Below are 100,948 nucleotides of genomic sequence, written 5' to 3' on the forward strand. Positions count from 1 at the left end.
ACCCAGAAAACAATGGAACACCACCTTTAAGGTACTGAAAGAAGTAAACTGAACCCAGAATTCTATACCCACTGAAAACATCTTTCAAAACAAGGACAGAAACCGGAAGCCTCATACACCGTTGGCAATATGAAATGGTGCAGCCACTTTGGAAAACAGCCTACACTTCAAAAGGTTAAAGAGTTACCATTTGTCCCAGTGATTCCAAGTCTAAGCCTAAATCCCAGAGAAATTAAAACATGGATCCATACAAAAACGTGTACACTCACGTTCATGGCAGCCTTATTCATTCATAGCCAAAAGGTCGTTTACCTATACAACGGAATATCATCTGGCTATCCTTAACAGGAGTAGGTACTGATACATGCTACAACATACATGTTTCCAAGGTGAGCCTTAGAAACATGATGATAGTGAAAGGACCCAGTCACAAGAGACCACATGTCATCTGATTCCATTTATACAGAATACCCAGAACCCTGAATCTTTAGAGAGAGGGTTTATCAGGGGTTCCCTAGCACTGGGGATGGCTGTGTGCACTGGGAGTGCACACAGGTGACAAGGAAAAACCAGGGGATTCCTTTGGGGGGTGATGAAATGAGGCCACAGTTCATAATTCTGCCAATACACTCAAGACCAATGAACCGCACACTTTAACTAGATGAACCGTACTATATATGCGTTATAGCTCAAAAAGCTGTTATCAGAAGAAAAGCAAAATAAAATCTGAGAAATAAACAGAAGAATCAATCACTGGCAGACACAAACTATAAGAATGTTACAGGAAGGGGCACCTGGGTGGCTCAGAGGATTAACCCCTGACTTCGGCTCAGGGCATGATCTCAGGGTCCTGGGATCGAGTCCTGCATCAGGCTCTCTGCTCAGCAGGGAGCCTGCCTCCCCCTCTCTCTCTGCCTGCCTCTCTGCCAACTTCTGATCTCTCTCTGTGTCAAATAAATAAATAAAACCTTTAAAACAACAAAAGAATGTTACAGGAGGTCCTTCAGGCAGAATGAAAACATTCCCCATGGAAATCTGGCTCTACACAAAGGAATGGAGAGCACCAGAACTGGTACATATGTGGAAAAATAGGAAAGATTTCCTCTTATATTTTGCAATCACCCTAAATGATAAGTGACTATATAAAAATTCTCTTACAGAGGATTACAACAGCACTATCACAGAAAGGCTAGTTACAGGAAACTGGCCGCATACCTGTACTCTTCAACTACAGATGAACCTTGAACAACATGGTTTGAACTACGTGGATTCAATTACAAGTGGATGTCTTTTCAAAAAATACATGGTATGAAAAATACTGTATTTTTCATACAGTATTTCTCTTCCTTATGATTTTCTTAGTATTTTCTTTTCTCTAACTGAATTCACCACATTATACACTGTAAAATATAGACAGCATACATAATACGTTAACTGACTGCTTATGTTATTGGTAAGTGTTCCTGTAAACAGTAGGCTGGAAGTATGTAAGTTCTGGCGGACTCATAAGTTATATTGGGATTCCAACTCTATATGGGGCTGGCATCCCTAATCCCCAAGCTGGTCAGGGGTCACCTGGATAGGGAAAAAATCTGGAAGATGACCTTAGATACATAGTAAAGAGGTATACTAAATGAACAACTAAAACCAGAGAGTTATAGCTAAGAAGAAATGATATAAACTGGATTTAAAAACAACAACAAAAACAAAAACCAATTCAACTAAGCCAGAGACAGTAGAAGAAAAGAGGAAAGAGGATGGGTGGGAAAAACAGAGAACAAATAGCAAGACAGGTTTAAAACAAATCCTATCAATAAACATAAAAACCCAAAATGGTCTCTTTAAAAAGGCAAAGACTACAATATTTACAAAAAAGAAACACAATTATATCCACATGTAAGAAATCCATGTCAAATATCAAAAGTTTCTGCACAAGAAAGGAAACAGTCAACAAAACAAAGGCAACCCACGGAATGGGAGAAGATATTTGCAAATGAATATACAGACAAAAGGCTGACATCCAGGATCTATAAAGAATTTCTCAAACTCAATACGCACAGATAATCATGTCAAAAAAATGGGCAGAACACATGAAAAGACACTTCTCCAATGAAGACATACAAATAGCTCTCAGATACATGAAAAAATGTTCATCATCAGGGAGATTCCAATTAAAACCACATTGAGATACTACCTTACACTAGTTACAATGGCCAAAATTAGCAAGTCAGGAAACAACATGAGTTGGAGAGGGTGTGGAGAAAGGGGAACCCTCTTACACTGTTGGACGGAATGCAAGTTGGTGCAACCAATTTGGAGAACAGTGTGGAGATTCCTCAAGAAATTAAAAATAGAGCTTCCCTGTGGCCCTGCAATTGCAATTGTATTTACTTCAAAGATGCAGATGTCGTGAAAAGAAGGGCCATCTCTACCCCAATGTTAATAGCAGCAATGGCCACGGTCGCCAAACTGTGGAAAGAACCAAGATGCCCTTCAACGGATGAATGGATAAGGAAGATGTGGTCCATACATACTACGGATGGATGTGAAGTGATCATAGCACTTAAAAACAGATCATGTCCATCTTTGCTTTAAACTGGTAGATTAGCTGGAGTAGTGATGATTTTAGTATCGCGCCCATGAATCCAGGCAAATCCTAAGGTGCAGCGACCTATCCACCCTGGAGGAAGCCAGGGCCACAGGTTAGTTCCACATAGCCAGTGGGATCCGTCTGGAGCTGTCCATCTAATGCCAGGACACCTTACCCAATCAGTAGCAAACCAGTCAGTAGCCTGGAGTACTATTATTTCAGAACATATTTCTAATGATAGCCGTCCTAGATGTCGTGTGCATTTTGCCCATGTATCATATGTATGATTTCTTTGTTCCTGGCATAAAACTGCCTTTTGACTGAGCTGTCCAATGGTGGGTAGGACCCACAAATATGTATCCCAAATCTGATATATGCCATCCTTGGTATAGTGATGAGGAGGGTTTTGTAGCTTAGGCTTAGGCCCTAGTTGTTGGGTATTAATTTGTAGGCTTATAAGGTCAGTTAAGACTTTAATAGTTTGAGAGTATGAAAAAGTTTGGTCATGGAGTCCTGGTGAACTCTATGTTTCACTGAGGATGGGCCAGGAAGAAACATCTGGATTAGTGATAGAGTTATCCTGGTACATACTGTCTCCATATATTATATATGAAATATAATCCTGCAGAGAATGCCAATCAGTGCCCTGTAAAGGCAAAACACACCAGGGTAACCTGGATGTACTTGACATAGGCAAAATTCCACATATCCAACAAACTGATTATGTAGTTCAGTATACTGCTGTGCCCAGGGTAGAAAGGAACGGCCAGTTAAGATAGGTGAAAGGAAGATAAAGAGAATTACAACCTTCATTTTGGTTTGAAGAGAAGTCTGAGGTCTTCTATGGGCTCAGAGGAGTAAGAAGGCACATTCCTTTGCTCACTCAGTTTCTGTGAAGGAGTTTAGGGTTTTACTCTAGATATACGCACCCATGAAGAGTGTCTTTCTAGCTTTCCCGCACTGGGAGTACATAGTATGACCCGATACGGACCTTTCCATTTTGGATGTAGGCTTTCTGTTGTATGTGACTTCCAATTTTGTTTTTAAATAAACCATGTCTCTGAGATTTACATGGGGTGGGTTTTCAGCTATAATTAAATCAGGTTTGGGGAGTACATGATTAGTATCTTCATTGAGTATCTTATAAGTTAAACCAGCCTCTAGTGAGTACTTAATAAGGCATTATAATCTTCATCTCATAACAGATCTATGGAAAGAGATATTTTATATACATATATATAATAACTCATTACTATATAATAATAATTATAATAATCATTATTATATAATATTATTATGTAATAAGTCAAAAGGGCTGAGTCCTACAGCTTGTTTTGGAGCAGTTCTCATCGTGAGAAGTCCTATTGGTAGGAGAGTAATTCAATTTTCCTGGGTTTATAGACTAAGCTTAGTAATATGACATTTTAAGGTATGATTAGTTTTTTCTACCTTTCCAGAAGATTTTGGATGCCAGGCTGAATGCAGGAAATATTTAAATTTTTAAGGCTTTGGCAATTACAAAGTGCTAGTGGGCACTATGGCACACCTAGATTTTCTTACTCTTTTCATGAAAACTCATGGCATCAGTAAACCAACTATCATTTGTATTTTAAACAGGGGCATCGTAAATCTGGCCATATACAGTAAGCAAGATCAGTAACATCTGAACAGTTATGCTCTATAGAGAAGTACAATGGTCAAGGTGATAGTTAATGATGATTAGGAATCAATTTTATTTTTCAGTGGTTGAACCAAGTGCCATGGGCTCTTGTTATTATCTCCACAGAATAAAAATGCAAGAAGATCCTCTGAATGAGCTATTGTGCAACTTTTCTGAAGTGAACCTCAAATTCTCTAGCTTAGGTAAACAAACATTTAAAGACAATTCAATCTAGAATGTAACCTTCATAAAGGTGTGTTATTAAAACGTAAATTTCTCTCTAAAATAACCCTCATTTCCAGAGATAGGCAAATCAGGACTAGTTTATTTGAAAAACAAGTCCAGTTTTAACAAATGTGGCCTAATTATTTACATAAGCTCAGCAAGAACAGTGAGTGATCATATAGATCTTTTAGAATCTGCTTTACTGGAACTTCTTGTAAGGAATTTCTAGGTTGAACTTTTTATAGCCTCTCCAGGCCAGAAGCCAAGCCATGTACTTGCCATCAGACATGCCTGCAATACCTGTGGATTTGGGTGAATTCCTCTTCTTGAGGTCCCCCAGGGTATCCCGAGGTTCCAGCACCTGCCAGAAAGTGACATTCTTTACTCACCTGGTGAGGCTGCTGGGAACACTGTAAGCCAGGTAGTGGGCCAACAGTTTCAAGGGGCTTTATGGCTCCAGGTTTCAAAAAGGCAACCTTAGTTCCTTAAAGCTGTCTGGTCATATCAGAGTTGTTCTTTTTGTCTTTCTCAAATAGGGCATTCTAGTCAAAGCCTTGGCAAAATATCCCATGTTTCCCATGGTGTTCTGTTACAAGGAGAACAGATTCTTATTGAACTTATTCAAATGACTGATTGCCATGGAGGAAAATACTTACTGAGACCTTTTGAGTTTTAGAGGGTTCAGATAGAAAGAAAAGTTGAAGGCTTTATTTACAAATAAATATTTTTAAATTGCTCTAAGTCACGGACCTCTTAAGAATAAAATTTCCTTAGTCTGGAAGAGCAAACCTTAGAAAACCAGCAATGGTTAAAAGGACAGCTCAAACAGAGGAGCAGAAGCCTTGTTCTCCTGCCAGGAAAGAGGGGTTAAGCAGTCCATGTCAGGCCAAAGAAGAAAGGGAATTTCCCTGAAACAAAGGGAGTTTTGGCAGCTGCCTGGGAATATTCCTCAAAGTCTCCATCTCAAGTTAGACTAACCCCAGTGGCCTCCAGTTATAGCCATTAACACAGAAATGAGTAAAGGAGAAGCATCCCCCCCCCCCGCCATCTATGAGGAGAAACAGAGAGAGGGAAAGTCAGAGTCCCCTTTCCTAGGGGGTGGCCTAGCAACCTGGGTTTACTAGAAGGCTTATTGATGTAATTATCACCCAATATGTCAGGAGGGAGTTGACTAGCTCACTCGTTCAGGCAAACACATTCTGCAAAATGCCCTTAGGTCGGGGTCCTGGTGTAGAGCAATGATGGCCTAGGCATGAACAATGAAGGCACCCTAGGTTCAGTCACCCCTTTTCTTGCACAGGAGATCTAACTGATAGATCCCACAGAGGCCATGAAGTGTTACAGGAGCTCAGTCCTCTCCTAAGTTTTGCAATCCAAATTATTTCCAGTGGGTTCAAAAGCATCCCATGGCAGAGTCCTTGGGATTGAAGAAGCCTACTGATGCCATGCTCCCAGAAAAGGAAAGAAGGTCCATTACCAAATCCCCCCTGATGCCTGAGTGGCGTCCCACACAGGATATGTCAGAGCTGCCCATATGTCAAAAGCCACCCTCAAGAAGGTGTCCCTCAAGACCTCGCTATTGATCACCATTCTACCTTCTCAGGAAGGCATTCCTGCCATAAAAGGCCCTGGAGGGGTGCCAGCATCCCTCTTCTTCCCCATCGCATCCTAGGCTACAGATGGGTGCCCGGTGAATAAACTAGGATATTGTGCCATCCTATACTCTAAAAGTTGTGTGGCTGCCCTGCCATTTTTAACCCATGGGAAACAAAAAAATGCTTGGCAAGGGTAAATTACCCAATTTCATAGCTTTATGTAGTTTGGAGAAGACACTGATGTGAAACAGTAAATATTGAAACCCATCATGGTCTATGTGACATTCCAACACATGGGGTCCTTACTGCCCACTTCCCTAGGAAACGATCCCCGGTTGCATTTTAATTCAATTGGGGGCTGCATTTGGCCATCTCCCAGTGGCAGTCCCATGGCAGGAAGTGGCGAGGCCTGGCATGTGGAGGAGATCACATTAGATCAATCAGGAAGAAACCTCACATGGGAGTCTTAAGATTGGCAGCTGTCCTTCCTGGTGACTGAGGTGGCTGCCCTGTGCCCAAAAAGACAACTTTATGTAAGAACAGGAATAAAGAGAGGACATCAATTTTCTGGGTCTTATTACCATTCCGGCCAGTGTACTAACTTCCAGCCAAAAATCTGATGTTTTCTTCCCTGTGGAGTAGCCACGGGCTAGAGGATTAAAGCCTGAGCAACTGACATGAAAGTGTTCCAGTAAGACCATACTCCTTGAAAAGCCCTGAAGTGAGAGTAAAGGAAGAAGCGAGAACGGACTCACCAACTTTGCACCAAAGCTCAGAGTCCAAATGTAAAGACTCACAGCCCCTGCTGGATGCCAAATGATGAAATTCTAGAACATAGTTGAGGTTTGGTGGGGTGAGGTCTGGAGCTCAGTACCAAGAAAGGATTCCTGAGGCCTCTCTGGTTCAAAATGGTGTTTTATTAATGTATGGGGAAAGGACCTGTGGGCAAGAAGAGATGCTGCCCTGGGGTTCTCAGGAGTGGTCTATTATATATTTGTAAGGTGGGGAAGGGTTTAGGCATGGTATCACTCTCTAAGGAATTTTGGAAGCAAGGTTTCTAGGACCTTCAGGGGCCAGCTATTTTGGGGGGGAAATGTTATTCACTACTAGTAGTAATACCTTTTTGTGAGACCCTTTACATATCTATCAGTAGGCCATATGCTGGGGAATGATCATCAGCACTATCTGGCAGGTTCAGAGATAAAGTTTCCAAAGGAATTGTTAAAGTGCTCACAGGGTCCTGGTGAGGGAGAGGGGGTCCGTCAGGTTAGGACTGCTCTTTGCCCTTAGCAAGCCCTTAAGGTGGGCGTAGTTGAGTCCCTAGAGGAGAGTCACTGCCTGTTTTAAGGGCTTGTCAGGAGGTAAGGAAATTTAATAATGTTTCTTCTGCCTCTGTTTCCCACATCAGTATGATTTTTATCACAGTGTGATAAAATGAATGTAAAACATCTCACTGTGATTTTATACTGATTACATATTGAAATGATAATATTCTGGATATAACTGATTAAACAAACTAAATTTCTTAAAAATGATTTCACCAAAGGACACCTGGGTGACTCAGGTAATTAAGCTTAAGCTCAGGTCCTGATCTCAGAGTCCTGGGATCAAATTCCACATCCAGCTCTTTGCTTACCAGGGAGCCTGCTTCTCATTTCTGCCTGGTCTGCCCTCTCTGCCTGCCCTTCCCCCTGGATTGTGCATGTGCCCACAGGGGCTCTCTGGCTTGAGAGCACATCTGCTCTAGCTCTTGCTCTCACTCTTTCTCTCTGACAAAAAATAAATAGAATCTTTAAAAATAATCATTTCGCCTGCTTTTTACTTTCTCACTGTGGTTAATGAAGCTTGAAATTTCATGTGGCCTGCAATGTATATACCTACATTGGACAACACTGGGGAGTCAGAACATCAAACAGGACATTTGTAATACCAAGAGCAAAAAAGAGCTTTACATTTACATACACAACACGTTTTAGAGGATAAATATACTCTCCAATCTCAGCTAAGAGCTATTTAAATGCTAACTTGGTGCAACCAATATAAACAAAACTTTACAATCTCAATGTAACTGTTATTTAAATTTCAACATTCCAGAATTGGATTTTTGGAACTTATTATGAATACTGTTTTTCAAACAACAAGAGTGATACCAGCTCATCTAAACTATGGACATTATGGAGAAGCATACACACATTCACAAAAGAATCCAAAAGAATCCACCATGCTACTGCTCAGAATATTTGGATCACTCATTACTTCCAGGTAAATGTATTAAGTGATATGAAATATTAAAGTGGGATCATATGTTTTATCACTTTGGAACTTGTTTTATTCTAATACTGTGAACACTTCCTTTTATTATATATTCTTTCTAAAACTTCACATTTTACTTTGAAATAACTACAGAGCCACAGGGTGTTGCAAAAACAGTATCAAGTCCCATATAATTTGCACCTCATTTCCCAGACAGGGTTGCATCCTCTGGATTACAGTACATCAAAACCAGGAAACTGACATTGGAACACATGTGTACCATTTTAGGTCACCTTATCACAAGTGTAGATTCAGGTAACAACCACCACAATCAAGATCAGATTTCATCAACACAAAAACGTTCCCTCTCAGTAACCCTTTCCAGTCACAACCACCCACTCCACCCCCAACCTCACCAGCCCTAACCCTTTGGTGACTGCTAATCTCTGTGATAACAAAAATGCGAATGGCTGCCTAGAGTGTGTGACCTGTACAGACTGGCTTTTTTTACTCCGAATCATGACCTTGAAATCCACACTAGTTGTTGCATGCATCCAGAGTTTGTTCCTTCTTAATTGCTGAGAAGTATTCCATCTGGTATGGATGTGCCACTCCTGTACTGAAGGACATTTGGGTTATTTCCAGTTTTGCCATGCGAAAAGTAAAGCTGACATTTTTAAGACCTGCAAAATATTTATCACTATTACACAGTTTTGTATCAATTCCCTGACCTCTATGTAGACTGTTTTGTTTTTTTGTTTTTAACTTGCAGCAAGAATCACTATAAAACTCTAATTTTGGGGCCACAGACCCTTGTGGTCTTAGCAAAAGACCTGCCCTCATGAAGCATAATACCAACATTTAATGAGTATATTGGCCAGGAAGCTATTTTTTGTTGTAATAACGATGTAACAAATAAATTTACACAGAAAATGCATATGCAGAGAACACGAATTCCTAGTGCAAATGCTAGGTCACAAGCTACGAATATTTTTAAAGGAAATGCTACCAACTGGGCTTCAGAAAATGTAAAGCAAAGCAGCTTATCTTAGCCACCAAGGCTGTTACAATGTCCACTTCTTACTAGATGCACTAACAATTTTGTAGTCTTTAAAATTTGACTTCCCAAAAATATTGTTTTGTATTGAAGTAATAGAAGTTATATATTTCTTATGTTTCTGGACTTAATTTGTCATTCTTTAACTACCTATTCATATTCTTTGGCCAACATTCTATTGAAAGGTTAGTTTACTGACTATCAAACTTGGCTCAAACATATGTTAAAAAGAAACATCCTTTAAAACTACATGTATCTGAAATCCAACACATATTAATAGCCCAAGACAATATCTGACTTTTCAATGTGGACGATAAAAATTTAGTGGATATGGTTCCCCAATTGATAAGTGCTCTTCTACTACACACAATGTCTTTATGAAGAAACCACATCTAATTCCAGCTCTAAGCGAAAAAAATGAATGCAGGGATGCCTTGGTGGCTCAGGCACTTAATCAACTGACTTCAGCTCCCGTCATGATCCCAGGGTCCTGGGATCGAGTCCCGCATGGGGCTTCCCGCTTAGCAGGGAGCCTGATTCTGCCTCTGCCTGCCTCTCTCCTTGCTTGTGCTTCCTCATTCTCCCCCACCTCCTCCGACAAATAAAATCATTTAAATTAATTAATTAATGAATAAATTTTGAATGGATATCACTTCTCTTAAATTCCCTGTGAAATACCAAGACATCAATTTTCTGTAACAATAATACTATCTCCAGTTTCATTAAGAAACATGGCTGGCCTCTCTTTCCCATTTAAGGTCATCTAACCAATAGTTCCCAATAGCGCTCTCTAGACCAGCACTAGCAGCACTAACATCACCTGGTAACTTCTAAGAATAAATGCAAATTCACAGGCCCTACCCCAGACCTACTTCATAAAAAGACCCAGAAGGTGGTGGGTAGAGCAGGAAATCAAGCAATGTGTTTCAACAAGCATTCCAGGGGATTCCGATACATAGGAACGTTGGAGCACCACAATGTTAAACAAATTTAGTAGAAAAACATTAAATCTGGATTGTCTTCCATACTTTTTCTTTTCATGAAAGACTTCAGCAAAGTTAATCATGCCACAGATCCTAAGAATCCAGAGACATATTTTCATTCTCCCCCAAAGCAAAACAAAACAAAACAAAACAAAAAGAAAACTGGAAACTGGATGTTAGCTTTATTTCCTACAAAAAGGAATCCCTAAAACTATGAAGTGATCACAAAAAAAATTTCCTTAGAGAAGAAAAACCCAAAATGAACCACAGAGAACCAACAGGTCAGAACTGATGTCTTTCAAACCAGAGACTCAATTAGTTTTGAATCACACACTGCCTGATACCCCCATTTCTACATGGAACTACAACCTATAGCACGTTCAAAATTCAATGAACTAGCATCTTAAACAGCACCAGGAACACTATAATTATGCAAATATTTGTGGTCCAGGGAATAAACAAATAAATTGGTCAAATAAAAGTAATTCTGCATGGGCAGAATAAAAGTGACCTTCATGTTGTTTTGTCCCCTAATTTCATCCAAGCATATATTACCACATTCACAACCAAAAGAAAGGAGAATCAGGAATATATGGAATGATACAGGAACTTACCCTACAAATACATCACTTATTTTTTAAATTTTACCAATGTGCTGATAATCTCTCTCCTTCGTGGGATAAAAATTCAAAAGAGGCTTTGGTAGTACCAGATAAACCGAGTTCCAACCTTCATGCTTATTAAAGTTTGAAATTCGAAGTGAACACATGGGTATTAACCCGGCTACAAGCACGTGTTACTATGGTAGCTACCTCCTATCCACCTGGGTAAGTGCCCCATTTCTCTCCAAGTAAGACCTTCTGAGCAGGGAGCCCGACGTTGGGCTCAATCCCAGGACCTCAGGATCCTGACCTGTTCCAAAGGCAGATACTTAACCAAATGAGCCACCCAGGCACCCCAAGACCACAGAACGGTTTGGTTTTGACTGAAGGTCGTTTTAAGCTGAATTTTTATTTCTTGAAACCTCGGATATTCTGGCAGACTTATGATATTCGACAACTTTTACTTCTAGAAAAGAATGAACAGTGTATAAACCTTCTACGGTACATAGGAAATCTCATCTCTTCTCAGAAAGCAGTCATCAGGTTTATGTTTTGTTTTCTTTTGTTTTCTCCCTGACTAACCACCAAGTACTCGACAGATTTGAAGATCCAATACAGGCTGATAATACTGGCAGCCTACATCCCCTTTAATTTCCTGTCCCCCGCAAAAGTAACTTCATGTTAAAATGTATTGCGAATGCTCTTATTATGAAGTTTTAAGTAAGATTATTTTTAACATATCCCTTCTACCAGTTTCTTTTCTCAACCAAAGGATCACTTAAATAGTTTTTCTAAACTGAGAAAGGGAGGGAAAAGAGAGCATTATCTAATCCTGTTGAAAAATTAAAATTTCCCTTGTTTACCTTATGATTTCCACTATTCCTGATTTCTGACTAACACTGTAGTTTTCTTGAAGTGTCTTTACTGACAATTCTTCTTTGCCACGACAGTCAATCACTGCATAGAACTGAAATTAAAGCTCAATACGTGAAGTGAATGAGTCAACACTTCCATTTAACAGAATTAATCCACAGTCCTCAACAGAATATACTCTGTATACAACTTTCAATTACAGGTAGATGAACACAAGAGAACTTACTCGACAGACAGCATAACCCCTCCATCGATACCCAACATGTTCTGTTCCCATTCTTAAACTGCCTTTAGACACCAGGTCACATGCACACCCATCTTGTTCCTCAAAACCGATTTTGCACATGACGGATCTGCGCTTCCTCAGCAGACTTTAAGACTTCATCGGGCACTTAAATAACTAAATGGACAACCAAATAGGATTAGGAATCATCAGAGTTCTTGTTCAGGTCAATGTGCTCATGCTCTGAAGCTCCACAAAGCTCCAGGAAGTACTTTCAAGGCACTGCCTACCGCATCCAAGACTCAAGTTCTGGGTTTAATTTCCAGCCCATGGTGAGAAAAACAAAATGAGAAAAAACAGATATATTACTTTTAAGGACACACTTCATCAAGACAACTTTCCCCTATCCCAGTAACATTACAGACACAGGATTCAAGCCCTAGTATGAAAGGTTATTTATTACATAAAACTTTCAAACGGATGGAACAGTTTTAAGGGGGATTCCAACTAAAACTCATCTTCATCTATTCTATACACATTTCCTGAAGCCCTGTCAGTGCCGGGCACTGTACTACACAGTTTAGAAAAATAAAGATGTGAAAAGAGAAGTCCTGCCCTCAGGGGGCACCTGTGTGGCTCAATTCAGTTAAGGGTCAGATGCTCAGGATGTCAGGCTCATCAGATGGAGCCCCATGTGGGGCTCAGAGTCTGCATGAAGACTGCTTAAAACTTTCTCTCTCCCTCTGTCCCCACCCCCCTCAAAATCATTAGGTTGTTTTGTTCTGTTTTGTTTTGTTTTCAAAAGGTCCTACCCTCAAAAATGGTAAAATGTAATAGGTGATCCAATAAAACTTCTGTTCAAGTGTTAAATGAATTGTACACGATCTGGAGGGTGAGGTAAGCCAATAAAAATACAACCCGAGTGTTACAAAGATGACCTACACCTGACTGGATTGATGAAAAGGCTTGCCGAGACATCTAGGAGTCCAAATGGTAGTGAGGCAGGACACAGAAGCAAGGGAAAGCATTTCAGAGAAAATCCAGAGCAAGAGAAGGTGTGAAGGTATGGAAATGAGGTCCCATGGTCCAAGCCCAAGACAAAAGCTGTTGGCAGGAAACACAGAACCCTATATGTGAAGGGCAGATTGGGATTGGTGGCAGTCTGCTTGCAGAAATCTTAAAGGAACAGAAAAGAACTGAATCAGGAGCCCCTCGTGATGCTTGGCATTTGGACTTTATTTCAAAGGCAACGAGAGGGGCACCTGGGTGGCTCAGTGGGTTAAAGCCTCTGCCTTCGGTGCAGGGCATGATCCCAGGGTCCTGGAATCTAGTCCCACATCAGGCTCTCTGCTCAGCGGGGAGCCTGCTTCCTCCTCTATCTCTCTCTGCCTGCCTCTCTGTCTACTTGTGATCTCTGTCAAATACATGAGCAAAATCTTTAAAAAAAAAAATTAAGAAAGAAAGAAAAGAAAAGGCATGAAAACTGCCAGTGGACCAAGCAGAGAGAGTTGGATTTGCCTGCCTTGGGCCTGGACGCATAAGGCTGGTGATGGTTATTATACAGTAAATGGGAGTTACCAGCCTGTGGGGAGAAGTGGAAAGGAGTGGATGACCTCTGAAGTGAAGGAAGAGCTGAAAAAGGATGGAGGAGGGAACAAACAACTAACGTGTATTGGCCTGCCCAACAAACGACCTCCAAGAATCATAAATCCCAGATTCAGTAAAGCCTTTCCCAATGTACCCACACAGACCAACTATGTCTCCCATGGACTCACTTATTCCAAGGATGCGACTCCCACCACTGAAGACCTTTTTGTCTCACCTTTTCAACATCCGTTCGGTTCCCTGAAAGCAGGCATTTTCTATACACTTCACCAATGACTTGAAAGAGCAGTGACTGATAGAACTCTACAACTAAGGAGGCAAAAGCTTTCTCCGTTTATGGGCTGTAGAAACGTTCCACACACCAGGCTTGATCCTTACACTGCAGCTGAAAGAAGACACCTGTGTTCAAATGAACACCTTTTGTTCATTAAAAAATTACCTGTTTTAATGCAGGTAATAAAAAGGCACCAAGGAGCTATCCCATTTCTAGAATGTTTAAGGGTCTACACGCAGAGTGGAGCTCTAAAATAGTCTGAGGATGAAACAGCAGCACTGGTCAACTCACAACCACACACACAAACACGGATGACACTCCATAAGGCAGGCCCAGGAGTGCATCCAACTGGATGACTCCACGTACACCAAATTCAGGAACATGCGCAACAGCTCCCCAGCAACGGCAGTCAAGAACCGTGGCAGAAGTGACCCTCAAGAGGGTTATCACAGACTCTGGGGTCCTGGGTGTAAAGTCACATGGTGTGTTCCCCTTGTGGAGGTTCCTCAAGCTTTTGGCTTATGATCTGTGCACTTCTCTGTATATATGCTGCAGTTCAAAAAGTTTACTTAAAGGGGTGCCTGGGTGGCTCCACGGGCTAAGCATCCAGCTCCTGACTCTGGCTCAGGTCATGATCTCAGGGTCCTGGGATGGAGCCCTCAGTCTGGCTCCTGGCTCAGTGCAGAGTGTACTTGACATTCTCTCTCTGTCCCTCTGCCCTCCCCTGCCCCCACAGAGACTCTCTCAAGGAAAAAAGAATATTTAAGATAATAAATAAGCCTTAAAAACAAACAAACAAAAAACCCCTTCCCTTAAAAAGAAGAAAAGAACTTCCCCATGGGGAGGAAGACAACACAACCAAAAAGGCCCAGGTGACAGAGCCAAAGAGAAACTGAGAGCCAAAGAATAAACATGTTTCAGGTCAGACTGCAAAGGACACATCCAGGGATCCACTATTACCTGAAGTTCTAACGAACTGAGTTTGTGTTGACAACTTCCTCACCCAGCTGCCATTTACCAAATAGTTTTGTTTTTGGTTTTGGCTTTGGTTTTTTTTGGTCATAAAGAGAGAGAGAAAGCACACAAGCAGGCAGAGAGGCAGGCAGAGGTGGAGAGAGAGGCAGGCTCCCCGCCGAGCCCAGAAGCCCGATGGGGCACTCCATCCCAGGACCCCAGGATCATGACCTGAGCCGAAAACAGTGGCTTAACCCACTGAGCCACCCAGGCGTCCCTACCAAAATTGTTTTTATTCATCTTGGAATTTCTTCAGCATTGACTGAAGCACAGGATGAACCTACGTCACTGAAACCTCCCATCCCAGCAACTAACAGCATACACTGACAAGTTAGCTGGCCTAGCCTCAGAAAATGGCAGGCAACTAAGGAAAAGCAGACTAGCCTCTACACAAAGGTCTCAACTTTACATTATCCCCAACCCAATGAGCTAAACGGCAAAACCTACAGTAATAACCTACAGAAGTAACTATCCCTTGCCCAAAAAGAAAGGAGATTGTGTGCTGCCCAAAAAGACAAATGTGTACCTTAACGCTGTCTAGAAAGACACCCATCACCCCACTGCAGTGATCATCAGAAAACAAACAAACACAAACTGACAGTTCAGCTTTCCAAAAAATTACATTTTCTTTATCCAACCCCAACATTTATCTTCAAACACAAGAAAGGAACAGACATTTGCTGCTCAAGACAGGAAAAGCACAACAACCAGCATAACTGTACCTCCACCACCAAATCGCTCAGGAGAAGAAAACGTAATTCAGGACAGGCAAATTAAAACCACTCTACACATGGTCAAAAGAAAACGTCTAAACTCCTCCAATCCACAGAAAAATCCCTGCTTCCTCTCTTTTTGAGCCCATCCATACCAATAACCCAATGGATACAAGTGTCAAACCAATCCAGCCCGTTAGAAATGAGACAAAAACTTGGACAAATGTCCTCCCTCAAGTCATGCTGGGAATAGGACCCCTTTGCACCGAACAAGAAATACACACAACCAAAACCACACATCAACCACCTGCAAATACAAAAAAGCCATCCTCAACAAGTTGGAAAGAGGACCTCAAGGAGAGCCCTCCACTCCCTCCCACACCTTAAGCAACAAAAGTCCACCCACCAAAGCTAACCCAGATCTTCAGGTACCTGGTGGCGGTGCCTTCCCTCACATGGCAGAGGCTGCCTATCAAGGCTTCAGCACAGCTTCTGAAGGTGCAGATGCTCTAACCCCAAAAGCCTTTCTCTGCAGCAAGTTCCCTGGTCTTTCTGGCCTTCTGAGGAGTGAGGAGTGGGGGAAAGGGGAAGGAAGAGACAGGGATCCAGTTAAAAAGGAGGAGAAACAGCAAAACACGGGCACTGGTGAGCCCTCGCAATTTCCCAGGCATCCAGTGCTGCAAACTTGGCTCGGAGACCACCCACCCACCCTTTTCAGGGACCTAAATGGGGAGTGCACCGGGCGCCCCCAAGGGCACCCCGCAACCTCAGGGCCCAGACTGTGCTACCTCAAACAGGCTTGGGAGATGGCAGCGGCCCAAGAGAGGCCGTGGTGGGCGCGGGGAGCGGGCTGACTTGTGGACTGCAGCATGGGGCTGGGGGCGGGGGCAGCAGAGGAGACTGGCTGGATCTGGACGGGGCACGCAGAGGCAGCGAGAGGCCAGTGGCGGGGAGTGGGCCGGCTCCTTCTCTCTCCCCTCCCAGGCTGGCGCCCTCCCTCCCTCCCTCCTCACTGGGTAAATCTCCCTTTGCCTGGGAGGAATGGCCATGGCGGTGGCAGCGGTGGAGGGCCGCTGAGGAGCCGGCGCCAGGGCTGCTGCACCAGAGCCGCCAGCCCCTAGCGGGAGCGACCGCGCCCGCTGACACCACAGCCTCCCCCAGCCCCAATGATCTCCATTTTAGCAGCGCGCGCCTCCCTGGGCCCTGAGTAGCCACGGAGACTGGTCGTCCCTGCCCCCTCTCGCCCCCAGCCCTCCCTCCGCTTCCACCCTCTCAGCTCAGAGCAGGTACCTGGTCGGGCTCTCCTTATCGCGCAAGGACAAGGGTGGGCTCTACCCCCGCCCGCTCCCCCCCCCCCCAAGCCCAAAGTGGCGCCACTGGAAGGAGAAATGCCATCCAGGAATTCCTCCCAAACCTGACCCCCCCCTTCTCGGCGCCAGTCCTCAACCCTACCTCTGCCCTTCCTCAGTTGCTGGCCCTCGCTGGAGCTGCCGCTGTCGCTGCCGCTGCCGCCGCTTGCGCGGCCCCCGCCGCGGCTCAGCCGCCGCCGCCATCTGCGTAGCTGCCATCTGCGCCGCAGCCGCCGCTTGAGTCGCCAACACCGCTTGTGCAGCCGACGCAGTCTGCACCGAGGCCGCTGTCTGCTCCACCGCTGCTACCGCCGCCGACGCCGCCGCTGCCGCTGCTGGAGCTGAAAACGCCCAAGCGGTTGCCGCTTGTGCAGCCCAGCTGTCTGCGCCAATGCCGCTTGCACCGCCCCTCCGTCGTCTGTGCCGCCGCCAACTCCGCCTGCGCCGCCGCCACCGCCGTTTGGGCCGCCGCCGCGGAAGCCACCTCCATCTGCTCCGCCGCCGCATGCGCTGCCAACGCCCCTGTCCGCACCATCACGGCTACCGCCGCCAACACCGCTTATGCTGCCGCCGCCGTCGCCTCTTGAGCCCTCGACGCCTAAGCCGTTGCCACTTGTGTAGCGGACGCTGTCTGCGCCCACGCCGCTTGCACCTCCGCCGCTTCCGCCGCCGACACCGCCTGCGCCGCCGCCGATGCCGCCTGTGCCGCCGCAGCCACCGCCCTCTGCACCGCCCCGCTTGCACCGTCGACCCCGCTGTCTGCACCGCCGCTGCTACCGCCGCCGCCACCGACTCTGCCGCCGCCGCCGAAGCCGCCGCCTTCTGCACGGCCGCCGCTGTCTGCCCCGAGGCCGCCTGAACCGCCGACGCAGTCGTCTGCACCGCCGCTGTTACCGACTCCGCCGCCGACTCTGCCGCCGCCGCCGCTACGGTCTGTGCCCCCTGCGCCGCCGCCGCCGCCACTTGAATCCCGACGCCGCTTGTACAGCCCAGGCCGCATGCGCCACCGACGCCAAAGCCGTCCCCGCCTGTTTGACGACGCCGCCGCCTCTTCTCCGGCCAACGCCCTCTACACCGCCTCGGACACAGCTTAGGCCGCGGATGCCCCGGCTGCGCCATCGCCGCTATGGGGGCTGACGCCGCTGGCGGCGCAGACGGTGGCGGCGGCGGAAGCGGCGGCGGCGGAAGCCGCAGCGTCAGAGGCGCAGGCGGCCTCGGCGGTGGAAGCAGTGGCGCCACAGACAGTGGCCTCGAGGTCGCCAAGGGGCGTAGGGGCAGATGACTTCAGCTGCACAAGCGGCTTCGGCTCCGAAGGCGTCCGGGACTCAAGCGGTGGTGGCAGCGGCATAAGCGGCGGCGTCGGTGGGGATAGCAGTGGCGGCGGCTTCAGCGGCGGCACAAGCGGCGTCGGTGGCGGCGCAGACGATTTCAGCGGCGGAACCAGCAACGGCTCCGACGACGGCGTCAACGGTGCAAGCGGCCTCGGCGCACAATGGCGACGGTGCAGACGGCAGCGGCTTCAGCGGCGGCGGTAGCAGCGACGGTGTAGACAGCGGCTTCGGCGGCGCAAGCGGCGGTGCAGACGGTGGTGGCTTCGACGGAACAAGCGGCATCGGCGGCGGCGCAGGCGGTGGTGGCGGCGGAAGGGGCGGCGACACAGACGACGGTGTTAGCGGTGCAAGCAGCACTGGCGCAGACAGCTGGGCTGCACAAGCGGCGACCGCTTGGGCGTCCAAGGCTCAAGCGGCGGCGGCGGCGGTAGCAGCGGAGGAGCACATAGCGGCGTCGGCACAGACTGCGTCAGCTGCACAAGCGGTGTTGGCGACTCAAGCGGCGGCTGCGGCGCAGATGGCAGCAACGCAGATGGCAGCAACGCAGATGGCGGGGGCTGCGCAAGCGGCCGCAGCGGGAGCTCGAGGGCCAGCAACTGAGGAAGGGCAGAGGTAGGGCTGAGGACTGGCGCCGAGAAGGGAGGGGGGCCGGCTTGGGAGGACTTCGTGGACGGCATTTTCCTTCCAGTGGCGCCACTTTGGGCTTTGGGAGGGGGGCGTGCGGGGGTAGAGCCCACCCTTGTCCTTGTGCGATAAGGAGAGCCCAACCAGGTACCTGCTCTTAGCTGAGAGGGTGGGAGGGGAGGAAGGGCTGGGGGCTAGAGGGAGCTGGCGACGACAAGTTTCCCTGGCTATCCAGGGCGGAGGGAGGCCCGCGCTGCTAAAATGGAGATTGTCGGGGCTGGGGGAGGCTGTGGCAGCAGTGGACGCCTTCGCTCCCGCTGGAGGCTGGCGGCTCTGAGTGCAGCAGCCCTGGCAGCTCCTCCTCAGTGGCCCTCCGCCGCTGCCACCGCCATGGCCATTCCTCCCAGGCAAAGGGAGATTTACCCAGGTAGGGGGGAAGGGAGGGAACCAGCCTGGGAGGGCAGAAGGAAGGAGCTGGCCCATTCCCCGCCACAGGCCTCTGGCTGCCTCTACATGCTCCCTCCAAATCTGGCCAGTGTCTCCCCTGCCCCACCCCACCCCCCCCACCAGCCCCAAGCTGCAGTCCACAAGTCCACTGCTCCCTATGCCTGCCTTGGCCTCTCTCAGGCCTCTGCCATCTCTGCTGCCTGTGGGAGGCAGCATGGTCTGGGCCCAGAGGTTGTGAGGTGCACATGGGGGCGCCCCATGCACTCCTGGTCCCTGTTTCCTTCCCTGGAATAGGTGGGTGGGTGGTCAGTCTCTGGACCAAGTTTGCAGCACTGGATGCCTGGGAAATTGCGAGGGCTCACCAGTGCCTGTGTTTTGCTGTTTCTCCTCCTTTTTAACGGGATCCCCCTGTCTCTTCCCTTCCCTTTCCCCCACTCCTCACTCCTCAGAAGGCCAGAAAGACCAGGGAACATGCTGCAGAGAAAGGTTTTTGGGGTTAGAGCATCTGCACCTTCAGAAGCTGAGCTGAAGCCTTGATAGGCAGCATCTGCCATGTGAGGGAAGGCACCTCTACCAGGTACTTGAAGATCCGGGTTAGCTTTGGTGGAAGGACTTGTGTTGCTTAAGGTGTGGGAGGGAGTGGAGGGCTATCCTTGAGGTCCTCTTTCCAACTTGTTGAGGATGGCTTTTTTCCATTTTCGGGTGGTTGATGTGTGGTTTTGGTTGTGTGTATTTCGTGTTGGGTGCAAAGCAGACACATGTCCAATGAAGACATATAAATGGCCATCAGACACATGAAAAAATGTTCATCATCACTAGCCCTCAGGGAGATTCAAATTAAAACCACATTGAGATATCACCTTACACCAGTTAGAATGGCCAAAATTAGCAAGACAGGAAACAACATGTGTTGGAGGGGATGTGGAGAAATAGGAACCCTCTTCCGCTGTTGGTGGGAATGCAAGTTGGTGCAGCCTCTTTGGAGAACAGTGTGGAGATACCTCAAGACATTAAAAATAGAACTTCCCTTTGACCCTGACATTGCACTCCTGGGTATTTACCCTAAAGGTACAGATGGAGTGAAAAGAAGGGCCATCTGTACCCCAATGTTTATAGCAGCAATGTCCACGGTCGCCAAACTGTGGAAAGAACCAAGATGCCCTTCAACGGGCGAATGGATAAGGAAGATGTGGTCCATATACACTATGGAGTATTATGCCTCCATCAGAAAGGACGAATACCCAACTTTTGTAGCAACATGGAAGGGACTGGAAGAGATTATGCTGAGTGAAATAAGTCAAGCAGAGAGAGTCAATTATCATATGGTTTCACTTATTTGTGGAGCATAACAAATAGCATGCAGGACATGGGGAGATAGAGAGGAGAAGGGAGTTGGGGGAAATTGGAAGGGAGTTGAACCATGAGAGCCTATAGACTTTGAAAAACAATCTGAGGGGTTTGAAGGGGCGGGGAGGGTGGGAGGTTGGGGGAACCAGGTGGTGGGTTTTAGAGAGCGCATGGATTGCATGGAGCACTGGGTGTGGTGCAAAAATAATGAATATTGTTATGCTGAAAATAAATAAGAAATAAATTTTAAAATAACATTATTCCATTGTGTGTATATATATACATATATATATATATATATATATATATATATATATATATATACATATGTGCTTATGTATGCATATACTTGTGTATATAGGTAGTTTTCCAGTTTGTGGCATTGTGAATAGAGCTAAGAACATCTGTGTAATAAATTTGCATAGTTTCATGTGGAAAAAAAAAAAAACAAAAAAAGAAAAGGTTGACTTTCAGATATAGAATTTAAGAGACTGTAAACTTGTGAAAGTAATTTATGACCCTATCTATTATATAGTAACTAGGTAGGTACACGAGAAAATATACACATTTTATCTCAATAAAATGCATGTTATAATGTTTATGTAGAAATATGTAACATTTGATGTAAAAATGCATTAATATTAAAGTATTAAGTAGAGCTGATATTATTCCCAGTTTACAAATAAGAACATAATGATTGATTTGTCTGCAGTCTGACAGTATTTAGGTGCAACGATTAAAAACCAAGCTAAATATTTTGTCTCGATATCCGTTTTACATCACATGCCTATTATGCGTAGGCAGAAAGCATGACACAATTTGAATCCCCATTTTTCTATGTATTTAATAATCTTTCTTGATTTGAGTGCATTGGGGAGCTCAAGTCAAATGAAAGCCTACATTTGTGAAAATTTCACATTTCGTTTGTGAAATGAAAAACAACATTTGTGGTAAGAAAGCCCATAGAATTTTGTTGCATTCTTGATGCACACTCCATGGAGTAGCAGCTAAAAGAGAATCATTGTATAATTAGAAAATAACATCCAAATTAAACAGCAGAAAATAAGTAAATAGACATATGCTTTCCACTACCCAGTTTAATAATTAAAATACAGTCAGATGAAGTGTGCAAATATGTGTATGTAGGGGGGAAACAGAGTGAAATGTAGTCTCAGGAGATCTGGCCTTGATGTTTAGGCTACCTTTCAAAACCCAGGGTGAGGATCTACTTTCTATAGTTACCACATTATATAATTTAAACCTTAATTTTCTCAAGAAATTGCACAATACTCCAGCAAAAGGGAATTATAGCTATCTATACACTAGGAAAACAAAAAACAAAATACAACCAATTAAAGACATTTCCCAAGAACTCCAGATATAGGTTGAATGGATAAAGATGTGGACAAAAACTGTCATTCTTCTGTATCCATATGTTAAAGAACTGAAGAAAAACCATGTCTAAAGAATACACTGGGGTACCTGGGTGGCTTAGTGGGTTAAAGCCTCTGCCTTTGGCTCAGGTCATGATCCCAGGGTCCTGGGATCTAGCCCAGCACTGGGCTCTCTGCTCAGCAGGGAACCTGCTTCCTCCTCTCTCTCTTTCTGCCTGCCTCTCTGCCTACTTGTAATCTCTGTCTGTCAAATAAATAAATAAACTCTTAAAAAAAAGAATACACAGGAAGTACAAGAATGGTGCCAAATCAAGAATATAATAAAAAAAATTATAACAGAATGAAATAAAAGTTGCATTATAACTGAAATAAAATATTCTCCAGATGAGCTCAGTGGTAGTAATAGATGAAATAATCAGGGAATATAAATAGAGATCAATTGAGATTATCCAGTCTGAAAAACCAAAAGACCTATAAATGTAGTATACATGTTGAAGAACTAAAGTCACTCAATGTATGGTCTCTAACTCCATGCAATAAAATAAAAGTGGTTCACAAAAGGAAACAGAAAATTCACAAGTATGTGGAAAATAAATAACACACTCCTAAATAAGACATGAGTCAAAAAAGAAATCACGGTAGAAGTTAGAAGTTAGAAAATACCTTGAGATGAATGAAAGCCAAAAATCGGTCACTTGCTCATCTCTTGAAAGTGAAAATATAAAATACAAAGTCTTATGGGATACAGTTAAGTTTTTTTTTTTTTTTGAGGGAAACTTAGGATTGTAAACATATATTTAAAAAGGAAGAAAGTGTTACTTTCATAACCGATCATCTTAAGAAATGACAAAATGAAAAATAAATTAGGGGCTTATAGGTGGCTCAGTTGGTTAGGTGACCAATTCTTGGTTTTGGCTCAGGTCATGATCTCGGGGTTGTGGGATCAAGCCCCGTGTTAGGCTCTGTACTCAGTGAGGACTGCTTTTGTCCCTCTGCTCTTCCCTTCTCACTCACTCTTTCAGTCTCTCAAATAAAGAAATAAAAATAAAAACATGATAAAGGAAGAATGAGTTAAAAGGAAAGAAATTTTGAAAGATGAGATCGGATATAAATGAAATAAGACACAACAGAGAAAATCAATATATACGAAAGCTAATTCTTTTTTTTTTTTTTATTTGACAGACAGAGATCACAAGTAGGCAGAGAGAAAGGAAGGCAGAGAGAGAGGAGGAAGCAGGCTCCCGAGAAGTGGAGAGCCCGATGTGGGGCTCGATCCCAGGACCCTAGGATCATGACCTGAGCTGAAGGCAGAGGCTTTAACCCACTGAGCCACCCAGGCGCCCAAGCTAATTCTTTTTTTAAAAAAAGATTTTATTTTATTATTTGTTTGACAGAGACAGATCACAAGTAGGCAGGAGGTAGGCAGAGAGAGAGGAAGGGAAGCAGGCTCCCTGCTGAGCAGAGAGTCTGATCAGGGGCTTGATCCCAGGACCCTGAGATCATGACCTGAGCCAAAGGCAGAGGCTTTAACCCACTGAGCCACTCAGGTGCCCCAAAAGGTAATTCTTTAAAGAGATGAGCAATTGACAATTTTTTGGCTATTCTTACCAAAAATAAGATAAAAATACCAAATTATGAAAAATCTGGAATGAAAGAGAGGCATTCCTATTAGCCTTATAGAAATAAAAAGAATTAAATTGCAATACGAGGAACAATTGCATGCTAATAAATTAGAAAACTAAAGAAATTTGGCAGGTTCCTAGAAAGACTCAAATTCCTTAATCTTGGGGCGCCTGGGTGGCTCAGTGGGTTAAGCCATTGCCTTCGGCTCAGGTCACAATCTCAGGGTCCTGGGATCGAGTCGCATATGGGGCTCTGTGCTCGACAGAGGGCCTGCTTCCCTTCCTCTCTCTCTGCCTGCCTCTCTGCCTACTTGTGATCTCTCTCTCTCTCTGTCAAATAAATAAATAAATAATATTTTTAAAAATCCTAAAAGGGATTCGTTAACCTGTTGGCTGGTGTAGAAGTTAGGTTTTATTGCTCTGAGCTGGTATTTCATATTCGTATTATGACAACAGCCTCACCGGTGGTCTAACCCCTGGTCATTTTGGAGTTTGTTCATCATTTTGGTCTTTATTGCCATAATCGACCAAGTCTAGGAAGGAAGTCAGAGTTTGATGAGTGGTAGGTCCAGTAGGACACAGAACTGTATTTACCCTTTGAGGATAGAACAGGTGTCACTTAATTGGGTGAGGAGAATAATAACTTCCCCAAAGAGCATTTATGAAATTCCTAGGAGGTGAAAGGTACTGGTCAAGATATTGGTGAGGGGTGGGGAAGGAGTTGGTTAGAAAGGCACTATGATGAGCAGAATCAAGTTTTACAGCCTCGGAGACAGGTATAAATAAGGTGCTGTGTGGGAGATGAGAGCACTCTGGCTAGGGGAGTCAATTCGAATGCCTCCTTTTCCTTCCCATTTCTTCTGAAAAAAGGAATCGATGTCTACAAGATCCCCTGCCAACTTTTCATTGTTATTGCCAGGTGTACTTTATGTGTTGAATACTCCAGGTGGATTCGTGGAAGGGATTCATAAGGTCTGCTCTGGAGCAGAATGGGAAGGAGGTCAGATGCACCAGAGGAACATGTAAAGGGAAGCAGGACGAAATACTGAACAGGATCCTAGGAGGTTCAGGGAGCAACAGAGATGTATATTGGGTGTGTCAGTCATATGGAGGGTCTCTGTGGGTCTTGGATACACTCCTTTTTCTAACTGTGTCATCGCAGTCTGCCCCTGGCTGGTGATTATTGTGTAGTTTGATGGAGGTATGATTTCCATCTTGTCGAAGTCACTCATGTAAGTGCATGATTCATTGAATTTCAGTTGTTTTAAAGACTTGTGCAAGCATCACCACAAACCAGTTTGAGAAGATTTCCATCCTATCCTGTGGTTGTCTCCTGTTTGTTCTGTGATACAACTTAAGAGCCTGGAGGGGTCACCAGGTCCTGGCCAGGAAGGTTGCCTCCTCACCATGCTGAGAGAACTCTACCCTAAGCCTTTCAACATAGGAAATAAAGGGGTGTATATTGAAGGTGGCTGTGGGTGGGGAGGACACTCTGTCCCTTTCCTCTGTGATAAGAGGAGACGGATAAAGTAGGGTTTGCCAGTGTCATGAAGGATGATGCCATCGGCTTTTCGGATGAGCTACCCCTGCAAATTAACAACTTTACTTAACCCTTTTGTGAAGTTGACATTCTTGAGTGTTGAGCAGAGAAACTTCTTAGACTCGGTGGTAGATTCGATGTACTTTGCTTCAGTCTTGCTGGTTCTCTGAATCCAATCATGTCTTTTTTGGAAGTAAAGATATCCAAGCTACTGCTGCAGCAGGAGATGATTAGTGCCTCTTTGATCATAGTGCCGCATTTGAACCCTCATCTACTGCTTATGTGACACTCACTCGAAAGTTGGTAAAATTTGGTGTTGGGTAATTCCCATGGATTTAGAACTTTAGTATTGTTCAGTGCCCAATTTTATTGGGATACTAGGGTCAGCTCGTGTTTATTTGCACACCATCTCCTTGAGAAGTTTGTAGAGCTTTTGCAGGAGAAGTGAGGAATTTACTTTAGATGTGTCATAAAATAATGTCTTAAAAGGATAAAAGTTGGTACTCAGGATATTGAATGAGAAGTTGGTACACTGTTTTGTTTGTAAAACATTTCCTTTCTTCTGGAGCTCCCTCGTTTTTTGAAGTTGTAAGTTTGGACGTTTCTCTCCTCAAATTCAGGTAGCCTAACAACTCAATAGCCCTTGGATAGTCATGAAGTACTTTAGAAGTTTTTGGGGAAAACATTCATCCTTAGCGAGACATGAAAGTTCTAATCTTGCCTCAAACGTGCATCTCCCTGAGGTAATGAGTTTCATATTGAAAAAAAAAAAAAAAAAAAAAGAACAACTCCCAGAAAACAGGGCTGGGGTGTAGCTAACCTGGAGTAGAGCCAGGCTTCTTTCCTGTGGTTTGGGGTCATCCACCACAGTGGTTTTGCTCCTAGGGCACATGGGTTTTACTGTAGTGTTTGTCTTTAATAAACCTTCTCCATGAAATACATGGAAAAACTACATGTCTTCTGAGCCATCTAATTTACCCAACCATTTGGCTTCTAAGATCGCCCTTATCCCAAAATGGTGATAATTTTGTTTGTATTTGCTATTACATTGGGCTTAGTGATTTATTGATACTGACTTGATCTTCTGTCTACTTGGTAACCTTCCAGTAAATTACCTGGGTAGTTGTTCTTATTTGACAGGTTTTTCTGGAGCACACCACCAAATGGGCTCTAGTGTCTAGTGGTGGAAAAACAGACAATGTCCTTGTTCTCATTGCGTTTGGAATACTGTGGAGAAGAAGAGAAATTCAGCAAGTAAACAGAAAAGTGAAATAATTGTGGCCAGTGGCAAGTGTTTTGAGAAATCAGAGCAGAATGTGAAACTACACAGTGATGAGAAACTTGTTCTAGACAGTGTTAAGGTACACCTTTGCCTTTTGGGGCAGCGTGCACACTCCTTTCTTTTGGGGGCAAGGAGTAGTTACTTCTGTAGGTTATTTCTGAAGACTCTGCCATTTAGCTCCTGGGGTTGGGGAGAATTAAAGGTGGAACCTTCATGGACAGGCTAGTCAACCTTTCCTTAGTTGCCTGCCACATCCTGAGACCAGGCCAGCTAACTTGTCAGTGTATCCTGTCAATTACTGGGATGGGAGGTTGGAGTGCATTCCTCATGTGGCATAGGTTTCTCCTGTGCTTCTGTCAATGCTGAAGAAATTCCAATATTAGTAAAAGCTCTTTTGGTAAACGACAGCTACTTGAGGAAGTTGTCAGCACTAACTCAGTTCAGTAGAACTTCAGGTAATAGTGGATCCCTAAATATCGCCCTCAACCCACAAGGATGACAAGAAGCCCCAGTTCAGATGTACCTTCTCTCTCTTTATTTCCGCAAGTCTACACACTTATATATGCTTACATGACCAATCAGCGAGCAGGGTACAGGAGGGAGCGAATCGGGCTGCACACCTAAACGAACAACTTTGCTAGCAACCAATGCTGTTTACTTCCTCTTTGGGCATTCTGCTTAGTCTCATGAGGCAATCCTAACCTGGCAACTAGCCAGGCGCCATCTTTTAATGGCGGAGGCCGCCCTGGCCAGGGGCCTGCCTCCGACATCTCCCCTTTTTTCTTTTATGGCAGGGATCGTGCCTGTCTTAGGTTGTCAGTGGAGGGGAATATCCTTACCCATCATCAGATGGCAGATATCAATGATCTGCATCCTGTCTTAGGTTGGTATATTTCCCCCACCAATCTTACCCGTCGTTGACTACCGATCCAGCATACTTAGCCACACTTGGTGGGATGTTCCAGCCTCGATGGCTAACAAGTCCTGCACCATGGCTTGCTGTAGCCTATGTTGCTGTCGCCTCCAAATTTGCAGTTTCCTTACTAGCAGAATCAAGCCCACTATAAGATTTATCATCAGACCACTTACACTAGCCCATTGTTTCATAAAGGTGAATGCATCTTGCAATGTTTTGATTATCTCTGAGAGGGTTGCTAGCTCAACTCTGGTGTTCTTTATCCTTGTTATGCCTAGTAGCAGGTGCTGAGTGTAGTTTTGGAATTCTGCAGACTAATTCCCCCGCAAGTATTGGGAGAGCTGTCAGGAGACATTCTATAAGTCACTCATATTAGTATAGGCTATGGGAGTTACACAAATTGCCAGGAAGGGTGCTATACATCCCAGTCCCAATAGGGCCCCCAATATGTCCACCTGTTCTTGAACCAAATCCACTCTCTGGTTGACTATCGGGATTCCTGCTTGCAGATGTGCACTGATCTGAGACTGTGTTTGAAGGGCAGCCGCCATTCCTTCTGCAAGGGTGTTCACAGCTTCTGCAGTGGGTATAGTTGTAGCAAGTGAGACTGCTGCTGCCGTGGCAGCTGCTGTAGATATAGCCAGTGCTGTCACAACGGCGGCTGTGATACCAAAATCTCTCTTCTTTATGGATAGCACCACCGGTAACTTGTCCTCTGGAATGGAAACTGGGATAGGAACATGGGTAGGGATACGCATAATCACAGCCAGCTTGAAGGCCGTTACATTCCAGCACTGGGAAAGATGGCAATTCTTAGTGCAATTAATGTATCATTCAGCTTGCTAGCATTTGGTATGAGGAAAAGGAACGGTTGCAAGACGCATATGGGAGTGGGCTGATAAGTAATATTATTGGGACAAGACACATTAACTGTTGCCTCAAAGGCACTAGAGTCATTTTGTTTATAAGAACAGTTGAGGAATTTGCCACCATTTAACATGGACACTGCTGAGATATCAGTACATGCTCCTAGCAAGTTACAGACCTGCCATGCATCCAAGGGAGAGGAGGGAATATGAGAGAAGAGTTAGTTACTGGTAAAGGATATGGCCATGCTTTAACAACTGCCCACAGCTCTCTGGCTTGAGTCGGCCGCAGGAGGTGTAGCATTCCCAGAGTTATCATCAGCATCTTCAGCATCATGACTGGTGTTTGGAGGCAAGGCTGCACGCACCAGCCACTCTGGGATCCAAATTGGAGCCTCCTTTTCCTGTGGAAAAACACATACAGACCCCCTACTCCATACTAACACTGGATCTGGTCCATTCTACTATCCTATGAGGATGTCCTTCCAAAGTACTAAAGGCTTAGGGGGAGCAGCAGCAGCACTTGCATGTCTGTCTGCAGCTGATTTACCCGTTTTGTCCAACGTTAAAAAATTCAAAATAAAGAGAATGGTGTTGAGTTTATCTTTAGGGGACCTGAAGGTGTCCCCTATCCCCCCTTTTTGTTTATAAAGCACATTTTTTATTGTAAGATGTGCACACTCCACAACACTCTCTCCTTGTGGGTTATAGGGTATTCCATGTATCAAGTGAATGTCAAGTTGTTGTAGGAAGGCTTTAAAGGGTTGTGAGGTGTAGGCTGGGCCATTATCTGTCTTTAACTGGCGTGGCTTTCCCCATGCCACGAAAGCCTGTAGGCAATGGGTGATAACATCTCTGGATTTTCCCCCCCATATGCACTGAGGTGAAAATTATTACAGAGGAGGTATCTACAGAGACATGATCATATCTTAACTTTCCAAATTCTGAAACGTGTGACATCCATTTGCCATATATGATTAGGTAACAAACCCTTAGGATTAACCCCCAAGGACGGTGCAGGTAGAAATGGTCACGCAATTTCTGCAGGAGACTACTATGTCCCGTGCCCGTGCTTTTGTTATGTTAAATTGAGGCAAAGAGGAGGGAGGAGTCAAGATGGTGGAGAAGTAGCAGGCTGAGACTACTTCAGCTAGCCGGAGATCAGCTATATAGCTTATCTAAAGATTGCAAACACCTGAAAATCCATCGGCAGATCGAAGAGAAGATGAACAGCAATTCTGGAAACAGAAAAACAACCACTTTCTGAAAGGTAGGACCAGCGGAGAAGTGAACCCAAAGCGACGGGAAGATAGACCCCGGGGGGAGGGGCCGGCTCCCAGCAAGCGGCGGAGCAACGGCGCACAAAATCAGGACTTTTAAAAGTCTGTTCCACTGAGGGACATCGCTCCAGAGGCTAAACCGGGCACACGGGGTCAGCGTGGCCTCAGGTCCCGCAGGGTCACAGAAGGATCGGGGGTGTCTGAGTGTCGCAGAGCTTGCGGGTATTGGAACGGGAAAGCCGGCTACAGAGACAGAGCCGACAGTAAGCTTGCAGCTCGGGGTTACCTTGAACCGGTCGCAGGCTCGGTGAGCTCGGAGCACGGCCGGAGGTCAGGCAGACGGGAGTAACTGGGCGCTGTTCTCTGAGGGCGAAGTGAGGAGTGGGGCCCCGGGCTCTCGGCTCCTCCGGGCCGGAGACCTAGAGGCCGCCATTTGTATACCTGTCCTCTGGAACTCCACGGAAAGCACTCAGAGAACAAAACTCCTGAAAGCAAACCTGAGCGGATTACTCAACCCGGCCCCTGGTAAGGGCGGTGCAATTCCCCCTGGGGCAAAGACACTTGAGAATCACGACACCAGGCCCCTCCCCCAGAAGACCAACAGGAAATCCAGCCAAGACCAAGTTCACCTACCAAGGAGTGCAGTTTCAATACCAAGTAGAGCAGCAGAATTCCAGAGGAGGAGAAAGCAAAGCACGGAACTCATGGCTTTTTCCCTGTGATTTTTTTTAGTCTTGCAGTTAATTTAATTTTTTTCTTTTTCATTTTTTGTTTTTTTTTATTTTATTTCTTCCTTTTTGAACCTCTTTTTATCCCCTTTCTCCCCCCTCACGATTTGGGATCTCTTCTAATTTGGTTAAAGCATATTTTCCTGGGGTTGTTGCCACTCTTTTAGTATTTTACTTGCTCCTTCATATACTCTTATCTGGACAAAATGACAAGACGGAAAAATTCAACACAAAGAAAAGAACAAGAGGCAGTACCAAAGGCTAGGGACCTAATCAATACAGACATTGGTAATATGTCAGATCTAGAGTCAGAATGACAATTCTCAAGGTTCTAGCCGGGCTCAAAAAAGGCATGGAAGATATTAGAGAAACCCTCTCAAGAGATATAAAAGCCATTTCTGGAGAAATGAAAGGACTAAAATCTAACCAAGTTGAAATCAAAAAAGCTATTAATGAGGTGCAATCAAAAATGGAGGCTCTCACTGCTAGGATACATGAGGCAGAAGAAAGAATTAGTGATATAGAAGACCAAATGACAGAGAGTAAAGAAGCTGAGCAAAAGAGGGACAAACAGCTACTGGACCATGAGGGGAGAATTCGAGAGATAAGTGACTCCATAAGATGAAACAACATTAGAATAATTGGGATTCCAGAAGAAGAAGAAAGAGAGAGGGGAGCAGAAGGTATACTGGAGAGAATTATTGGGGAGAATTTCCCCAATATGGCAAAGGGAACGAGCATCGAAATTCAGGAGGTTCAGAGAACGCCCCTCAAAATCAATAAGAATAGGCCCACACCCCGTCACCTAATAGTAAAATTTACAAGTCTCAGTGACAAAGACAAAATCCTGAAAGCAGCCCGGGAAAAGAAGTCTGTAACATAACAATGGTAAAAATATTAGATTGGCAGCTGAGTTATCCACAGAGACCTGACAGGCCAGAAAGAGCTGGCATATTTTCAGAGCACAAAACGAGAAAACCAGGCAGCCAAGAATACTATATCCAGCTAGGCTATCATTCAAAATAGAAGGAGAGATTAAAAGCTTCCAGGACAAACAAAAACTAAAAAAATTTGCAAACACCAAACCGGCTCTACAGGAAATATTGAAAGGGGTCCTCTAAGCAAAGAGAGAGCCTACAAGTGGTAGATCAGAAAGGAACAGAGACCATATACAGTAACAGTCACCGTACAGGCAATTCAAAATGGCACTAAGTTCATATCTCTCAATAGTTACCCTGAATGTTAATGGGCTAAATGCCCCTGTCAAAAGACACAGGGTATCAGAATGGATAAAAAAACAAAACCCGTCTATATGTTGCCTCCAAGAAACTCATTTTAAGCCCGAAGACACCTCCAGATTTAAAGTGAGCGGGTGGAAAAGAAGTTACCATGCTAATGGACATCAGAAGAAAGCAGGAGTGGCAATCCTTATATCAGATCAATTAGATTTTAAGCCAAAGACTATAATAAGAGATGAGGAAGGACACTATCCCAAAACCAGACAAGGATCCCACCAAAAAAGAGAGCTATAGACCAATATCCTTGATGAACACAGATGCAAAAATACTCAACAAAATAATAGCCAATAGGATTCGACAGTACATTAAAAGGATTATTCACCACGATCAAGTGGGATTTATTCCAGGGCTGCAAGGTTGGTTCAACATCCGCAAATCAGTCAATGTGATACAACACATAAATAAAAGAAAGAACAAGAACCATATGATACGCTCAATAGATGCTGAAAAAGCATTTGACAAAGTACAGCATCCCTTCCTGATCAAAACTCTTCAAAGTGTAGGGATAGAGGGCGCATACCTCAATATCATCAAAGCCATCTATGAAAAACCCACCGAAAATATCATTCTCAATGGAGAAAAACTGAAAGCTTTTCCGCTAAGGTCAGGAACACGGCAGGGATATCCATTATCATCACTGCTATTCAACATAGTACTAGAGGTCCTAGCCTCAGGAATCAGACAACAAAAGGAAATTAAAGGCATCCAAATTGGCAAAGAAGAAGTCAAATTATCACTCTTCGCAGATGATATGATACTATATGTGGAAAACCCAAAAGACTCCACTCCAAAACTGCTAGAACTTATACAGGAATTCAGTAAAGTGTCAGGATATAAAACCAATGCACAGAAATCAGTTGCATTTCTCTACACCAACAGCAAGACAGAAGAAAGAGAAATTAAGGATTCAATCCCATTTACAATTGCACCCAAAACCATAAGATACCTAGGAATAAACCTAAGCAAAGAGGCACAGAATCTATACTCATAAAACTATAAAGAACTCATGAAAGAAATTGAGGAAGACACAAAGAAATGGAAAAATGTTCCATGCTCCTGGATTGGAAGAATAAATATTGTGAAAATGTCTATGCTACCTAAAGCAATCTACACATTTAATGCAATTCCTAACAAAGTACCATCCATCTTTTTCAAAGAAATGGAACAAATAATTCTAAAATTTACATGGAACCAGAAAAGACCTCGAATAGCCAAAGGGATATTGAAAAAGAAAGCCAACATTGGTGGCATCACAATTCCGGACTTCAAGCTCCATTACAAAGCTGTCATCATCAAGACAGCATGGTACTGGCACAAAAACAGACACATAGATCAATGGAACAGAATAGAGAGCCCAGAAATAGACCCTCAACTCTATGGTCAACTCATCTTCGACAAAGCAGGAAAGAATGTCCAATGGAAAAAAGAATGCCTCTTCAATAAATGGTGCTGGGAAAATTGGACAGCCACATGCAGAAAAATGAAATTGGACCACACACAAAAATAGACTCAAAATGGATGAAGGACCTCAATGTGCGAAAGGAATCCATCAAAATCCTTGAGGAGAACACAGGCAGCGACCTCTTCGACCTCAGCCGCAGCAACATCTTCCTAGGAACAACACCAAAGGCAAGGGAAGCAAGGGCAAAAATGAACTATTGGGATTTCATCAAGATCAAAAGCTTTTGCACAGCAAAGGAAACCGTTAACAAAATCAAAAGACAACTGACAGAATGGGAGAAGATATTTGCAAACGACATATCAGATAAAGGACTAGTGTCCAGAATCTATAAAGAACTTAGCAAACTCAACACCCAAAGAACAAATAATCCAATCAAGAAATGGGCAGAGGACATGAACAGACATTTCTGCAAAGAAGACATCCAGATGGCCAAACAGACACGTGAAAAAGTGCTCCATATCACTCGGCATCAGGGAAATACAAATCAAAACGACAATGAGATATCACCTCACACCAGTCAGAATGGCTAAAATCAACAAGTCAGGAAATGACAGATGCTGGCGAGGATGCGGAGAAAGGGGAACCCTCCTACACTGTTGGTGGGAATGCAAGCTGGTGCAGCCACTCTGGAAAACAGCATGGGGATTTTTCAAAATGTTGAAAATAGAACTGCCCTATGACCTAGCAATTGCACTATTGGGTATTTACCCTAAAGATACAAACGTAGTGATCCAAAAGAGCACGTGCACCCGAATGTTTATAGCAGCAATGTTCACAATAGCCAAACTATGGAAAGAACCTAGATGTCCATCCCCAGATGAATGGATCAAGAAGATGTGGTATATATACACAATGGAATACTATGCAGCCATCAAAAGAAATGAAATCTTGCCATTTGCGACAACATGGATGGAACTAGAGCGTATCATGCTTAGTGAAATAAGTCAAGCAGAGAAAGACAGCTATCATATGATCTCCTTGATATGAGGAAGTGGTGATGCAACATGAGGGCTTAAGTGGGTAGAAGAAGAATAAATGAAACAAGATGGGATTGGGAGGGAGACAAACCATAAGTGACTCTTAATCTCACAAAACAAACTGAGGGTTGCTGGGGGGAGGGGGTCTGGGAGAAGGGGGTGGGATTATGGACATTGGGGAGGGTATGTGCTTTGGTGAGTGCTGTGAAGTGTGTAAACCTGGTGATTCACAGACCTGTACCCCTGGGGATAAAAATATATGTTTATAAAAAATAAAAAATTTTAAAAAAACTTGAGGCAAAGAGTTAAAGCATTCACATGGAACCGCTTATGATAATGTCTCACCTGTTGCACTGGGTCCTCAATGGCAAAGACAAATTCTCCTCTGGTTAAAACATATGCTAACCGATTACTTTTTGTCAGGGGGCCTGGTAAGGTTGTATGAGCTCATATGTGGCCAATATAAAATGGAGCCTTCCTGTCCCAAACTAATGTTTGGATTTCTTGTAATGCCTCAGAGATAGTAGACCTGGCATTAATAGAACCCACATTTTCAATGATAGAGACAGCTTGCACCACATATCTACTATCTGATAAAAGGTTGAAGGGTTCTTGATGAAACATTTGAAATGCTTTTATCACTGTGAGCAGCTCGGTTTCTTGGGGAGAGGAGCTTTGAAATAGGAAGGTCCAACTCTCTTCTTTGGTAACTATAGCTCCTACTCCTTGCTTAGATCCATCAGTGAATATAAGCCTTACATTACTGAGGGGTAAATGGTGAGTGATCCTAGGGTATGTGATTGGATTGGATAAACTGAACTGTAGCCATGGATGTGATGGGTAGTGGTTATCAAATTGAGTGCACGTTATAGTTATCAAAATGGCCCAGTCATCATCACAGGCTGCTAGGCACTTTATTTGTTCCTGCGTATATGGTGATATTATAGTATCTGGTTGTTTACCAAATGCTGCTATACTAAGTTTAATCCCTTTAAGTATAATTTGTGCAATGGCACTTGGGTACCAGGGCAAGACCTTCCCTGGAGAGTGGGTCAAACTAACCCATGATATGGGGCCAGATTGCCAAAAAACTGCAGTGGGGGCTCGTTTTTCGGCAAGGACACAAAATAGCAAAGGTTTGGAGTAGTCATTTCTGTCTATCTGAGCAGCTTCTAGCCTTTTCTGGATCAGATTGATGGCTGCTTTTGCCCCCTCAGTCAACTGATGAGGAGAGGTGAGGTTAGGGTCTCCTTTAAGTGTCTCAAATAAGGGTGACAATTGATATCTCTTAACAATTTTTGAAAATCATTTAACGTATTTAGGTGATCCATCCGCAGGGTTATCTTTAAAGGTCTGACTTTAGTATTCTCTAACCTAGTTCCCAAATATTCTTTAATGGGCGTCATTTGGACCTCTTCTGGTGCTATGTGTAATCCGAATTTCTCAAAATGTTTGTAAAGAAAGGAAAGGGCCTTCTCAATATATTGTTCTTTTTTATGGCACAGCAAAAGATCATCCATATAATGATACCCAATGAGCGGGGGAAATTGTGTTCTAACCTCCTTCAGGGCTTGTTCCACATATAATGGGCACATTGTAGGGCTGTTGGCCATGCCCTGAGGCAATACCACCCACTCATACTGTTGATCCAGACAAGAATGATTAATGGTAGGTACTGTGAAAGCGAAACATTGGGTGTCCTCGGGGTGCAATGGGATGGAAAAGAAACAGTCTTTAATATCGATTACCACAGAGGGCCAACCAGAGGGCAGGGCTGAGACTAAAGGCAGCCCCCAGCTGTACTGCTCCCATGGCCACCATCTTTTCATTAACAGCTCGTAAGGCATGTAACAATCGCCATTTCCCCAACTTCTTCTTATTCACAAAAATAGGCGTATTCCATGGTGATGTGGAGGGCCGAATATGACCAGCGGCAAGTTGCTCTTTTACTAACGTGTGGGCAGCTTCACATTTTTCTTAGGCAGGGGCCACTGAGGAACCCACATGGGTTTACTGTTTTTCCATTGAATTTTTAGAGGTTCAGTGGCCCCTAAGAAAAACCCAGCCCTGGCCCACCTATTCTTTGAGAGAAGTAATTAGTCAAGGGAATAGGTTCAGGGGTGCCCTGCAGCTGTTTTCCTAGGCCTCCCGTTCCAGGATAACCAGACTTAGTCATTAAGGCTTCAGCTTCCTCACTAGAGAATAATTCTGGAGTCAACTTCAGGTTCATTTGGGCCAAGACATCCCGTCCCCACAATGAAATGGGAATCTTAAGGACATATGGCTGCACAAGTCCATGGTGGCACTGGTGTCTGGACAGGGTCTGATGGAGCACGTGTAATTAAGCCTTTGGTCTCTGTGTTGTCACATGTGGATTTAGCTTTCCAGGGTATGCATTGCTGTCTTTATTTTGTCAGCACACTTCTCTTCTGCCTCAGGAGCCTGGGAAGGGGCTTCGGCCTGGGGTATGGGCAAGAGGCCAGGACTTTAGGAGAGGCTGCTCCAAAGCTCCTGGTGGCAGAAGAGCAGAAGGGAGCAAGGGAACTGGGGCCAAAAGAAAGAGGCCCGCTGGCTCCCAGGGCACTCCAAGCCTGGAGGCATAGCAAGCAGCACTGGCAGTTGCAAGCCTCAGTGTGGGGAACTGCCTCCCTGGGAACGGCTTCTGGACTGGGTCCCCACTACAGCCCCTTAAGGCAGACTTGCAGGGCCTGGAGCCCATCGCCACTTGCCGGAATCACACGCTCCACCTCGCTGGGCCACTAGGTCACCAAGAAGCCCGCACGCCCCCAAGGAGCACACACTCCCTGACATGCACTCAGTGGAGGCAGCGCAGGTGGGAGCTGGTCTCAGGAGACTGGCAGCTGTGGAGGCTCAAGGGACGGCAGCAGAGGCGGTAGCGGCGGTGAAGGGTGCTCAAGGCCCAGTGGCCTAGGTAGGGCTGAGGTCCGGGGCTGTGAAGGGAGAGGGGCGGACCACGAGGACTCCACCTATGGCGTTACTCCTCCAAGCAGCGCTGGTTTCGGCTTTTGGAGGGTGGGCGGGGGTACAGCCCATCCTTGACCATGGGCCACAAGAAGAGCCCGACTAGGGACTAGGTACCTGCATGGAGCGGAGGGGGTGGAATGGGAGGAAGGGCTGGGGGCAGGCAGGGACTGGAACAGGCTGGACGCTGGGGCCACCCGGGGTGGGGGGAGGCAGGCATTGCTAAGATGGAGTTCCCGGGGCTGGAGGATATCCTGGCGCTGGGGATGTATCTCTCCCACTAGGGATCGGGATTGGGGCTCTTCCCACTGCTGCAGCCCTGGGGGCTCCTTCTCAGGGGCCCTCCATGACTGGGTGTCTCAGTCAGTTAAGCATCTGCCTTTAACTGGCATCCTGATCTCAGGGTCCTGAGACTGAGTCCTGCTCAGAGAGGAGGCTGCCTCTCCCTCTCCCTCTGCGTCTGCCCACGACTTGTGCTCACTGTCTCTCAAATAATAAAATCTTTTGAAGAAAGTAAATATAAAAGTTTATTTAGCATAATGTTGAGAAAAACAAGTTCAATCTTTAAGAAAAAATGATGATAGTGATAGCTATAAGTATCAGTTTAAACTAGATTTGTATGACGAATCTCGATGAATCTTTGCATCCATGCCCTGAGGAATGAAGCCATGCTGTCCCCACATCACAGAGAAGGACACAGAGGTTTGGAGAGGTGAAGTAATTATCCAGGCAAAGAGTAGAAATTGGAAGAATGGAAACTGGTCCTGTTCTCTTCCAGAAGCTCAACTGGCAACTTGTTTTTTCCATTTCCTTAATAAACATATACTTTTTAGACTATGAACCAGTGCTACATTCTGTCCCTCCAGGATTCTCCCCAGGCCCCATCAGAGAGGGCTCTGGGGCCAGATTCTCCGTCCCCGTTCCAGGGGCCCCGGGTGACTCCTTCTGTCTGTTCAGAAACAAGGACACAGAGCTCTGGGGAGAGACCCTTCCTTGGCCACGGGTGTCCACATCTGCTTGGCTTTCCCATGGCCTGCTGGAAGGTGAAGTCAGGGTCAGAGGTTGAGAGGTGGCTGGGGAAGGAGGAGGAGACCAAGGGCATCCCAGCCTGGTGATTCCCCTTACCTGTCAGACCATTCTTCCCAGGTCCATCCAGCATCCCATTGATCTGCTGCTACTTCTGCTGCTGGTGCTGCTGGTGCTGCTGGTGCTGCTGGTGCTTCCAGATCCCTGCCAGCACCAGCAGGAGTGTAGGAGGGATCTGCCCTGTGGGGACCCAGGAATCTTGTAAGATGCCTCCAGCCCTTTCCACGGGTGCCCAATCCCCCATTCCTTTCAGGGTACCCCGAAGCTCAGTTGCCGAGTCCTGTATAATCCCTCACTTGATCACCTTTCCCATGGTCCAGGAATCTCTCAGTCTTGCCAGGGGCCCAGAGCTCTCCCCACAGTTCATGGGGTCCTCCTGCCATCTGGTGCCAGAATGCTGATGTGGGCAAAGGGCAGGGCATAGCACAGGCCTGAAACAGGAGGGACCTGTGGTTGTCACCTGGGCTGCCATTAACAGGGGTGAGACATGAGGCACTGGATCTCCAAAGACACTGAGCCCATGGAGGTGATGACGTCAATGTCTGCGTGTTCTCAACATGTGACTTCTTCTTGTCCTCCACACAGTTATGGACATGGGCATGGACACTCCCGGTTCGGTGAAGGAAATGAGCACCAGGCCAAACAGCAGGTAAGCAGGACAGCTGGATCTCAGACTCTAGGCTCCTGGCTTGTCTCCCGGGGACACAAAGGGTTTCATAGATGGGAGACTGACACTGGCTTTGGGGACACCTCCTCAACTCCATGACTGATCTCACCTATTTGAGGCCCCCAAACTCTGTTCCCTGCTTCTTTCCCTGCTCCCGATTCCAGTTCTAATCAAGGTGACTCTGGCCATCTTCCATGGAAGTCCCTGGCCCCCCTTACAGGTTGGGCCTCTCTCCTGTTCCCTTTTGGGCTGGTCTGACTCCACCCCTTCCATAGCTCTCCTTCTACAACCAGAGCAGCCCAACTCTGGGGTTCTTGAGGTGGACAGTGGTATCTAAGCAGAATTGAATACTTTGTTTTGTTATCCTTGTTTTGTTGTTGGCTTGTTTTTTATGCTTTCTGTATGCGTATGTTTAAGATGTTGTTGTAACTGAGGGTGGCAGGAGTGGAAGTGGGTGCGAAGGATGGGGTGGCTGGGGAATGGGCATTGGAGAGGGTATGTGCTTTGGTGAGTGCTTGAACTGCGTGCGACTGATGAATCACAGACTACCCCTGAAACAAAAACTACATTATACGTTAATTAGAAAAAACAACCTGTTGTTCTATTTAAGCAGTACTAGAGTGGCTCCTGTTTACAAGAAATTTACACAATAATAAAGTGGTGGTTTGTAGAGCACTGACAATCAGCTGTCTTGGGCCAGAAGGAGTTGAGGAAACATTTGAGAGTCCCAGGGAGACACAGTTTAGGAAGTTCATCTCAGGACAGGCCCCAGGAGAGAGGATAACAAGGGGTTTGTCTAGTCTCCTGGGTCCCTGGCCCTGCCCACCTGCTTGGCTCTCCCCACCCAGCACAGATGGAGTTGCCAGCTCTCTGGGTGTTGTCCTGGATCCGCCAGGGTAGAATCTGGTGAAAGTCTTCTCTTAAAATGCTCTCATTCCTGGAGGTCCCAGAAGATGACATGAGAGTCTGATTGGACTGTTTCCCTGTAAAGTTTCCTCATGGAAAGCCGAAGCTAGTGCGTAGGAGGGTCACAAAGAGAAGTGACAGATCTACTCTGTCGGAGGTGTTCCAATGTCTCAGCCAATTGGGGATGATTTTGAGACCATGAAGTCTTCTCAGACTAATACCGGAGGATATTCCAGCCCAGAAGACATTTGATTTTATTGTATCATCCTCGTATCATTCAGTTCCAGTGTTGCTCTTTTCCTTTTCTATTTCTTTTTTATTTAAGATTTTATTTACTTATTTGACACAGAGAGAGAGAGAGATCACAAGTTGGCAGAGAGGCAGGTAGAGAGGCAGGCAGAGAGTGAGGGGCAAGCAGGCTCCCTGCTGAGCACAGAGCCCGATGTGGGGCTTGATCATAGGACCTGATCATGACCTGAGCCACCAGGAGCCCCTCTTTTTTCTATTTCTTTACTCCTGTTCCCATGATAGAGGTACTTCTCCATTTCTAAACATATGGGAATTTCTAGTTCACTTTTTATCAGTGATTTCTAGCACATTATATTACCACAAGATGCTCTGTAGTTGCCTGAATTAATGCATCTGAGACAAAATTGAAATTTCCCTTATGGTTAAAGTAAATTGGGCGCATTTTTGTAATGGTCTCCTATGTGCCTAAAATCAGTGGATGTGGATGTGGACAGATGTATGGAGACAGCTATGGGATTCAGATGGTTTGCCATAAAGATTTACATCTTGTGAATGTTCTGTCTGCGTTGAGTTGCTGAGAGAGGGCTCGAACCTCCTACGCTGGTTGTGTACTTGCTTGTTGTTGCAGTTTGGTTCTCCTTTGCTTTCTACATTGTTCAGCCAGTGGCTCTCAGACGGGAGTTTGGAAGGGAAGGAGAGAGCGCCCAGAAGAGGGAACAGGGACCTGGGTTGGAGAAAGTAAACAAGAAGGATGGCTAAAGATCCAGAGAGGATCTGTCGTTGGGATGGCACGTGTTGGGGTATCAGGTGGGAAGGGGCTTTGTACCAATGAGGTCACCTGTGGCATCCATGTTGAGCTACTAGGGGCAAAGGCAGGGGATTGGCGGAGAGATTAGAATGTTTCTCGGTTGCTAAGGAAACGTTCAATCCCGGGAAGGCTTGGTGGAGGATGGATTCTCCACACTAACTGCTCCTGAGAGTTCACTTTACCTGCTAATGTGTCCTGCTGACCTTGTCCTTTACTAACCTGCTGACCTCCTGACCTTTCTGAACCGTGCTAGTTCCCCTTGAGTACTTAATCTGACCCTGATACCGCCTGACACTGACCCTGACCCCTTCTCCTGACCAACACCTTCCCCATCCTACCCTATTATTTCTTCCCTATTCCCCTCCCTAATTACCACCCTGCCCCTCCCCACCCCTTCCGAACACCCCCACCCCACTCTCCCCTGCCCCCCAACCATCTCCACTTCCTCCCTGGGCCCACAGTGCCCCTTAAAAGGACCAGGACATGATGGTGCAAAGGCTACTCTTCTGGCTTGTCTTGCTCCAGTGTCCCAGTTCCCCAAACCCAAATGTGAGTAAATGTGACACTTCACTCGTGTCTTCCTTCTCCTCCTCCTCCTCCTCCTCCTCCTCCTCCTCCTCCTCCTCCTCCTTCTTCTTCTTCTGCTTTTTCTTTTTCTTCATCTTCTGATATGATTTACTTGAGGAATAGAGAAAAGGGGCTCATGTGTAGGGGGCAGAGAGGGTGGGAAAGAGAAAATCCCAAACCAGCTGTGCAGGGAGCACAGAGCCCAAAGTGGGCCTCAACCTCAGGACCATGAGATCATGACTTGATCCAAACCAAGACTTGGTCATTTATCTGACTGAGCTACTTGGGTGCCCATAAGCTGCTAGTGGTGTCTTCCTTCCAACTGGGTTCTTTAATCACAGCTTTTTCATGGGGTTCTTGATGGTAACTTCAGAAGAACGAGAGTTCTTCCTGATGACTGGGCACCACAGGGCAGGTTTCAGGTGTTGGGACTAGAGTGTTAAGAAGTGAAATGTCCTTTTTGCTCTGCTTCTTGGTTGGTTGACTTTTAGCAACTTCTGAATCAGCCCTTTCCTTCTGGTCTTGGAGGCTGTCCCCAGGGACCGTGTGTCCCACCAGGTGCATGGAGAGCTGAGAATCCCAGAAGACACTAATAGACCGCAACCTGCTGGGATATATGTCACAGGAAAATCACTAGGAGTTATGTGATCAGGAAGTGAATGAGTTGTTGTCCTTTCTTTGACCAAGTACGTGCAGTGTGTTGATTTTCCCAAAATAAGAAAGTTCTGGATGTCCTTAGGATTGTCCAAATATCAAGAAATACGTGGTTCCCAGCATCAATATTTTACTCTGTCATGAAAAAGTAAACCCTGTACCCCCAGGAGAAAGAGAGAGAGTCAGCCAACAGTTAGGGAACACCCCTGGAAATAAGTAGACTACTTTAGATCCGCTTGCACCAGATTAGGAAAGAGGGATCCGGAAGTGTCAGTAGCCAAGAAGGATGCTTGTATTGAGGCAGACCCATCGCACATGAAGACCTCTAGTCAAAGTAGACCCCATTCTGTTTCATTTGAGTCTTCAGAAGAGGGAATTTCTTGGTCGTCTGGATTGGAATCATTCCCCTCTACCTGGGCTGCATCTCATGGATCAGTTCACCTTTCTCACCCTTCCTCATCTCTGAACTCTTGCCTAAATGAACTGGTGTTGCATTTTCCACCTCCACCTGCTCATGGCCACTGTCGGAGAACCTAGAGTTTTTGGCCCCACTGGCTGTCCTCTAGTTAAGACTCAGCTACTGGTATCAGCATCCAGACAGCTGCCAGATGTACTGTGTGCCCACAGCTGGGCATGTTTTACATTCCTGACAAGACAGCCTCTGTCTTTTGTGCATTTGATCCCCATGACCAACCATTGTGCTGACAGCTACTGCTCTCTTCCAGACAGTGGCTATTAAAGGCAGTGTACGTTTCCCACCAGCACACATTTTCCTGACCTCAGCTGTGAGGGCTGAAGAGGAAAATGTTTTAGATTTCAGGAGCTCCTTTCTAGAGAGGTTTGTTTGCACAAAATTCAAGCTTGGTGTGAATTAGTATGAATTGCATTGTTAGTGTCTTTTCTCCAGAAATACTTCTAAATGTAGTTTTTGTAAAATGATGTGTTCCTAGCCTTGGTGTTCGTATCCAGGAATTTTGTATTCTTAGAATTCACAGGCACCTGGGTGTTTCAGGCAGTTAAGTGTCTGCCTTAGGCTTGGGTCATGATCCCAGAGTGCTGGGATTGAGCCCTGGTTGGGCTCCCTGCTCAGCTGGCACTCAGCTACTCAGTCTCCCTCTGCCCTTCCCCCTCTCTCTTTCAAATAAATAAATACATTCGTTAATATTTTCCCTCTTTAGAAAGTTAAATTTTAAGTTGCTCTTGTATGATTTATTTACAGTACCAAGAAATAGGAACATGAATTGCTTCCATTGGCTTTTTGGAGATACTAACCCTCACAGATATGCTTAGAACATACATGATCACCTGATTATGTACTTCAGAAATCTGATATCTGGGTTTGTGATTCAGAATCAGAGTGAGCACTGAAAGAAAACATCAATGTTTTCAGAAACTAATCAGTAACTCTGATTTATTTTTATTGGGCAATAATCACATGTCATATTAATGAGCAGCCTCCTGTCTCTCTCACTTATGTCCTGATCTATAAACATGTGTCCATATAATGTGCTCATTTGTACCTCTAGTACAAATTCTATTCATGCTTTCTCTCATTCGTCCATAAATTTTGGGTGTAGTTTAGGAAATGGTCCAAAGGAGTTTTTCCAGGTCCTTCATGGATGTACAATAGAAGTCACTGACTCCTTACCTATTCTAAGTTTACATTGACTTACCTTGTTTATTTTATGTTGGCTTATAAATTCTCAAGTTCTGTTAGCTATAGAAAAAACAGTTGCAATGTGCTTGTAGATAAAATAAAATTTCAAGATTTGTCTATTAGATTTTGCCTGCAGCTTTAGTGTGTCATAATGTATATATGATCATAACATCTTTTCAAAGAATACTTTTTGCTGATATTAGACACAGGGAAGCAACAAGGAAGCCATCATCATGGTAAGTTGGGAAACACACTCATCACTGCCAAAAGTTTGCCCCAGCTCCTTGGAAATGCCTCTGTGCTCCTTCTCCTCCAGGAGGAGCTAGTTGAGAGGTATGCTTACCTCCTGGAGGCTGATTGAGGGTTTGTAAAGTTGATCTTTTGTGACAGATACACAGTAAAAGTCTTTGAGATTCCTCATTGTCTCAAATGGTATTTCAGCTTGTCCTTTCCTTGCCTGATCATTTCTGTCTTGGCCCTCATGGGATTGAAGTTCTGTGGAAGCTTCTCATTTTAACTGCCTTCTTGGGAACTTGTGCCTTTCTCATTTACCTCTGGAGAACCATCCTCGCTGTAAGTATATTAATGTACCTTCTGTACTTTCATTCATAAATAAGCAAAAAATGTTATAGTCCCTGGACATTTTTATGTCCATTCAGTACTACAAATTTCCCTCTAATATGTCAATTTTGATTATCACCTAGATTGATGTAGTTTTAAATTTCTATTGAAGTGCCTTCTTGATCCATATGTTCTTTTTTTTAAGTTCAAGCATAATTGGCAAACAGTGTAATGTGACTTTCAGGTGTACAACATGACTCCGCAATTCTATACATTTCTCAGTGCTCAGCAGAAGAAGTGCACTCTTCTTTCCCTTCACCTCCTTCACCCATCCCTCCACCCACCTGCCCTTCCACCCATGTCTTCTTTAGAAGTGGGCTGTTGAATCTCTCTCTCTCTGGTCATTTCTCCAGCTATCTTTCTGTTCTCGATCTCTAGTTTGAGTCAACTGGGGTCTGAGAGCATAGTTCCGGTGATTTCGTTTCCTTTGGTGGTTCACATGTGTTGTATGGCCCCGAATATGGGCTCTCTTAGTGACTGTTTCATGTCAGCCCGAGCAGAATGTCTATACCTCATTGTTGAATGAAGTATTCTGCCAATGTGTAGTGGATGGGGTGGATGGGTGATGCTGGTCAGTTCACCTGTGTTCTCATGGAACTTCTGCATCTCTGGGTCTGTCAATGAGGGAGAAGAGGATTTTGAATTCTCCAGCTGTAGGAATAGATTCATCTGTTCCCACCAGCAGTATTTTCAGTTTCTGCTTCATGTACTCTGACACTCTGTTGTTGATGCATGCGCATTAGAAATTGTTGTGTCTTTTTGGAGCATTGACCCCTTCATCATTGAAATAATGCCCGCCATTATTCCGGACGGGTTTCCTTACTCTGTAGTGTGTGTTGAAGGACCATTTCACTGGCCACAGGTTTCTAGCTCGATGTTCCTTAAAACAATATAAACACTTCATCCTTCTTGATGGCATGGATTCTGAAAAGAAGTGTGATGTCGTTCTTATCCTTTTTCTCTGGAGTAAGGTGTTTCTGCTCCCCTCTCCCATTCCCACACCCACTCCCAATCCCTGCTCCAGATTTCCAGAACAATTTCTTTGTCTTTAATGATCTGTAGCTGAATATTCTAGATTAGGAAACATTGGTGTTTTTGGTTCATTGTTTGTGTGTGTGTTTTGGTATTTATCCTTCTTTCAATGTTTTGATTTTCCTGGATCTTGATTAGTTTACTCCATTAATTTCAGTCAATCCTCTGTCATTATTGCTTCAAATAGCTCTCCATCCACTCTCCTATAGGAATAGGTATTCCTGTTATGTGTGTGTTACACATTTTGTAATGACCTATCAGTCTTGGGTTTTCTGTGTTGTCTGTGTAATTTTTGTCTTTGTGTTTCTCTTTTGGAAGTTTCTTTCCTGTCAATGATTCTTTCCTCTGGTTTATTTTGAGTGTCTTCATGAAGCCACCGCAAGCACTCTTGATTTTTATAATGGTGTTGTTGTCTTTCTAGACAACATGTTACAATCTTAGAGTTTAATATCTCTGCCCACATTTACCATCTCTTCTTCCTCTTGTGCACTTTTCCCTTAGACCCAGTATCATACATCAAAGAGACTTGAAAGTCCAGCCTGCTCTCCCCATCACTTCTGCCACAGGAAGTGTGATTCTCGTGCTTGCTGTCATGGTTTTTACCTGCAGCATGCCTTGTAGGGTTGTGTTGAAAGCTAGTTACTGTGTCCTGCTGAAGGAAGGGAGGTAAGTGGGAGTTAGGGTGAGGTTTTCTGCTTCTCTGGCTCAGGGTTAGACTGAGGTCCTCGCCGGTGAGACAGGGAGGAGATGGCACTGGAGTTGAAGATTTCCCTCACCTCTGTGGCTGAGTCTTTGGGAAACCCCCAGTTAGACTCTGGAGACATAGTTTCATTTGAGGGAAGACCTTTGTAAGAAGAAAGAAGTCTTTTGAGTTTCTTTCTCCTTGGGACTATTCCCCCTCTCCCTCACAATGGAGAAAACTTCCCTTCAAAGAGAAAAGAAAAATATTATATATTTGGTGTAGCCATCGACCTTTCCACTTCCCCTGCCCATGTGGCTGGTGACATGGGCCAGGGGAGCACAGAGGTTCCTAATCAACATGTGAAATTAAAGGAATAACCATGGCTTTTTGATTCCCCTCCCCTGATGCACTCTCCCCAACAACATACTATGACTGGTTTATTGATAGCATGGTGATATTCCAATATCCTGGCAAGATTTGGGGGTTGGCCCCAGCCTCTCATCATCCTGTAAAACTTTTAAAACAGGAAATATGTTAATGGTGTCAAAATGAGGTCTTGCCTAGATGTTATTGAGCTATAATAACATGAGGGTGACTCAAATCTGAATTGCCTCACTCCCCTTTTTGGAACCATCAGCTGTCATTTCTGTCATGGCTTATGCTTCATCTCATAATGGGCCACTCTTTATCTCAACCGATGGCTTTTACTTCTTTTTGATGACACTGCATTTAAACAGTCTGGGAAACTTCATAGCACCTCATATGCCATAACTGTGTGTGAATTCAGCAAACAGCCAACTCTTTGTAAGGTTTCAACATAGCTTTGTAGAGAAGGAAAGACGTGGCATATCCTTGACACTGCCTGCCTTCTTTCCTCCTTCCTTCCATTTTCTTTCTTTCAGGATTTTAAAATAGTCCCAGGTTCTGTACTTCAGAACTGCAGATACTGGGTTGCAAAAATGTGAGGGAAATATACTAAGTGAAATAAGTCCAGTGGAGAAAGTCAATTATCCTTTGGTCACTTATTTGTGGAACATAAGGAATGGCATAGGGAATATTTGGAGAAGGAAGGGAAAAATGAATTGGGGGGGGAAGAGTCAGAGGGGGAGATGAACCATGAGAGACTGTGGACTCTGGGAAGCAAACTGAGTGTTTTAGAGGAGAGGGGTATGAGGAGCCTGGTGATGGGTAATAAGGAGGGTACCGATTTCATGGAGCTCTGGATGATATACGCAAACAGTGTATCCTGGAACATTACATCAAAAACTAATGACAGAAGGGACAAGATGACGTGGGAAAGTAGGAAGAGGCACCTTTTCAACCTGTACTCTAAAGCGAGCTGATTACCTACCAAAGAACTCTGATCACCCATGAAATCAGCCTGAGATCAGAATTTTACACATCTGGATCTCTACAGGGGCAGAAGTCGCCAATGGGCAGGTAAAGCGGAGTGGGAAAGGCGGGCTGATATTGCAAGATAAACAAAAGGGGGAGGGAGCCACCAGAGCTGACCCTTTGGAAAGTAATACCCAAATACGAGCGAGCTTGCCCAGTGTCTGGGGACCAGCATTAACTTGGAGACTGGTGAAAGCACTCCAAAAGAGCAAAGGAACGTGGGGGGTAAATTGTGGGAATTGGGGAAGCTAGGGACAGGGGCTTAAGACCCCGGTCCCAGGACAGCCTTCCCTGCCTCTGAGCTAGAGAGAGTGTGACAAAGAAACCAGATCTTGGTCCCAGAGCTGCCAGCAACCCCGCGATTGCGTGGGTTCTGGCTCCTGTGAGGGGATGGGAGCCACACAGGACGGCAGAACTTGTGAACCCTGCTACAGAGCCTCTAATGTGCGCCTCCCTCACCCTCCCCTGAGAGAGGTACAAAGGCCCAGCCAGCGCTCTTTGATATGCGCCATTGTTTCAGAGCCTAACAAACGCACCCCAAACTGCCAGGAGAGAGGTGCTCAAAGGCTCAGCCTGGTGCTTTCGGAACTGCACTGGTTCTCAGAGCCTGAGACGTGCACGCGACCCACAGACTCCCCCGAAAGAGGTGCATGCAAGCCGGGTGCTCTTAGACCCAGAAAGACTAAGCACTCCCAGCCTGGGCCAGCGGGAAAATCTCAGTGTGCGATCGCTGCTTAGAACCTCTCTGGCGGTCTGGAGATCCCAGACAGCCTCCGCTGCCTTGCTTTTGGGTACAAGCAGAAGATCCTGTGTCCCCAGGGACCGTGACTCAGAACCTACTCTGCCAGCAGCCAAGGGGAAATTTATATGGGCTCTGCAACACCCACAGAAGAACAGACTGAGGCTTCTCTCTGAGAGGGAGGTCAGGGTACAGTTTGCTTTCCTCTAAACCTAGGAAAACCATCAAAAGAGGTCAAGGCGAGGGGGCGGGGGAAGGTGAACAAACATAAAAACCTCCAGAGAACAAAAGCCTGAAAAAACCGATTTCCTCATAGCCCACCCCCTAGACGGGGACTGGAGGACTTAACTCAGGGAACATTACTGACTGAAAACCAACGTGGCAGGCACATCCCCAAGAAAACCAATCAAAAGAAAAAAAAAACAAAAAAAAGACTACGAGAGAACCACCACCACTACTTCATAGGACAACTTTTATTTTTAATTTGTTCCCACTATTCTGGCTCATTTTTTCTAAATAGATAATTGTTTAACCTATCTACCATCACAGAGAGCTGTCCAGCACATCAAATTCCATAATAAATTTCCAACCTAAACTTTTTGTTGCATACACCTGTGTTTCTCTTTTGCACTTCTATTTTTTGAATTTTTAAAAATTTTAGTTTAGTTTAGTTTATTCCTTTTTTATTTTTATTTTCTAATATTCATATAGAGTTAAACTTCAAAGTAATCCCCATTCCCCAATCAATAATACCCCTATAGGTAAACCAATTTTTAATCCCCCTTTATCCTAGGAAAGTTGAGTCCTTTAACAAACATATCAATTACATCCAGCAAGGATCAAAACAACCTTCCTTGCCCACACTGAGAATTTATAACCACTCTCCCATCTTTTTCTTCCACCAGTGTTTCTGTGTTTTTGTGTTTGTCCTGATAGTATATAAATCTTACACTTGGGGTTCTTTTCAACAAGGTTATTCCTGTATTTGCATATATTTATATATTTTCTCTTGTTATATACTTTTATCAGTCTTTTTGTTTGTCTTTTGTTTGTATACCTCATAAATCTTACCTTGGGGCGCATTTGGGTTGAACCTTCTCTTTCATCTTCCCTTTCTTTCCTGTCTCTCTCTATCTATTATTTTTTTCTTTTTCTTGTCTTTTTTCTCTCATTTTGGTGGGGAATCCTGATTGCTCAGAAGTGTTCCAGAGTGCACCCTGACTGCTCCACAGTCGATACATCCAGCTACATCTGTTCAGTCATCTCTCACCAAAATTACTAGGAGGAGGAATCCCAACAGAAGAAAAATACAGAGGATGGACCTTCCACAACAGAGCTAAGGGCTATCAATATAGACAATATGTCGAAAAGAGAATTCAGGCTAACATTTATCCAGGCAATAGCTAGGTTGGAGAAAGCCATGGATGACCAAGTGCAATTGATTAGGGCCGTGCTGAAAGCGACCAGACAGGATGTTCACAATGTTAGGGCAGAGTTAAAAGTTACCAGGGCTGATGTTCACAATGCTCGCAATGAGTTCCAATCTAATCTAAATTCTCTCAAACCTAGGGTAACTGAGACAGAAGATAGAATTAGTGATCTGGAGGACAAACAGATAGAGAGAAAGTTCAAGACGAAGCCTGGAACAAACAGATTAGAAACCACAAAAACAGAATCAGGGAAATAAATGATGCCATGAAACGTTCCAACGTCAGAATTATTGGAATCCCTGAAGGGGAGGAGAATGAAAGAAGTCTAGAAGATATAGTGGAACAAGTCCTTCATGAAAATTTCCCAATCTAGTGAAGAACCAGCATTCATGTACTAGAGACCAAATGTTCTCCACCCAAGATTATAGATTCCAGAAAAACATCAAGACACCTGATAGTCAAATTGAGGAATCATAATTGTAGGTATAATCTCTTGAAAGCCGCTAGCACTAAGAGGCTCCTTACTTACAGAGGAAAGCCCATGAGAATAGTATTAGACCTCTCCACAGAGACCTGGCAAGCCATAAAGGGCTGGCAAGATATTCAGGGCACTAAATGAGAATAATAGGCAGCCAAAAATACTTTATCCAGCAAGACTGACATTCAAAATGGATGGAGAGATAAAGAGTTTCCAGGATCGGCAAGGCTTAAAAGACTACACAACCACCAAGCCGATACTGCAGGAAATATTAAGGGGGGAGTTCTATAAAAGAGGAAAAATCCTAAGAATAGTATTGAACAGAAATATAGAGACAATCTACAGGAAGAAAGACTTAAAAGGTAGCACGATGTCAATAAAAACATATCTATCAATATCACTCTCAATGAAAATGGCCTAAATGCTCCCATAAAATGGCAAAGGGTTGCAGATTAAATGAAACGATAGGACCCATCCATATGTTGTCTACAAGAGACCCATTTTGAACCTAAAGATATACCCAGACTGAAAGTGAAGGGATGGAGAAGCATCTTTCATGCCAATGGGCCTCAAAAGAAGGATGGGTAGCAATTCTCATATCAGATAAATGAGATTTTAAACTAAAGACTGTAGTCAGAGATACATAAGGACACTACATAATCCTTAAAGGAACTAACCACCAAGATGATCTAACAATTGTAAATATCTATGCCCCCAATATGGGAGCAGCCAATTACACAGGAAAACTGTTAATCAAGATAAAGAGTCATACTGATATGAATACATTAATAGTAGGAGATCTTAACACGCCTCTCTCAGAAATAGATAATCGAAACAGAAAATCAATAAAGAAACAAGAGCATTGAATGACACATTGGACCAGATGGACCTCATAGATATATACACAACATTCCACCCTAAAACAACAGAATACTCATTCTCCTCAAGTGCACATGGAACCTTCTCAAGAATAAACCACATACTGGGTCACAAATCAGGACTCAACTGATACCAAAAGACTGAGATGATTCCCTGCATATTCTCAGGTCACAATGCTTTGAAACTGGAGCTCAATCACAAGGAAAAGTTCCGAAGGAACTCAGATAACTGGAAGCTAAAGACCACCTTGCTTAAGAATGCTTGGATCAACCAGGAGATCAAAGAAAAACTGAAACAATTCATGGAAACGAATGAGAATGAAGTCACTTTGGTCCAAAACCTATGGGATACAGCAAAGGTGGTCCTAAGGGGGAAATACATATCCACCCAAGTCTCCATCAAAAAAATTGAAAACTTCAGAACACAGCAGCTGGCTCTACACCTTAAAGAACTGAAGAATCAACAACAAATCAAACCAACTCCACACATAAGAATGGAAATCATCAAGATTAGAGCTGAGATCAATGAGGTAGAAACCAGAGATACAGTAGAACGTATCAATGAAACTAGAACCTGGTTTTTGGAAGAATCAATAAGATCGATAAACCATTGGTCACACTAATCCAAAAGAAAAGAGAGAAAGCCGAAATTCATAAAATTATGAATGAAAAGGGAGAGATCACAATAAACACCAAGGCAGTAGAACCAATCATCAGAAGTTATTATCAACGGTTTATATGCCAATAAGCTTAGCAACCTAGATGAAATGGATGCATTCCTGGAAAACTATAAACTCCCAAAATGGAACCAGGAAGAATTCAACAACCGGAATAGGCCGATGTCTAGTAATGAGATTGGAGCAGTGATCAAAAATCTCCCCAAAACAAGAGTCCAGGTCCTGACGGATTCCCAGGGGAATTCTACCAAACTTTCAAAGAAGAAATAACACCTATTCTCCTGAAACTGTTTCAAACAATTGAAGCAGAAGGAAAACTCCCAGATTCTTTCTATGAAGCCAGCATTACCCTGATTCCCAAACCAGGCAAAGACGCTACCAAAAAGGAGAATTTCAGATCAATATCACTGATGAATCAATATCACTGTTGCTAAGATCTTCTCAACAAGATCTTAGCAAACAGGATCCAACAGCTTATTAAAAAGATTATCCACCATGACCAGGTGGGATTCAACATTTGCAAATCAATCAATGTGATAGAATAAATTAGTATGAGAAGAGAGAAGAACCACATGGTCCTCTCAATCGATGCAGAAAAAGCATTTGACAAAATCCAGCATCCGATGCATTAAAACGCTTCAAAGTATAGGGATACAAAGAACATTCCTGAACTCCATCAAATCTATCTATGAAAGACCCACAGCAAATATAATCCTCAATGGGAAAAAGCTTGCGGCCTTCCTGTTGAGATCAGGAACACGACAAGGATGTCCACTCTTGCCACTCTTGTTCAATATGGTATTAGAAGTCCTAGCAACAGCAATCAGACAACAAAGGGAAATAAAAGGTATCCAAATTGGTAATGAAGAAGTCAAACTCTCTCTCTTTGCAGATTACATGATTCTTTATATGGAAAACCCAAAAGACCCCACCCCCAAACTACTAGAACTCATACAGCCATTCAGTAATGTGGCAGGATACAAAGTCAATGTACAGAAATCAGAGGATTTCTTATACACTAACAATGAAAATACAGAAAGGGAAATTAGAGAACTGATTCTATCTACAATATCAGGAAGAACCATAAGATACTGGGAATAAACCTAATCAAAGGAGTAAAGGATCTGTACTCGAGAACTACAGAACACTCAAGAAGGAAATTGAAGAAGACACAAAAAGATGGAAGACCATTCCATGCTCTTGGATCAGAAGAATAAACATTGTTAAAATGTCTATACTTTTAATGCCATTCCAATCAAAATTTCACCAGTATTCTTCAAATACCTGGAGCAAATAATCCAAAAATTTATATGGAATCAGAAGAGACCCCGAATCGCTAAGGAAATGTTGAAAAACAAAAATAAAATGGGGGAGTATCACGTTACCTGATTTCAAGCTTTACTACAAAGCTGTGATCACCAAGACAGCATGGTACTGGCATACAAACAGACACATAGACCAGTGAAACAGAGTAGAGAGCCCAGATATTGACCCTCAACTCTATGGGCAAATAATCTTTGACAAAGCAGGAAAAAATATACAGTGGAAAAAAGACAGTCTCTTCAATAAATGGTGCTGGGAAAACTGGGCAGCTATATGTAGAAGAATGAAACTCGACCATTCTCTTATGCCATACACAAATATAAACTCAAAATGGATAAATGATGGCAACGTGAGACAGGAATCCATCCGAATCCTAGAAGAGAACATAGGCAGTACTCTCTTCGATATCAGCCACAGCAACTCCTTTCAAGATATGTCCCCAAAGGCAAAGGAAACAAAAGCCAAAATAAACTTGGGACTTCAGCAAAATCAAAAGCTTCTGCACAGCAAAGGAAACAGTCAATAAAACATAGAGACAACACACGGAATGGAAGAGGATATTCGCAAATGACAGTACAGACAAAAGGTTAATATCCAGGATCTACAAAGAACACCTCAAACTCAACACACACAAAATAGATAATCATATCAAAAAATGGGCAGAAGGTATGAACATACACTTCTCCAATGAAGTCATACAAATGGCTATCAGACACATGAAAAATTGTTCATCATCACTAGCCCTCAGGGAGATTCAAATTAAAACCACATTGAGATATGGCCAAAATTAACCAAACGGGAAGCAATATGTGTTGGAGGGGATGTGGAGAAAGGGGAAACCTCTTCCATTGTTGGTGAGAATGCAAGTTGGTGCAGCCTCATTAGAGAACAGTGTGGACATTCCTTAAGAAATTAAAAATAGAGCTTCTCTATGAGCTGCCATTGCACTACTGGGTATTTACCCCAAAGATACAGATGTGATAAGAAGGGCCATCTGTACCCCAGTGTTTATAGCAGCAATGGCCACGGTTGCCAAACTGTGGAAAGAACCAAGATGCCCTTCAACGGACGAATGGATAAGGAAGATGTGGTCCATATACACTATGGAGTATTATGCCTCCATCAGAATGGACAAATACCCAGCTTTTTTAGCAACATGGATGGGACTGGAGGAGATTATGCTGAGTGAAATAAGGCAACAAACAGAGTCAGTTATCATATGGTTTCACTTATTGGTGGAGCATGGTGGACATGGGGAGTTAGGAGAAGGGAGTTGGGGGAAATTGGAAGGGGAGGTGAACTATGAGAGATTATGGCCTCTGAAAAACAATCTGAGGGGTTTTAAGTCTTGGGATTGGGAGGTTGGGGAAACCAGGTGGTGGGTATTAGAGAGGGCATGGATTGCATGGAGCACTGGGTGTGCTACAGAAACAAAGAATACTGTTAGGCTGAAAATAAATAAAATATAAATTTAAAAAAAAAACAAGAAAACAAAAACTAATGACAGACTGTGTGGTGACTAACATAAAAAAAAAGCTAGGGAAATAATGAATTAATGGATATATTTTCAATGTCTGCATGATCCCTTGTCAAAATTGAATAGGTTGAACATTCATTGACTACTATGTGAATAGAATTTGGGGGCAAAAATAAGTTAAACACACTTGTGCTCTTTATCATAAATTGATTGTGAGCCATGATGACTTCATCAGAAATTCTAATTTTATCTTCCTTTTTAATCCTGTGAATTCATGCTGCTAAGCAAAGTGATTGTTGTCATATCTTCGGATTATAATTGTGGTACTATCTGTACTATAGATTATTACTCATAATATGTTTTGTCATCCAGCTTATCTTTGTTTCTTCCTCTCTTAGATAAAGCCTCGACAATACGAAGGTAAGATTTGGGGCTTCAGTTTTCTTTGCCAAAAATTCTCAGTACCCGTATTTGATGTGTGTTTAATTTGATGAGGGATAAATATGGTGACTTCTGATGTCTCACTGACTTAAGTCTTGAAAATGCTTCTCTTCCCCATGTGGAGTCTAAGTGACAGTGTGGAGGGAGTTGCCATCTCTAAGAGACCAGGAGAAGGAAATCTTCGTGGGACTAGGGAGAATACAAGGTGTAATTTTGCAGAGACATGTTTAGGAGGCAAGTGATGATGACAGCGTGAGGTCTGGAGTGAGTACTTCACCATGAGCCGGCTCTTGGTGAAATGTCAAGAGGAGAAAACTCTCTGAGTCTAGCAAACCGGCTACACGTAGGGAAGAAGGCAGATATTGCCATGCAGAGCGTGTGTTACAGGAGAGAAGTAAACTGTGGTTTTAAGTCTGAAGTGGAGGGGTCGTTGCCTACCAGGGGAGAATGAATGGAATAGAGCCTGTACCAGCGGGGATAATGGATAGTGTGTGGGGATCATGGATTGTGGTGATTCCATGGTGCTGGCTGTTGACGGCCTGGGTGGCCACCTGGCACTTAGGAAACCATTGAATGTCGTTGTTCGTTGTTGTGAGTGTGGAAGTGGTACTGGTGAGAAGAGAGGTCTCAGAGCAGGAGAGTGCTCACAGTGCGTCAGGAGAAGAGAAGTTTGCACTTTGAGGCAAGATGAGAGAATTATTTTTTTAAGAGATTCTGTTTATTCACTTGATATATATAGAGAGAGAGCACAAGGAGGCAGAGTGGGAGGCAGACAGAGAGGGAGAAGCAGGTCCTTGCTGAGCAGAGAGTTGGATGTGGGATGTGATCCCAGGACCCAGGATCCTGATTCCAGCAGAAGGCAGACCCTTAACCAACTGAGCCACCGAGGTGCCCCACGATGAGAAAATTAAGTGGCTCTTAGAGGAGTCTGTGTTCTAGACCTTACAAGTGTTATGCAGCTGCCATCAGTCTCCTCACGAGTGTTGTTTTCCTTTAAGGGTGGAGGGTAACATTCTCCTGTTGTGATGAAAAAAGCTTGTCTTCTCAGGCTTGTGCATTATCCAGGGCCTCCAAAGACTGTCTGTAACGTGGAGATTGTACCCAAGTGTGTTTATAGCAGAGATCTTGTCCTCCAGAGCCCCCAGCCTGGGGTCCATGAAAGGCGATCTGGGAGCAGCAGAAAGTTTCTGAAGGCCTGTGAGTTGTCACTCACCTGATATCTTGAGCTTTCCTTGTGTGGAATTCCAAGTAGGACCTGGAAGTGGACGTTCCACTGAGCAGGAACAAAGTATAGTTTTGCTCATTATGGGTTGTTTGCAGGGACCTGCTTTTATATCTGAATCACTGGAGGAGAGAGATGTTAGTTGCTAGGATGCTTGATTTTTCGGTCACATCTCTGGCGATGACATTGGCATATGCAAGGTTTGAATTTTCCAAGAATGGAGCTTACAGTTGGGAGAAAAATGAGAAAGCATTCGATTGTTTCTTTTTCTATGTTTGAAAAACATTTTAAGTAGGAATCTCACTGATATAGAATGTCTTAGGTTTCAAATGCTGCTACAACATGCTCCCTTCAGGCACAATGGGAATGCTAGCAAGTTAGTGACACCCAAGTGTCAGAGAATGTACTCTGGTGCTAAAATATTGGGATTATTCAATGTCGCTGTTTTTGCTAATTATCTTAAAATTCTTTTTTCTCCTTTCAGTTACTTTAGACCAAATCAAGATGAAGATTAATAACCTTAAAAATGAAAACAGGGATCTTGAAAAAAACATAGCGAGTTGGGAGGAGAGGGTATGTTCAAATATTTTTTTGTGATTTCATATTGGTTACTTACCCTCTGGTAGTTCATTCTATCGATCTATATCATGCAACCCAGAAATGGTCCTTGAGTAAGAGAAGCTTCACAAACGTAGAGTACTGCCTCCTTCTTTGTGAAAGGAGTCACAAATATAGGTTTCTTTAACATGCTATTTTGGACTTCTGATTCTTTTTCATATTTTTTATAGGCCAGGGAAGCAAAGAAGCAAGCAGAAACGAAGAGAGAACATGAGCGTTCCCTTGCTGGAGTACGTAAATTAAAAGTAAGACTCCTTTCTTTGCCTGAATTGTGTTCTAACAGCAGAAATAAAAGTAATAAAATATTATTATTATTATTATTATTATTATTATTTCAAAGATTGATTTGAGAGAAGGAAAGAGTGAGGGGAGGGGGTCTGAAGGAGACAGAGAGAGAATGCCAAGCAGACACCGTGCCGAGTGTTTCGCCTGATGCGGGGATCAGTCCCATGACCTTGAGATCAGGACTTGAGGCAAACGAAAGCAGGAGTCAGACACTCCACAGACTGGGCCACCCAGGTGTAACCCAGGTGCCCCAAGGAATGAATCATTGTTACTCATTCAATATGTTTTCTTGAAGGAGAACATCAAAAAGGTGGAAGAGATTAATGAAAATTTGAAGGACTCCCTTCATTGTAAACAGGCTCTCTTACAAGCTCAGAGAGAAAAGAATATCAAGAATGTGGATGTGGTAAAAGTTAGGTGTTAGTTGTACTATAATGTGGCTTGGGAGGCTTTCGGTTCATTGGGTGAGGTGAGTGCAGTGTACTCGTGTGCTGTTTGCGCAGTAGAGCGTGGGCGTCTGGGAACAGCAACTACTACTGAACCGTGAGCTTGATTTCACTTAGGACCACCCCGATGAGATTTGCAATTTCAAGGCCTAGGAAGTATGGTTTATTTCACAGCTGGGTAATCATCACATCATTCAGCGCTGCCCTCCAAGTTACGTAGAAAATCCCACAAAATACGTGAGCAGTGAAGGATGATAGCAAGCCCAATTTGTATAGTAGAATATTATTTTATATCAGTTCCTCTAAGAAAGCCATTTGTGCGTTTTTTTTGACATGAACTAGTTTCTTTACGTGCCCCTTATTCCTTTTATGCCTCAAGGGCTTTCTTTGTTGCCCTCCATGATCCTGTCCTGTTAGGTGCCCTCATATGTCTTTTCTCAAATCTGTCTTAAAGGCCCAAGATGCACTGGCGGATCAAGAGCTGAGAGCCTTGAAATCAAAAAACCAAGAACTTAAAGGTACCTTGTTTGGGGGGATGAAATCTCCATATGGTGGCAATGAGTTTGCATCGGGCAGGGAGAGAATGCCTTTCTGCCTTCACGGCCTTGCCCTTCTCCTTTCCCCATTGAAACCAAGTTCTCAGGTCATGGCACAAACATAGAAAATTAAACTCATCCTTTACAGAAAGGAAAACATTCCTGGAAGACCAGTGTAATGCCCTGAGCTATCAGAAGACAGCTAAAGAAGCAGAATTGAACCTGCTAAAGAAAAAATTGGATATGGTGGTGGAGTTCTCTGAAAACCGAAAACTGACTGCAGAAAAGTAAGCTATTGCTGTCTTGTCATAGATATTGTTGTATGAATTTTCGTGGCAGCAAGTATTTAGATCTTCTGGAATTGGATCTTTGTGTACTTTTGCCAAATGCATTCTGTAGAATTGTGCCTGCCCTTCCTGTCTTGATTTGTGTAACCTGAATTTTCCTTTCTGTTCTAATGACTTGCCACATGTTATTGTGTGATTCATTGGGGAAGAAGAGGGAAGGTACCAGCATTAATCACTTTGATACATGGATCCCCTCTGGATCAGTCTACATTGTCCTTTCATTTTAACTCTCATCACGTGCTCTGACCACTCCTGCATTAGGTCCATTTCTTGTTCAGTATGAGACTTGGGTCCAGAATGTGCAGAGAAAAATGGAATTCTCTTCCTGCAGAAACAGGGAAAGTTTCTTTGTGGAAAGTGTGCTGGGGCTCCAGCAATACTGGGTCCCTTTATCTGGTGTACAACTGAGATCATTCGCTGCAGCCCAATACCTTAGAAGGCCAGGGTATTTCCTGTCCACCTGATTTTCTTTTCTCTTTCTTTCTTTCTTTCTTTCTTTGTTTCTTTCTTTCTTTCTTTCTTAAAGAGATTTTATTTATCTATTTGACAGAAAGAGACACCGCGTGCAAGAGAACACAAGCAGGGGGAGTGCAAGAGGGAGAAGCAGGCTTCCCACCGAACAGGGAGTCCAGTGTGGGGCTCTGTTGCAGGACCCTGGGATCATGACCTGTACCAAATACTTTTAAGCAGATAATTACTGAGCCATCCTGGTGCCCCTCCACACGATTTTCTAGGTGTATGTCTCTTGGATCGCAACCAAAGTCTGCAGTTTCATTAAGTCTCATCTTTGCTGGCTGGACGAGAGCTTCGCTTGTTGAATTCCAACCTGTCCCCAAAAGGTTGCTTGTTCATTTACTTTGTATTCACTCGCCTGTTCTAGAATTCACTGATGTGTCCTCTGGAAACTGGCTCTCACTGCCAGGCTGGCTTTCTCCTAGGCTTCCTTCTTCTCCATCTGATTATCATGTTTCTTCATGTGCTCTTTAGAAATTGGGTGCATTCAGTCACAAGTTTTCTCTCTTGTCCAGTGTGTCCTTTTATTTCTCAGGAGGAGATAAGGACGTTGGAGTCCCTCATTCATGTGGAAAAGCAAAACTGTTCCCTGTCTACCCTGGGGAATCAGCTTTGTGTTATTCCGTCCCACATCGGTGGTGGGGGCCACTCTCTCTCATAGGCACTTGGGTTCTGTTCATTGGTAAAGACCCACTCCCCTCACTCTTTCCTTCTCTCAAATCAATCTTTGAAATAATAATAATTTTAATAATAATAATAATAATATTTCATTACTTTTATTTCTGCCGTTAGAACACAATTCAGGCAAAGAAAGGAGTCTTACTTTTAATTTACATACTTCAGGACCTTCTTGGGGCAGGTCCAGTGTCCTGACCACCTTTCTCTCTTCAACACCATATCCCTGAGCCGCACACTGACTGCCGCTCCAGAAGACATTTGCTGAAGGATGGTTGATAGACCAAAAGCAGATGCTCCTGTCCTTCTCTTTCTAGAGCTTTTGTCTGTCCCTAAGTCTTTCTGCATGAGATTCTTGACAAGTGTCCTGTTGAAACCTTGTGAATGAACACCATGAACAAAAGAGTTGAGGGCAGCCCAGCAGACCAACCTTTCTAAGCATCACCATTTGCTGCCTTCACCATCCATGAAGTTGGTCTTGGTCAAGAAGGTTTACTTGGGGCGCCTGGGTGGTTCAGTAGGTTAGAGCCTCTGCTTTCGGCTGAGGTCATGGTCCCCCTGGGATGGAGCCCTGCATTGGGCTCTTTGCTCAGTGGGCAGCCTGCTCCCCCCCGCTCTGCCTACCTCTCTGCATACTTGAGATCTCTCTCTGTCAAATAAATAAATAAAATCTTTTTTTTTAATAAAGGTAGAGTCATTGGAGTTGACAGATTTACATCTGAACTATGTTCCACTGTGATAACACCCTGAGTATGTGACAGTTCACATGGATTATTTAAGGACATATTTTCGGCACTAAGATTGGCCTTTTCCTATTCCAGGATCTTTCACGAGGGGCCAGGGGTTGTACATTTAAAGCCTAGAGATGTGTGGGAGTGAGTTTCCATACCAGTGAAGCCATATTCTGGAAGTTCCTTTGGGCTGAATGTGGGGGCACAGCCTTGGTCTGAGGATCAGGGCTCCCCACAGAGACTAATGATGGTCCCCTATTCATCCTAATGAGTGTAGCTCATCAGGCTTGGCTTTTCACTTTGAATTGAAATGAGCCTTCACCTTCTCAAACCAAAGACGTATTCCAAGAGGGCACAGAGTGCAATATTATTTGGTGACATAGTGAATGAATTAAAGTAGACAAGTAAAAAGAAAGCCCCGATTGCAGGGAGCTTGGCCAGCAGCAAGAGTTCGATGTTTCTTCAACCTTAAATGGGGCCTTCATTCATTTCCCTGTTGTGTTGTCAGTCTGTGCTTTTAGCGGGGACATTCCACCATAGGCCATCAAGTGTGCTGGAAGAATAAATGGCAAAAATTCAGGACCGTGGCTACTGGACAATGTATATATCTCTCCCATCTTAGGAAGCTAGAAGAGAAACTGTATGAATTGAATGCAACTAAGAATGAGCTGTTAGCTGCCGATAAATATCTGAAAGTAACTGTAGAAGAAATGGAGAAGTACGGGTAAGTTCAGACACTACATACTATTGGCTCCTGAAAAGTTCCCTTTGGATTTTTTTTAAATTTTTAATTTTCTTATAAACCTATGATGAATTCTTAGCCCCAGGGGTACATGTCTGTTATTCATCAGGCTTACACACTTCACAGCACTCACCATAGCTCATACCCTCCCCAGTGTCCATAACCCCACCATCCTCTCCCTACAACCTTCCCCCCAGCATCCCTCAGTTTATTTTGTGACATCTTGTTTCATTTATTCTTTTCCTACCCCACAACCCCCCACGTTGCATCTCCACTTCCTCATATCAGGGAGACCATATGATAGTTGTCTTTCTCCGATCGACTTATTTCGATAAGGATAATTCCCTCTAGTTCCATGCACGTCGTCGCAAATGGCAAGATATTTCTTTTGATGGCTTCATAGTATTCCACTGTATATATATACCACATCTTCTTTATCCACTCATTTGTTGATGGACATCTAGGTCCTTTCCGTAGTTTGGCTATTGTGGACATTGCTGCTATAAACATTCAGGTACACGTGGCCCTTCAGATCACTACGTTTGTATCATTAGGGTAAATAGCCAGTAGTGCAATTGCTGGGTCATAGGGTAGCTCTATTTTCAGCTTTTTGAGAAACCACCATGGTGTTTTCCAGAGTGGTTGCACCAGCTTGCATTCCCACCAAAAGTGTAAGAGTGTTCCTTTTTCTATGCATCCTCACCAGCATCTGTCATTTCCTGACTTGTTAATCTTAGCCATTCTGACTAGTGTGAGGTGGTATCTCATTGTGGTTTTGATTTGTATTTCCCTGATGCCGAGTGATGTGGAGCAATTTTTCATGTGTCTGTTGGCCATCTGGATGTCTTTGCAGAAATGTCTGTTCATGTCCTCTGCCGTTTCTTGATTGGATTATTTGTTCTTTGGGTGTTGAGTTTCCGAAGCTCTTTATAGATTTTGGATCCTAGCCCTTTATCTGATATGTCGTTTGCAAATATCTTCTCCCATTCTGTCAGTTGTCTTTTGGTTTTGTTAACTGTTTCCTTTGCTGTGCAGAAGCTTTTGGTCTTGATGAAGTTCCAATAGTTTGTTTTTGCCTTTGATTTCCTCCCTTTTGATGATGTTTCTAGGAAGAAGTTGCTGTGGTTGAGGTCGAAGATGTTGTTGCCTGTATTCTCCTCAAGGATTTTGATGGATTCCTTTCTCACATTGACGCCCTTCGTCCATTTTTAGTCTATTTTCCTGTGTAGTGTAAGGAAATGGTCCAGTTTCATTTTAATGCATGTGGCTGTCCAATTTCCCCAACACCATTTGTTGAAGAGACGGTCTTTGGACATTGGACATTCTTTCCTGCTTTGTTGAAGATTAGTTGACCATAGAGTTGAGGGTGTATTTTTGGATTCTCTCTTCTGGTCCATTGATCTATGTGTCAGTTTTTGTGCCAGTACCCTTCTGTCTTGATGATGACAGCTTTGAAGCAGAGCTTGAATTCCAGAATTGTGATGCCACCAACTTTGGCTTTCTTTTTCAATATTGCTTTGGCTATTCGAGGTTTTTTCTGGTTCCACATAAATTTTAGGATTATTTGTTCCATTTCTTTGAAAAAAATGGATGGGATTTTGATAGGGATTGCATTAAATGTGTGAATTTCTTTAGATAGCAAAGACATTTTCATAATATTTGTTTTTCCAATCCAGGTGCATGGAACCTTTTTCCATTTCTTTGTGTCTTCCTCAATTTCTTTCATGAGTGCTTTAGAGTTTTCTTAGTATAGTTTCTTTGCCTCTTTGCTTAGTTGTATTCCTAATTATCTTATGGTTTTGGGTGCAGTTGTAAATGGGGTTGACTCCTTAATTTTCGTCCTTTTGTCTTGTTGTTGTGTAAAGCAATGCAACTGATTTCTGTGCATTGGTTTTATATCCTGACACTTTACTGAATTCCTGTACAAGTTCTAGCAGATTTGGAGTGAAGTCTTTTGGGGTTTCCACATATAGTATCATATCATCTGCAAAGAGTGAGAGTTTGACTTTTTTTTTTTTTTTTTTTGCTGATTTGGATGTTTTTGATATCTTTTTGTTGTCTGATTGCTGAGGCGTGGACTTCTAGTACTATGTTGAATAGCAATGGTGATAATGGACATCCCTGCCGTGTTCCTGGCCTTAGCGGAAAAGCTCTCAGTTTTTCTCCATTGAGAATGATATTTGCAGTGGGTTTTCCATAGATGGCTATGATAATATTGAGATATGTGCCCTCTATCCCTACACTTTGAAGTGTTCTGATCAGGAAGGAATGCTGTACTTTGTCAAATGCTTTCTCAGCATCTATTGAGAGTATCATGTGGTTCTTGTTCTTTTCTTAATGTATTGTATCACATTAATTGATTTGCAGATGTTGAACCAACCTTGCAGCCCTGGAATAAATCCCACTTGGTGGTGGAGAATAATCGTTTTAATGTACTCTTGGATCCTATTGGCTAGTATTTTGGTGAGGATTCTTGCGTCTGTGTTCATCAAGGATATTGATCTGTAATTCTCTTTTTTGATGGGATCCTTGTCTGGTTTGGGGATCAAGGTGATGCAGGCCTCATAAAACGAGTTTGGAAGTTTTCCTACCATTTCAGTTTTTTGGAACAGTTTCGGGACAATAGGAATTAATTCTTCTTTAAATGTTTGATAGAATTCCCCTGGGAAGCAATCTCGCCCTGGGCTTTTATTTGTTTGGATATTTTTGATGACTATTTCAATCTCCCTACTGGTTATGGGTCTGTTAAGGTTTTCTATTTATTCCTGGCTCACTTGTGATAGATAATATTGTCTCTGATAGTGCACCCACTTCTTCCAGATTGTCAGATTTGTTGGCGAAGAGTTGCTCATAATATGTACTTATAATTGTTTGTATTTCTTTGGTGTTGGTTTGATCTCTCCTCTTTCTTTTGTGATTTTATTAATTTGGGTCCTTTTTCTTTTCCTTTGATAGGTGTGGCCAGGGGTTTATCAATCTTATTAATTCTTTCAGAGAACCAGCTCCTAGTTTCATTGATTTGTTCTATTGTTTTGTTTGTTTGTTTGTTTGTTTTTAAAGATTTTAAGTATTTATTTGACAGAGAGAGAGATCACAAGTAAGCAGTAGGCAGAGAGGCAGGCATAGAGAGGGAGAAGGAAGCAGGCTTCCTGCTGAGCAGAGAGCCCGATGCAGGGCTCGATCCCGGGACCCTGGGATCATGACCTGAGCCAAAGGCAGAGCCCCAACCCACTGAGCCACCCAGGCGCCCCTGTTTGTTTGTTTCTATTTCATTGATTTCTGCTCTGATCTTTATGATTTCTCTTCTCCTGCTGAGTTTAGGTTTTCTTCGGTGTTCTTTCTCCAGCCCCTTTAGGTGTAGGGTTAGGTTGTGTATTTGAGACCTTTCTTATTTCTTGAGAAAGGCTTGTATCGCTATATATTTTCCTCTCAGCACTGCCTTTGCTGTGTCCCACGGATTTTGAACCATTGTGTTTTCATTGTCATTTGTTTCCATGATTTTTTTTTTTCAATTCTTCTTTATTTTCCTGGTTGAGACATCCATTCTTTAATAGGATGCTCTTTAGCTTCCTTTCTCTGTCATTTGAGTTCCTTCCAACTTTCCTCTTGTGATTGAGTCCTAGCTTCAGAGCATTGTCGTCTGAAAATATGCAGGGGATGATCCCAATCTTTTGATACCGGTTGAGACCTGATCTGTGAACCAGGATGTGATCTCTTTTGGAGAATGTTCCATGTGCATTAGAGAAGAATATGTATTGTTGCTTTGGGATGGAATGTTCTGAATACATCTGTGATGGTCCAGTGTGTCATTTAAGGCCTTTATTTCCTTGTTCATCTTTCGCTTGCATGATCTGTCCATTTCAGTGAGGAGAGTGTTAAAGTCCCCTACTCTTCTTGAATTATTGTTGATGTGTTTCTTTGATTTTGTTATTAATTGGTTTATATAGTTGGCTGCTCCCATGTTAGGGGCATAGATATTTAAAATTGTTAGATCTTCTTGTTGGAGAGACCCTTTGAGTATGATATAGTGTCCTTCCTCATCTCTTTTATTATAGTCTTTGGCATAAAATCTAATTGATCTGATAGAAGGATTGCCACCCCAACTTTCTTCTGATTTTCATTAGCATGGTAAATTGTTTTCCACACCCTCACTTTAAATCTGGAGGTGTCTTAGGGTCTAAAATGAGTTTCTTGTAGGCAGCATATGGTTGGGTATTGTTTTTTTTATCCATTCTGATACCCTGTGTCTTTTGATTGGGGTATTTAACCCATTTACATTCAGGGGAACTATTGAGAGATATGAATTTAGTGCCCTTGTATTGCCTGTAAGATGACTGTTACTGTATGTTGTCTCTGTTCCTTTCTGATCTACAACTTTTAGGCTCTCTCTTTTCTTAGAGGACCACTTTCAATATTTTTTGTAGAGCTGGTTTGGTGTTTGCAAATTCTTTCAGATTTTGTTTGTCCTGGAAGGTTTTTACCTCTCCTTCTATTTTCAATGATAGTCTAGCTGGATATAGTATTCTTGGCTGCATATTTTTCTCATTTATTGCTCTGAATATATCTTGCCAGTCCTTGCTGGCCTGCCAGGTCTCTTTGGATAATTCTGCTGCCAATCTAATATTTTTACCATTGTATGTTACAGACTTCTTGTCCCGGGGTGCTGTCAGAATTTTCTCTTTGTTTCTAAGACTTGTAAATTTTACTATTAGATGGCGGGTTGTGGACCTATTCTTATTGATTTCGAGGGGGGTTCTCTACACCTCCTGGATTTTGATGCTTGCTCCCTTTGCCATATTAGGGAAATTCTCTCCAATAATTCTCTCCAATATACCTTCTGCTCTGCTCTCTCTTCTTCTCCTTCTGGAATCCCAGTTATTCTAATGTTGTTTTGTCTTATGGTATCACTTATCTCTGGAATTCTCCCCAAGTGGTCCTGTAGTTGTTTGTCTCTCTTTTGCTCAGCTTCTTTATTCTCTGTTATTTGGTCTTCTATATCACTAATTCTTTCTTCTGCCTCATTTATCCTAGCAGTAAGAGCCTCCATCTTTGATTGCACCTCTTTAATAGCTTTTTGGATTTCAACATGGTTAAACTGTGGTTCTTTTATTTATCCAGAAAGGGCTTTTATATCTCCAGGTAGGGTTTCTTTAATATCTCCCATGCCTTTTTAGAGCATGGCTAGAACCTTGAGAATCGTCATTTTGAACTCTAGATCTGACATATTACCAATGTCCGTATTGATTAGGTCCCTAGCCTTCGATACTGTCTCTTGTTCTTTATTTGTGGTGAGTTTTTCCGCCTTGTCACTTTGTCCAGATAAGAATATTTGAAGGAGCAAATAAAATACTAAAAGGGTGGCAAAGACCCCAGGAAAGTGTGCTTTAGCCAAATCAGAAGAGAACCCAAATCATGGTGGGAGAGAAAGGGGGAAAAAGGAGGATCAGGGAAAAAATTTAAAAAAGAATACAAATAATGAAATAATATAAAAAAGAAAAATATATATACATATTAGTCTGGTGACTAGAACAGGGTCATTCACTTAATTTGGGGTGTATTTTTGTCTCTTACAAGAAATTACCTCCCCAAATTTTAAAGGATGGAAAACATATATAAGAGTAAGCACAATGAAGGACGGAATATGACTATTAAGATGAAAAGAATTTTTTTTAATTTCTAAAGAAAGAGTTGATATGTAAGTTGGTTGGGAGAATAAAGAAAAAGAAAATGGAGAAGAATTGCTCAAGCTGGAGAGTAGAACAAGCCCGGTGGTAGATTTAGGGTGTAGTTTCATCTATTAGAAGAAGTTGTACCCCAAATTTTTTAGAAGAAAAAACCCTATGTGTATACAGAAACTGAAGTTAGATACAATGAAGGATAACGTGACAATAATAATGAAGGTTTGAAAAAGATTATTTTAATGAAAAGTATTGTTAAGATAAACTAGTTTAAAAAAAACGTTAAAAGAAGAAAGGGTAAAAGTTTAAAAAAAATTAGCTGAAGATAAAAAAGTAAAGTTAAAAAAATTAACTTTGCAAGACTAAAGTATCATGAGGAGAAAGCCGTGAATTCATGGTTTGCTTTAGCCTCCTCTGGTATTCCGCTGTTCTCCTTGGTAAGTGAACTTGGTCTTGGCTGGACTTCTTGTTGATCTTCTCAGGGAGGGGACTGTTGTAGTGATTCGCAGGTCTCTTTGCCCCAGGCAGAATTGCACCACCCTTTCCAGAGGCCAGGCTAAGTAATCCGCTGGGGTCGCTTTCAGGAGATTTTGTTTCCTGAACACTTTCCTTAGAGTTCCAGAGATCAGTAATGAAAGTGGCGGCCTCCCAATCTCTGTCCTGGAGGAGCCGAAAGCTCAGGGACCCACTCCTCAGTGCGCCCTCAGGGAAAAGCACTCATCATTTCCCTCTCCCTGGCCTCCGGCTGCGCTCAGACCTCACCCAGGCTGTGACCAAGTGTCTCTGTCTCTGGCACACAGCTCCACCTGGAGTCTCCGAAACCCTTAGATCGCTGAGCTCTTTTGGGGGGATTTCCCCAGATCCTGTGCCATGGATTACGGTTCAAGGTAACGCTGAGTTGAAAGGTCACTCCTTGGCTCTCTTTCTGTTGCCGGCTTCCCCGCTCTAATACTTGCATGTTCTATGACACTCAGACACCCCCGGGCCTTCTGTGACCCTGCAGGACCTGGGGCCACGCCGTCCCTGCATGGGCTTCAGCCCGGTTTAGCCTCTGGAGCGACGTCCCTCAGTGCACATCGCTTTTAAAAGTCCTGGATTTGTGCTCTGTTGCTTGTCAGGAGCCGGACCCTCCCCACGGGGTCTATCTTCCCATCGCTTTGGATTCACTTCTCCGTGGGTCCGACCTTTCAGAAAGTAGTCGATATTCTGTTTCTCAAATTGATGCTCTTATTCTCTTCGATCTCCTGTTGGATCTGTAGGTGTTTGGAATGGTTTGATAAGCTATCTAGCTCATCTCCTGCTACCTGATGTCATCTCAGCCTGCTATTTCTCCACCATCTTGACTCCTCCCTCCCTCTGGATTGTTAATCTCTGTATATTTTGAGGACTCAATTAAGTAATATACACTAAAATTCAGAGGATGTATCCAGAGCAAATTAACTGACACAGAAAGATAAGGCACAAAACAATTACGTTACTAAACATATCCGGATCCCCAGTGTTGGCATGACTGTGGAAACTAGCTCCATACCAGCGTCCTTGAGGTGGTGTTTGGAGGAAAACAGTTTGTCCTAGGATGAGTCTTTCCCATAAGCCCGGTAGTGGCATCTGATGGTGCTGGTCTCTGCAAACCTGGGAACCATAGCGAGGATAGAAGTTAAAGGAGAATTTGTCATCTGATAACTGAGGGAAGGATTGAAAACGGGTAAGGAAGTTTTGTCGGTTTTGATCCTGCAGGCAAAGAAAAATGATGAAGGAAAGGCTGTAAGAACAGCTTTGATCCCACAGTCCAATTATAGTCAGGTGAAAGTGTTTCCTGTGTCAGGATCAATTGTATGAGGGGACAGATAAGAGGAGGATGGCCACATTGGCAGATGATTGAAAATCACACCCAGTGTTGGGTTTTGTCTGGTGAAAACAATTGTCCCCCCTCACAGACGAGAAGTGGAAGAAATGCGAGAAGAGCTGCAGGAGTCTAACCTCAGCTTCAACCACAAGGTAACCGAAGTTGTGTCCAACACACTGACCCCTTGGCGCCCCCTGCAGGTGATGGTCGTGGCCCTTAGAGCCCTGAACATGGGTTTCTGGTGTGTTGGCTTTTTCAGATCGCAGTTCAAGAGAGGAATGCTCTGGCTAACTGGGTAAGTGTTTTCCTTTTCCTCATCTTCGTTTGCGGCACAGTCGGGCACAACTGAAGGTGGGTGTGTTTTTCTGCCGCAGATGAAGGCTCGGTATTGGGAAACAAGGATGATGCAGCAGAGCAGGGAGAACACCTACTGGAAATACAGGTGTGGGAGTTTGACATGCGTTTTTGCAGGTGTTTGGAGAGGTGAGGGCTATGCTGTTTACTGCCTAGGAGAGGATGTGGTGTTGTAATTCTTAGAGATGTCCATTCTTTTTCTGTGTTCAAGACTGCGCATGATGCAAAGGGAGATGCTGCCTGTGGGGTCCGTGAGGCGGGAACTGAAGCCGGGAAAGCCTGAGTTGCAGAAGCCTGTGTGGCAAGGTAGGGAGCACAATGGGAAATGCAGCAGCCTGATTTCTGCTGTGAAACCACACGGTGTCCTTCCTGTTCCTGTGGGTGATTGCTGTGTGTCCTGGAGAGAATCACAAGCCTGCAGGTGGTCTGAAGGGGTGACAGGAGGGTGCTTTTCTTATATGCCCCCAGGCAGCAGGACACTTGCCCCCGTGACAGGTGGAGCTCACACCGCTCCACACCTTACCCTTGCTACCCCCTTCGGAAGAGCTGAGCCTGAGAAGGTGCGAGACGAGCGCCCTTCCCACCTTGACTCAGTGGTCACCTTGACAAAAAAAAAAAAAAAAGACTATTGGTGAAAAAGGGAATTTATTTACTCATTATGGAGGTTTCTATATTTTTGTTTTATTTGTCATCTATAGGACCATATTGAGCAATGAAATATATTTTACTCCTCTCATGTTATCAGTGCAATGCCATAGCTTTATTGCTCAATCTGTCTATGATTTCTTTGTTCATGACTATACAAATGTCAAAGTCTGTTTCTTCCCTGAAATGTTTATTTGTTGGCCAGTCACTCATTCTAGGTCCCAACTACAGGATGGACAAATGAACCATCCACCTGTGGCCTGAGAAGAGAACATGGGCTGTTCATGTTGAGGGTTTGTGGATGTCCCCACACAAGGCTATTCTCACTTAGGTGTTTAATCTATGAAGATAAAGTGATTTTTTTCTGATGTGTGTTGAGCACCCCAATTTTAGTGTTGATAGCCAGTTGTACCCCGACCTGTTTACACGTGATGGATTGCTTACAGAAACACTGGAACCAGGGCCCTGGAGTGTCTCACGCAAGAGGTGACTGGTGTCTCTCGTTGCAAAGGACTCACTTGAGTCACGGGTGAAACCCTCTGATAAGGGACCCAAGTAACCCTCTGATAAGGGACCCAAGTGTGGGAAAGAGTGCAAGATGGGAGAGGAAGGCATGGAGGGCATGAAACCACAATAAACATCTGACCTTTGTCTGATCTAGCATCTAGAGTGGTTCCCAGGATGAACAGCAGCACTAACCCTCAAAGGGACCCAGAGATGCATACGGTAAGTGCTTGGGCATTTTTAGTTGTGTCTGTTTCTGAAATGGATTGCAGTGTGGACAGGTCCCTGTCCTATCCTGTGGCCTTGGTGTGTGTCCTGTGATCATCCCTTTCAGAGTGCACGCTGTTCACCCAGGAGCCTCCACCTGCTCCCTTAGAGATCTTCAAATTTGTGCTTCCTCCCAAATCTGTAGATGCTTTGCGACACGGGATGGTAGGACGCTCACCTCATGCATGTGTGTGTCTGTGTGTGTGTGTGTGTACGTGCGTGTATGTGTGTGTGTACATAACTCGTGGAGGGTGACATCTCACCCCACAGTGAAGTCAGCTAGTCTGGCTGACTCCTTGCGGTTTGCTTTCCTGCGGGAGCTGGAGCATTTTTAGTATTTGGGTCAGGAGACTAACCTGGGAGGGTGTCTGCAGAGGTCCTCAGATGGAAAATGGGAAAAGCCAGGACCGCGTCACACTTGCCCCACATGCTTTGGGCAGCTTGAGTGTTTGTGGAGAAGGTGAGCTGTGACCTCCCGTGCGTCCCATCTGAGTGGGTGAAGACGACAGCTAGATTCCCTCCAGTTGGCCCCTGGGTGAGATGATGATGAACTCTGGCAGGAGCCAGGTGTGTCATAGAAAATACCCCCTGGAGCAGCAGCCCTGAGGAGGGAATCCCAGTGACTCTCTGCAAGGCCCACACCTCACACGTGTTTTACTTATGCTTCCGTGAGCAGGTTCTGATGGGGTCTGATGGCTGTGCCAGCTCATAGCGTCTCTCCCGACCCATCCTGGGAGCATTGCCTGTGCTCTCCAGACACACTGGTTCCCATTTGGGGGTATCGAATCGGCCCATCAGTGGTTCTCAGCACCCAGGACTAGGCATTTGCTCTGTGCCTGAGCTAAGGACTGTCCGAATGTCAGGGATCCACAGAGATGGTCTTGCTCACTCTAAGGGGTCCTGTTTCTCTCAGAAAGCACTCTTCCAGGTCCTCTGCAGGACTCCGGACACTCCTATCTCCTCAGCGCTGTCTGTGGCCATGGACAGCCCTTGTGGAGTGTAGAAGATCCCATTGTCAGGGAGGAAAGCAGAGCTGGTCAGGGGGGATGCTGGTGGGCTTCCGGTTGACCCACAAGCACCTGCACTTCCATGCATGGACACCTGGCTTCCCATGGCCTCTCATTGTGTTTGTTCTCAATGTATAGAAGGAGCTGCTCTGTTTGCTGTGATGGGGGAGGTGTGGTCCCAGCTGTAGATACTGGCCTGTCCTGAGTGGAGTTTTTTCCTTAGCTGATTATCCTTGGTGTCACACTCTTGTCTCTGTCGAGGTGTGCAGACCTATATTAACATGTGGTGACAGTAGTTTTCCCCATGGGATCTCTTCACCCCAGGTGCTAGGTGAGACACAGGGGGCGGATAGCCGTTCTGGCACAGATGCTATAGTATTGGAACATGGTGGTGGGGAAGATGTGTGTGCGGATGTGTACCCCTGCCTGCCCACAGTGCACTCCGGGGAAGTAACTGGGGGAGGAGGTCCCCTCCCTCCACAGTGAAGTCCTCTGGCCAGCCCGACTCCCTTTAGGTTACGTTCAGGAGCACTGGTGTGCTCATCCTGGGGATAGATGGGTCTGGGAATCCTCACAAACAGAAACTGGAGAAAACTCTCTCTGCATTTTATACTGTCTCCTTTGCAGTCTGCAATGTTCTCAGGGCATGTTTCACAAGTCATCTCCATTTTACTTCTGATGGAAAACGTGCCTTGCAGAACCAGCCCACTTAAGACCCTGTCTACAAGTATTTTGAAGTGTCAAAGCTCTTATGTGCACTGTCGTAATCTCACACTGGGTCACATGTTCTTAAGGGGGACATCAGTGATTACATGCATGATCACTGCCTCCCAGCCCTTCAGCTGGGTTTCCAGGAGCAGGTCACTGGGTCCTAAGTTACTGTGAGAGTTGATTTCTTTTCTCATTACACGTGTGGAGTTTTCCACTGGGAAGCATATACCCTTTTGTGAATTCTCTCATATGGCCTTCCCATCTTCATTTCCCATTGTACAAAATTACTCTGGAACTCAGTAGGTTGAAATTTCCAAATGACTATGTTTTCAGACAAACACAGGGGGCGCCTGTGTGGCTCAGTGCATTAAAGCCTCTGCCTTAGGCTCAGGTCATGATCCTAGGTCCTGGGATCAAGCCCCACATCAGACTCTCTGCTCAGCCTGCTTCTCTCTCTCTCTCTCTCTCTCTCTCTCTCTCTCTCTGCCTCTCTGCCTGCTTCTGATCTCTGTCTGTCAAATAAATAAAATCTTAAAAAAAAAAAAGACAAGCACAGCTGATTAGTGTAAATAAAGGTTTTTGGTATCATGTCCCTCGGAAGACACTTTTCCAGTGCCCCTGTCAGACCACAAGGCCCTAATTCCTCAAGTGTCTTTGTAGCCATGGACAGAAACTGTAGAGAGTAGAGGACCCCTTTGTCAGGAGCGAGGCAGCGTGGGGAGAGTCAGGGACTTACAGGCCAACGATTCCCCTCAAGTGGCTCAGAAACTTTGTGGAGAAAGGGCATTCAGTTTCGTCACATTCTCTCTATTATGACCAAAGCAAAATCTTCTCTGGTGGCTGAGGAGGATAGAGGAAGTGTTGTCCAGGATGTCGATGCCTCCGTGTCTGGAATGTGCTGCTTTAGTCTGCAATGATCCTTTTTCATCTTTAAGACACGACTTCTTGCTGGAGAATGTGGGCCGACATGGGCAGTGATGTGTTGTGACAGGCTATTCCTGTAACAGCCATTGCCCTCTCCACCCTCATTGGACTGGCCCCAGCTGGGAGGGGCATGTAAATTTTGTAGCATGATGCAGCTCTCCTGGAAGGTGGTATTGGAGAAGGAGCCGGATGCTGAGAGCTCTTTGTTTTGGTTTCTTTTCTTGGTGTTGCAACTTTTGTCTGTTTTGCTAAAATATTTTCTTGTCTGTTCTGCAGGTCGCTAGAGGTGTGAGAGAGTTCCCTCATTGCCCAGGGCTCCTCCATATGCCCTACCACATGGGGTGGAATGTACCAGACTTCCCTCCTCCTCATCCACCTCCACAGTGGTGGACATGGGGGCCTCGGGCACACCTCGTTCCCCCACCACATGGTGAGATGATCTGAATTGACATGGGTCATAGAGCTTATTCATAGTTGAACCACTTCTGTCAGTGGAGAGTATGGAGAGGTGGTACCACAAGGCTTTGCAATGCAGCAATATGCCCAAGTGAGGACATGGTAACATTGCTCCACTTTGTCTGACGTCCATCTCATGGACTGTCTGGTTCACCATACAGAACTGGGCATCAGGCTTCTACTATGGAGCAGAAAGTGACATTCCACAGAGGACAGACATAGAAGCATTGCTCAGGTGCACCACACAGACATGACGTTTTGGGCTCTGGGCTGGACAAATCATAACCTTCACATCAGTCTCACATGTGGAGACCCCAGTTGTCCAGCATTATAGATTAGTTCTGGAAACATATGTCCCAGGCAGAGTGGTCGTATCTGCGAGGGTGATGGACAGTTCCCGTCTTCGTCCACAAGGGTCAGGGGAGTCCTGTGAGAATCACAGTGGACCCTCCAGAAGGAGAGAGGGGAATAGGCTGGGGCAGGGGTAGAGGGTTGGCTTGAATCCTGTGTGGTCGTCGCCAGTCTGAAACCACCTCTGTCCCTTCTAGGCCTTCGGTCCAAATCAGAAGCCTGTGGAGTTCAAGGGGACAATAGCAGCACCATGCCCGAGAAGGTCCCAGAGAAGAACCAAGTAAATGCTGGGGTGTTTTCAGTTGTACCCATTTCTGGAATCCTGTTCCTCTCTGGGCAGCACAGTGTCTTGGCCTGTGTGTGTTGGGTATATCCTGGGGTCTGTGTGTGGTGTCGTTTCCTGTTCAAAGTGGCAAGTCTTCATGCAGACCTTACAGGTGTCTATTTCCAGATCACCTTCTGGTTGTGTCAGTGGAGCAAAGGCAGAGTTTGTGTTCAGGGCTTGACTTTCAAGGGGAAACCAGGCTGGGGACCCTGTATGATTCTGAAGTTCTTCAGGACACACGTGCATGTTCCTGGCTATTTGCACACACTGAGCAGTGGGCAGGTGCCATTGCTGGGAAGGAAGTGTCTCCGTTGCACAATGGCAGACATCTGTCTCTTACCGTCGTGCACATCCAGCACCCGCATACGTTGTTCTGGGAGGGATGAAACACCTCTCACTTCATCTGTGGCGTGTAGGGTTTAAGCTGTCATTTCCTTAGTTGTATAAACGCCTGACACAGGTCTGTGGTCCCTTCATTCTTCATTAGCGTAGGGGTCTGCCCTTGTCCTCTGCAGTTTAGAAACTTGTGGGTAACGGTCTTGTCTGGTCTGGGAGGTGAGAATGAAAGAAAAAGTGGCAGATGCCGGATGCAGGTGTAGAGGGTTTGTTGGAATGTTGCTCAGTCACTTCCAGGTGGAGAAGCTTCTGTCTTTTCCATGGTGTGGGTCAGATACAGATGCTGGAGCGTCCTCACAAGGACCAGCGGTGCTGCCCACAGGCCTCTCGTGGTATGGCAGAGTGAAGGCTGCTAGACATGGTAACTTTCTTCTGGTTGTTCTGTATTTAGAATTGATGGGCCTTGTCTTCCAGTCATACTGAGAGGGTTGTAGGTTCCTTGTGGCAGAGAGCTGCCCTTCTCCGAATGCTGGGCTCAGCAGGTGTCACACACATATGGTACGGAGATGATGCTCTGTGCTCTGGGAGGGATGAGGCCTTAATGTGAGGAATTGAGGGTGTGCGTCTGAGAGAAGGGAGGGACACACTGATGACAGGACATAGACCGTGTGTTCTGTATAAGGGAAGAACTAGAGATGTATCCAGAAAAAAGGGAGGGAGCCCTGAGTCACACAGAAACAGGAGGTCGTGGATGCCCAGAAGGCCCGAGGTGCTCAGGGAGAGGCTGGGCTTCTCTCAGGGAGGGTGAGGCCGTTCCCGGCAGGCCAGCAGCTTGAGAGTGAGTGTGAAGACACCACGCCGTCCACACCGACTGCAGCATGTGTTCACTCACACAGTGTGGATCACGCCGTTATTTGTCTCAGAATGTCGTTTTTGCCATGAATCCCTTCACTCATAGTCTGTGAAGAGCGTTGTTTCCCTGAATTTCTGAAAATTCTGAACCATGTGAAAGAGTATCGTGGAGATTTGGAAATTTAACTTGGTCTTTGGGGATTCTTGTCTGGCTGACTTTAAGTCCCGCAGTGAGAAAACATGAAGACAAGACGGAAACCAGTGAAGGGTGGCCGCCCTGGCCTCAGCCCGAGTCAGACTGTTAGTGGGAGAGTCAGGGTTGGCCAGGAGCAGCCCTAGCTGGAGCCCTGTCACCAGGCCTCCGCATCTGCGTCACTACCCTGCCTGTAGCTCTGCACTTCCCTGGGACTTCAGTCCCAGTTTCCAGATTTGCCTGTGTTCCAGATTTCTCAGCCCAAATACCAGTTCTCAGTGGGGCCTTCTCAGGGCCTCCGCTTTTATTTTAATCTGTCATAGAGAGAACATATTGGATTCTGAGGTCACTAGAACAATAGGAGTTGAAGTACATAAGGAACCTGCAGGGGCTCCTGGGCGACTCAGTGGGTTAAGCAGCAGAATCTTGATTGCTGCTCCGGTCATGATCTCGAGCTTTTGCGATTGAGCCCCAAGTCGGGCTCGGTGCTGAGTGTGGAGCCTATCTGGGATTCTCTCTCTCCCTTACCTTCTCCCCCATCCGTCTTCACTCACAAGTTTGTGCTTTCTCTGTCTCTGTCTCAAAAAGAAAAAAATAATAATATTTGGCAAAGAATCTGGGCTCTGACTATTCACCATTCTCACTGTTTAAATGAAAATAGCTCCATGCCAATGAGCATCAAAAAATGTTTATTTAAGTCCACAAAATACACTAAGAGTGTAATACCTCAGCCCCGGTAGTGGCAATTGTCATTTCAAAGACAAGGCAAAGAGCCCCCTTTTTTCTATTAAATGTCAGGTCCTAGCCACAATGAAGTAAAATATAGTTAAGAGAACAGGTACAATCAGATATTTCTATGTGAGATGTGAAGACAATTATTGTCTATTACATACAGACTCACAGATGTGGCCACACACCCAAGTGTTCATCCAAGGCCTCAGATACAGTATGGGAGGCAGAGAGCATTTAGGAAAACATAAGATCCCATTGTACTAACCCAAATCCTCTTGCCTTACAGGGTAATCATTTTGTAATCTGAAGACTTCCTTGACCTCCAACAACCAGGCTCCAATGAGTTTTTATATCTAGTCAAGATATGAATGTTTCTGCCTGGTGGTCTGAATGCTTTCCCTGCCCATCCTGTACCCTGTGCTTTGTCTCTCCTGGTATCTCCCCAATAAACTGTACATGGTTCTGTCTCTGTGTCAGCATCTCCCTTCAGGGGGACCTACAGTCCCTCTCCTTCGAGGGCACAGGGTGAAGCCTTCAGGCACAGATATCACCCTGGCAACAGTGCAGGGATGGAGGATAGAGCAAGATTACCCTTCGTGGTACTTCTACTGCAGGGACCCCAGGAACCTTTCTGGGGAGGGGGCCCAGTTTGAATTTAGATCTGCTGGTGTTTGTATTAACTCTGGTGACAGATCCTCTTGAGCACATGGCACCTGCTGTTTAGGGGGATAATGATCAGCAGGACAGGTGGCTGTCCCCAGGCAGTGGTCTACTGTGACAGTGAGCAGAGAATGAAGTGTCTTGTGAGGCCCCGAGAGCCTGGTGAGGAGGACCTGCATTAATCCAGGTTTTGTGCAGGGTTTTCACCTCACCAGCTGCCCCCCAACCACAGGGGGGCCTTGAGTGGAGCTGATGGTGGCAGTGTTTGTGGTAAGACCCATGATGCCCCACAGTCCTCCCACAGTTTCCCTGTTGAGGGATGGGCAGGGCAGAGGTCCCTGACAGGAGACCCATCCCTTCATCAGCAGCAGGAGGATTTGGGTGTGTATGCTTCTGTCCCCTTTTAGGCCCTTTCTTCCCAATCCCTTCTGCAGCAGAGCTGCTGGATCCTGCAAAGCCCTCCTTCTTCCCAGGTCATGGGATCCAGCTCCATTCTCACTGCCCCAGGATAGAGAGCCAGAGCTGTATTTCCAGCCGGTTCACCCAATGCCCTGGGGAGAACCTGGGGCCTTTGCAGTAACTTCTTGCCTCCTGAGGTGTGACACAGAAGCTGCCTTGTTGGCTGAGTGCTGCGTAGGGGGCTCTGGGAGCTTCCCCAGAACATGCTGGTAGGTGAGAAAGTACAGGGGATGACATATTGGGGCTCTTCCCAGAGTTTGGTCCTCATTGTCCCTGATGGCATTTGAAGACCCTATTTTACTCAAGGGTCTCTGGATTGAGAGGTCACGGACACTGCAACAGAAATACTGTGGTTGGTTTTTTTTTACCAATGCCGACTTGTTTCTGGGGAGAAATCGTGACTCAGCTTCAGAGAAACTGGAGCTACATTGGGTTGGGCCAGGAATGCAAGAACCATTGACCTTCAGGACCTTTTAGAAGGAGGAGCTGGGATCCCGCTCTCTGAGTTCTGCTAGACCCAGTACCCCAGGTAAAAGCACAGACTGTCCTGCACTGATGCTTTTATTACTTTTCAGTGTTTATTTTTTTCCAACAATGTTACAGTAGTTGGAAAACAAGTGCAAACTTGACAGGTCCCTGATTCCATAAACCTCTCATTTTTTTAAGGTTAAATTTACAAGGAAAACTGGAATTGTTTTATTTATCCTTTCTCGTGATCATTGGAAGGAAACTCATCAATAATATCTTCAAAACATGACTTCTACCTCATCTCCTTTTCTCTGTTTTCTTTTTTAATGATTTTATGTAAGTACAGTGGTGAGGAGGGGGAGGCAGAGGCAGAGGGAGAAGGTGACTCAACACTGAGTGGGGACTCCAACGTGGAACTCGATCCCAGGATCCTGACATCAAGACCTGATCCACCCAGGTGCCCCTGCTTATCTCTTTATTCTCAACTGAGATTTGCCATGTTTTCTAATTTTCTCATGAGCCAGTAACAATCTTAAGCAGTTTTAAGTTGGTTAAAAAGAGTTCAGTAAGAGCTCCTTCGCAGGATTCCACTGAGATTTCTTCTGTTCAAAGTGTCAAGACCACTTCTCAATATGCGAAAGATTGTACTAAGCAAAATTTGTGAATCAGCATTTGAAAAAAAGCTGCTATTTGTTGAAGATATTAAAATAGATGCTTAGCTCCACTGATTCATGCACTTCCCGCTTTTTTTCCCTTTGTTGCTTATTTCTAATTCAGATATCATATTCATAGCTCTTCCTGAGTTTTCCATGCCTCACACCTACTTTTAGGTTCCTTTGTGACTTGTAAAGAAAACAGACCTTCTGGTGAGCGTGCAACTTTATGTCCCTTCAGGATTTGTTGTTTACATCTCTATTAACGTTTCTCACCCATTTAAAACTATCATGCACCTTGACATATTACAAAAGAAGTGTAATCTATATGCATCTGTATGATTTCATCTAATTATAGTGTATTTATTGGAGATTTTCTGTTTATGACTAAGACCTGAGAATATCTCCCAAGTTCATTGAATTTGGAAAAATCATATATCCTAAGTATGAAATTTTGAAAGTTTGCATATTGAAATATGGAATATGAAAGATGCATGTTTGCATCTCCTAAATGGAGATGACGTCCCTCTTAAGGTTATTTTCTGAGCAAGGTGCAAGTGGACGTAATCATTGTGAGGGAAGAAAAAAGGTCTTCCATTCTTTTCCAAACATGCTGCAGTTGCTCCATTATCTTATGTCTGGATATGGGCAATTATTTTTTCTTTTCAAATTTTTATTTAAGTTCTACTTAGTTAACATGCAGTGTGTGGATATAAGCAATCTTTTGACGGTATCCTTTTTTTAACCATTTATTGATTTCATAAATTAACATACCTTATTTCTTCTCCATGCTAAGAAAATCAACCAATGTATCATCTATCTTTATGACCCAATTCTTTGTTTTTAGGATTTTATTTATTAATCTGAGAGACAGAGAAAGAGAGAGCATGTATGGAGGGGCTTAGGCAGAGGGAGAAGCAGACTCTGCTGAGCAGAGAGCCTGCTGCATGAATAGATCCCAGGACCTTGAAAAATGACCAGAGCAGAGGGCAGGTGCTTAACCCCCTGAACCACCCAGGCACACCCTTATGACAATTTTTTTAAAGATTCCATTTATTAGTTGGACAGACAGAGATCACGAGTAGGCAGAGAGGCAGGCAGAGAGAGAGGAGGAAGCAGGCTCCCTGCTCCCCAGAGAGCCCGATGCAGGGCTTGATCCCAGACCTCTGGGATGATGACCTGAGCCTGAGGCAGAGGCTCTAACCCACTGAGCCACCCAGGTGCTCCCCTTATGACATTCTCTTTTTTTTTTAATTTTATTTATTAGTTTTACATAGAGAAGGCACAAGCAGAGGGAGTGGGAGAGGGAGAAGCAGGCTTCCCATAGAGCAGGGAGCCCAATGTGGGGCTTGATCTCAGAACTCTGGGATCATGACCTGAGCCAAAGGCAGATGCTTAACAACTGAGCCACCCAGGTGCCCCCCTTATCCATTCTTAATATGACATCTCTTATAATTGAAGCTTTTCCTCACTGATGGGCTTTACCTGTTTTCCCGTCAATAACCAGGGGATAGCATTTTGCTTTGAATATTCTTAATAGTGTTTCAGGTCTAATATAATGTTGTAGTAGCATTACAAATTATTTTTGAATTTTGTTATACATATAAGACTAGATCTTACTATCACTATATGATTAGGCATATAAACAGTATAATAATCTATAATACTCTAAATTCAGAATCCTTCCAGAGTTTGGGCTTTCAATATTTTCTTGTGATCCCCTAAGATTTAAATTGTTTATTGCACAAAACTTAACATCTAAATCACTCCCAAAATATTCTTTCATTTTAAAATATTTTTTTTCATTTGCTACAAAGCACAACATAATAAATTATTAGTTTGAATAATTTGTGAACTTTGTTTTGAACAAACAAAACCCTTCATGATGAAATATTACATCTTCGTTGTGACAGATTCTGTTTCTGATCTGTGATATCAGTGAGCCAGAGATGGCCCCTGTGTATTGGCAGCTGCAACCCATGAGCTAAAAACCTTTGGCTGGTGCCTAAGTCAGATTTGTTTTCTACACATCCAGTCTTTTAAAAACATAACCCTGGAGAGCAGATGTTAAGGTATTGACTGCCTGCCTCAATTCTTTATGTCGTGAAACTGTGACCAACATTTTCTTATCATAAATAAAGTCAGTGAGTCAATCAAGCAATCCAGATTAATCCTTCAGCTCTAAAAGACCCTGAACAACTGTTGGCCTTCTAAATCCCTGAGGCAGAGACCCCGCACCCCATCCAGGCTGCAGAAAGGCATTACTTAGGCTCATGTGTACTCACTTCAATGTCCCCAGTATTGGAAGAATTAATACTGTGATGGGCCACCCATCTTGCAAACCTGTCGGTCCCCCAGGATATGGGGGTTCCATGTTACTGTCATCTTTTTCCTTCAGCCTGAAACTCATTGAACTCACTCTACATCCTTCCAGTCTTGAAATGTCTTTATAAAATGAAATATTTGATTGTCCAGTTACTGCTGAAGAGGATGAAGGGGAGGAAGAGAAAAATGAGGTATCCTGAGAACAATTGAGCCAGCAACATGGATCACTTGGCCACATGTAATTTTTTTAACAGGTTCAGCCCTGGTGTAAAATATCACATCCTTCATTTTTCATTTTTTGAGGAACCTCTACACTGTTTTCCAAAGTGGCTGTACCAACTTCCATTCCCACCAGCAGTATGAGAGGGTTCTCCTTTCTCCCAACTTCTCCAACACTGGTTGTTTCTTGCCTTGTCAGTTTTTGCGGTTCTACCTGCTGGAAGGTGGTATCTGTGTGGTTTTGATTTGAATCTCCCTGATGGCTAATGATGATGAACAGTTTTTCATGCATCTGTTAGCCATTTGTATGTCTTCTTTGCAGAAGTGTCTGGTCCCATCTTCTGCCCATTTTTTGACTCGATTATTTGTTTTTTGGGTGTTGAGTTTGAGAAGTTCTTTATAGTTCTTGGATATCAGCCCTTTGTAGTGTCATTTGCAAATAAGTTCTCTCATTTTGTGGGTTGCCTCTTTGTTTTGTTGACGGTTTTCGTTTGTGGCGCAGAAGCTTTTGATCTTGATGAAATCCCAAAAGTTCATTTTCACTTTTGTTTCCCTTGCCTTTGGAGGTGCATCTAGTAAGGAGTTACTGTGGCTGAGGTCAAAGATGTTGCTGCCTGTGTTCTCCTCTAGGATTTTGGTGGATTCCTGCCTCAGTCTGAGCTCTTTTATCCAGACTTTTCACGACAGACAACAAAGTGATGGTTGCCAGCATGGGTGAAGTAGGTGATAGGGATGAAGGAGCTGCTTGTCCTGATGAGCCCTAGAGAATGCATGAAAGTGTTGAATCCCTCTGTTGTATTCCAGAAACTAATATATGTGAACCATATTGGAATTAAAGAATTACAAAAAAGCAAAATAGTTTGCAAACTGTGTTAGGTGTATGGAAATGTTTAGTCCTCTCTTTTCTATTTGGTTTTGTTGGTAAATCTAAACCTATTACAAAGTGAAAAGTTTATTAGTAATCTTTTATTTTATTTTTTAATGCATAATGTAGCATAATTATTCCTACCATTACTTACTAGTAATTGACACCTATTCTCTTCTATTGTTTTATTTATTTATTTATCTATTCATTTATATTATTTAAGCATTTTATTTATTTATTAGACACACAGAGAGAGATCACAAGTAGGCAGATAGGCGGGGGGGAGAAGGTCCCCGCTGAGCAGAGAGTCCGATGCGGGTCTCCATCCAAGGACCCCAAGATCATGACCCGAGCCAAAGGCAAAGACTTAACCCACTGAGCCACCCAGGCACCCCTGTTGTTTTATTTAAATAATAGCATTTATGTTACCGAAATTGAGTAATACACAACATAGAAATCACAGAAAGAGCAATTACAGATGTTTTATGTTAAGGTAAAACATATATAACATTTTGTATTCTATCATAATGTAGTTTTCTAATCTAGAATGGGTGTGTCCTTACATGGCGCTCTATGAAGTTGGTGCCTGCCATTCCAGGGGCTAATTACTCATGGAGGGAAAAATCATGGTTGTAATACTAGAATGATTAATACCAAAAAGGCTATTTAGAGGTTACTGGAGGGGATAAAAGAGATTTGATATGGGGGGACCACCTTGGTGGCTCAATTGGTTAAGCATCAGAGTCTTGATTTTTGCCTCAGGTCATTATATCAGGGTCATGAGACTAATCCCAAATCAGGCTCCACATTGAGCATGGAGTCTGTTTAGATTTTCCCTCTCGGGTGCCTGGGTGGCTCGGTGGGTTAATCCTCTGCCTTTAGTTCAGGTCTTGGTCTCGGGGCCCTGGGATCGAGCCCCACATCATGTTCTCTGCTTGGTGGGGAGCCAGCTTCTCTCTTCTCTCTACCTGCCTCTCTCTCTACTTGTGATCTCTTTGTCTGTCAAATAAATAAATAAAATCTTTTTAAAAAAAGATTCTCCATCTCCTTCTAGCCTCTCTCAGGGGAGGGTGTGGGGCACGACTCGGACTCTGATGGCACAGCAGGGCACTTGCGTGGGGACTGCAAAAAGGCTTTGCTTCTGTTGGCTGGCAAGCCTCCCAGAGCTTCATGGGAGCCAAGCGCCATGCACTCTCAGGCGCACTGGTGGTTCAGGGACCTGGGTTCTCTGCTGCACTCTCTCTGGCTCTGCGCCAGGGGTAACTGTCCTGGGTCTGGGACAAGCCCCCACCCTAACAACCCCATCCCCGCAATCCCCCCGCCCCCCCCCCCCGTGATCCTTTGCTTTCTGAGTGCTTTCTACCAGACTCCCGAGTTAATGCTGGTCCCCAGGTGCAGGGCACTCGCGTATTGGGATATTACTTTCCAATGGGTCGCTTCTGGAGGCTCCCTCCCCCTTTTGTTTATCTTCTGATATCAGTCCGACTTTCCCACTCCGCTTTACCTGCCCACTGGCGTCTTCTGCTCCAGTAGAGATCCAGACGTGTATAATTCTTATCTCAGGCTGATTTCGTGGGTGATTAGAGATCTTTGGAAGGTAATCAGCTCACTTTAGGGAGAAGGTTGAAAGGGCGCCTCCTCCTACTTCCCTGCCATCTTGTCTCCCCCCTGGAAGTCTATGTTAATGCCACATATGCAGTATCATTTTCATTCATAACATACTGGTTATTCCTATGAGATTCCCTTTTGCAGTTTTATTCAAAAAGCTATTCAATTTCCAAATATATGGGGAAATCCTAGTTATCCTTTCTTGATTAATCCAGCACATTTGCAATTATGATCAAAGAACAACTCTTGTGGGTTTCATTCTTTTGAAATATATTGAGACTTCCTTTATTTCCAATGTATAATTATAGTTGAATTCAATTCCTTCTTTGAAATAGACTAATATCCAGGCAATCCTGGACTCCAGACTGGGGCCCATTCCCCCTTGGAGGGCCAGGATATAAGGAAAGGTAGAGCAAGACCTTCATTCATACTCACACCCCCTCCTACTAACTAGAGGGGATCAGGAGAGATGATGGACCCAAGGATCTTCCAACACCTGAAGAGTAGGAGTCTGGAGCCAAGATGGATCTTGGGAAACCTTGGAGAGCAGAAAAGGAGGAAGGGACATGGAAAGTGGGAGCAGGGGAGGTAGGGTTGGATGACAGTGAGTCTAGGACTGGATACAAAGATAAGGACTGGACGTGAGTTGAGGGTGAGCATATAACCAAGAAGTACCCTTATGGACAAAATGGAAGTCAAAGAAGAACCTTCAAGAGATAGGATGTTTGAACTCAGTAACAGTACCACTGATAATGATACTACAATGTATGTCTCCTTCCAGCCTGAGCATTCCACTTTGTGTGACAAGTTGAATAATCTCACTATTATCTAGGTCACCCTACTGCCTTGCATGCGTGGATTTTCAGTTCTCCTACCCAAAGGAAAAATGTAAGTTGGTTCTCATGACTGAGCTTTGAGATCTCCCAAGAATGTGTGTGTGTGTGTGTTTTAAGATTTTATTTATTTGACAGACAGAGATCACAAGCAGGCAGAGAGGCAGGCAGAGAGAGAGAGAGAGAGAGAGAGAGAGAGAGAGGAGGAAACAGGCTCCCCGCTGAGCAGAGAGCCCGATGTGGGAATCGATCCCAGGACCCTGATATCATGACCTGAGCCAAAGGCAGAGGCTTACCCCTCTGAACCACCCAGGTGCCCCAATGTGTGTGTTTTAAAAGGTAGATCCTCTCCTGGGGCACAGAGAGACAACACCCACCATTGTTGGCAGCACCAGGAGTTATGAGGCATTGGGTGCCTCAGAAAGTGACTCTAAAACAAGGATGTGAGTATAAGTAGTTTCTCTGGAAGGATCTTTGGTGGGAAGAAATGATGGGAGCTAAGATGTGAAGAAGGAGGGAGCCAACACACAGGACAGGGTGTTAGTTTAGAGGGCACTGCTTGGGCAACTCTGTCTCCATCCACTGGGAACGTTTTAAATACATGCAGAACAGCCCTGAGTCATCCCATCCAAGTGCAAAATTACCTGCACGAGATGAGTGTTGCTCTTATGGACATTGGTTACCTGGCTCCTGAGCTCACTGCCATGGCCAAAGAAGCCAAGGAAGCCAATGGAAACCCTCGGGTAAAGAGCTGCAGGCAACTGTGAAGGCAGCCACTGTGTGTACAAGACAGGGCTTGTCAGTGAAGACACCAGAGGGCACCAACTCTATCCTCTCCTCTCCTCCCTATCATGACCCATGGGATCTGAAATATTGAGAAATTAGTGTAGTGCTGCCCATCATACACCAAATGACTGCCAGGATGCCTTACTTTCCTGATCACTTACAGTCCCAACACTGATACTTCTTAAATAACAAGTAACTTCTGTCCCATGACTACTCCAACCCCACTCTTTCACTCCAGGATTTTCAATTCAAGCCACTCTTCTTGCAAGCACTCTTCAAATTTTGCCAGGAACAAAGACATGCACCTTTAACAAGGGATGGAGGACTATCGACAGCGTATACCTTGTGCCAAGAATAATGAACACTTTTGTCCTCCAGGAAAAAATTCTTATTCCTTGGAGTCTCAGAAGTCATAGAATCTGAGGCTTAAGAGTGCTCACTATCCTTGAAATCAGTATTAGTAAGTGCAGCTTTACAAGCTGACCAGCAATTGACAATATATTGCAGTTGTGACAAAATAAAAAATATAATCATGGTCCCTTCCTATAAACATTCACAATTAACTGTGTATCTTGAAATCAACCATTTATACATACATACATGCATATACATATATACATATACATATTTTTTTGAGAACAAGAGAAAAAAGACTGAATTGGTGGGGTGGGCTAGAGGTGCACACAAATGCCAGCCAGGTGCTCTAGGATCCTAAAGACCAGGCACTCCCAGCCCGGCCAGCAGGAAAATCTCAGTGTGTGATCACTGCTTGGAACTTCTCTGGCAGTCTGGAGCTGTCCAGACAGTGGCCACTGCCATGGTTTTGGGTACAAGCAAAAAATCCTGAGTCCCGGGGGACCGCGACTGGGAACCTGCTCTGCCAGCGGACAAGGGGGGGATTTATATGGGCTCTGCAGCCTGACTGAGGCTTCTGAGAGGGAGGTCAGGGTGCAGTTTGCTTTCCTCTAAACCTACAAAAACTATCAAAAAGCGGTCAAGGCAAGAGAGAAAAACAAAAGTGAACAAATATAAAAACCTCCAGAGAACAAAAGCCTGAAAAAAACAGTTTCCTCAGAACCCACCCCCTTGAGGGAGGCGGGAGGACTTAGCTGAGAGAACTTCAGGGACTGAAAACCCACGTGGCAGGCCCCTCCCCCAGGAAACCAACCGGGAAAGGGAAAAAAAAAGACGACAAAAGAACAACCACCACTACTTCGTAGGACAATTTTTATTAATAATTCTATCCCACTATTCTGGCTAATTTTTTTATATAGTTAATTTTTTTATTATTATATAGATAATTTTTAAACCTATTTACTGTCAAAGTAAGATGTGCAGTACATCAAGTTCCATAACCTTCTAACCTGAACTATTTGATACATACACCTGTGTTTTCCTTTTGCATTTCTATTTTTTAAATTTCTTTTTTTTTTAATTTTAGTTTAGTTTATTCCTTTTTTTTTAAGATTTTATTTATTTATTTCACAGAGAGAAATTACAAGTACACTGTGAGGCAGGCAGAGAGAGAGAGAGAAGGAAGCAGGCTCCCTGCTGAGCAGAGAGCCTGATGCGGGACTCGATCCCAGGACCCTGAGATCATGACCTGAGCCAAAGGCAGCGGCTTAACCCACTGAGCCACCCAGGTGCCCCAGTTTATTCCTTTTTTTAATTTTTATTTTCTAATATTCATATAGAGTTAAACTTCAAGGTAATCCCCTTTCCCCAATCAATGCCACACCTATAGGCAAACCAATTCCTAATCCCCCCTTATCTTGGGAAAGTTGAGTCCTTTAACAAAGATATCAAGATACATTCAGGAAGAATCAAAACAACCTTCCTCACCCACACCGAGAATTTACAACCACTCTCCCATCTTTTTCTTCCACCAGTGTTTCTATAATTTTGTGTTTGTCCTGATAGTATATAAATCTTATATGTAGGGTTCTTTTTGACGAGGTACTTCCTTTATTTGCATATATATATATATGTATATATATATATATTTATATATATTTATATATTTATATATTTATTATATATATTTTATTATATATATATATATATTATATATATATTTTATTATATTATATATATTTATTATATATATATATATTTTCTCTTCTCATATACTTTTATCAGTCTTTTTGTTTATCTGTGTCTGTTTGTATACTTCATAAATCTTACCTAGGACCCATTTGGGCTAAACCTTCTCTTCTATTTCACTTTTTGTTCCTATCTCTCTCCCTCTCTTTTTTTCTTTCCCTTTTCTTTTTCCTCTCATTTGGGTGGGGAACCCTGATTGCTCAGAAGCATTCCAGGGTGCACCTTGATTGCACCACAGTCGATACACCCAGATACACCCATTCAGCCATCTATCACCCAAATGACTAAGAGCAGGAATGCCCAACAGAAGAAAAATACAGAGGATGAACCTTCTGCAACAGAGCTAAGGGCTATCAACATAGACAATATGTCGGAAAGAGAATTCAGGCTAACAATTATCCAAGCAATAGCTAGGTTGGAGAAAGCCATGGGTGACCAAACGGAATTGATTAGGGCTGAAATGAAAACGACCAGAGATCATGATTTCAATATTAGGGAAGAGCTGAAAGCTACCAGGGATGAACTTCACAATGCTCTCAATGAGTTCCAATCTAATCTAAATTCTCTCAATGCTAGAGTAACTGAGACAGAAGATAGAATTAGTGATATGGAGGACAAACAGATAGAGAGAAAGGATCAGGAAGAAGCCTGGAACAAACAGCTTAGAAGCCACTAAAAGAAAATCACGGAAATAAATGATGCCCTGAAACCTTCCAACGTCAGAATTTTTGGAATCCCTGAAGGGGAGGAGAAAGAAAGAAGTCTAGAAGATATAGTGGAACAAGTTCTTCATGAAAATTTTCCAAATCTCATGAATGGAACCAGCGTTTATGTACTAGAGGCCGAAAGGTTTCCCCCCCAAGATTAGAGATTCTTCAAAGTCCTCGAGACACCTAAAAGTAAGAATGAAGAATTAGAATTGTAGGCAGAACCTCCTGAAAGCAGCTAGGACAAAGAAGATCCTTAGGTACAGAGGAAAGCCCATCAGAATAATGTCAGACCTGTCCACAGAGACCTGGCAAGCCAGAAAGGGCTGGCAAGATATATTCAGGGCACTAAATGAGAAGAACATGCATCCAAGAATACTTTATCCATCAAGACTGACATTCAAAATGGATGGAGAGATAAAGAGTTTCCAGGATCGGCAAGGCTTAAAAGACTATGCAACCACCAAGCCGATACTGCAGGAAATATTAGGGGGCTTCTTTAAAGGAGGAAAAAGCCCAAGAATAGCATTGAACAGAAATAGAGAGACAATCTACAGAAAGAAAGACTTCAAAGGTAACATGATGTCAATAAAAACGTATCTATCAATAATCACCCTCAATGTGAATGGCCTAAATGTGCCCATAAAACAGAACGGGGTTGCAGAATGGATAAAACAACAGGACCCATCCATATGTTGTCTACAAGAGACCCATTTTGAACCTAAAGATACACCCAGACTGAAAGTGAAGGGATGGAGAATCATCTTTCGTGCCAATGGGCCTCAAAAAAAGGCTGGGGTAGCAATACTCATATCAGACAAATTAGATTTTAAACTAAAGACTGTAGTCAGAGATCCAGAAGGACACTACATCATTCTGAAATGGACTATTCACCAGGATGATCTAACAATTGTAAATATCTATGCCCCCAATATGGGAGTAGCCAATTACATAAGAAAACTGTTTATCAACAATAAAGAGTCATATTGATATGAATACACTAATCGTTGGAGATCTTAACAAGCCTCTCTCAGAAATAGAAAGATCATCCAAGCAGAAAACCAATAAAGAAACAAGAGCATTGAATGACACATTGGACCAGATGGACCTCATCGATATATACAGAACATTCCACCCTAAAGCAACAGAATACTCATTCTTCTCAAGTGCACATGGAACCTTCTCAAGAATAGACCACGTACTGGGTCACAAATCAGGACTCAACCGATACCAAAAGACTGAGATGATTCCCTGCACATTCTCAGATCACAATGCTTTGAAACTGGAGCTCAATCACAAGTAAAAGTTTCGAAGGAACTCAGAAACCTGGAAGCTAGAGACCACCTTGCTTAAGAATGCTTGGATCAACCAGGAGATCAAGGAAGAACTAAAACAATTCATGGAAACCAATGACAATAAAGACACTTCCATCCAAAACCTATGGGATACAGCAAAGGTGGTCTGAAGGGGGAAATACATAGCCATCCAAGCCTCCCTCAAAAAAATTGAAAAATCCAGAACACAGCAGCTCTCTCTACACCTTAAAGAACTGGAGAATCAACAAATCAAACCAACTCCACACATAAGAAGGGAAATAATCAAAATTAGAGTTGAGATCGATGAGGTAGAAACCATAGATACAGTAGAACATATCAATGAAATTAGAAGATTTTTTAAAACATTCTTAGTTTATTAATCCTCTCATGAAAAATCTGCACAATCACCAAAAATAAAGCCACTGCAGCATCTTTACTCCTTCTGTTGTCCAATCTCCAGCTCACTTCTTTTTGCCAGCACCAACATTGGCTTTCGCAGTCCCCCTGACTTTCTTCATTCTGTTCTTGCGTTCTTTTCGCTGTTTTCTTGAGGTCTTTTTCTTCTCATACAGACCATGTCTTGCAAGTCTATGTTTGGGTTCATTTTTCTTTGCATAATCCAAGGAATCATAAATCATGCCAAAGCCAGTTGTCTTGCCACCACCAAAATGGGTTCTGAATCCAAATACAAATATGACATCTGGTGTGGTCTTGTACATTTTGGCTAGTTTTTCCCGAATTTCTGTCTTAGGTACTGTTGCCTTTCCAGGATGAAGGACATCAATAACCATTTGTTTGTGCTGAAGTAGTCGGTTGGTCATGAACTTCCTGGTCCTGATAGTTACTGTGTCTTTCATGATGGCGGCCAAGCTTCAAGCAGCCGGAGAGGAAAAAAAGACTAGAAGCTGGTTTTTTGAAAGAATCAATAAGATTGATAAACCATTGGCGACACTAATCCAAAAGAAAACAGAGAAAGCTCAAATACATAATATTATGAATGAAAAGGGAGAGATCACAACGAACACCAAAGAAGTAGAAACAATCATCAGAAGTTATTATCAACAGATATAGCCAATAAACTTAGCAACCTAGATGAAATGGATGCATTCCTGGAAAACTATAAACTAGCATAATTGAACCAGGAAGAAATTGACAACCTGAATAGACCAATATCTAGTAACAAGATTGAAGCAGTGGTCAAAACACTCGCAAAAAAACAAGAGCCCAGGACTTGATGGATTCCCCAGAGACTTCTACCAAACTTTAAAAGAAGAAATAACACTTATTCTCCGGAAGCTGTTTCAAAAATTTGAAGCAGAAGGAAAACTTCCAGACTCTTTCTATGAAGCCAGCATTACCCTGATCTCCAAACCAGGCAAAGACCCTACCAAAAAGGAGAATTTCAGACCAATATCACTGATGAATATGGATGCTAAGATTCTCAACAAGACCCTAGCAAACAGTATCAAAAAGCACATTAAAAAGATTACCCATGGGGCGCCTGGGTGGCTCAGTGGGTTAAGCCGCTGCCTTCGGCTCAGGTCATGATCTCAGGGTCCTGGGATCGAGTCCCACATCGGGTTCTCTGCTTAGCAGGGAGCCTGCTTCCTCCTCTCTCTCTCTCTCTCTGCCTGCCTCTCTGCCTACTTGTGATCTCTGTCAAATAAATAAAATCTTAAAAAAAAAAAAAAGATTACCCACCATGATCAGGGGGGATTCATCCCTGGGCTACAAGGATAGTTCAACATTCGCAAATCAATCAATGTTATAGAACAAATTAATAAGATAAGTGAGAAGAACCACAGGGTCCTCTCAATTGAAGCAGAAAAAGCATTTGACAAAGTCCAGCATCTGTTCCTGATTAAAATGCTTCAAATTGTAGGGATAGAGGGAACATTCCTGAACTCCATCAAATCTATCTATGAAAGACCCACAGCAAATATCATCCTCAATGGGAAAAAGCTTGCAGCCTTCCTGTTGAGATCAGGAACACGACAAGGATGTCCACTCTCACCACTCTTGTTCAACATAGTATTAGAAGTCCTAGCAACAGAAATCAGACAACAAAGGGAAATAAAAGGTATCCAAATTGGTAATGAAGAAGTCAAACTCTCTCTCTTTGCAGATGACATGATTCTTTATATGGAAAACCCAAAAGACTCCACCCCCAAACTACTAGAACTCATACAGCCATTCAGTAATGTGGCAGGATACAAAGTCAATGTACAGAAATCAGTGGATTTCTTATACACTAACAATGAAAATACAGAAAGGGAAATTAGAGAACTGATTCTATCTACAATAACACCAAGAACCATAAGATACCTGAGAATAAACCTAACCAAAGAGGTAAAGGATCTGTACTCAAGTAACTACAGAACACTCAGGAAAGAAATTGAAGAAGACACAAAAAGATGGAAGACCATTCCATGCTCTTGGATCTGAAGAATAAACATTGTTAAAATGTCTATACTGCCTAGAGCTATCTATACTTTTAATGCTATTCCAATAAAAATTCCACCAGTATTCTTCAAAAAGCTGGAGCAAATAATCCTAAAATTTGTATGGAATCAGAAGAGACCCCGAATCGCTAAGGAAATGTTGAAAAACAAAAATAAAATGGGGGAGTATCACGTTACCTGATTTCAAGCTTTACTACAAAGCTGTGATCACCAAGACAGCATGGTACTGGCATAAAAACAGACACATGGACCAGTAGAACAGAGTAGAGAGCCCAGATATGGACCCTCAACGCTATGGGCAAATAATCTTCGACAAAACAGGAAAAAATATACAGTGGAAAAAAGACAGTCTCTTCAATAAATGGTGCTGGGAAAACTGGACAGCTATAAGTAGAAGAATGAAACTTGACCATTCTCTTACACCGTACACATAGATAAACTCAAAATGGATAAAAGACCTCAATGTGAGACAGGAATCCATCCGAATCCTAGAGGAGAACATAGGCAGTAATCTCTTCGATATCAGCCACAGCAACTTCTTTCAAGATATGTCTCCAAAGGCAAAGGAAACAAAAGCGAAAATAAACTTTTGGGAATTTAGCAAAATCAAAAGCTTCTGCACAGCAAATGAAACAGTCAAGAAAACAAAGAGGCAACCCACGGAATGGGAGAAGATATTTGCAAATGACAGTACAGACAAAAGGTTGATATCCAGGATCTATAATGAACTCCTCAAACTCAACACACACAAAACAGATAATCATATCAAAAAATGGGCAAAAGATATGGACATACACTTCTCCAATAAAGACATACAAATGGCTATCAGACACATGAAAAAAATGTTCATCATCACTAGCCATCAGGGAGATTCAAATTAAAATTACATTGAGATATCACCTTACACCAGTTAGAATGGCCAAAATTAGCAAGACAGGAAACAACATGTATTGGAGAGGATGTGGAGAAAGGGGAACCCTCTTCCACTGTTGGTGGGAATGCAAGTTGGTGCAGCCTCTTTGGAGAACGGTGTGGAGATCCCTCAAGAAATTAAAAATACAACTTCCCTTTGACCCTAGCATTGCACTCCTGGGTATTTACCCCAAAGATACAGATGTAGTGAAAAGAAGGGCCATCTGTACCCCAATGTTTATAGCAGCAATGGCCATGGTCGCCAAACTGTGGAAAAAACCAAGATACTCTTCAACGGACGAATGGACAAGGAAGATGTGGTCAATATACACTATGGAGTATTATGCCTCCATCAGAAAGGACGAATACCCAACTTTTGTAGCAACATGGACGGGACTGGAAGAGATTATGCTGAGTGAAATCAGTCAAGCAGAGAGAGTCAATTATCATATGGTTTCACTTATTTGTGGAGCATAATAAAAAGCATGGAGGACATGGGGAGTTAGAAGTGGGTTGGGGTAAATTGGAAGGGGAGGTGAATCATGAGAGACTATGGACTCTGAAAAACAATCTGAGGGGTTTGAAGTGGTGAGGGGGTGGGATGTCAAGCTACCAGGTGGTGGGTATTCTAGAGGGCATGGATTGCATGGAGCACTGGGTGTGCTGAAAAAATAATGATACTGTTATGCTGAAAATAAATAAATGAAAAAAAAATTAAAAAAAAAACTTAGACTTCCTTCAGTTCTGGGAATTCAACTTTGGATAGAAAGATTTATGGTGTTCAAATCATCCCATATTAACAGAGAAGGTATTACACCTAAAACATCTCTAGAAACGCCACTTTTCTCTGTAACCTCACTAGGTGTCAGTGTGGAGCTTACATTATGTACATACATGGAAAAATGACAAGCTGATTCTCATGCTTGCTCTGTGTGGGATCTCCATGACCCTTACTAATTTAAGTCAACAGGTTCATCATACGCTTTTCTGTCAATGGACTTCTGGACAGCTCCCAGACAGTGTGGCACCACCAGGTGTCTGAAAGTAGGAGAGGAAGGGTCAGAGGTAACAGGGATAGCGAGAGGAAGGGACAAAGGGGAATTGCATGAAGACAGGTGGGACATGGCCCAGGAGTGTGGAGGGGGAACCATGGCCCACGGAGGAGGGGCTTTCAGTGTTGGGGCAAGAAAAGGCAGGAATCCTGAGCATCAGAGTTCTCTGAGCTCAGGGCTCCAATCTCCCTCCAGCGGCCATTTCACTTGGGAAGGTGAGTCCCCGTCATTTGCCCTGGAAATGAGGGACCCAGCCTCAGGATCTGTCAGGGAGAGAGGTGGCTTGAGGGAGAGCATGCTGCTCTTTGGCAGGTAGTGTCTAGTGCTTGCCCTGTGGGGAGGTGGCCCTGAGCCATCTCTCTCCCTGCCCCTGTCCCTGCTGCATTCCTCCTGCACCAGCAGGGCCTATCTCAAGTTCCAGAACCAGGCCCCAAGTCCTGCAGCCTGAAACTGACACAGAGGCACAGCTGATGTCAACCCAGAGTATTGAGAATAAGGTCCATCTTCTCCCTCTGGAGCTAGCAATGTGCACTAGGATGAGGGGTTGCTATCCTCAAGTTCACTGCCCATCCTGACACAGGATGTTAGGTGGATGGCTTCAATCCCTGCAGCCTTCTCCTACAACCAAGCAGAAATGTCATACTTCGCCAAGCTTTCTTCTGCCTGTGAAGAGATGGCAATTAGCACTCGAAGGTAAAATTGGTTCCTTACCAGACTGATGGAAATGATTTCATCCATCTACCATATCTAAAGCACCTATCATTGAAAATACGATCTAAAGAGACATGCAGTAAATACATAACACATGTGAAGCTCCCTCTAGGTTTGCATTTTGACCCTGTCACCTATGTGTCATTGAACACTTTATTGGCAGGGTCAAAATAAACTATCAAGATCATGGTGCTAGATGATGTCTCGTATCAGTGTACTTTCATTTATCCTGACCTGACTGGAAATTATTCCTAAGAGGAGAAGAAGGAAAGAAAAATTACAGTAGTGTAATTGTGTAGTATGACAATTTTGGTGGGCAAACGCATCTATCTTGACATTTTAAAAAAATATTTTATTTATATATTTGACAGAGATCCCAGGTAGGCAGGGGCAGGCAGAGAGAGAGGGGGAAGCAGGCTCCCTGTTGAGCCAAGAGCCTGATGCAGGGCTCATTCCCAGGACCCTGAAATCATTTCCTGAACCAAAGGTGGAGGCATCACCCACTGAGCCAACCAGGTGCCCCTGTAACTTTCCATTTTGTATGTCAGTAGTCTTTATTATTGAACGGAGTGGTGCAAGCACTACACATTATGCAGTGACATTGTCAAGTTCGGTTCATTCTTCACTCACACAGAAAGAAGGAAGTGATTTGTTTGTGTCTGAGGCGCTGACACAGAGGCCTGCCCTGGTGTAGTGAACAGGCTCCCTGGAACCAGAGTAGCCTCAGTGCCTCCCGCTGAGCAGCCCCAGCTTAGAGCATTGCGGGGATTCCCAGGGAAGCGGGCAGAGGGCGCCCAAGCGCCTCAAGCCAGCAGAGGCGCTTTATCTATCTGCACATGCACCACAGCAGACTTAGGGAGCAGAAGGTTCGCCATGGCATCATCTGACGCTGCGTTCCTCACAGCCAGAAGGGTTTCTGCCACCAGCTGAGGACCCAGGGCCCCTCAGAGGGCCAGGGCTGCATTTGCAGCCAGTTCTGATGCTACCCTGGAGAGACCCTCAGGGCTTTGCAGCAGGTTGGTGCCTCCTGTGGTGCGATGCAGAAGCGGCCTTGTTGGCTGAGAGCTGAGGAGGGGGCTCTGGGCGGCTTCCCGAAACCTGCTGGTAGGTAAGCCGCCTCATTGTTACATTTTTGGTGTTGTTCCCACGGTTTGGTCCTCATTTTCCTCGAGGATATTTGAACAAGACCTATTTTACTCAAGGATCCCTGGATGGAGGGGTCACGGGGATGCCATACTGGAGATGCCATGGTTGGTTTGTTACAGAAGCAGGCTTGTTTCTTGGGAGAAATCCCGACTCAAGAGGAACAGGAGCAGCATGTAGTAGGGAGCTGAAAACACAACTTGCTTACTGTCAGGGTGTCTTAGAAAAATGCACTTGGGACCAACTTGCAGATTACTGCTGCAATCAGAGCCCCAGGTAAAAACAAAGTGCCGTCCAGTTTATAACCTTCAAGATTAGAAGTATCAGCAAATGTTGGGTTTGTTGAGAAGGAAGGAAAACTGAATGTAGGCCAAAGAAGCTGTGACTGATCCTTTGGCATATTGGGGAACTTCGGAGAGGTTCACTCTTGTCAGAGACAGGGGGTAATTTGAAAGGCTGTTAAGAACCAGAAGTGCATTGGAGGCATCTGGTGGTACAAATCTTTCTGGCTTTTCATGGGTGGGGCCTGTTGGAGGAGGTGGGGGGCTGGATAGAGAGATGAGAACAGAGTTCTGCTAGCTGGAATAGTGGGACACCCATGTGCAAGATCAAGTCCCTGTCCTCCTTTGGTTCCCCATTTATTTGGAGTGGTAGTGTGTCATAACACCCCCTACCAAAACCTCTTCCCTCTGCTGTGACATTCCCCTTATGACTTTGCCCCATCTGATAAAACGAAATAAGTCAGTCAGAGAAAGGTAGGTACTATACGATTTCACTCATTTGTGGAAATTATGATATAAAACATATGAGCGAAGAGAAATTAAAAAGAGGCACACTACGAAACAGACTCTTAACTAGAGAACAACCTGTTGGTAATCAGAAAGGAGGTGTTGGTGGGGCAGATGGGTTCAACAGACGATGGGGACTGAGTTGTATTCTTGTGATGAATGCCATGTATTGCATGGAAGTGCTGAATCATGATTATACACCTGAAATGAATACAGCAGTGTGTGTGAGTTAATTGTACTATAAATTAAAACTTCAGGAAAGTTTCCTTGGAGGAATTTCAAATCAACAGTCAAGCTCTTTGTATTTAGTGGTTTTGTGTTTCAGTGCCAGCAAAGCCTTTTCTAGTTGGCATATCCCATGTTGGTTGAATGTGCATGACAGTTGTAAACTACTCAAGTGAGCCTTGAGGAACAGAGAGGTTTAAAAGGGAGAAACTCTCACCCACTCCCCTTGTGAAGGTTGTATCTCCTCAAGATTGAAACCAGTGAGCCAGCATCACCTCACTGGGGATGGTGTTAACACAAAGGATTTGAGGAACAGCAAGTACAGGACCAAAGTAAGGAGACAATTCCTAACCATATGTTGTTTCTACACCAGGACTCTACATATGATAGGAACCAGCTAAAAATATATATTGGTACTTTTTTGGACTGAAGGAGGGAGGGTTTCTCCATATGAAGGCCAACTCAGAATCCTGTATGCCTCCTGTAAGTGTCCTCCACGAGTGGCTATGAGCAAAATAGTGAAATACTGTGAGAGTGCACTGAATGAAATCAGGGAGCGTGTTTGGGGACATAGAGTACACTGAAAAACATGAAGCGTTCATTAGAGAACGTGTTGTAAGACTAGGAATACTTACAGGACATTTCCAAACAGTATTGTTCTTTTCAAAAGAACAGTTTAGAACTCTGTGTGTTATCAAAAGTGATCTGTTACGTTGTAAGTTCAGAAACCATGCATTTGGATTAGAATCAGGATTCAGTTAATAGTAGAGGTAAAGGAATAACTTTTGAATTCTGAACCATCTAAATGTCTAGAAATGCTCACAAGATCAAAATTAGTGTTTTCTGGAAAGGCCATAATCCAAAGAAGTTTCTTCCTTTTGCAAGAGACTCAGAGATGCAGAAAATGACGTGTTCTTTGCACAGAATATGGAGAAGGAGCAATAGTGAGGAGAGGAATGCAGGCCTGGTCCAGACATGTGGGGAAGGCTGTCTCCCCAGATGATTTGTATTTCAGTTGGTGCAGTATTAACCTTCTTGTGACCAGATGATGTATAGGTCAAGTCAGGCTTTGGTTCTTCCTTTAAAGGTGTCCCGTGGACCGAAGCGTCCATTCCCTGGAGTTTGGGAGTGCAAGGTTTTATTAGCAGTAGTGGAGAGAGACTTCTCGGGGGAGGTTGGAGAGAATCTTTGTGGAGATCCTTCCCAACAGAATCTCCAGGTTGCAAGGTGTGGTGGTCAAGGTAAGTGTCCCCTGGGAGTGCACTATGAAAAAGTCTGATCTACTGCAGTGTGGTTAGGTTGAATAGAGGCAACTCGATCTTTGCTTTATTGAAATACATCCCACTGTGGGTCCAGAGAGGCAGTGGTCGAACGCACAGTGTCCAGTGACTATCTGCAACTTTGGACTCTGATTTCCAAAAAGGGGTGGACTTGAGATTTAGGAGGATAGCAATCCCTTTGACCCAGGGAGCTGAAAAGTCTATGTAGATTTTTCCAAATGAGTCCCCAGTATTGTGGTCACTGTGTGAGACTAACTTTGAAGATAGAGGACAGTAATGTACAAGGAAATTCTAAAACTAGTGAAACATCGCAAATTGGTGGAGAGCCTGCATGGTAGAATGGGTTTCCTGGTCACTGTGTATAGTTCAAGAGGGCTTCCCTGGGAGGGGTAATTTTTCTAACAGGATTTTAAGTCCCCCAGTGAGAAAACATGAAGACAAGATGAAGAACCAATGAAGGGTGGCCGCCCTGGCCTCAGCCCGAGTCAGACTGTTAGTGGGAGAGTCAGGGTTGGCCAGGAGCCACCCTAGCTGGAACCCTGTCACTAGGCCTCTGCATCTGCATCACCACCCTGCCTGCAGCTGTGCACTTCCCTGGGATTTCAGTCCCAGTGTCCAGATTTGCCTGTGTTCCAGATTTCTCAGCCCAAATACCAGCTCTCAGTGGGGACTTCTAAGGGCCTCCGCTTTTATTTTAATCTGTCATAGAGAGAGCATATTGGATTCTGAGGTCACTAGAGCAATAGGAGTTGAAGTACATAAAGAACCTACAAGGGCTCCTGGGTGACTCAGTGGGTTAAGCAGCAGAATCTTGATTGCTGCTCCGGTCATGATCTCAAGCTTTTGAGATTGAGCCCCAAGTCGGGCTCGGTGCTGAGTGTGGAGCCTATCTGGGATTCTCTCTCTCCCTCACCTCCCCCCACTTCCCTCTTCGCTCAAAAGTGTCAGGACCACTTCTCATTATGCAGAAGATTGTACTAAGCAAAATTTGTGAATCAGTGATTACAGAAGAGCTGATCCTGCTTGTTGAAGATATTAAAATAGTTGCTTAGCTACACTGATTCATGCACTTCCCACTTTTTTCTTTTCCTTTGTTGCTTATTTCTAATTCAGATATCATATTCATAGCCCTTCCTGAGTTTTCCATGCTTCACACATACTTTCAAGGTTCCTTTGTGACTTGTAAAGAAAGCAGACCTTCTGTTGAGCATGCAGCTCTGTGTCCCTTCAGGATTGGTTGTTTACATCTCTGTTAACGTTTCCAACCCATTCGAAATTTTCATGCCACCTTGACATCTTACAAAAGAAGTGTAATCTATATGCATCGTATGATTTTATTTAATTATAGTGTATTTCTTTATTCGAGATTTTCTGTTCATGACTAAGGCCTTAGAATATCTCTCAAGTTCATTGAATTTGGAAAAATCATATATCCTAAGTATTAAATTTTGAAAGTTTGCATATTGGAATATGAAATATGAAAGATGCATGTTTGTATCTCCTAAATGGAGATGACTTCCCTCTTAAGTTAAGGTTATTTGCTGAGCAAGGGGCAAGTGGACGTAATCATTGTGGGAGAAGAAAAAAATGTCTTCCATTCTTTTCCAAACATGCTGCAGTTGCCCCATTATCTTATGTCTGGATATGGGCAATTACTTTTACTTTTAAAATTTTTATTTAAGTTCTAGTTAGTTAACATGCAGTGTATAGATATAAGCAATCTTATGATGGTATCCTTTTTTTAACCATTTTTTAATTTCATAAATTAATATACCCTTTTTTCTTCTCCATGCTAAGAAAATCAACAAAGGTATCATCTGTTTTTATGACCCAATTCTTTGTTTTTAGGATTTTATTAATCTGACAGATAGAGAAATAGAGAGAATGCATGGAGGGGGTTAGGCAGAGGGAGAAGCAAACTCTGCTGAGCAGGGAGCCTGCTACATGGCTAGATCCTAGGACTCTGAGAGATAACCAGAGCATAAGGCCGGTGCTTAACCCCCTGAGCCACCCAGGTGCCGCCTTATGACATTCTTAATATGACATCTTTTATAACTGAAGCTTTTCCTCACTGATGGTCTTTATCTTTTTTCCCATCAATAACCAGGGGATAGCATTTTTCTTTGAATATTCTCAATAGTGGTTCAGGTCTAACATAATGTTGTAATAGCATTACAAATTTTTTGAATTTTTTATACATATAAGACTAGATCTTATTATCACTATATGATTAGGCATATAGACATTATAATAATCTATAATACTCTAAATTTAGAATCCTTCCAGAGTTTGGGTTTTCAATATTTTCTTGTGATCCCCTAAGATGTAAATTGTTTATTGCACAAAACGTAACATCTAAATCACTCCCAAAATAATCTTTCATTTAAAAATATTTTTTTCATTTGCTGCAAAGCACAACGGAATAAATTATGAGTTTGAGTAATTTGTGAACTTTGTTCTGAAAAAAACCTTCATGATGAAATATTACATCATCATTGTAACAGATTCTGTTTCTGTTCTGTGATATCGGTGATCCAGAGATGGCCCCTGTGTATTGGTAGCTGCAACCCATGAGCTAAAGACCTGTGGTTGGTGCCTAAGTCAGATTTGTTTTCTACACATGCAGTCTTTTAAAAACATAACCCTGGAGAGCAGATGTTTAGTTATTGACTGCCTGCCTCTATTCTGTATGTCGTGAAACTGTGACCAATATTTTCTTATCATAAATAAAGTCAGTGAGCCAATCAAGCAATCCAGATTAGTCCTTTAGCTCTAAAAGACCCTAAACTACTGTTGGCTTTCTAAATCCCTGATGCAGAGACCCCTCTCCCCCAGCCAGGCTGCAGAAAGGCATTACTTAGGCACATGTGTATCCTGTTCAATATACCCAGTATTGGAAGGATTATTACTGTGATGGACCACCCCTCTTGCAATCCTGTCAGTCCTCCCGGAAAGGGGGTTGCATGTTAGTGCCACCTCATGGTCACATCTTTTTCCTTCAGCCTGAAACTCATTGAACTCCCTCTACATTCTTCCCGGCTAGAATGTCTTTTTAAATTTGCAATATTTGATTGTCCTATTAATGTTGTAGAGGATAAAGGGGAAGTGGAATGTCTTTTTAAATTTGAAATATTTGAATGCAGTTGCTCCATTATCTTATTATTATCATTATTATCTCATTATCTTATTACTGCTAAA

General features: G+C 43.9%; 2 protein-coding genes and 1 pseudogene across 4 annotated transcripts; 2 read left to right on the top strand and 1 right to left on the bottom strand.

The window, feature by feature from the left end:
* Positions 1-18,142: 18,142 nt before the first annotated feature.
* LOC309857164 (uncharacterized protein) lies at positions 18,143-58,206 on the top strand (the record flags this gene model as incomplete). Its single annotated transcript, XM_082749990.1, has 9 exons — positions 18,143-18,284; positions 18,713-18,959; positions 38,784-38,847; positions 54,837-54,858; positions 56,586-56,674; positions 56,890-56,964; positions 57,905-57,968; positions 58,135-58,166; positions 58,201-58,206. 9 exons carry the CDS (start codon positions 18,143-18,145, stop codon positions 58,204-58,206), a joined length of 741 nt encoding a protein of 246 aa, XP_082606116.1.
* Positions 58,193-76,655, top strand: LOC309857167 (transport and Golgi organization protein 1 homolog). 2 transcript variants are annotated; one of them, XM_082749991.1, is made up of 10 exons: positions 58,193-58,273; positions 60,875-60,976; positions 68,610-68,670; positions 68,778-68,813; positions 68,893-68,960; positions 69,084-69,178; positions 70,179-70,243; positions 73,207-73,360; positions 73,935-74,017; positions 76,462-76,655. In XM_082749991.1, exons 1-10 carry the CDS (start codon positions 58,230-58,232, stop codon positions 76,480-76,482), a joined length of 729 nt encoding a protein of 242 aa, XP_082606117.1. In that variant the 5' UTR covers positions 58,193-58,229; the 3' UTR covers positions 76,483-76,655. The 2 variants fall into 2 exon arrangements, with proteins under 2 accessions (XP_082606117.1, XP_082606118.1); XM_082749992.1 differs by lacking the exon at positions 60,875-60,976 and having other exon boundaries at positions 58,196-58,273; positions 76,462-76,654.
* A 12,875-nt stretch (positions 76,656-89,530) lies between these two features.
* Positions 89,531-90,064, bottom strand: LOC309857168 (small ribosomal subunit protein eS24 pseudogene; annotated as a pseudogene). The gene has a single exon. The product of its transcript is annotated as a small ribosomal subunit protein eS24 pseudogene (transcript).
* Positions 90,065-100,948: the final 10,884 nt, after the last annotated feature.

This window comes from Mustela nivalis, assembly GCF_964662115.1.
Source record: "Mustela nivalis genome assembly, contig: HAP1_SCAFFOLD_448, whole genome shotgun sequence".
NCBI lineage: Eukaryota > Metazoa > Chordata > Mammalia > Carnivora > Mustelidae > Mustela > Mustela nivalis.

What these genes read in the sequence shown, in the direction of transcription:
- LOC309857167 (XM_082749991.1), top strand. Translation starts at nt 58,230, where the DNA reads ATGGTGGTGGAGTTCTCTGAAAACCGAAAACTGACTGCAGAAAA. An exon ending in AACACCTACTGGAAATACAG is followed by an intron (nt 68,961 to 69,083) that starts GTGTGGGAGTTT and finishes TCTGTGTTCAAG; the next exon opens with ACTGCGCATGATGCAAAGGG. An exon ending in GGGACCCAGAGATGCATACG is followed by an intron (nt 70,244 to 73,206) that starts GTAAGTGCTTGG and finishes TCTGTTCTGCAG; the next exon opens with GTCGCTAGAGGTGTGAGAGA.